Source organism: Eleutherodactylus coqui, chromosome 6 (genome assembly GCF_035609145.1).
Source record: "Eleutherodactylus coqui strain aEleCoq1 chromosome 6, aEleCoq1.hap1, whole genome shotgun sequence".
Taxonomy (NCBI): domain Eukaryota; kingdom Metazoa; phylum Chordata; class Amphibia; order Anura; family Eleutherodactylidae; genus Eleutherodactylus; species Eleutherodactylus coqui.
This window is the reverse complement of record NC_089842.1, coordinates 221253652-221397830: the sequence shown is the minus strand read 5'-3', so window position 1 is coordinate 221397830 and position 144179 is coordinate 221253652. Positions and strand designations below refer to the sequence as shown.

Sequence of the window (144179 nt, the reverse complement as noted above, 5' to 3'; positions counted from 1 at the left end):
TTGGAAGAGCCGGGAGCAGTGCACTGAGCTCCCACCCCCTCTCCACCTCCTCTCCACCCCTCGGCACTATTTGCAATGGGAGGGGGCGGGGCTAAATCTCACCATTTAGCCCCACCTCCGCCTGCCTCCTCTCATTGCAAATAGTGCCGAGGAGCGGAGACAAAAAAAAGTTATAAACGTTTAAATCACCCTCCTTTTGCCATATCTATAATAAAAAAAATCTAAATCATAAAGGATAAATACATATTCGGTATCACCGCGTCCATAAAAGTGCGATCTATCAAAGTAGTGCATTATTTACCCCATACGGTGAACGTAGTCCGAAAAAAAAATAAAGAGCGCCAGAAATGCACTTTTTCAGTCACCCTGTCTCCTAGAAAAAATGCAATAAAAAGCGATCAAGAAATCCTATGTATTCTAAATTAGTACTAACGGAAACTACAGGATGTCTTGCAAAAAATGAGCCCTCGCTCAACTATGTCGACGGAAAAATAAAAAAGTTATTGCGCGCAGAAGATGCAGCAGAAAATAATTAAAAAAAATTAAATGTCTTTGAAAAATAGCACCATTGAAAACTACAACTCGTTCTGCAAAAAACAAGCCCTCATGCAGCAACATTGATGAATAAATAAAGGAGTTATGATTTTTTAAATGGGAGGAGGAAAAAAAGAAAAGGGGTGAAAAAAAGGGGGCCACGTCATTAAGGGATTAAATAATGTACCTTCTCTGGGTCATTACGACGCAGGGATACCACTTTTTTTTTTCAATTTTTTACAAAGTAAAGTGAGAAAGTGTGTTTATTTTATTTTTGTAACTTTTTTTTTTATTTTTGTCCCTTTAGGGGACTTCCAAAGAGACCCATCAGGGCCCCCTGATCACATTCCGGGGGTCTGATGGTGACAGCTCTCTACATACTGCAGTCGCATAGACCACGGCATGTAAAGGGTTAACACAGCAGAGATCTGAAGCTTTCTCCATTCTCTGCTGTGTAAGAGCTGATGCCTGGCTATCCTCTGACAGAGGGAGTCCCATCCCTCTGTCAGCCCTTTACATGCTGTGGTCGCACAGACCGTGGCATGTAAAGGGTTAACACTGCAGAGATCAGAGGTTTTCTCCATTCTATGCTGTGTAAGAGCTGGTGCCTGGCTATCCTCTGGATCTTCCTGCCATAGAGACTATTGGCTCGTTTCTGACAAGCTGATGGTCTTCGTGGCAACCTGTAAACAAAGCAGTGCAGGAGTTTGAAAATAGAAGCGGAAAGTTTCCGGCAGATCAGTAATATATTCCTGCTTCTTTTTTCAAAGTCCTGCACTGCTCTGTTTGGGACTGTGCAGGCAGAGCACAATGCCACAGCTTATGGCATTGTGCTCTGCAGGTCCCATAGTGAAGTATAACCCGGAAATCTTCCGGGCTATATCACTATGGGCAGTGAAGATCGTCCCGGAAAATTTCCGGGCGTGCCACTCAATGTACAGAGACAATTGCTAGGTTACTCTTAGGCCTTAACGTACCATATAATATACTTAGGCCTAATTCGCACAAGTATTTTTGCACGGCTAATTTAGCCACGTTCTAAAAATCGTGACCATCTGAAGCGTTGGTTTCATTCAGATGAACGATTTTTAGCCACGTAAAAATCTTGCGGCCGTAATAATAGGACATCGGCGACAGAAAACGGCGACCGATTTTATACACAGTTGGAAAAGATAGTTCTTGCGCTATCCTTGCGCTATCCTAAAAAAGGGAGGGGGGTTAGCTGCGTCCAATGTTGGGAAAAGATTACAGTTGACTCTATTTAACTATTAGAAGTCATTCAGAGGATTTATGTTGACCGGGGGATTTCTGCGCTGCAGCGTATATTTTCGCTTATACGCTGCAGCCGCCCGTGTGAATAGACGAGAAAACATGTCTGAAGCTGGGGATTTGATTGAGGCTATTCTTCATTCATGCAATTTTCGGTGGCGATGCAGCTAGCGTGAAAAAAAACACATTGCCTGTGTAAATCAAGAGTGAAAAACATTTTATTTATCTAATGCTGGGGGCAACTGGAAAGCCGACAACCAATCACAGGCTGCAGACTCTCCATGTGTGCGCTCCTCCCACTGAGAGACTGAAGTTGTATTTGGTCACAACTGCAGTCTATCGGTGTACTGCCATCCGCGTGATTGGTCCAGCTGAAAAAAGGCAAACACAATTCTGGGATGCATTAACCCTTTCCAATCCATTTATTTTTTCTCACCCATTCTCCCCAGCTGAGTTCAGGAGGGTGCAGGGGGGGACCTGCTTACCTGCCCGGCGTCTTCTGCATTCTCCTTCTCCCTCGCGGCTCGGCGAACATGTGACCGCTGGGGTCAGGTGTCACCTGGTGGTCACATGATCACCGGGCCGGGAGACAGAAGGAGAATGCAGAAGACGCCGGTCAGGTAAGCAGGTCCTCCCACAGTGCAGGCTCCCGGCTCGGCGTTCATGTGACCGCCGGGGGTCACATGATCGCCGGCCGGCCGGAATCTCTATGCATTACATGGCGCTAATTGAGCGCTATATAATGTGTAAAGCAGAAGGCAGAAAGGGTTAAAAAGCCTTTCTGCCTTCTCCTCGGGGGTCCTCGATGAGGATCGGTACAGGAGTACATCTGCTCCCGATGTGTCTGACGATCGGGTGCAGATGCACTCCTGCACTGCAGTGTCGGGCCTGCCCCGACATCGGAGCTGTGGAGGGAAATTATGATGTCGGGGCAGGCCCGACATTGGATTGGAAAGGGTTAAGAGACGCATAGAGTCTAGACACATGAGGTCATTATCCCCCTCTACTCTTCCTTAGTCAGACCTCATCTGGAATACCGTGTCCAGTTCTGGGCACCCCACTTTAAAAAAGACATAGAAAACTGGAGCAAGTTCAGAGAAGAGTTACCAAGATGGTGAGCGGTCTACAAATCATGTCCTATGAGGAACGGTTAAAGGATCTGGGAATGTTTAGATTGCAAAAAAGAAGGCTGAGAGGAGACTTAATAGCTGTCTACAAATATCTGAAGGTCTGTCACAGTGCAGAGGGATCAGCCCTATTATCATTTGCACAAGAAAAGACTAGAAGCAATGGGATAAAACTGAAAGGGAGGAGACACAAATTAGATATTAGACAGTGAGGGTGATCAATGAGTGGAACAGGTTACCACAGGAGGTGGTGAGTTCTCCTTCATTGGAAGTGTTCAAACAAAGGCTGGACAAACATCTGTCTGGGATAATTTTGTGAATCCTACACTGAGCAGGGGGTTGGACCAGATGACCCTGGAGCACGGGCATAATTATAGGGGGTGCAAACCAATACTATCAATGAAGCTTTATAGTTGGGGGCCCAGTTCCAGATTTGCACTGGGGCCCAGTAGCCTCAAGTTACATCTCTGCCCTGGAAGTCCCTTCCAACTCCTTCCAGTGTCAGGGAGCGGGGTAGTACATACGGTGGTAAGTACTGTATGTACTCACATATGTATAGCGGGTATAAATTATAACAGCTGTACATATATAATTATATACAGGAGATACCCAGGTTATACCAGCATGCTCCATATCACTATATACAGGGAGATGTATAATGTGTACCAGCTGTACATACTGTATAGTGATATAGACCATGCTGGTATAACCTGGGTATTTCCTGTATTTGATTGCACACTTTACACACAATTAAAAATCGCATTAAAAACCTGTGTGTGGTTTAAAAAAAAACAAGAAAACATGCGTTTTGGTTTTTTTTTTAAATAGTGTAATGCAGTTTTTTTATGTGATTTTAATTTTGGTTCAAAAATGCAACAAAAAACATAAACACAGCCTAAGACTAACGGGTGAGTGTGATATTGGGCCGATGTCCCCACGGATGTGAGGCGTCTTTGTGTTAAAACCAGCTTGTATCACATCGGGGAAGCAGTGATGCTTTTAGCTGCGGCGGAGGACCACAGGATGCTTCCCTTTGTTTTCAATGGGTAAACCTTGCATCGCATTGCACTTGTGTGCACCTTGTTCACCGTGCGACGCTATGTTGGTCCCATTGAAAACAATGGGTGATGCAAGACATTCCAAGGAAACAATCAAAGGTAGGACATGCCACTATATTTTCCCACAATGCGAAAAAAAAAACACTCATGTGTATTACCCCATTTAAAAGAATTGGGTTCTTATTCGTGCGAGATCTGTGTGTCTCGCAATGCCCAAATCTCGTGCGATCTTTTTTAGCCATCTGAAAGCGGCCTAAGGGGCTACCAACAGATTTTCATGTCCAGGAAATTATTCATGTTTCAAAGCCAAGAGTCTAGATCATGTATATAAATGTGTTTTGCAGCTGTATGCAGCACGGCTTGAGTATAGGTATGGGTACAGGTACAGATAGAGGGGGGCCCAGCTAAACTTTTGCACCTGGGCCCCTGAGCCTTTAGTTACGCCAATCTGTCCACTGCCTGTTGTCATGTGTTGACATCCTCTAGTACCGGATATCCCAGGATGGATTAGAGGAAATAGGGTGTGGAGTATAATTCACGTTGCCATTAAACGTCTATGGAGCAGAGAGGGGGAGGAGGAAGCTGTTGTAGGAGAGAGAGACTCACAAAGACATGGCTGCTAAAGCTAATTGTAAGTGATTTTTATATAGTTTAGCTACATTAATCACTTCTACACTGCTCAGCACTGCTGTATAATATCCTCCAAGCTGTTGCTACTTATTAGTTTGTGTTACACAGAAAGATAGAAAAGATTAGATCCTGTTATCCTGGAAGTGGCTAGTACTGTCCTGCTCCCCCATACTAGCGATTCTGGTGGCCGCTCCAAACCAGCGGTAGATGGCCGTGAATTCCAGCCCTGCCTCCTCCGGTCTGGGACCTGGTCAGGATAGGTATGGAAAGTAGACAGCATTTGTCAGTGCCGTTCTACCAAGTGTAGTAGAGCTGTGTCACCAGCTCCCCTCCAGAGCCACAACCACGGAGATTAAGCAGAAGAGGTGTATTTCGCCATGTGTACAGTATATGGAGACAGCATAGCAGCAGTCTATACCGACCAACTCAGAGATAAAGAAGAGATCTTGCTCTCCTATGTGTGCAGTGTATGGAGACATCATAGCAGCAGTCTATACCCACCAGCTCAGAGATAGAGAACAGATCCTGCTCTCCTATGTGTACAGTGTATGGAGACATCATAGCAGCAGTCTACACCCACCAGCTCAGAGATAGAGAACAGATCCTGCTCTCCTATGTGTACAGTGTATGGAGACATCATAGCAGCAGTCTACACCCACCAGCTCAGAGATGGAGAAGAGATCCTGCTCTCATATGTGTGCAGTGTATGTAGATATCATAGCAGCAGTCTACACCCACCAGCTAATAGATAGAAAAGAGATCTTGCTCTCCTATGTGCACAGTGTATGGAGACATCATAGCAGCAGTCTACACCCACCAGCTCAGAGATAAAGAAGAGATCCTACTCTCATATGTGTGCAGTGTATGTAGATATCATAGCAGCAGTCTACACCCACCAGCTAATAGATAGAAAAGAGATCTTGCTCTCCTATGTGTGCAGTGTATGTAGATATCATAGCAGCAGTCTACACCCACCAGCTCAGAGATAGAAAAGAGATCTTGCTCTCCTATGTGTGCAGTGTATGGAGACATCATAGCAGCAGTCTACACCCACCAGCTCAGATATAGAGACGAGATCCTTTTCTCCTATGTGTACAGTATATGGAGACATCATAGCAGCAGTCTACACCCACCAGCTCAGAGATAGAGAAGAGATCCTGCTCTGATATGTGTACAGTTTATGTGGACATCATAGCAGTAATCTGCATCCACCAGCTCAGAGATAAAGAAGAGATCCTACTCTCATATGTGTGCAGTGTATGGAGACATCATAGCAGCAGTCTACACCCAGCAGCATAGGGCAGACTGAGAATTAAAGTGAGCATGCGTTTATTAAATTTGAGCTAAGGTAAAGGGCAGACCTATACATGTATCTTATACCGTATATACATCATATACATTATATATAGATATATTACAGATCACATGGTGTATATTATATACATAATACATTGATCACGTGGTATATATTATATATGTGACTGATTCTATGTTATATATGTGACTGATTACCTAGTGTAGCTAATACTGATGATGTAGCGTATTATATATATTACAGATCACATAATATGTGTACAGTATTACTGATGACATAGAATATATTATGTAGTATATATTATATATCTGTTCCCATATTGTATATAGGACTGATGACATGGTGTATTATATACACTGACCGGGGTAATCGTCGTGAACTCGCCTCACTGTCCGGCATCCATGGCTATGCCCGCTCTGGAGTAGAAGAACACTGCTGTTTATTACTAGGGTATCTGGAGGGATCCGTCTTTTATAGACTTTTTGTAATGACACTGCTGACTATGGGTAGAAGGCTCTGGACGGTCCTGGTTTCTGCTGATCTCACTGCTGGAGGGATCAGTATTTGGATTCAGCATTGTTCTACGAGATGCTGAGTCCAAATGTATGCAGCAGCATCTGCTACATAGAAGAGGACCTCATCAGCTGAGAATAGTCAAACCATGGGGTAAAGAATAGCACCAGGCGCAGGCAGAGATCCAGTGCTGGATCGTTACGAGGGCCCCTGATCTACAGTGTCTACTTATGTTGTGTGTGTAAAAGAAGGTTGTCAGTCTACAGGGATGATGTACTGTATGAATCGTCTGTAATTGCACACATAGGAGGTCACATCTCTAACTCCGCCCAGCTATGCCCCCAATAATAGTGCTCCTCTGTGGCCCCAGTTAATAGTTTCCCCTCTCCCCAACTCCTCCATCGCAGTCAGTTAGAAGTCTCCAGCTCAGAGCACAGTGATTTTTATAAAACTGTTTATTATAAAAACTGCCTTTGTTGCCCGTAGCAACCAATCACAAAGCAGTTAGCATTTTTCAAAAGCAGAATATGAAATGAAAGCTGCGCTGTGATTGGTTGCTATTGACACCAAATGTTTTCATTTTAGACCTTTTTATAAATCTTCCCCAGTGTGTCTGGAGCTAGGGGAAGGAGTCTGTGTACAGAAAGGGGAGACTAAAATGTCTCCTGGGATGGCGGGACAGCCCCCAAATGTAGGACTGTTCCACTGAAACAGGGAAGGTTGGGAGACAGACACTATTACTTTGTAGGGGTGGAGAGAGGGGACTATTACTGTGAGGGGGGTTACTGATGGGCACTTACTTTGTAGGGTTTGCGAACGGGTACTATTACTGTGAGGGAGGTTACTGAGGGCACTATTACTTTGTAGGGGTGGAGAGAGGGCACTATTACTGTGAGAGGGTTACAGAGGGGCACGGTTACTGTGAGGGGGTTACTGAGGGGCAATATTACTTTGTAGGGGTGGAGAGAGGGTACTATTACTGTAAAGGGGTTACTGAGGGGCACTATTACTGTGAGGGTGTTATGAGGGGCACTGTTACTGTGAAGGGGTTACTGAGGGCACTATTGCTTTGTAGGGGTGGAGAGAGGGCACTATTACTGTGAGAGTGTTACAGAGGGGCAGCACTGTTACTGTGAGGGGGTTACTGAGGGGCACTATTACTTTGTAGGGGTGGAGAGAGGGCACTATTACTGTGAGGGGGTTACAGAGGGGCACTGTTACTGCGAGGGGGTTACTGAGGGGTACTATTACTGTAAGGGTGTTATGAGTGGCACTGTTACTGTGAAGGGGTTACTGAGGGCACTATTACTTTGTAGGGGTGGAGAGAGGGCACTATTACTGTGAGAGGGGTACAGAGGGGCACTGTTACTGTGAGGGGGTTACTGAGGGGCACTATTACTTTGTAGGGGTGAAGAGAGGGTACTATTACTGTAAAGGGGTTACTGAGGGGCACTATTACTTTGCAGGGGTGGAGAGAGGGCACTATTACTGTGAGGGGGTTACAGAGGGGCACTGTTACTGTGGGGGGTTACTGAGGGGTACTATTACTTTGTAGGGGTGGAGAGAGGGCACTGTTACTGTGAGGGGGTTACTGAGGGGCACTGTTACTGTGAGGGGGTTTACTGAGGAGCACTGTTACTGTGAGGGGCATTATTACTTTCTAGGGGTGGAGAGAGGACACTATTACTGTGAGTGGGTTACTGAGTTTCACTGTTACTGTGAGGGGTTTAGTAAGGGGCACTGTTACTGTAGCGGGGGGGGGGGGGTACTGAGGGGCACTATTACTTTGTAGGGGTGGAGAGAGGGTACTTCCACTGTGAGGGGGTTACTGGTGGGCACTGTTACTGTGAGGGGGGTTTACTGAGGAGCACTGTTACTGTGAGGAGGTTTACTGAGGGGCACTTACTTTGTAGGGGTTGCGAGAGGATACTATTACTTTGAGGGGGTTATTAAGGGGCACTGTTACTGTGAGGGGGTTACTGAGGGGCACTGTTACTGTGAATGGGGTTACTGGGGGGCACTATTACTTTGTAGGGGTGGAGAGAGGGTACTTCCTCTGTGAGGGGGTTACTGGGGGGCACTGTTACTGTGAGGGGGGTTAGGGGGGGTCACTGTTACTGTGAGGGGGGTTTACAGTGAGGGATTTACTGAGGAGCACTGTTACTGTGAGGAGGTTTACTGAGGGGCACTTACTTTGTAGGGGTTGCGAGAGGATACTATTACTGTGAGGGGGTTATTAAGGGGCACTTTTACTGTGAGGGGGTTACTGAGTTTCACTGTTACTGTGAGGGGTTTAGTAAGGGGCACTGTTACTGTAGCGGGGGGGGGGTACTGAGGGGGCACTATTACTTTGTAGGGGTGGAGAGAGGGTACTTCCACTGTGAGGGGGTTACTGGTGGGCACTGTTACTGTGAGGGGGGTTTACTGAGGAGCACTGTTACTGTGAGGAGGTTTACTGAGGGGCACTTACTTTGTAGGGGTTGCGAGAGGATACTATTACTGTGAGGGGGTTATTAAGGGGCACTGTTACTGTGAGGGGGTTACTGAGGGGCACTGTTACTGTGAATGGGGTTACTGGGGGGCACTATTACTTTGTAGGGGTGGAGAGAGGGTACTTCCTCTGTGAGGGGGTTACTGGGGGGTACTGTTACTGTGAGGGGGGTTAGGGAGGGTCACTGTTACTGTGAGGGGGGTTTACAGTGAGGGATTTACTGAGGAGCACTGTTACTGTGAGGAGGTTTACTGAGGGGCACTTACTTTGTAGGGGTTGCGAGAGGATACTATTACTGTGAGGGGGTTATTAAGGGGCACTTTTACTGTGAGGGGGTTACTGAGGGGCACTGTTACTGTGAATGGGGTTACTGAGGGGCACTATTACTTTGTAGGGGTGGAGAGAGGGCACTATTACTGTGAGGGGGTTACAGAGGGGCACTGTTACTGTGAGGGGGTTACTGAGGGGTACTATTACTGTAAGGGTGTTATGAGTGGCACTGTTACTGTGAAGGGGTTACTGAGGGCACTATTACTTTGTAGGGGCAGAGAGAGGGCACTATTACTGTGAGAGGGGTACAGAGGGGCACTGCTACTGTGAGGGGGTTACTGAGGGGCACTATTACTTTGTAGGGGTGAAGAGAGGGTACTATTACTGTAAAGGGGTTACTGAGGGGCACTATTACTTTGTAGGGGTGGAGAGAGGGCACTATTACTGTGAGGGGGTTACAGAGGGGCACTGTTACTGTGGGGGGGTTACTGAGGGGTACTATTACTTTGTAGGGGTGGAGAGAGGGCACTGTTACTGTGAGGGGGTTACTGAGGGGCACTGTTACTGTGAGGGGGTTTACTGAGGAGCACTGTTACTGTGAGGGGCATTATTACTTTGTAGGGGTAGAGAGAGGACACTATTACTGTGAGGGGGTTACTGAGTTTCCCTATTACTGTGAGGGGGTTTAATGAGGAGCACAGTTACCATGAGGGGGGTTACTGAGGGGCACTATTTCTTTGTAGGGGTGGGGAGAGGGTACTATTACTGTGAGGGGGGTTACTGAGGGGCACAGTTACTGGGAGCAGAATAATGAGGGGGACACTGTTACTGTGAGGGAGTCACTGAGTGTAAAGTTGGGAAAAAAAACACTGTGGCTTATAAAAGTTTGTACTGTGGCTCTAACATGCCTCTAACTAATGCAGACATCATATAACATTCGGATATCAGCTCTACACAGTGTTAGTGATCACAGCGCTGTTACCTCCAGTGATCACAGGTGACATCTCTGATTGATGATGTCCATTTTTGCTTTTCTTAATTCAGGCCAAGACAGCCAATTAAGACTCGGGTTCTAGGTTCAGGTCTGATTGTGAACAACTTCTGTGTGGAGGCTGTACTTTCTCATTGTATTTATTTTTCTCTTTCTTCTCCTACTCTGGAGAAAATAAAAGCAAGCTTGGTGGCCCAGTTATTAGCACTGCTGCCTTGCAGTGCTGGAGTTGTAGGTTCAAATCTGTTAAGATTTGAACTTAGGACCCCAGCACTGCAAGGCAAGAGTGCCAACCACTGAGCCACATTCATTGGAGAGCTGCCATCATCAAGTTTAAATGCTGGAAATAGGATGCAAGCAGAAAGTTTACAGATGCTTTCTGTTTAATTTTCAATACAATTGGATCTCTTATAAATACTGCTTTCTTGTGCTTGTAGTAGAACAATCTCTTTATGACTCACTTCCAGGATCTTGTCTGTACACTGACAGTGTGCTCCCTTCAAAGCATAAGCTGACTCCACTCCATGGTCCCGACCCACTGTACTATAAGGGCGAGCACCCACTGGCGTTTTTTTACCTGCGTTTTGCGTTTTGCGTTTTGCGTTTTTCCTGCACAGGCATAGAGATAACATGTGTTCCTGTCCACTGGCGTTTTTTTTGCATTGCGTTTGCGTTTTTAACATAGGAACTGTCAGTTGCATATGTGTCCTTATTTTTCTCCATGGAAATTAATGGAAAAGCCGCGGAAAACGCCGCGAAAAACGCCGCGAAAACGCGGCGTTTTTTCCCGCGGAAAACGCAAACGCCAGTGGGTGCTCGCCCTAAGGTAGTAAATACAAAAAATGTCTCTGCGCTCAAAGGAAATGTATGCAGTAAGAAAATAGTACTTGCTGGAAAAGGAGGAGTATCTATGTCTAGAAACCCCCACTTGGACGTGCAACCAGCGGCTTGACCAAGAAGTATTATTGTTCAAAAATGTAAGGGTACAACAATGCAACACGTTTTGGCGACGGCATAAGTAAAGGGTTAATTCCCCTGGTGCAAGCACTGACTCACTCCTAGGATGATGTTGCATTGTGACAGTTTTTGGCATTGGCTTCCCCAGTCATCTTCACCCCCCCCACCCAAGCAAGCTGGTACTCATTTACTGACCTTGGAAGAGGGGTCAACCTTGAGCCAGCTATCTGACCTAAGTGGGGATTGAACCCACAACCTTTAGGTTGTGAGTGAGAGCTTAGGACAGCATTTCTGCTGCTTCAACACTCTGCACCACACAGGGTTCCTTGAGGACATAGATTGGTATATAAGTAGGCACATCAGATACAGTGCATAGATAGACGAGAAGTTTAAAGGAGGAGGGGGAAAAACTAAATCCAATCACTACCAATAAGGGCTCCCACCCACTGGCGATATTTTCTTTCTTGCCCTGCGAGAGCACGCGAAAAATCTCGCATCGCAGCGCAAGAAAGAGGCCGGTATAGAACCGGCATATTGCAAATGGTTTCAATGGGGCTAGCGACAGCAGCGCTAGCCCCATTGAAAGCATAGGGAGAATGCCGCGGACTTCTGCCACAGCTGTGGCAGGAGTTTCCTTCATCCCTGTGGGGACCGCGGGGATGAAGGAATCCTCTGCCACAGCTGTCACAGCTGTCACAGCTGTGGCAGAAGTCCGCGGCATTCTATTCTATTGCTTTCAATGGGATCAGCACTGCTGCCAATCCCATTGAAATCAATGGTTTCAGCAAGCCCCGCGGAATGATTATCGGGGAAGGGCTTGAAATATAAGCCCTTCCCCGATAAGCATCATGAATGAATAGCTAAGAGCTATGTGTGATTGGCTGAGCGCTCAGCCAATAGCTAAGCAGTAGCTGCTATTGGCTGAGCCCTCAGCCAATCTGCACAGCCCTTTCAGGAGGCGGGGATTTTTAAATCCCCAACTGCTGAAAGAGCTCAGTAGCAGTGCCGGGGAGCCAGCAGGACGACGCGGCTGAGAGCAGGAGAGGTGAGTATAATTTTTTAAAATTATTGATGATTATCAGGGATGGGCTTATATTTTAAGCCCTTCCCCGATAATCATTCCACGGGGCTTGCCAAAGCAGTGCTTTCAATGGGATCAACAGCTGTGCTGATCCCGTTGAAAGCAATGTAATAGAATGCCGGGAAATTCTGCCACAGCTGTGACAGCTGTGACAGCTGTGGCAGAGGATTCCTTCATCCCCGCGGGAAACTCCTGCCACAGCTGTCACAGCTGTTACAGCTGTAGCAGAAGTCCGCGGCATTCTCCATGTCTTTTCAATGGGGCTAGCGCTGCTGCCGCTGGCCCCATTGAAAAGACTGGCGATATGTCGGCGTGATGCCGATATCCCCGGCGTCATGCTGATTTTTTTCTCGCACCGCGATGCGAGACTTTAACTTTAGAATCGCATCGCAGTGGAGAAAATATTGCCAGTGGGTGGGAGCCCTAAGGAGGGGGGAAAAAACGCACATGTACTACATTAATACATCGTACATCCAGCATGATAGGTTTTTTAGCATAATATATATATTTTTGGTACCCAGATCATTTTTACTCATTTTTATCTATAAATTCTTTTTATATATTCGGATACTTTTTTTTTACACATTCTGACATTTGAGAAAAAAATTCTATATACAAGCTTTTGATCTATTTCTCATTCCCATATTTTATATTTTTCATTTTTTATTCCTATTATATATCCTTTCTACTACACAATATTGTTTATTTTTGTTTCAGTCAATTACATTTTCTTCACCGTTATCATTATTAACTATTATTCATATACATTTCTTTTCTCATTGTTGCATTTTCATTTTATACTATTTTTGGTATATGTTTTCTTTGGAATGCATTTGTGAAGCCCAACATTACGGTCTTTGACGTTACCACACTGTCAAATTTGTGACATTCTCCTTTCTTGCTATTCATTCTGTCTTTGGAACCCACCGTGGAATGCTGTGACATGTTCTCCACGTTAGGGTGCATTCACACGAACGTATATCGGCTCGGTTTTCACGCCGAGCCGATATACGTTGTCCTCATGTGCAGGGGGGGAGGCTGGAAGAGCCCAGGGGCAGGAACTGAGCTCCCGCCCCCTCTCTGCCTTCTCTCCGCCCCTCTACACTATTTGCAATGAAAGGAGGCGGAACGGGGGCAGGGCTAAGTTGCGGTAATTAGCTCCGCCCCGTTCCGCCTCTCCCCATTGCAAATAGTGCAGAGGGGTGGAGAGGAGGCAGAGAGGGGGCGGGAGCTCAGTTCCTGCTCCTGGGCTCTTCCAGCCTCCCCCCCCCTGCACATGAGGACCACGTATATCGGCCCGGCGTGAAAACCGAGCCGATATACGTTCGTGTGAATGCACCCTCACTTGCATCATCATGCCTCCACCACCAGGGGGCCTCAAGGAGACTCCCCCCACAATAGTAAGTTAGCCGCCTTTACTTTGTAATTTCACTTAAAGGGGTTGTCCCGCGAAAGCAAGTGGGTCTATACACTTCTGTATGGCCATATTAATGCACTTTGTAATGTACATTGTGCATTAATTATGAGCCATACAGAAGTTATAAAAACTTTTTCACTTACCTGCTCCGTTGCTGGCGTCCTCGTTTCCATGGAGCCCGTCTAATTTTCGGCGTCTAATGGCCAAATTAGACGCGCTTGCGCAGTCTGGGTCTTCTTCTTTTCTCAATGGGGCTCCGTGTAGCTCCGTGTAGCTCTGCCCCGTCACGTGCCGATTCCAGCCAATCAGGAGGCTGGAATCGGCAATGGACCGCACAGAAGCCCTGTGGTCCACCGAGGGAGAAGATCCCGGTGGCCATCTTCAGCAGGTAAGTAAGAAGTCACCGGAGCGCGGGGATTCAGGTAAGCGCTGTGCAGTGTTCTTTTTTAACCCCTGCATCGGGGTTGTCTCGTGCCGAACAGGGGGGGGGGGGTTGAAAAAAAAAAAACCCCGTTTCGGCGCGGGACAACTCCTTTAACTATATTCCTGTGAGCATAAGCCCTTTCTTTCTGCTTTTTGTGCATAACTGCTGTGAGGTGATGGATGAAGTCTTCAGCAGCTACCCTGATCTATGGGACACACCTCTTGACTCCTGATGTCGAATATTACACAGATGGTAGCAGCTTCATGGATGCGCTATGCTGGATATATAGTGGTTACCCTATAGACTACTATAGAACCGCTGCCCAAAGAAGCTTCAGCTCAAATGGTGGAACTTATTGCACTCATCAGGGCCCTACAGCTGGCAGCTGGGGTGAAAGTCAATATCTTCACTGATGTTCATGGAGCCCTGTACAAAGAAAAGGGTCTGATCACTTCAACGGGTTAAGATGTGAAGCATGCTCCTCTCATTCTGGAGCCATTAGAAGCTGTGTGCGCCTCTACCCCAGTGGCAGTTATTAATTGTAAAGGATATCAGAAAGGAGACTCACTCATTGCACAGGGAAACAGAAATGCAGATACTGCTGCCAAGCGAGCTGCCACTCTCCCAAATGCCAAAAGTCCTGTCAAGCTACAAGCCTTTTCCCCCGTTCACCTCAGCAACTGGAACCCCTGCTAAAATCGATATGAACAGGAATGGCTAAAGACGGAAGCTGAAAAATACACACCTGAGGACTGGTTCATCTTTCCAGATCGTAAGAGTCGTGGTGCAGACAGCACTAGGAATGAAGATCGTTGAGAAAGTGTATGAGGACTAGAGATGAGCGAGCACCAAAATGCTCGGGTGCTCGTTACTCGGGACGAAATTATCGCGATGCTCGAGGGTTCGTTTCGAGTAACGAACCCCATTGAAGTCAATGGGCGACCCGAGTATTTTTGTATTTCGCCGATGCTCGCTAAGGTTTTCATGTGTGAAAATCTGGGCAATTCAAGAAAGTGATGGGAACGACACAGCAACGGATAGGGCAGGCGAGGGGCTACATGTTGGGCTGCATCTCAAGTTCACAGGTCCCACTATTAAGCCACAATACCGTCAAGAGTGGGCCCCTCCCAACAACTTTTACTTCTGAAAAGCCCTCATTAGCATGGCATACCTTAGCTAAGCACCACACTACCTCCAACAAAGCACAATCACTGTCTGCATGACACTCCGCTGCCACTTCTCCTGGGTTACATGCTGCCCAACCCCCCCGCACGACCCAGTGTCCACAGCGCACACCAAAGTGTCCCTGCGCAGCCTTCAGCTGCCCTCATGCCACACCACCCTCATGTCTATTTATAAGTGCGTCTGCCATGAGGAGGAACCGCAGGCATACACTGCAGAGGGTTGGCACGGCTAGGCAGCGACCCTCTTTAAAAGGGGCGGGGCGATAGCCCACAATGCTGTACAGAAGCAATGAGAAATATAATCCTGTGCCACCGCCATCAGGAGCTGCACACGTGGGCATAGCAATGGGCATAGCATGCAGACACTATTCATTCTGTCAAGGTGTCTGCATGCCCCAGTCAGACCGCGGTTTTTAATTCATAGACACAGGCAGGTACAACTCCCTATTGTGAAGTCCCTGTGGACCGACAGCATGGGTGGCTCCCTGGAACCCACCGGCGGTACATAAAAATATCCCATTGCATTGCCCAACACAGCTGAGGTAGTAATGTCGTGCTTAATACAGGTGGGCTTCGGCCCACACTGCATGCCCCAGTCAGACTGGGGTTCTTTACAAGTGGAAACAGATGCATTTATAATTCCCTGTGGACCCACAGCATGGGTGGGTGCCAGGAAGCCACCGGCGGTACATAAAAATATCCCATTGCATTGCCCAACACAGCGGATGTAACGTCAGCTGTAATGCAGGTGGGCTAAAAATTCATTTGATTACACTGTAGGCGAGGGCCCCCAAAAATTGCTGTATCAACAGTACTAATGTACATCAGAAAAATTGGCCATGGCCAACCAAGAGGGCAGGTGAAACCCATTAATCGCTTTGGTTAATGTGGCTTAAGTGGTAACTAGGCCTGGAGGCAGCCCAGTGTAACGAAAAATTGGTTCAAGTTAAAGTTTCAACGCTTTTAAGAGCATTGAAACGTATAAAAAATTTTAAGAAAAATTATATGAGTGAGCCTTGTGGCCCTAAGAAAAATTGCCCGTTCGGCGTGATTACGTGAGGTTTCAGGAGGAGGAGGAGGAGGAGGAGGAGGAGGAATATTATACACAGATTGATGAAGCAGAAATGTCCCCATTTTGGATGGTGAGAGAGAACGATGCTTCCATCCGCGGGTGCAGCCTACGTATTGCTTAGGTATCGCTGCTGTCCGCTGGTGGAGAAGAGAAGTCTGGGGAAATCCAGGCTTTGTTCACCTTGATCAGTGTTAGCCTGTCGGCACTGTCGGTTGACAGGCGGGTACGCTTATCTGTGATGATTCCCCCAGCCGCACTAAACACCCTCTCTGACAGGACGCTAGCCGCAGGACAAGCAAGCACCTCCAGGGCATACAGCGCGAGTTTAGGCCACGTGTCCAGCTTCGACACCCAGTAGTTGTAGGTGGCAGAGGCGTCAGGGAGGACGGTCGTGCGATCGGCTACGTACTCCCTCACCATCCTTTTACAGTGCTCCCGCCGACTCAGCCTTGACTGGGGAGCGGTGACACAGTCTTGCTGGGGAGCCATAAAGCTGTCCAGGGCCTTAAAGACTGTTGTATTGCCTGTGCTGTACATGCTGCTCGATCTCCGCGCCTCCCCTGCTACCTGGCCCTCGGAAGTGCGCCTTCTGCCACTAGCGCTGTCGGATGGGAATTTTACCATCAGCTTGTCCGCCAGGGTCCTGTGGTATAGCAACACTCTCGAACCCCTTTCCTCTTCGGGAATGAGAGTGGAAAGGTTCTCCTTATACCGTGGGTCGAGCAGTGTGTACACCCAGTAATCCGTAGTGGCCAGAATGCGTGCAACGCGAGGGTCACGAGAAGGGCATCCTAACATGAAGTCAGCCATGTGTGCCAGGGTACCTGTACGCAACACATGGCTGTCTTCACTAGGAAGATCACTTTGAGGATCCTCCTCCTCCTCCTCCTCCTCCTCCTCCTCCTCAGGCCATACACGCTGAAAGGATGACAGGCAAGCAGCATGGGTACCGTCAGCAGTGGGCCAAGCTGTCTCTTCCCCCTCCTCCTCATCCTCCTCATGCTCCTCCTCCTCCTCCTGAACGCGCTGAGATATAGACAGGAGGGTGCTCTGACTATCCAGCGACATACTGTCTTCCCCCGCCTCTGTTTCCGAGCGCAAAGCGTCTGCCTTTATGCTTTGCAGGGAACTTCTCAAGATGCATAGCAGAGGAATGGTGACGCTAATGATTGCAGCATCGCCGCTCACCACCTGGGTAGACTGCTCAAAGTTTCGAAGGACCTGGCAGATGTCTGCCAACCAGGCCCACTCTTCTGAAAATAATTGAGGAGGCTGACTCCCACTGCGCCGCCCATGTTGGAGTTGGTATTCCACTATAGCTCTACGCTGCTCATAGAGCCTGGCCAACATGTGGAGCGTAGAGTTCCACCGTGTGGGCACGTCGCACAGCAGTCGGTGCACTGGCAGATTAAACCGATGTTGCAGGGTCCGCAGGGTGGCAGCGTCCGTGTGGGACTTGCGGAAATGTGCGCAGAGCCGGCGCACCTTTCCGAGCAGGTCTGACAAGCGTGGGTAGCTTTTCAGAAAGCGCTGAACCACCAAATTAAAGACGTGGGCCAGGCATGGCATGTGCGTGAGGCTGCCGAGCTGAAGAGCCGCCACCAGGTTACGGCCGTTGTCACACACGACCATGCCCAGTTGGAGGCTCAGCGGCGCAAGCCAGCGGTCGGTCTGCTCTGTCAGACCCTGCAGCAGTTCGTGGGCCGTGTGCCTCCTATCTCCTAAGCTGAGTAGTTTCAGCACGGCCTGCTGACGCTTGCCCACCGCTGTGCTGCCACGACGCGCGACATCGACTGCTGGCGACGCGCTGCTGCTGACACATCTTGATTGCGAGACAGAGGTTGCGTTGGAGGAGGAGGAGGAGGAGGGTGCTTTAGTGGAGGAAGCATATACCGCCGCAGATACCACCACCGAGCTGTGGCCCGCAATTCTGGGGGTGGGTAGGACGTGAGCGGTCCCAGGCTCTGACTCTGTCCCAGCCTCCACTAAATTCACCCAATGTGCCGTCAGGGAGATATAGTGGCCCTGCCCGCCTGTGCTTGTCCACGTGTCCGTTGTTAAGTGGACCTTGGCAGTAACCGCGTTGGTGAGGGCGCGTACAATGTTGCGGGAGACGTGGTCGTGCAGGGCTGGGACGGCACATCGGGAAAAGTAGTGGCGACTGGGAACTGAGTAGCGCGGGGCCGCCGCCGCCATCACACTTTTGAAGGACTCCGTTTCCACAACCCTATACGGCAGCATCTCAAGGCTGATAAATTTGGCTATGTGGACGGTTAACGCTTGAGTGTGCGGGTGCGTGGCGGCGTACTTGCGCTTGCGCTCAAACACTTGTGCTAGCGACGGCTGGACGGTGCGGTGCGAGACATTGCTGGATTGGGCCAAGGACAGCGGAGGTGAGGGTGTGGGTGCAGGCCAGGAGACGGTAGTGCCTGTGTCCTCAGAGCGGGGTTGGATCTCAGTGGCAGGTTGGGGCACAGGGGGAGAGGCAGCGGTGCAAACCGGAGGCGGTGAACGGCCTTCGTCCCACCTTGTGGGGTGCTTGGCCATCATATGTCTGCGCATGCTGGTGGTGGTGAGGCTGTTGGTGGTGGCTCCCCGGCTGATCTTGGTGCGACAAAGGTTGCACACCACTGTTCGTCGGTCGTCAGGCGTCTCTGTGAAAAACTGCCAGACCTTAGAGCACCTTGGCCTCTGCAGGATGGCATGGCGCGAGGGGGCGCTTTGGGAAACAGTTGGTGGATTATTCGGTCTGGCCCTGCCTCTACCCCTGGCCACCGCACTGCCTCTTGCAACCTGCCCTGCTGCTGCCCTTGCCTCCCCCTCTGAAGACCTGTCCTGAGTAGGCGTTGCAAACCAGGTGGGGTCAGTCACCTCATCGTCCTGCTGCTCTTCCTCAGAATCCTCTGTGCGCTCCTCTCTCGGACTTACTGCCCTTACTACTACCTCACCGATAGACAACTGTGTCTCATCGTCATCGTCCTCCTCACCCACTGAAAGGTCTTGAGACAGTTGCCGGAAGTCCCCAGCCTCATCCCCCGGACCCCGGGAACTTTCCAATGGTTGGGCATCAGTGACGATAAACTCCTCTGGTGGGAGAGGAACCACTGCTGCCCAATCTGAGCAGGGGCCCGAGAACAGTTCCTGGGAGTGTTCCCGCTCCTGAGCATGTGTCATTGTAGTGGAGTGAGGAGGCTGGGAGGAAGGAGGAGCAGCAGACAAAGGATTCGGATTTGCAGCAGTGGACGGCGCAGAACTGTGGGTGGACGATAGGTTGCTCGAAGCACTTTCTGCCATCCACGACAGGACCTGCTCACACTGCTCATTTTCTAATAAAGGTCTCCCGCGTGGACCCATTAATTGTGCGATGAATGTGGGGACGCCAGAAACGTGCCTCTCTCGTAATCGCACAGCAGTCGGCTGCGATACACCTGGATCAGGAGTTCGGCCTGTGCCCACACCCTCACTTGGCCCTCCGCGTCCTCGGCCGCGTCCACGTCCTCTAGGCCTACCCCTACCCCTCAGCATGCTGTATTACCAGTGATTTGATTTCCCAGGCAGGAAATAAATTGGCGCAAGCCTGCTGTTAAACGTAGCTGGCTGCGTATGATTTCTTTACGTTCTCCACCCACCACACACGTACCCAGAACGCTGAGGACTGTCAGAGGCAGGCCAAATAGAATGTTTCCCTTTTTTTAAAAAGAAAAGGCCCACTGCGTATATTCAATCAATAATAAATATGTCTTCTGGCCCTGCAAATGTGTCACAGAACTGCAGGGTTGCAGAGTTATTAACTACAGCAGAGCGGTGATTTTTCCCAGGCAGGAAAGAAATTGGCGCAAGCCTGCTGTTAAACGTAGCTGGCTGCGTATGATTTCTTTACGTTCCGCACCCACCACACACGTACCCAGAACGCTGAGGACTGTCAGAGGCAGGCCAAATAGAATGTTTCCCTTTTTTTTTAAAGAAAAGGCCCACTGACTATATTCAATCAATAATAAATGTCTTCCGGGCCCTGCAAATGTGTCACAGAACTGCAGGGTTGCAGAGTTATTAACTACAGCAGAGCGGTGATTTTTCCCAGGCAGGAAAGAAATTGGCGCAAGCCTGCTGTTAAACGTAGCTGGCTGCGTATGATTTCTTTACGTTCTGCACCCACCACACACGTACCCAGAACGCTGAGGACTGTCAGAGGCAGGCCAAATAGAATGTTTCCCTTTTTTTTAAAAGAAAAGGCCCACTGCGTATATTCAATCAATAATAAATATGTCTTCTGGCCCTGCAAATGTGTCACAGAACTGCAGGGTTGCAGAGTTATTAACTACAGCAGAGCGGTGATTTTTCCCAGGCAGGAAACAAATTGGCGCAAGCCTGCTGTTAAATGTAGCTGGCTGCGTATGATTTCTTTACGTTCCGCACCCACCACACACGTACCCAGAACGCTGAGGACTGTCAGAGGCAGGCCAAATAGAACGTTTCCCTTTTTTTTTAAAGAAAAGGCCCACTGACTATATTCAATCAATAATAAATGTCTTCTGGCCCTGCAAATGTGTCACAGAACTGCAGGGTTGCAGAGTTATTAACTACAGCAGAGCGGTGATTTTTCCCAGGCAGGAAAGAAATTGGCGCAAGCCTGCTGTTAAACGTAGCTGGCTGCGTATGATTTCTTTACGTTCTCCACCCACCACACACGTACCCAGAACGCTGAGGACTGTCAGAGGCAGGCCAAATAGAATGTTTCCCTTTTTTTTTAAAAGAAAAGGCCCACTGACTATATTCAATCAATAATAAATATGTCTTCTGGCCCTGCAAATGTGTCACAGAACTGCAGGGTTGCAGAGTTATTAACTACAGCAGAGCGGTGATTTCTCCCAGGCAGGAAAGAAATTGGCGCAAGCCTGCTGTTAAACGTAGCTGGCTGCATATGATTTCTTTACGTTCTGCACCCACCACACACGTACCCAGAACGCTGAGGACTGTCAGAGGCAGGCCAAATAGAATGTTTCCCTTTTTTTTGTAAAGAAAAGGCCCACTGACTATATTCAATCAATAATATATGTCTTCTGGCCCTGCCTACACAATTCTGTCCCTGTAGTATTACTGCAGGGCGCAATGCTCTGCACAGCCGATTTAAAAAAAAAAAAAAAAAAATGCAACACTGCTAACAGCAGCCTCCACAGTTCTGCACACGGTTAAATGTGGCCCTAAGAAGGACCGTTGGGGTTCTTGAAGCCTACACTCACTCCTAACACTCTCCCTGCCTAACCACCACTTCTGTCCCTGTAGTATTACTGCAGGGCGCAATGCTCTGCACAGCCGATTTTGAAAAAAAAAAAATGGGCAACACTGCTAACAGCAGCCTCCACACGGATAGATGTGGCCCTAAGAAGGACCGTTGGGGTTCTTGAAGCCTACACTAACTCCTAACGCTCTCCCTACAGCAGCTCCGGCACCAGCAGCACTGTCCCTCAGCTAACTCACAAGGCATCTGAGGCGAGCCGCGGGAGGGGCCGACTTTTATACTCGGGTGACACCTGATCTCGCCAGCCACTCACTGCAGGGGGGTGGTATAGGGCTTGAACGTCACAGGGGGAAGTTGTAATGCCTTCCCTGTCTTTCAATTGGCCAGAAAAGCGCGCTAACGTCTCAGAGAGGAAACTGAAAGTAACCCGAACATCGCGTGGTACTCGTTAAGAGTAACGAGCATCTAGAACACGCTAATATTCGCCCGAGCATCAAGCTCGGACGAGTACGTTCGCTCATCTCTAATGAGGACACAAACTATAGGTGCACCGCTATGCAAAATCTTATCCAAGATATGCTGTACATCCCAAGACTTACCAGTATTACTAAGGCGATTGCTAGTAAATGTGTCATTTGTGCTAATCCCAGACAAGGTCCTCTGAAGACTCTAGGGACACAATCTTATGGAGCAGCTCCCTTCCAAGATGTACTAGTGGACTTTACCTTAATGCCTGCAGCTAATGTATGGAAGTATCTCCTGATCTGTGTTTGCTTGTACACGAGGTGGGTGGAAGCCTACCACACTAGGACTGAGAAATCAACCGAAGTGGCCAGAACACTACTGAGAGACATAATTCCAAGACACAGCCTACCGATGCGGATTGGGTCAGACAACAGACCAGCTGCAGAAATTATACAAGAGCTAGCCAGCTGCCTCAAGATCAGATGGAAGATGCATACTGCCTACAGACCTAAGAGCTCAGGAAAGTTTGACCACATGAACCGGACCTTAGGGTGCGTTCACACGAACGTATATCGGCTTGGTTTTCACACTGAGCCAATATACGTCCTCCTCGTGTGCAGGGGGGGGAGGCTGGAAGAGCCCAGGAGCAGGAACTGAGCTCCCGCCCCCTCTCTGCCTCCTCTCCGCCCCTTTGCACTATTTGCAATGAGAGGAGGCGGGACGGGGCGGGGCTAAGTTCCACGAATTAGCCCCACCCCCGTTCCGCCTCTCCCCATTGCAAATAGTGCAGAGGGGCGGAGAGGAGGCAGAGAGGGGGCGGAAGCTGAGTTGCTGCTCCTGGGCTCTTCCAGCCTCCCCCCCTGCACACGAGGACAACGTATATCGGCTCGGCGTGAAAACCGAGCCGATATACGTTCGTGTGAACGCACCCTTAAATCTAGCCTTAGGGAAGCTCTGTCAGAAGATTCACCTAAAATACCCACAAGTCCTATTCACTGCTCAGAATCAGATCTTCCCCCACCAAAAGAACTGGTTATTCCCCTCTTAAGATGATGTAGGGCAGTGGTCCCCAACCTTTTTGGCACCAGGGACCGGCTTCAAGCAAGAACATTTTTACAAGGCCCGGCAGGGTTGGGCGGGACATGGGCGGGGCTTTGGTTATATGGGGCGGGGTTATGAAGGAGGTTGAAGTTTAGTGCATACTTATTTAATTATGACATTTAGAATGTCCTGGCAGTACACACATAGGGCAGTATAATATATCCCCCCCCTTCCGCCTGGCAGCACACACATAGGGCAGTATATAATCTATCCCCCCCCAGCACACACATAGGGCAGCATATAATTTATCTCCCCCTCCAGCACACACATAGGGCAGCATATGATTTATCTCCCCCCCAGCACACACATAGGGCAGCATATAATTTATCTCCCCCCCAGTAATAGACAGCCCTCCCCAGTAATAAGCAGCCCCCCCCGAAATAAGCAGCCTCCCTCCCAGTAATAACCAGCCTGCCACAGTGATTAGCAGCCCCTCCCCCTGTAATAAGTAGCCCCCCCCCCAGTAATGAGCAGCTCCCCCAGTAGCAAACAGCCCCCCCCAGTAATAAGCAGCCCCCCCAGTAATAGGCTGCCCCCCCAGCAATAGGTAGCCCCACCCTCAGTAATAGGCAGCCCCCCCCCCGTAGTAAGCAGCCCCCCCTAGTAATAAGCGGCCCCCCCCTGGTAATAAGCAGCCCCCCTAGCAATAAGCAGCCCCCCCAGTAGTAAGCAGCCCCCCTCAGTAGTAAGCAGCCCCCTCAGTAGTAAGCAGCCCCCCCAGTTGTAAGCAACCCCACCCAGTTGTAAGCAGCCCAACCCCCAAAAATAAGCACCCCCCCCCCAACCCAAATATTTACCTCCTCCCTGCTGTCAGCGTCGCTCTCTCTCTGCTTGCCCTGACGTCAGTGTGCAGCCTGGCACGCTTCCTCCCCGAGTCCTCTCCTGCGGAACTAATGAGCAGGGGACTCGGGGAGGAGGATCCTGGCTGCACACTGACGTCAGTGTGCGCCGGGATCAGCGCGATTACCAGCGGGGAGCTGCGGCGCCCCTGCTGGTAATTGCTTCAGTGGTGAGTGGCGTCGGCACGCCGCAGGCCACATAACACAAGGCAGCGGGCGGGATTCGGCCCGCGGGCCTTGTGTTTAAAACTAAAGTTCCCGGCGGTGCCGCGGACTGGCGCTAGACATCTAACGGCCCGGCCCCGGTCCGCGGACCGGTGGTTGGGGACCCCTGATGTAGGGTAAGCCTAGCCAAGTAGTGTTGGGGATTAGAGCAGACAACAAAATAGTGGGAGAGATGATAAATCCACAGCAGATGCTTGCCCTGGGTAAAACCATGGCAACCATTGCCAAAAGAGTAGGAGAAAGGTTACCTATTTGAATACTCCTGTGCAAAAGTTACCTATATGTCTGGATACTGCTGTGTACTTCTTTTTCTTCTAGGGAAAAAGTCTGAGTGAAAGATCATCACCAGAGGCCTTTCAAACCTAGGTGGAAGGGTCCATTCACTGTTATTCTATCTACCCCGACTGTTGTTGAAGTTGCTGACCTAGGATCTTGAATCCACCAGACCAGAGTCGAATTGGCCTACACTGGCCGTGCCTGCTTACCACACCCAACAGATTCCCTGAAGCTCACCATAAAAACCTCCAGAAGTATTCTGGACCAGACTGAGACCTTGTTCCCTACTGGAAGCCCGGAAACTGGGGACGAACCTGCTGACAGTATTTACTCCACAGAGACAGTGGTTTTCCCATGGATACATTGCTTTCCCCTCAAATACCTAGGAGAGGGGAGAGCTAGAGCTGCAGGACAACAAGAATGAAGAACGTACTAAGGACTGTGTTGGGGGTGATGGGATTACTCTCCATACAGGAGATTTGGATTTATGCCAATAATTGTGATGCCTTTATACAAAAAGCTAGAATGGGTACACCCATCACAAGAACATTAGTGTACCATACTTACTCCACACGTAAGGGGAGACAAGTAGGGGTCTGCACATACAATAATGCCACTTATTACATGTGTGAACAAGCTTCACACATCATATGCCATAATCCAGTATATCCTCCTTGTTAAATATGGATAGAGGCTCAACTCAAAAGCAGAAAGATTGCTTGCACGAGTACGAGCGGACCCATCTGACAGGCCAGCCTCTCTATTGTTCCATGCATGTCAGGCAATGGAAGAGTGTGGTGGTATAAAATAGGAAAGGACATACATACACACTAAGAAATATATGTGTTATGCTACATCATCCCCGGGATACATAGGTCTATTTGGCACAACCTGTCTGAGATGGGGTTGTGTCTCATTTGACACTAATGGAGCATGGGATTATATTCAGGTCTATGGAGGTATAAACGCCTGAATTAGGATGATAGGCTATAAGCAAGTGATAGCTATCCAAGGGAGGAAAATGTGGTACGAGGACTTACAAGCTATTGTTTCTCTGTTATCAGCACGAAAGCTGAAGCATATTTTATATTGTTCTGTTTATTACATATGTATCTGACTAAAAAATGTTTCTCTCTAACAAAAGTACATAGAGTCTGCTAAACTATGTATCTGATTCTCTCCTGTGTGATACTGGCTGCCGAGCAATAGCTGATTTAGGGTGAAGTCACACGAACGTATATCGGCTCGGTTTTCACGCCGAGCCGATATACGTTGTCCTCGTGTGCAGAGGGGGGAGGATGGAAGAGCCAGGGCCAGGAACTGAGGCTCCCGCCCCCTCTCTGCCTCCTCTCCGCCCCTCTGCACTATTTGCAATGGGGAGAGGCGGGACGGGGCGGGGCTAATTCCCGGACCTTAGCCCCGCCCCCGTCCTGCCTCCTCTCATTGCAAATAGTGCAGAGGGGCGGAGAGGAGGCAGAGAGGGGGCGTGAGCCTCAGTTCCTGCTTCTGGCTCTTCCATCCTCCCCCCCTATGCACACGAGGACAACGTATGTCGGCTCGGTGTGAAAACCGAGCCGATATACGTTCGTGTGAATGCACCCTTACACTGTGTAATTGGATACCAAGAAGATTGCAGCTGTGATCCCCCACTAACCTCCCCCCCCTCCCCCTCCCCCTCTCTCCCTTCCTTTTATCTTCATAACTAAAAGTAAAAACATACTTCCTGGTCTTTGTTTAATGAATAGATAACAGTCAACCAATAGTTTTAACATCTAGTGAGCCTGCCTGCTTCATATATAATTCTGTGTAACCCTTCCGTATGGGGTACAGAGACTTGGACGTCGTATGTTCCTCTGTACCATGTCGACACAATAATAAAGATTCATTTCCTACATACCCTGGATGTCGCATCAGATATCAGATCGTACATCCCTGTACTGTGACATCACTGCGTGCACCCTTGTGCCATAAGGACACTATAATATTTATAAAAATTAATATCCAGGTTTGACTTCCTGCGATTGAGCAGACTTATTGGCCCCCATGGTCTCCTCTGAAGTAAGTTTGATATGTTTTATCTCCTACTGAGGATCTAATTGGCTACTTGTACCCCTTGTAGTGCGGGAAATTGTTTTTCATTTTACTTCATCTTATAATAATAATGTCTTTTATATTTTTAATTTGCTGGTCATAGTGTCCCTGAAGGAGGGGCCCACAGTTACTTCTCACACCCCTGTATATATTATATTTATATGGCGTACTGTGAGGGGTCGCAGGGGTCACAATACATGTTTCTGTATATAGTGATATGGAGCATGCTGGTATAACCTGGGTATCTCCTGTATATAATTATGTATGTACAGCTGGTATAAGTTATACATCTCCCTGTATATAGTGATATGGAGCATGCTGGTATAACCTGGGGATCTCCAGTATATAATTATATACATACAGCTGGTATAAATTATACATCTCTTTGTATATAGTGATATGGAGCATGCTGGTATAATCTGGGGATCTCCTGTATCTATATATATAAAGCTGAAAGCCCTCACTGACTGACTGACGACTGACTGACTGACTGACTGACTGACTGACTGACTGACTGACTGACTGACTGACTCGCCAAAAGTTCTCCAACTTCCCGATGTCGTAGAAACATGAAATTTGGCGCAAGCATAGATTATCTCCAAAATAGGAAAAGAAATTGGGTCCCAACTCGATTATTCAATTCTAGCGCAAAAGAATTGGCGTCAAAATTTAACGTACATAATCTAAATCACTCACTTCCCAATGTCGTAGAAATGGGAAATTTGGCAGGAACATTGATTATGTCATAAATAGGAAAAGCTAATGGGTCCCAACTCGATTATTCAATTCTATGCGCAAAAGAATTAGCGTCCAAATTTTACGTGCGGAATGTAATTTTCTCACTTTCCGGTGTCATAGAAACATGAAATTTGGCACGAGCATTGATTATGTCATAAATAGGAAAAGCAAATGGGTCCCAACTCGATTATTCAATTCTAGCGCAAAAGAATTGGCGTCGAAATTTTACGTGCGGAATGTAATTTTCTCACTTTCCGGTGTAATAGAAACGGGAAATTTGGCACGAGCATTGATTATGTTATAAGTAGGAAAAGCTAATGGGTCCCAACTGTATTATTCAATTCTATGCGCAAAAGAATTAGCGTCCAAATTTTACGTGCGGAATGTGATTTCTTCACTTTCCGGTGTCATAGAAACATGAAATTTGGCACGAGCATTGATTATGTCATAAGTAGGAAAAGCTAATGGGTCCCAACTCCATTATTCAATTCTAGCGCAAAAGAATTGGCGTCGAAATTTTACGTACGGAATCTAATTTTCTCACTTTCTGGTGTCATAGAAACATGAAATTTGGCACATGCATTGATTATGTCATAAATAGGAAAAGTTAATGGGTCCCAACTGCATTATTGAATTCTAGCGCAAAAGAATTGGTGTCGAAATTTTACGTGCGGAATGTAATTTCTTCACTTTCCAGTGTCATAGAAACAGGAAATTTGGCACAAGCATTGATTATGTCATAAATAGTAAAAGCTAATGGGTCCCAACTCCATTATTCAATTCTATGCGCAAAAGAATTAGCGTCCAAATTTTACGTGCGGAATGTAATTTTCTCACTTTCCGGTGTCATAGAAACATGAAATTTGGCACGAGCATTAATTATGTCATATGTAGGAAAAGCTAATGGGTCCCAACTCGATTATTCAATTCTATGCGCAAAAGAATTAGCGTCCAAATTTTACGTGCGGAATGTAATTTTCTCACTTTCCGGTGTCATAGCAACGGGAAATTTGGCACGAGCATTGATTATGTCATAAATAGTAAAAGTTAATAGGTCCCAACTCCATTATTCAATTCTATGCGCAAAAGAATTAGCGTCCAAATTTTACGTACGGAATCTAATTTTCTCACTTTCCAGTGTCAAAGAAACGTGAAATTTGGCACGAGCATTGATTATGTCATAAATAGGAAAAGCTAATGGGTCCCAACTCCATTATTCAATTCTAGCGCAAAAGAATTGGTGAAGAAATTTTACGTGCGGAATGTAATTTTCTCACTTTCCGGTGTCATAGAAACGGGAAATTTGGCACGAGCATTGATTATGTCATAAATAGGGAAAGCTAATGGGTCCCAACTCCATTATTCAATTCTATGCGCAAAAGAATTAGCGTCCAAATTTTATGTACATAATCTAAATCTCTCACATTCCGGTGTCATAAAAACGGGAAATTTGGCACGAGCATTAATTGTGTCATAAATATGAAAAGTTAATAGGTCCCAACTCGATTATTCAATTCTAAGCGCAAAAGAATTAGTGTCCAAATTTTACGTATGTAATCTAATTCTCTCACTTCCTGATGTCATTTTATATAAAGGAAACGTCGCATGGTTACCTCCACATGGTGTTTCCTGGGTAACGCAGAGAACTATGCAAAATGGTGAACATATGTTTTTCCTCAGTATCTCTAAAGAAACCACGACTTCATAAGATTTTCTGGTGAACACCAGATAAACACCAGTACCTCGGGCGAAGCCGGGTATATCAGCTAGTATAATTATATATGTACAGCTGGTATAAGTTATAAATCTCCTGTATATAGTGATATGGAGCATGCTGGTATAACCTGGGGATCTCCTGTATATAATTATGTATGTACAGCTGGTATAAGTTATAAATCTCCTGTATATAGTGATATGGAGCATGCTGGTATAACCTGGGGATCTCCTGTATTTAATTATATATGCGCAGCTGGTACCACTAATACATCCTGTATACAGTGATATGTACCATGCTGGTGTAACCTTGGTATCTCCTGTATATAATTATATATGTACAGCTGGTATAAGTTATACATCTCTTTGTATATAGTGATATAGAGCATGTTGGCATAACCTGGGGATCTCCTGTATATAATTATATATGTACAGCTGGTATGTTATACATTTCCCTGTATATAGTGATATGGAGCATGCTGGTATAACCTGGGGATCTCCTGTATATAATCATATATGTACAGCTGGTATGTTATACATTTCCCTGTATATAGTGATATGGAGCATGCTGGTATAACCTGGGAATCTCCTGTATATAATTATATATGCGCAGCCGGTATAACTTATACATCCTGTATACAGTGATATGTACCATGCTGGTCTAACTTGGGTATCTCCTGTATATAATTATATATGTACAGCTGGTATAAGTTATACATCTCCTGTATTTACACTATTAAAAAAACGCATGTTTTCTTGTTTGTTTTTTTTAAACCACTCACAGGTTTTTAATGCGATTTTTAATTGTGTGTAAAGTGTGCAATCAAATACAGGAAATACCCAGGTTATACCAGCATGGTCTATATCACTATACAGTATGTACAGCTGGTATATGTTATACATCTCCCTGTATATAGTGATATGGACCAAGCTGGCATAACCTGGGTATATATAGTATATGATTATATGTGTACAGCTGGTATAACCTGGGTATATACTGTATTTAATTATATATGTACAGCTGGTATAACCTGGGTATATACTGTGCATGGTTATATATGTACAGCAGTTATAACATGGGTATATAATTATATATGTACAGCTGGTATAACCTGGGTATATACTGTGTATGGTTATATATGTACAGCTGGTATAACATGGGTATATAATTATATATGTACAGCTGGTATAACCTGGGTATATACTGTGCATGATTATATATGTACAGCAGTTATAACATGGGTATATAATTATATATGTACAGCTGCAATAACCTGGGTATATACTGTGTATGATTGACCACTTTACACACAACCAAAAAACGCATCAGGAACCTGCATGTGGTTTAAAAAACCCCCCACAAAACGGCATGTACTGGTTGAATCCACGTGCGGTTTTTAATAGTGTTTGCAGTTTTTTGATGTGATTTTAATTGTGGTTCAAAAATGCAACAAAAAACTTGAACACAGTCTTAGGCCGGCTGCACACAACCAGGTCGGACTCCGCATGCGGGAGCCGGCAGCGCAATCTGACCCTGTGCCCGGCTGGCATCCGCACGTACCTGTGATTTCTTTCTTCTTATTGTAGTACGGATGGTCTACATGGTGAGCTGTCGTTTTTTTTAAAATCCTTTTCCCGCGCCGTTGCTAAGTGATCACTCGGGTGCCTGCGACCTTTCTGCAATGTCGTTGCGGTAGGGCCACAGGTTGGGCAGCTTGCACTGAGTTCAATGGAGGCCATCCATGCGGAATCCGCACTAAAATAGAGTATGCAGGGAGTTTTCCTCTGCGATCAGAAAATCGCAATTGATTTCCGCTCGTATACAGGAAAAAACGCTTTTCTCTTGCATGTTATGGAAGGTATTTGCTGCGGAACCCAGAGGCGGATGCCCGCTCCCGATTCTGCAATGCAAATCCTTCTGTGCGCAGCCGGCCTTAGGCTAATTACACACTGGTGAGTCTGATATTGGGCCATCAAACTGCCCAATATTACGCTTGCCAACGTGCGATGTTCCCACAGATGGGAGGGGTTTTTGTGTTAAAAGCAACTCGCATCATATTGGGGAAGTAGCGCTGCTTTTAGCCGCGGCAGAGGATCGCAGAGTGTTTCCCATTGTTTTCAATGGGTACACCTTGCATTGCATCACACTTACATGCACCGCGTATGCCGTGCGATGCTGTGCCGGCCCCATTGAAAACAATGAGCAATGAGAGGTGTTTCAATGGAACACCCAAAGATAAGATATACAATGATATTTTAGTGCGATGTGTATGACCCCATTCAAAAGGATGGGGTTCATATTTGTGCGCCTCACGATGCACGAATTTTCGCGGCTATGTGAAAGCAGCCTAAGGCAGCTACCAGCAGATTTTCATATAGTGAGAGAAATGAGTCATGTATAGCAAGCTTACGCCAAGGGGCTAGATCATGTATGTAAATTAGCACGGTTTAGGTATGGGTACGGGTACAGATGAAGGGGAGGGCCCAGCAGGGCCCCTGAGCCTTTAGGTACGCCCCTGGCCCTGGAGGAGGGGCCTGCAGTTACTTCCTACACCCCTGCATATATAATATGTGTATATCCGGTAATGTGGTAGAGTCACACACGAAAAACTCGGAGTCGGTAAAGAGATTTTTATTCTGCGGTTTGATAATCGCCATCATTATCTGGAAGGAGTTGCAGTTGTTTTTCCTGCTGTAGTAGGAAATAGCTGGGACCTCGCCGCCTGTATCATACACATGGATATTGCATACGGAGGTCTCCTAGAGAGGAACCACATGAATGTGAGGTTGGGGGTCCGTCTGATCTTCGGGGGAAGAGATGAGGCTGGGTATTGTCCCCTCACCCCCTTTATTTCAGCCAAGTGTTACTTTAAATAATATGTACATTATGTGTTTAGGGCTGCACTAGTTCCAGGTCAGTCCTCCAGACTGCGGAATGCCGTCTGCATCTCTTCATACAGCTGGGCGTAGTCGGCTTTGATTTTGGCTTCTCCATCTTTAACAGGATCCTAAGGAATTAAAGGTCAGTGCACTTGACCATAATGATACCACACACTGCAGTGCCCTCATATAGTACCACCACATGGCTACCACAGTGACATCCTGCACTACTAGCTGGAACTTGATCATAATGATGCCACACACTGCAGCACTCCCCCCCATATAGTACCACCACATAGCTACCACAGTGATCTCCCACACTACCAGCTGGGATAAGTAGAGTCTTTGTCGAGAAGCCTGACTATTTTAAGCCATAACAATGATTGTATTAGTCAGCGACTAGTGGAATGTGAACCCTGTACAGACACCATCTTCTGCCCTCCATGGAGTATTTTGCAAGTTTTGCCACACTTACCTTGAACTTCATAGAGGTGAGTTTGTAGAGAAGATCCCCAAGGTTCTCTCGGATGATGGCCCATGTGATCTTGTTCTCGGCCTGGGCTGTGGCCTCAACCGCATGTCGGGCCATGTCATAGAAGGCGATCATATTCTGTAGCATCCCCACCGTCTTGTAGAAGGGACAATACCTGTGCAGAAGGGAGATCCATCATCATGATGGAGGAGTACTCAGAGACGTCTCCTCCACCTCTGACCTGCTGCACGTCCCTCACCTTGCTGCACAGTCTCCTTATCACAGCTACTCAACCAATTTTCATGTACCAGGACTTGCTTGTCTTTTATCTCTGCTCTTCTGGTTCGCCGGCCTGTAATTTGCAGTCCCCCCTTACCCCACACCCTGACTCCTGGCTACACTTGTGAGCATGCAGCCACTTTATCCTTAGTATATCACGGCTGGTACTTGTAGTATCAAGCCTGATTCTGTTCCCTAGACCCTTAGTTACCTTGCTGAAACTTGTAGTTTTTCTGCAAGTAACTATACTGCCCAAGAAAGGAAAACAGCTACAGTTATGGAAACAATCTGCGCTGTACAGACTGTGGCGCAGATTTCCATCCCAATGAACGGTACACTTTTGGGTGCATTTTGTGGCAAATTTAATTTGGAATTTGTCCCATTTTTGGTGAAATGCAATAAGAGTGAGAACAAAGGGTCGGCTCTTCTTTCCCTAGAATCTGTTAATAATCGTTTGTCCACATCCAAAGAGAAGTGCAGTGCAGCCTGAACCAGATATACCATTATCTCCGACGCCATGAGCATGTTACCTGTCATAGGAAGAGTATCCATTCTGCTGGAGAAAGTCGTCCTTTATCAGTTTGGCAACTTCCAATGTGATTTTATCGGCTTCTGCCAGGGAGCCCTGAGAGGGAGAGAAGAGGACAGTGGACATCAGTGACTGTTCTCCTGCCTTCCCTGACTCACTCCTAGAGAAACGTTTTTATGGTGGGACTATGGAGAAGGGGAGGAGGAGTCGCTTATTATGTTGATGTCCTCTCCGTCCTTAGCCATGTGTCATCCCTTAAAGGGGTTTTCTGCCCTATTTTCAACTGATGATTGCTTGCTAGACTTTAGTAGTTGATGGGCAAGGGACTACCTCACAGCTATCCAGTGCAGCCGGCTGGCCATTGTCATCAGCGGTCAAAAGAGGAAGTCAGAGTGCCAGTTTCACCTCCATTGAAATCAATGGTAGCGCTGCACTGCTACACCAGTTTCCCAGAGGAGCATGCATGTCGGTCCCTCCCAACCTTTATACCTTCTTCCGTGAACCCTGGGAACAGACATAAAAATACAAGGAAGCGGCAGTGGTGACCAGCACTGTCCGTACCATTTATGTCAGCACATTTTCACTAATTTAGGAAAATTAACCCCTTAACGACGGCCCCATCGGGATTCTACGTCCTCAGAAAGTAGGCTTTAATCTTAGAGGACGTAGTTTTATGCGTCCTCTTTGGATTAATGCCCACTTGCCTGAGGACGTGACAGCTCCATGCTGTCGGTGCCCGCAGGTAGCCGACAGCATGGAGCTGTCATCCCAGGATGCGGGCAGTCCCCCCGGCATTGCGATCGGCGCTATCCAATGGATAGCGCCGATCACAATAAAGTAAATAAAACTGTCAAAAGAGTTAGTTATTCAGCTGCCCTGATGGATTGGATCCATCAGGGCAGCTGAAAATACTCACCCGGCTTGTCTGCGGTGTTCCCCGAGGATCGGGTCCTCCCGGACCCGCCGCCGGCCTTCTGCGCATGCGCGCCAGATGATGACGTCACGCGTATGCGCAGAAGCCCGGAAGCCCCCGGCAAATTTGAAATCTCCTGGCTCCCAGCTCCTGAAGGTAGCCGGGAACCAGGCGGTGTTACCAGGGACCGCTGTGAGCGGTCCCCGGGCACGCAATCGCCGCTATCCATTGGACGTCGCTAAGCGACGGTGAGGGAAATACAAACAAAAAAAAAATTTGTACTGCGAATGACCGCTTGTGTGAGTAGGCAGTTATGCGCAGTACATTACGCGGCTGTACGCAGGGTCACAGCTGGGCTCACAGCTGGAATCCGCTGTGGGCCTCCGCAAACGGATTCCACCTACGGCTGCGTGAGCCTGGCGTTATTCAGACCACTACCTGTAATACGCAATTTACAAGAAGCCCTGGGAACGTTCGCCTTCCTGCAGTTCCAGGAGCAGCTTGTTAAGCGTCTTCTGTGTGAGACCGCCGCACATCATCAAGCTTACGGAGGCTCACAGTGCGACACGTTTTACACCCCATCCCTGCCGCTGAGGTCAAGAAATACCCCCAAAAAAGCATGAGAGGAGGGGGGATACCTGGTTTTATTGCCCCATGGGCCCATTCCAACCAGACTCCGTAATTACCCCTGTCTTTGGAAATACCACACAGTTCACATTATTACTTTTATCTAAGATTTGGGGAACGCCGAAAAGGGTGCAGAGTGTGTGTGGGGGGGGGGGATATTTTTAGGGAGTCAATTTTTATTCCGTACAAATGAACAATGGGGCCTGGGATTTATTCAGTTGTGTCCTGCAATCCAACGGGTGTTCCCTGCATTACAGGCCTTGCCATGGGTCCTTTAAGTAGATTAGGGCCACAAGGGGTATGTTTTTGAACACAGAACAGATGGGGGTATCCATTTTGGGGTGAACGTCTTCATTCCTGTGTACACTGTACAAAAAAAACAGTTTTTAAATTGACAAAATTGCCAAAAAAATGAAAATCGTAATTTTTTCCTTCTGCATTGCTTAGATTTATTCAAATACTGTGGGGTCAAAATACGCAGTACACCACTAGATGAATTCATTAAGGGGTCTAGTTTTTAAAATGGGGTCCTTTGTGGGGGTTCTTTATCGTTTTGGATGCTCAATGGCTCTACAAGTGGGCAATGGGGCCTGGAATTTATTCAGTTGTACCCTGAAATCCAACGGGTGCTCCTTCCATTATAGGCCTAGCCATGTGTCCTTTAAGTAGATTAGGGCCACAAGGGGTATGGTTCTGAACACGGGACAAACAGGGGTATCCATTTTGGGGTGAAAGTCTTCATTCCTATGTGTGCTTTACAAAAAAAACAGTTTTTAAATTGATACAACTGCCAAAAAAATGAAAATTGTAATTTTTTTCCTACTGCTTTGCTTAGATTTATTCAAAAATTGTAGGGTAAAAATACACAGTACACCCCTAGATGAATTTGTTAAGGGGTCTAGTTTTCAAAATCGGGTCATTTGTGGGGGTTCTCTGTCGTTTTGACCGCTCAAGGGCTCTACAAGTGGGCAATGGGGCCTAAATCACCTTCATGCTAAATTTCTGTTCTGAAAGCCACCGACTACTCCTTTCATTTTGGGCCCCGTTGTGCATCCACACATAAGATTAGGGCCACAATGGGTATGTCTCTGAACACGGGACAAACAGGGGGATCCATTTTGGGGTGCAAGTCTTCATTCATGTGTGTGCTGTACAAAAAAAGCAGTTTTTAAAACGACAGAATTGCCAAAAAAACGAAAATCACATTTTTTTCCTTTTGCTTTGCTTGAATTCATTCAAAAACTGGGGGGTCAAAATGTTTAGTACACCCCTAGATAAATTCGTTAAGGGATCTAGTTTTCAAAATGGTGTCACTTGTGGGAGTTCTCTTTGGTTTTGGCCGCTCAAGAGCTCTACAAACGTGCTATGGGGCCTAAAACGCCTTCAAGCAAAATTTATGTTCTGAAAGACACCGACTACTCCTTTCATTTTGAGTCTCGTTGTGCATCCAGACATAAGAATAGGGTCACAATGGGTATGTTTCTGAACACAGGAGAAACGGGGGTATCCATTTTGGGGTGTAAATCCTCATTTCATGGGCACTTTGGGAAAAAAATATGTCTTTAAAATTACATATTTGCAAAACTATGAAATTTAATTTTTTTCTCCTCTAAATTGAATTAATTCCTGAAAAAAACTGGTGGGGTCAAAATACTCATGACACCCCTCAGTGAATATATTAAGGGGTGTAGTTTTTAAAATGGAGTCATTTGGGGGGGGGTATCTATTATTCTGACACTCATGAGCCTTTGCAAACTTGGCTTGGTGCAGGAAAACAAAGTGTTCCTCAAAATGCTGAAAAGTAATGCTAAATTTGTACATCCTATAAATGGTTAAAAAAAAAACACAAAAGTTTTTCAAGTGTGCATCCAGAATAAAGTAAACAGATGGAAATATATGTATTATCAAAAATTTGTACAGTATGTTTGGACATATTTGAGATATTACAGTTGAAAATGTGAAAAAATGACAATTTTTTCAAAATTTTTCCAATATTGGTACTTTTAATAAATATACACAAATTATATCGTTCTCTTTTTACAACCAAAATGAAGTACAAAATGTGGCGAAAAAACAGTGTCAGAATCACTTGGATATGTAAAGCCTTTACGGAGTTATGCTACGTTGAACGACGCATGTCAGATTTCCAAAATTTGCCTCCGTCACTAAGGCGCAAACAGGCTTCGTCACTAAGGGGTTAATTTCTATGAGTAGTTGGAGCCTGACAAGGTGGACCTAAGAATGGCTGACAATATGGGACACTGCAAGAAAACCTTGTTTTTGTAGATAGCAGTTGAGCTCTAGTCCCATGTCTAGTTGAGTACTTATGTGTCCTTGTGGACTGAGGCCCAAAAAATGCTTTGTGTGCACTACTGGCCTCATCCAGCCATGACTAACCCAGCACAAGCCAGAGGTCTACTTACCTTCCCCACCAGCTGGACGATCTCCGCCAGGTCCTCCTCTTCTTGCAGAATTTCCTTGGCCTTTGTCCTAAGAGGTATGAGCTCTGAGAAGTTCCTCTCGTAGTATTCCTCCAACGCCCTCATATATTTGCTGTAGCTGATAAGCCAGTTCACAGATGGGAAATGTTTTCTTTGTGCCAACTTCTTGTCCAAACCCCAAAAAACCTGCGAGAAGACATGAAATCGGATGAGGGCTGTGCACATGTATTCTCCGTGTTACAGAGGAGTGGCAGGAGCAGGGACAGGTAAATACTAATGGTCTCTGGGATAGAATGGGGGTCTCCTGCCCTTGTGTGGCACCCCAGAGAAGATAAATGAGATGGAGTGGCGGCCATGCGTGGTGTGGTTAACCTCAATGTAGTTTATATCAAAGATTGGCGACAGCAGTATTGGTGCAAAAAGTTCCATCAAAGCTGCAATGTTTCCACTCAAGTGTTCTTTGTTAAGCATACAGAATACATCCCTCCCAACCCATCAGAGAGTGCGCTCCTCCCCATGTCCACAAACAGGGACAACTAACCAGTCATGAGTGCACTCTATCCCCCGGGACTTTTAGGAATGAAAACCCTGGCCAAGGTGGGGGTCTTTGACCTTATGGGATTACTTGAAAGGCCTAATGCTAGCGAGTGGAGTTAAACATGGTGCCACGATTGTGATGGCGCAGCAAAGCACTGGATGTATCAAAGTGCTAATGACGACTTGTCTGTCAAACCGCGCGTGTGTGTGATGTGTCATCACAGGTCCTTTATCCTTCTTCTGCGCTGAATGAGGAATTATGGGCAAACTACATCCCCCGCAAACCCCTGCGACCTCAGTTGCTATGGGTACAGCAGTACTCAGTCTGGCAGTTAGTACCTGGTTGTGAGACTGCTGCACACCTGTGTGAAGACTCGAATAAATGACACTTCACAAATTTACACATATGTAGCTTGTGTGCTGACAGGACTTGTGATGATGTCACCATCATGTGATCAATCACATGGTCGCTGAGCTGAATGAGGTATTATGGGTGAACTACATCCCCCACAAACCCACATGGCCTCAGTTGCTATGGATACAGCAGTAGTCAGTCTGTCAGTTTGTAGCTGGTTGTGATACAGCTGCACACCTGTGTGAGAGCTTTAATAAATGACACCTCACAAATGTCCACATACATAGCTGGCAGTGCATATTGACCAACAACAGTGAAGCATAGACCTTCACCACTATCCTCACATCTCCTGAACATGATATCATGTCATCTCAAGTGCTAATGCCGCCAACACCAGTCCAGCCTTCATCTTATTGTCAACCGTTGTCCAGTGTTGGAACAAACAGTCGCTGTCGTGCAAATATGTCACCACAGAGGGTTTAACGCCACCGTGAAGCTAATGCAGTTTACATGACACAGTGAAAAGCCATGATGTCACCTCAGCTAGCAGCTGAAGTTTGTACATCTTGCGGACCTCATATGCTAAAGCTATGAGCGAACATGTCTCCTCGTAAATCACGTGCAGCTCATATGCGAAAGCAACGTAGCAGAGCTCTTTGTGTATGTGTGTGTGATGTGCATGTAGCAGAGCTTGTGTGTGAGGTGCATGTAGCAGAGCTGTGTGTGTGTGGCGTGCATGTAGCAGAGCTGTGTGGCGCATTGCGCCACCAGAAGCACTGGTACTATAATTTCCTAATAATTACTAGTGTATATTAACCAGAACCACTTACGAAAGAGCTGACAAGATTTTGTATAGATTGGGCATATGTTGGAAAGGCTCAAGTTGACACACGCCTTGCTGCTACTTCGGAAAACCTAGGAGACTATGTATACCCCAATGTGTTGTGCCGAATATTAGAAAGGACATTTTAGATTGTAGTGAATAGCTGGTTACTGTTGCTTTAAGAAATTGATACCAAAACCGTAGTTCTGTGATGTAACATTATAGTACACCAAGCCCTCCATAGCATGACAGATTGATGCTATGCATTAGTTCCCCGCGTGGAGTCTGCCTGGCATTGTATCATATAGCAGTCTAGATGCTCGTTCGTTTATGCAGTGGTGTCCATGTGTGATCACTGCACGCAGTGCACAATGCTGCTCCAATTCTGGTGATACGGACCAGTGTAGGACCACCAGATCTTAAATAAACCAGCTTCCTAGAGGATGTCTATGGCTACTGTCAGACATTTGTTGGCCTGTCACCTTGGCTTTTGCCATAACGGTGATCCTTGACAGCACCAGCGCCCATACACATCTTACACTCACTTAATCAACATCAATGTCACCTGCACAACACAGCGCCATAGACGGGCACAGCAACACTGCAAACCTCACCTGCACTATGCCCAATGTGGCCGATGTGACCGGATCCGAGAAGTCACCTCCTGGAGGGGACACCCTGTAAGTGCAGAAAATAGCAAAACATTATAAAGAAACCTCTGGTAGTGGGCAGCAGTGAGGTGAGTGCTGGTCCATCTGTATGAGTGTTGGGAACGTCTGCTAGGAGGCGTCAGTGAGTTGTGTGCTGGTCCATCTGTATGAGTGTCTGGCACATCTGGTAGGGGACGGCAGTGAGGTATGTGGTGGTCTATCAGTATAAGTGTTGGGCACCTCTGGTAGAAGGCGGCAGTGAGGTGTGCGCTGGGTCATCTGTATGAGTGTCTGACACATCTGGTTGGGGACGTTAATGAGGAGGGTGCTGGTCTATCTGTATAAGTGTGTGACACATCTGGTGGGGGTGGCAGAGGTGTGTGTGCGGGTCCATCTGTATGACTGTTGGGCACATCTGGTAGGTTTGGTAGTGAGGTGCGTCCTGGTCCATCTGTATGTGTGTTGGGCACATCTAGTAGAGGGTGGCAGTGAGGTGTGTGCTGGGCACATTTGGTAGAGGGAGGCAGTGAGGTATGTGCTGGGTCATCTGTATGAGTGTCTGGCACATCTGGTAGGGGGCGTTAGTGAGGTGGGTGCTGGTCTATCTGTATAGGTGTGTGACACATCTGGTGGGGGTGGCAGAGGTTTGTGTGTGTGTCCATCTGTATGACTGTTGGGCACATCTGGTAGGTTTGGTAGTGAGGTGCGTCCTGGTCCATCTGTATGTGTGTTGGGCACATCTAGTAGAGGGTGGCAGTGAGGTGTGTGCTGGTCCATCTGTATGAGTGTGTGGCTCATCTAGGAGGGCGCGGTAGTGAGGTGCTTCTTGGTCCATCTGTATGATTGTTGGGCACCTCTGGCAGTGGGCAGTAGTGAGGTGTGTCCTGCTCCATCTGTATGTGTGTTGGGCACATCTAGTAGAGGGTGGCAGTGAGGTGTGTGCTGGGCTATCTGTATGAGTGTGTGGCACCTCTGGTAGGGGCGTTGATGAGGTGTGTGCTGGTCCATCTTTATGAGTGTTGGGCATCTCTCGTAGAGAGCGGCAGTGAGGTGTGTGTGGGTCCATCTGTATGAGTGTTGGGCACATCTGGTAGGTTTGGTAGTGAGGTGCGTCCTGGTCCATCTGTATGTGTGTTGGGCACATCTAGTAGAGGGTGGCAGTGAGGTGTGTGCTGGTCCATCTGTATGAGTGTGTGGCTCATCTAGGAGGGCGCGGTAGTGAGGTGCTTCTTGGTCCATCTGTATGATTGTTGGGCACCTCTGGCAGTGGGCAGTAGTGAGGTGTGTCCTGGTCCATCTGTATGTGTGTTGGGCACATCTAGTAGAGGGTGGCAGTGAGGTGTGTGCTGGGCTATCTGTATGAGTGTGTGGCACCTCTGGTAGGGGCGTTGATGAGGTGTGTGCTGGTCCATCTTTATGAGTGTTGGGCACCTCTCGTAGAGAGCGGCAGTGAGGTGTGTGTGGGTCCATCTGTATGAGTGTTGGGCACCTCTGGCAGTGGGCAGTAGTGAGGTGTGTCCTGGTCCATCTGTATGTGTGTTGGGCACATCTAGTAGAGGGTGGCAGTGAGGTGTGTGCTGGTCCATCTGTATAAGTGTTGGGCGCAACTGATAGGGGGCGGTAGTGAGGTGCGTCCTTGTCTATCTGTATGAGTGTTGGGCAACAACTGGTAGGGGGCGGTAGTGAGGTGTGTCCTGGTCTATCTGTATGAGTGTTGGGCACAACTGGTAGGGGGTAGCAGTGAACTGTATGTTGGTCAATCTGTATGAGTGTTGGGTACCTCTGGTAGTGGGCAGTAGTAAGGTGTGTGTTGGTCCATCTGTATTAGTGTTGGGCACATCTGGTAGAGGGCGGCAGTGGATTGTGTGCTGGTCCATCTGTAGGAGTGTGTGACACTTTTGGTAGGTTGCGGTAGTGAGGTGCGTCCTGGCCCATTTGTATGAGTGTTGGCCACAACTGGTAAGGAGCAGCAGTGAAGTGTATGCTGGTCCATCTGTATGAGTGTTGGGTACCTCCTGTAGTGGGCAGTAGTGAGGTGTGTCCTGGTCCATCTGTATGAGTGCTGGACACATCTGGTTGGGGGCGATAGTGAGGTGTGTCCTGGTCCATCTGTATGAGGGTTGGACAAATCTGGTAGGGGACGGCAGTGAAGTGTGTCCTGGTCCATCTGTATGAGTGTGTGACACATCAGGTAGGGGGTGGCATTGGGGTATGTGCTGGTCCATCTGTATGAGTGTGTGGCACATCTGGTAGAGGGCTGCAGTGAGGTATGTGCTGGTCCATCTGTATGAATGTTGGGTACATCTGGTAGGGGGCGGCAATGAAGTGTATGCTGGTCCATCTGTATGAGTGTTGGGCACCTCTGGTAGGGTTCGGTAGTGAGTTGCGTCCTGGTCCATCTGTATGAGTGTTGGGCAAAACTAGAAGGGGGCGTCAGTAAACTGTGTGCTGGCCCATCTGTATGAGTGTTCGGCATAACTGGTTGAGGGCAGTAGTGAGCTGTGTGCTGGTCCATCTGTATGACTGTGTGGCACATTTGTTAGGGGGCAGTAGTGAGGTGCTTCTTGGTCCATCTGTATGAGTGTTGGGTACCTCTGGTAGTGGGCAATAGTGAGGTGTGTGTTGGTCCATCTGTATTAGTGTTGGGCATATCTGGTAGAGGGCGTCAGTGGGTTGTGTGCTGGTCCATCTGTATGAGTGTTGGGTACCTCTGGTAGTGGGCAGTAGTGAGGTGTGTCCTGGTCCATTTGTATGAGTGTTGGACACATCTGGTAGGGGGTGGCATTGGGGTATGTGCTGGTCTATCTGTATGAGTGTGTGGCACATCTGGTAGGGGGCTGCAGTGAGGTATGTGCTGGTCCATCTGTATGAATGTTGGGTACATCTGGTAGGGGGCGGCAGTGAAATGTGTGCTGGTCCATCTGTATGAGTGTTGGGCAACTCTGGTAGAGGGTGGCAGTGAGGTGTGTGCTGGGCACATTTGGTAGAGGGAGGCAGTGAGGTATGTGCTGGGTCATCTGTATGAGTGTCTGGCACATCTGGTAGGGGGCGTTAGTGAGGTGGGTGCTGGTCCATCTGTATAAGTGTGTGACACATCTGGTGGGGGTGGCAGGGGGTGTGTGCGGGTCCATCTGTATGATTGTTTGGCACATCTGGTAGGGTTCGGTAGTGAGTTGCGTCCTGGTCCATCTGTATGAGTGTTGGGCAAAACTAGAAGGGGGCATCAGTAAACTGTGTGCTGGTCCATCTATATGAGTGTTTGGCATAACTGGTTGGGGGCGCCAGTGAGCTGTGTGCTGGTCCATCTGTATGACTGTGTGGCACATCTGTTAGGGGGCGGTAGTGAGGTGCTTCTTGGTCCATCTGTATGATTGTTGGGTACCTCTGGTAGTGGGCAGTAGTGAGGTGTGTGTTTGTTCATCTGTATTAGTGTTGGGCACATCTGGTAGAGGGCGTCAATAGGTTGTGTGCTGGTCCATCAGTATGAGTGTTGGACACAACTAGTAGGGGGCAGAGGGAACTGTATGCTGGTCCATCTGTATGAGTGTTGGGTACCTCTGGTAGTGGGCAGTAGTGAGGTGTGTGTTGCTCCATCTGTATGAGTGTGTAGCACCTCTGGTAGGGGGTGGCAGTGAGGTGTATCCTGGTCCATTTGTTTGAGTGTTGGACACATCTGCTAGGGGATAGCAGTGAAGTGTGACCTGGTACATTTGTATGAGGGTTGGACACATCTGGTAGGGGGCGGCAGTGAGGTGTGTCCTGGTCCATCTGTATGAGTGTGTGACACATCAGGTAGTGGGTGGCAGTGAGGTGTGTCCTGGTCCATTTGTATGAGTGTTGGACACATCTGGTACGGGGTGGCAGTGAGGTATGTGCTGGTCCATCTGTATGAGTGTGTGACACATCAGGTACGGGGTGGCAGTGAGGTATGTGCTGGTCCATTTGTATGAGTATGTGGCACATCTGGTAGGGGGCGAGAGTGAGGTATGTGCTGGTCCATCTGTATGAATGTTGGGTACATCTGGTAGGGGGTGGCAGTGAAGTGTGTGCTAGTCCATCTGTATAAGTGTTGGGCACATCTAGTAAGGGGCTGCAGTCAAGTGTGTGCTGGTCCATCAGTATGAGTGTTGGGCACATCTGGTAGGGGGCGGTAGAGAAGTGTGTGTTGGTCTATCTGTATGAGTATTGGGCACAACTGGTAGAGGGCGGCAGTGAGTTGTGTCCTGGTCCATCTGTATGAGTGTTGGACACATCTGGTAGGGGGCGGCAGTTAAGTGTGTCTTGGTCCATCTGTATGAATGTTGAGCACATCTGGTAGAGGGCGGCAGTGAGGCATGTGTTGGTCCATCTGTATGAGTGTCTGGCACCTCCGATACGGGGTGGTAGAGAGCTTTGAGCAAGAGTTGTGGGGTGATTTCTTCTCATTTTTAAGCCTGACTAAAAGATGTTTGCAAGATGCAATGATGTCCAAGATATTAAGCCCTTAGAGTCGCCCCATCATGTGCTTTGGTCTATTTAGTCTGATGGTTTCTAGAGAAGCCCTGTAATGTCCGCCCACTCTCTATATCCAGTGGGACTCACGCTCCAACAATGCTGACGCTTCCTTCTCTGTCTGGGCTCCCAAGACATCGGACTCTCCCTGCGCGCTCATAGAAAGAAGCCAAACGGGCGCCAAGGTAGGCGGGATAGCCACTGTCTGTGAAGAGAAGATGTGGTAGCTTGGTTTTCTGGGCAGATCACATCTGGGCTGCTCACATTAGCAGGACTCCAGTGGATCTCAGCTACTATGAAAGCTACTACTGTCCCCTTCCATGTATTTGTAACGTACTGCTGTTCTGGTCTGATCGCAGGGCTTTGTCTGCAGAAAACGCCATCATAAATGGTAATTTGGTAGATAACCTAGCAACTATCTGGTTAAACTCTTGGCCCTCCCGGAAGGTGGATGTGGTATTGGCACTGAGATCACGTAGGCCTACTTGGACACCTCTGTTGGTCATGTTGCTTGCTTCTACTTGTCTCCAGTTGCACCCACTAGCCAACTACAGAGACTCTTCAGATGCCTCCACCTCCAGCCACTCATCTTGTCACTCCTTGCCTCCCGGACCCTATACAAGAACAGGACCACTCTATATGGTGGCTATTGTGAGCTGGCCTCACCTATACCCCACCTTACAATGCCTTAACCATTATACGTGTGCAGAAGTAGAGCCAACCATGGTGGCCATCTTTATAACACATGGGGTCCTCAGATCATTAATCTTCACCATGGTGTAGGGCTGACAGGGATTCCCTCACACAAATGGCATCATTGCGGATCTTACCAGCTGGCATTTCTGCCAGACGACCAGAGATTTCTCTCAGGGCTTCAGCCCACCGCGATGTGGAGTCGGCCATCATACTGACGTTGTACCCCATGTCCCGGAAGTACTCCGAAAGGGTTATCCCTAAGGACAAAAAGAGATCTGAAGCAACCCAGGCAGACGGTCATCAGCAGGTTAACAGAGGTCACCATGGCACCGATACGGTTAGATATATTATACTTGCTGAAGGGTCTCAAAGCCCATCTTCCCAGCTGGAACACAAACAGTGGGTGGACATGACTATACGCTGACCCACAGCCGGCACATGAACTCACCTGTATAGATTGACGCTTCACGGGCGGCCACCGGCATGTTTGACGTGTTGGCTACCAGGGTTGTCCGTTTCATAATTGACTCTGTTTTCCCATCTACTTCCATTGTAAGCTGGAAGAAATCACACACAATAATGGTGTCATCAACAGACTTCAGTACCTCCAACGCACAGCGTTAGCGACCTTGCGAGTTGTATGAATGTGAGCCCCATTCAACATGCAATATACAAGTATGACATAGAGAGTGGTAGAACAAGAGGCACTGGTGTCACGTGTCATCCAAATATAACATAGAAGAATGCAGGAGGAACCTACACAGCTGTGCAGTCAGACATTACTGATATATATGCTGTATACAGCTGTGCGGTCAGACATTACTGATAGATACGCTGTATACAGCTGTGCAGTCGGACATTACTGATATATATGCTGTATACAGCTGTGCGGTCAGTCATTACTGATATATATGCTGCATACAGCTGTGCAGTCAGACATTACTGATATATATGCTGTATACAGCTGTGCAGTCAGACATTACTGATATATACGCTGTATACAGCTGTGCGGTCAGACATTACTGATAGATACGCTGTATACAGCCATCCGGTCAGACATTACTGATATATACACTGTATACAGCTGTGCGGTCAGACATTACTGATATATACACTGTATACAGCTGTGCGGTCAGACATTACTGATATATACGCTGTATACAGCTGTGCGGTCAGACATTACTGATATATATGCTGTATACAGCTGTGCGGTCAGACATTACTGATAGATACGCTGTATACAGCTGTGCGATCAGACATTACTGATATATACGCTGTATACAGCCGTCCGGTCAGACATTACTGATAGATACGCTGTATACAGCTGTGCCATCAGACTCCATCACTCAGGTATATAGGCAGACTACACGGTTCCTTGTCCTGTAGTAACCTCTCATGAGACATCCTCACCTCCGGGAAGTCTCGCAGGACCTCAGACATTTCGTTGCCTCGCTCTCCGCAGCCGACATAGACAATCACATCACTGTTAGAGAATTTGGAGAGAGCCTGGGAAATAACCGTCTTTCCACAACCAAAGGCTCCTGGGATGGCGGTGGTTCCACCTTGAACGCACCTGTAAGACACAAGCAGTAATACAATAATCCGCAGTAGACATAGAACGGTGCAGGCAGGACGAGCGACGCAGAAGCCTAGAAGAACGGAGTGTTCAGTCTTTTTGCTCCTGGACTAAAAGAATAGATCCGATTATTCTATGTTACATGCAAATATTATATATCGTGCACTGAAGACTAAACATATCATCAACCTGTGCAATATCTGGATTCTGAGGAAGATGCAGCAGCCACTTGATTGTGCCGTTATATAGAACTGGACTGACCCGATGTTCGCTACATGAACATAAATTAGGTAAAAACATCTAGAAAGATGAAAGTGCAGCATCCCATAGGGTGACCCTAGACAGAGGGCGTACGTTGAGGAGCGGGGAGGGTAAGATGCTGGCTTGTCACGGCAGCAGTCCCCACGCTCCCTCCCGGAGGGACACACATAGTCTCGGCTAGGGCAGCGCTGGGCCTCTTCTGGACACCCCTAGGATAGAGATGCCCAATAAACTAGAGAACAGGGATAGGGGTTATCACGAGTGACGCCACCGTTCTTTTACCCACAAGAACAACCCTCAGCGGTAAATAAATGAGCCGCAGACAAAATTGGTGTACCTCGGGTCCCTGGGAACAGTAAGGGCCTGATAGAACCTTACTTTAATAACTTTAGAATAACACAAGGCACAATTGACAGTTCTTGAAGTGCAGGTATTAAACAGACCTTCACACCTCAGTAATACCTCCACACGGTGATCGCAAACTTCAGGATGGCCATGTGTGAATAACAGACTTAGGAGTACCTCCACCCAGAGGTAGAGAAAGTACCTCTGCACTAGGGCTTGGAAATTGCACTTACTTCTGGCTCATGCTCTCTCTCTCTCGGCTCACTCTTTTCTCATCACAGATACACGCACACTAGGGAACCTCTCTTCCTCTTCCATTCTTCACCACATGGGAGTTGAAGGTACCCCCATGTGGCTGGCACTTTCAGGAACCCAGAAGAATCTCTAGACTCTCTTCCCGCTGTCATACACTTACATTTATAGCCTCATTCATACCACATGACAGGACATAAATTGATACATTTTCAGACAATCTCCAGGCTTTTACAAACACTTAGGCCTCATGTCCACAGGAAAATTTTTATTTTAAATCCGCAGCGTTTTTCTGCACCCCATAGGGATGCATTGGACACCCGCAGGTAGTTAAATACCTGCGGATGTCATTTTTCCCGTCAGGCGCGGATCAGCGTGCGGGAAAAAAATGGACATGCTCCATTTTTGCGGGGGGCTCCCGCGGGGATGGCTCTCGCAGGCTTCTATTGAAGCTTATGGAAGCCGTCCGGATCCACAGAAGACCCGTACCAGAATTAAACTCACCTGCTCCGGACGATGCAGATCTTCCTTCCTTTGCGGCTGGATCTTCTTTCTTCGGCCCGGTGGATGTGCCCGGCGCATGCGCGCGGCACGCTGCCGGCGTGCCGAGCACATCCGCTGGGCTGAAGAGAGAAGATCCGGCCGCGAAGGAAGGAAGATCCGCATCGTCTGGAGCAGGTGAGTTTATTCTGATTTTTAGGCCTCATGTCCGCGGGGCAGGAGGGACCCGCTACGGATTCTACATGAAGAATCCGCGGCGGGCCTGATTTTCCCTGTGGACAAGAGGCCTTAACCCATCACATGCTGCACCTGTGCAATACATATAACAGAGACTAGACAGATTTTCACAGCGCACCAACATAAGACATGACATGTATAACATTATGGAGGGGGCCGGGAAAGTATGTACTGGGCCACTACAAAGGTGTTGGTCATACACCTCTCAATATATACAGGTAATTACAACCTAAGCAGCCAGAGATCCCATGGATACGATCCTGGTTGCCCACTTTTTACTCCCACACCTTAATCCAACCTCTAATGTGGAGCAGAGCTGTATCAGATTATACTGCCAAAGCCCAGAAAGCACCTAAAACTATGACTAACCCTGCTGGAGTGGCTGAATATCAAATTTCTCCAGTCATAGCAGGAGATAACGGATTTTGAGGAACTCTGAAAGAGTGCGCCAGAGTTCAAAGCATGGTTACCAGATTCTCAAAAGGGGATCCAATCATGCAGACTAAATGAAGAGGTACAAGGTGGTTCGGCACATTTCAGTTGGACCTACAACTCATCATGAATAGAGATGAGCGAGCATGCTCAGATAAAGCAGTTACTCGAGCGAGCATCGCTCTTCTCTGGTTCGAACAGGCATGGGGGGGCGGTGGCGGTAAGCGAAGGGGAGCGGGAGGGAGAGAGAGAGCAAGAGAGATCTCTCTCACTCTTCTCTCTCCCCCCCCCCCCCCCCCCCCCCGCCCCGCAACTCCCCACCTCACCCCCGAGCCTGCTCGGACCAGTAAGGAGTTACTCGTAAAGAGCGATGCTCGCTCGAGTAACTGCTTTATCCGAGCGTGCTCGCTCATCTCTAATCATGAACCAAGAGGTCTAATGTGATAAGAGGGGGATGCCTGGTGTAAATGGCACCCCTACCAATCAATGTCCTTAGACCCACAATACTGTTAAAGGAACCATGCCAGGATTTGCTATACTGACAAGCGGTATAGTGACCCTATATCAAGATATATAGCTACATCTAGGCTGAAGAAGAAGAACAAATGCTCCAATATTGAGAAGTAAATACTCTAATATATTTATTCCCTAATAGACTATAATGATGCTGCCACTGCTACTGGATCCCTGCAATACAATACCCTCTGGCTGCAATAGTCCCAGATATCTAGTCTAAACTCCTAAAAACAAGCGTACAATTCCTTACTAGGATAAACAATAGAGGAGATAGAAAAAGTAAGTAGCATGGCCACCAGCCCTCATGGTGGAGTGGCAGCTGTATGATTGAGTTCTCTCTGCCCCAGTGAATTCTTCACTTTGTATTTGGAGCAGATATCTCTCTCTCACCGCTTCTCTCTCTCTCTGGACGTTTGTCTTTCTTTTGCAACTTCCCTCTCTCTCTCACACTGCTTCCCCCTCTCGCGCGCCACTTCTCTCTTAATGCTTCTCTTTCTCGAAACTTCTCTCTCTCTTGCCGCTTCTCTCATTCTGAACGTTTCTCTCTCTTTCGCTGCTTCCCTCTCTCTCTCTTGCTGCTTCTCCCTCAACGCTTCTCTCTCTCTCGATATTTCTCTCTTGCCGCTTCTCTCTCTTTTGCCGCTTTCCTCTCTCTCTCTCTCTCTCTCTCTCTCGCCGCTTCCCTCTCAGTCTTTTGACACTACTCTCTCTACGCTTCTCTCTCTTTCCTTACCTCCCTCTCTGTCGCCACTTCTCTCTCTCTCACTGCTTTTCTCTCTTTGTCACTGCTTCTCTATTTCTCTGTTGCCATCTCTCTTACTGTCACCACTTCTCTCTCTCGCTGTTTCTTTCTCTCTCTCTCTCTCTCTCTCTCTCTCAATGGTTCTCTCTTTCTCTGTCCCGTCCTTTCTCTCTCTCGACGGTTCTGTCTCAACGCTTCTCTCTTTCTCTCTCAACGCTTCTCTCTTTCTCACCTCTTCTCTCTCTGTCACAGTTTCTTTCTCAATGGTTCTCTCTCTCTCTCTGTCTTGCCCCTTCTCTCTCTCGACGGTTCTGTCTTGACGCTTCTTTCTTTGTCTTTCAACACTTCTCTCTGTCACCGCTACTCTCTTTCACTCACTGCTTCTTCCTCGCCACTTTTCTCTTTCTTTCGATGCTTCTTTCTCTCTCATTGCTTCTTTCTCTCACTCTTGCCACTTCTCTCTCTCTGGACGTTTCTCTCTCTTTCACCACTTCCCTCGCTCAACACTTCTCTCTCCCTCCCTCTCGCGGCTTTCCTCCCTGTCTCTTGACACATGTCTCTCAATGCTTTTCTCTCTCTCTTTCTGTGCTTCTCTCTCTCCCTTCCTCTCTCTCTCGCTGCTTCTCTCTCTCTCGCCACTTCTTTCTCTCTCTCGACGCTTTTCTCTGTCACCACTTCTCGCTCTCTGTTACAACTTCTCTCTCAATGGTTCTCTCTCTGTCTCGCTGCTTCTCTTTCTTACGACAGTTCTGTTTCAACGCTTCTCTCTTTCTCCCTCAACACTTCTCTCTCTTTCTGTGACCTCTTCTCTCTCTAGATGTTTCCTTCTCATTGCTACTCTCTCTCTCGCTGCTTCTTTCTCAAAGCATTCCTCTCTCTTTTGAAGCTTCTCCCTCTGTCTTTCTCTCGCCGCTTATCTCTCTTTCGATGCTTCTCTTTTTCTCATTGCTTCTTTCTCTCACTCTCACTGCTTCTCTCTCTCTGGACGATTTTCTCTTTTGCTGCTTCCCTTTCTCTCTTTCGCCGCTTCCCTCTCTCTCTCTACGCTTCTCTCCCAATGCTTCTCTTTTTCTTGCCGCTTTCCTATCTCTCTCGCCGCTTCCCTCTCTGTCTCTCGACACTTCTCTCTCAACACTTCTCTCTCTCTTGCCACTTCTCTCTCTGTCGCTGTCTCTCTCTCTCTCTCTCAGTTGCCGCTTCTCTCTCTCTCAATGGATCTCTGTCACGCTGCCTCTGTTTCTTATGATGGTTCTGTCTCAATGCTTCTCTCTTTCTCCCTCAATGCTTCTCTCTTAGAGATGAGCGAGCACGCTCGGATATAGCAGTTACTCGAGCGAGCATCGCTCTTCTCGAGCAACCGCTTACTGGTCCGAGCGTGCTCAGGGTGGGGGGGGAGTGAGACGGAGATCTCTCTGTCAATGGTTCTCTCTCTCTCTGCCTCGCTGCTTCTCTTGCTTATGACGGTTCTGTCTCAACGCTTCTCTCTTTCTCCCTCAACGCTTCTTTCTCTCTTGCTTCTTCTTTCTCTGACTTTCTCTTGACGCTTTTCCCTCTTTCGATTCTCTCTCTCTTTTTCTGCTTCTCTCTGTCTTGCCACGTCTCTCTCTCTCTCTGTCTCATCGCTTCTCTCTCTGTCTCTCGACGACTCTCTCTCTGTCTCTTGATGCTTCTCTCTCCCCTCCCATTGAAAGCAATTGGAGAGCTCAACAATTCTCTATCGGGGAATCCCTTCAGCCGCGGCTGGGGAATCCCTCATCCCTGGTGGGGTAATCCCTTCAGCTGTGGCTGGGGAAATCTTTCATCCCCGTGGGGATGAAAAAAATTCCCAGCAGGAATGTGAGGCTGGTTTCACATGAAAGCTCCTTGCATCCACGGATCTTGCACATGGTGGAAAGTTTGTGAATCACGGCCCGATACCACCCTCATCCGTGTGAAACCAGCCTCACTCCTCCTCGCTGCTCACGTCTCATGCTGCTTAGCAATGCTTCACACTGTCTAGCGGTGCATGCTCAGATTTTAAGATTTTACGGCGGTGGTGAGGATGTCACTAATCTAATGACGCCAAAATCATCCACCAAAGGTCATGAAAAGGGGTCAAAGTATGGTGCAAGAAAAAGCCTGAAAGCTGTTTTATATTAGATGTAGAGAGGGACATAGTGCAGTTATATAGCAACATTAATTGGAACAGCATCCTCAAAAATAATAGTACAGGTGGCAAACAGTTCATACCCTTCAATAATTAAAGAACTACAAGTAGAAGGAAACCAATGTGGGTCAAACAAGACAGTAAGGGAGGGGCTAAAAACATGCAGGCAAAAGAAAAATTCTGTGAGGAAAAGATCAAAACTACAAAGGAGGAGGCAGAAAGACTGATCGCCAAAGAGAGCAAAAATAACTTAACTATTTCTCAATTATATAAACGGTAAGAGGCTTTGCACTGAGAGCACTGGCCATTTAACAAACAATGCAGGAGAAATCATAGAAGATGATGTGGGGGAAGGCAAATCTATTAATTAGTTTTTTTTCAAGTCTATTCACTAAGGAAAAGGAAATGTCTCACAAAATGCAGGAGGATAAAATGAACCCCTGACTAAATATCACCTGCCTAACACAGTAGGAAGTACAGAGCCGGATAAAAAAAAATTCAAAATTGACAAATTGCTGGGCCCAGATGAAATACACCTAAGGGTTCTAAAGGAACTAAATGATGTGATCAACAGACTGCTCTTTCTTATATTTAGGGATACTATTGTACCACTTAATTGGCATATTGCCAATGTGGTTCAATATACAAAAAGTGGTCTAAAAGGGAGCCTGGTAACTACAGGCCAGTAAGTCTCACTTCAATAATTAGAAACATATTTGAGGGGTTCCTTAGAGATGCCATCCTGGAATACCTCAAGGTATAAATCCTCATCAGCATGGGTTCATGAAGGGTCGATCATGTCAGACCAATTTAATCAGCTTCTACAATAAAGTAAGTTTTAGGCTGGACCTGGGAGAGTCTATTGATCTTGTATATCTTTTTCTAAAACATTCGACACTGTGCCACATAATAGGCTGATATATAAAATGAGACAACTTGGACTGGGCAAAAACGTGTGTATCTGGGTAAAGAACTGGCTCGGTGATAGAAATCAGAGGATGGTAATAAATGGTTCATACTCTGATTGGGCCACCGTCACTAGTAGGGTGCCATAGGATTCAGTACTAGACCGCATTGTGTTCAATATATTCATCAATGACCTGATAGAGGGGCTGCACAGTAAAATATCAATATTTGCAGATGATACAAAATTATACAAGATAATTAATACAACAGAGGACAATGTGCGGTTACAAACGGACCGAGATAAGCTGGGGGCTTGGGCAGAAAAATGGCAAATGAAGTTCAATGTGGATAAATGTAAGGGAGGGTCGTAAACATGCTGTAATAGACGGACACTTGTCTTTTTTCAGCCTAACATGCTATGCTCTCTCTCTCTGTCCCTCACAGCTTTTCTCTCTCTCTCTTGCTGCTTCTTTCTTGTTGCTTTTCTCTCTCTTTCAACGCTTCTCTCTCTCGACACTTCGCTCTCACTACTTCTTTCTCTCTTGACGTTTCTCTCTCTCTCTCACTCCATCTCTCTTGCCGCTTCCCCCTCTCTCTCATGACACGTCTCTCTCAATGCTTCGCCCTCTCTTTCTGTGCTTCTCTCTCTCTCTCTTGTCGCTCCATTCTCTCTCGCCGCTTCGCTCTCTCTCTGTCGCCATCTCTCTCTCCATATAAAATGGAGGGGTATAGTGCTGTTATGTAGAATGTTGGGGACATAGTGCTGTTATATAGAATGTGCAGGGGGTACATAGTGCTGTTATATAGAATGTGCAGTGGGGACATAGTGCTGTTATATAGAATATGGAGGGGGTACATAGTGCTGTTATATAGAATGTGGAGGGGACAAGGTGCTGTTATATAGAATGTGCAGTGGGGACATAGTGCTGTTATATAGAATGTGGAGGGGACAAGGTGCTGTTATATAGAATGTGCAGGGGGTACATAGTGCTGTTATATAGAATGTGCAGGGGGTACATAGTGCTGTTATATAGAATGTGGAGGGGACAAGGTGCTGTTATATAGAATGTGCAGTGGGGACATAGTGCTGTTATATAGAATGTGGAGGGGACATAGTAGTATTATACAGAATGTAGGGGGTTGTATAATGCTGTTATATAGAGTGTGGGGCACATAGTGCTGTTATACAGAATGTGGGGGGACCTAGTGCTATTATACAGAATGTGTGTGTGTGGGGGGCATAGTGCCGTTATACAGCATGGGGAGGGGCGGGGCTAGTGCTCTTATATAGAATGTGGAGGGGACATAGTAGTGTTATACAGAATGTGTGGGGGGTATAGTGCTGTTATATAGAATGTGGGGGGGGTATAGTGCTGTTATATAGAATGTGGGGGGGTATAGTGCTGTTATATAGAATGTGGGGGGATGTGGGACATGCTGCTGTTATATAGAATGTGGGCGAATATAGTGCTGTTATATAGAATGTGGGCGGACATGGTGTTGTTGTATAGAATGTGGGATGACATAGTACTGGTATATAGAATGCGGGGAGGGGCATAGGGCTGTTATATAGAATGTGTGGCGGGAGGGGTATATGCTGTTCCATAGAATGTGGGGGGACATATGCTGTTCCAAAGGATATGGGGAGGACATATTCCGTTATATAGAATGTGGGAGAACTAAGTGCGGTTATATAGAATGTGGCGGGATATATGCTGTTCCATAGAATGAGTGGGGGCATATGCTGTTAAGTAGAACGTGGGGGATATAGTAGAATGTGGGGTTATACAGAATGTGTGTGGGGGGCATAGTGCTATTATATAGAATGTGGGGACACAAAGTACTAGTATATAGAATGTGGGGGGCATAGTACTGGTATATAGAATGTTGGGGGGGCATAGTGCTGTTATACAGAATGTGGGGGGGGGGCATAATGTTGTTTTATAGAATGTGGGCAGTGGACATAGTGCTGCTGTATAGAATGTTGGCCAAATAGTGCTGTTATATAAAATGTTGGGGGGCATAGTGCTGTTATACAGAATGCGGAGGGGGGGGCATAGTACTGGTTTATAGAATGTGGTGGGACATAGTGCTGTTATACAGAATGTGGAGGGTTCATAGTGCTGTTATACAGGATGTGGGGGATATATGTTGTTACAAAGAATGTATGGGGGACATGGTGCTGTTATGTAGAATATGGGGGGGGGGGACATATGCTCTTACATAAAATGTGGGGGACATATGTTGTTATACAAAATGTGGGGGGGGGGCATGGTGCTGTTATATAGAATGCGGGGGCACAAAGTACTGTTATATACAATGTGGAGGGGCATAGTACTCGTTTATAGAATGTGAGGGGGGGGGCATAGTGCTGTTATACAAAATGTGGAGGGGGCATAATGTTGGTATATGGAATGTGGGGGGAGACATAGTCCTGCTATATAGAATGTGGGGTACATATTGCTGTTCTGTAGAATGTGAGAGAAGATAGTGCTGTTATACAGAATGTGGGGCGGCATAGTGCTGGCATATAAAATGTGGGGGCATATAGTGCTGTTATACACAATGAGGAGGGTTCATTGTGCTGTTATACAGAATGCGGGGAGGGCATATGCTGTTATATACAATGCGGGAAGGACATATGCTGTTATATAGAATGTGGGGGGACACAGTACTGGTATATAGAATGTGGGGGGGAAATAGTGCTGTTATATATAATATGGGGAGACATAGTGCTGTTATATAGAATGTGGGGGGACATAGTACTGGTGTATAGAATGTGGAGGGGACAAACTACTGGTATATAGAATGTTGGGGGCCATATACTGTAATATAAAATGGGGGGGCAGAGTGCTGTTATATACAATGTGAGGGGGGCATAGTGCCATTATATAGATTGTGGAGGAACATAGTACTGTTATGTAGAATGTGGGGGGATATAGTACTGGTATATAGAATGTGTGTGGGGGGGCATAGTGCTGTTATATAGAATGTGAGGGGCCATATGTTGTTATATAGATTGGGGTAGCAGAGTGCTGTTATATAGAATGTGGGTGGGGCATAGTGCTGTTATATAGAATGTGGGTGGGGCATAGTGCTGTTATATAGAATGTGGGTGGGGCATAGTGCTGTTATATAGAATGTGGATGGGGCACAGTGCTGTTAAACCCGTCTTCCGGTTTCCAGAGTTCTATATTGGCCTCACCTGACAGCAGGAAGGAGGAGGTGATGGGAAGCACCACATAGTATGAAATCAGCTGCCGATATGTAGCTGATTTCCAGTCAAAATCTGCACCAATTGTATAGATTTTGACAGGTTTTTTAGAGGCAGAATTTGCGGTGGAAATTTCCGCTGTGGACATTCCGCAGCATTTTTGACATTTCCGTTTGTGTACTCTGGCCCGGGCCGCTGCAGAGTGATTACCGGCAGTGGCACCCTGGCCGGTGATCACTATAATGGTGACCTGACCTCCCGAAAGCGGGACTAAAGCGGGACAAATGGCTGTCCCGCTGGGGTCCTGGTGGAAAGCGGGACACAAGGTCCCAAAGCAGGACTGTCCTGCCTAAATCGGGATGTCTGGTCACCTTAAGTACGGACAACTGAATAAAACCTACACTCTGAAAATAGGAACCGATTAGAAAAATCTTTCACTTGCTAGTTTTAATACCATAAAACTTTGGTGATCTGGTTCCTGTAAGACTCCCTCCACCGTTTCTGCGGCATCTCACCTGAGAATGCTGTGGGCAGGTGGACACCTCTGCTGTAGAGCCAGACAGACTTACAGGGTAGCTGCCAATAGCGGCACTGGAGAGACAGTTTGCTTTGATTTGTATGAGAGCTAGTAAGCATTAAAACGGCATGAAAACATACGGAAAAAGTGCGTCCAGGACTCTCTGACCAGTCAGCAGCGGGTTGTTGGCTGGGAGCTTCTCTGTGGTTGGGCGGATCTGACGGACCGGCCACACTTGGACCATGGTCAACTTCTCCTTGATGCCTTCAAAGTCTAGTTCCATGACCACGTCCTGACAAGAGAGTGACACTGAGGGATGGTTGGACGTTGTACGTCTGTTTGTTACCGTTCTCAGTGCTGCTGCCACTTACCGAAACGTCATAGTTCCCAGGTGGTGCGATATATGTGACTGTGCCGCAGCTGCGGGGAGGAACCATCAGCTTGTGTCTGATGAGGGAGTTCTCAGGGACAGTTCCATAAATGTCTCCTCCAGTAACGTGACTGCCAGCCTGGAAGAGAAGAAGACCAGCTGCACTTACGGTTTTTACCCACTGTGGACAAAGGGGCAGTAATGCGACATTCCCTTTATGGGTGGTGGGGCGTTAACAGAGACAACTACAAGAATTGGTTAGCTGTGTCCTCATGACTAGTAAACACAAGCTTCGCCGGCGGGTACTCACCCTGATGTTCTTGTCGGGGATAAACTCCCATTTTAAGTCACGTGATAGCGCGTTGACATTAACTCCACGAGGGATGTAGATACTTTTTGTGAGATCAGCAATATCTTTCAGTGGACGTTGGATCCCGTCAAAGATGTTTCCCATAATTCCAGGGCCGAGCTCTACTGACAGAGGTTTTCCAGTTCTCAGGACCGGGTCACCCACAGACACCCCAGCTGAAGGGCTCAGGTTAAGGAAAGTCTGGCGACACATGTGGAAAGTTATATAAAAGCTCATTATGACCCCAGGAAACTAAAACATCCCGGATACACACACTGCCAGCGCTGCAGAGTGATTACCAATCACCCGATGTCCCGAAAGTAGGACAAAAGCAGGACAAATGGCTTTCCCGCTGGGTCCCAGCAGAAAGCGGTACACAGAGTCCCAAAGCGGGACTGTCCTGCCTAAATCAGGACGTCTGGTCACCTTCAGTTGAATAGTGGTGTGTGTGGGCACTAAGGGGTTAAGCAGTGGTGTGGGGGGGGGGGGCACTAAGGGGTTAAGCAGTGGTGTGTGGGGGGGCACTAAGGGGTTAAGTAGTGGTGGGGGGCATTAAGGGGTTAAATAGTGGTGTGTGTGTGTGTGGTACTAACGGGTTAAGTAGTAGTGTCTGTGGCCACTAAGGGGTTAAGTCATGGTGTGTGGGTGGACACTAAGGGGTTAGGTAGTGGTGTGTGTGGTCATTAAAGGGATTGAATAGTGTTGTGTGTGGGCACTAAGGGGTTAAGTAGTGGTGTGTGCAGACACTAAGGAGTTGAGTAGTGCTGCGTGTGTGGGGTACTAATGGTTAAGTAGTTGGGGTTGTGTGTGGCCACTAAGGGGTTAAGTCGTGGTATGTGGGTAGACACTAAGGGGTTAAGTAGGGTGAAGTAGTGGTATGTGTGGTCACTAAGGTGTTGAATACTGTGTGTGGTTACTAAGGGGTTAAGTAGTGGTGTGTGTGTGGTCACTAATGGGTTGAATAGTGGTGTGTGTGGTCACAAAGGGGTTAAGTAGTGGTGTGGGGGGGCATTAAGGGGTTAAGTGCTGGTACGTGTGTGGGTACTAAGGGGTAAGTAGTGAGGGTTGTGCGTGGTCACTAAGGGGTTAAGTTGTGGTGTGTGGGTAGACACTAAGGGGGTTAAGTAGGGGTTAAGTAGTGGCGTGCGGGTAGACACTAAGGAGTTAACTAGTGGTGTGAGTGGTCACTAAGGGGTTGAATAGTGGCGTGTGTGGTTACTAAGGGGTTAAGTAGTGGCGTGTGGTTACTAAGGGGTTAAGTAGTGGTGTGTGGTCACTAAGGGGTTGAATAGTGTGTGGGGTTACTAACGAGTTAAGTTGTGGTGTGTGTCGTCAATAAGGGGTTGAATAGTGTTGTGTGTGGTCACAAAGGGGTTAAGTAGTGGTGTGGGTGGGCACTGAGGGGTTAAGTAGTGGTACGTGTGTGGGTACTAAGGGGTTAAGTAGTGGTGTGTGTGGTCACTAAGGGGTTAGGTCATGGTGTGTAGGTGGACACTAAGGGGTTAAGTAGTGGAATGTGTGGTCACTAAGGGGTTACATAGTGGTTTGAGTGGGCGGGCACTAAGGGATTAAGTACCATAGGTGTGTTTGGTCCCTAAGGGGTAAAGTAGTGGTGAGTGGGTGGGCACTAAGGGGTTAAGTAGTGGAATTGTGGGCACTAAGGGGTTTAGTAGTGGTGTGTGGGCATTAAGGAGTTAAGTAGTGGTGAGGAGTGTGGGCACTAAGGGGTTAAGTAGCGGTATGTGGGTGGGCACTAAGGGGTTAAATAGGTATGTGTGGGCCCTTAGGGGTTAGGTAGTGGTGTGTGTGTGGTCACTAAGAGGTAAATTAGTCGTGTGTGGACACTAAGGCTTAAGTAGTGGTGAGTGGGTGGGCACTAAGGGTTTGGGTAGCGGTGTGTGGGTACTAAGGGGTTAAGTAGTGGAATGTGTGGCCACTAAGGGGTTAAGTAGTGGTGTGTTGGCACTAAGTGGTTAAGAAGCAATGTGTGGAGGTTAAATAGTGGAATATGTGCCCACTAAGGGGTTAAGTAGTGGAATGTGTGGGCACTAAGAGGTTAAGTAGAGGTGTGTGGGTGGGCACTAAGGGGTTAAATCGTTGTATGTGTGGTCACTAAGGGGTTAAGTAGTGGTGTATGTGGTCATTAAGGGGGTTAAGAAGTGTAATGTGTGGACACTGTGAGGTTAAGTACTGGTATGTGTGGTCACAAAGGGGTTAAGTAGTGGTGCGTGGGAGGGTACTAAGGGGTTAAGTAGTGGTGTGTGGGGGGTACTAAGGGGTTAAGTAGTGGTGTGTGTGTGGTCACTAAGGGGTTAAGTCATGGTGTGTGGGTGGACACTAAGGGTTAAGTAGTGGTGTGTGTGTGTGGTCACTAAGGGGTTAAGTCATGGTGTGTGGGTGGACACTAAGGGGTTAAGTAGTGGTGTGAGTGGTCACTAAGGGGTTAAGTAGTGGTGTGAGTGGTCACTAAGGGGTTAAGTAGTGGTGTGTGTGGGCACTGAGGGGTTAAGTAGTGGTGTGTGTGGTCACTAATGGGTTGAATAGTGGTGTGGGGGGGGCACTAAGGGGTTAGGTAGTGGTGTGCGTGTGTGGGGGAAGCATTAAGGGGTTAAGTAGTGGTGTGTGGTCACTAAGGGGATAAGTCATGGTGTGTGTGGGCATTGAGGGGTTATGTAGTGGTGTAGGTGGGCACTAAGGGCTTAAGTAGCGGTTCGAGGTGGGCACTAAGGGGTTAAGTAGCGGTGTGTGGGTGGGCATTAAGGGGTTAAATAGTGGTATGTGTCGGCACTAAGGGGTTAAGTTGTGGTGTGCGTGTGGGCACTGAGGGGTTAAGTAGTGGTGTGCGTGTGGGCACTGAGGGGTTAAGTAGTGGTGTGTGTGTGGGCACTGAGGGGTTAAGTAGTGGTGTGTGTGTGGTCACTAAGGGGTTAAGTAGAGGTGTGTGGGTGGGCACTAAGGGGTTAAATCGTGGTATGTGTGGTCACTAAGGGGTTATGAGTGTTGTGTGTGGTCATAAGGGGGTTAAGAAGTGTAATGTGTAGACACTATGAGGTTAAGTACTGGTATGTGTGGTCACAAAGGGGTTAAGTAGTGGTGTGGGGGAAGCATTAAGGGGTTAAGTAGTGGTGTGTGGTCACTAAGGGGATAAGTCATGGTGTGTGTGGGCATTGAGGGGTTAAATAGTGGTATGTGTCGGCACTAAGGGGTTAAGTTGTGGTGTGCGTGTGGGCACTGAGGGGTTAAGTAGTGGTGTGCGTGTGGGCACTGAGGGGTTAAGTAGTGGTGTGTGTGTGGGCACTGAGGGGTTAAGTAGTGGTGTGTGTGGGCACTGAGGGGTTAAGTAGTGGTGTGTGTGTGGGCACTGAGGGGTTAAGTAGTGGTGTGTGTGTGGGCACTGAGGGGTTAAGTAGTGGTGTGTGTGGGCACTGAGGGGTTAAGCAGTGGTGTGTGTGGGCACTGAGGGGTTAAGCAGTGGTGTGTGGGGACTGAGGGGTTAAGCAGTGGTGTGTGTGGTCACTGAGGGGTTAAGTAGTTGTGTGTGTGGGCACTGAGGGGTTAAGTAGTGGTGTGTGTGGGCACTGAGGGGTTAAGTAGTGGTGTGTGTGGGCACTGAGGGGTTAAGTAGCGGTGGTGTGTGGGCACTGAGGGGTTAAGTAGCGGTGTGTGTGGGCACTGAGGGGTTAAGTAGCGGTGTGTGTGGACACTGAGGGGTTAAGTAGCGGTGTGTGTGGGCACTGAGGGGTTAAGTAGTGGTGTGTGTGTGGGCACTGAGGGGTTAAGTAGTGGTGTGTGTGTGGGCACTGAGGGGTTAAGTCGCGGTGTGTGTGGGCACTGAGGGGTTAAGTAGCGGTGTGTGTGGGCACTGAGGGGTTAAGTAGTGGTGCGTGTGTGGGCACTGAGGGGTTAAGTAGTGGTGCGTGTGTGGGCACTGAAGGGTTAAGTAGTGGTGTGTGTGGGCACTGAGGGGTTAAGTAGTGGTGTGTGTGTGGGCACTGAGGGGTTAAGTAGTGGTGTGTGTGTGGGCACTGAGGGGTTAAGTAGCGGTGTGTGTGGGCACTGAGGGATTAAGTAGCGGTGTGTGTGGACACTGAGGGGTTAAGTAGCGGTGTGTGTGGGCACTGAGGGGTTAAGTAGTGGTGGGTGTGGGCACTGAGGGGTTAAGTAGCGGTGTGTGTGGGCACTGAGGGGTTAAGTAGCGGTGTGTGTGGGCACTGAGGGGTTAAGTAGTGGTGTGGGTGGGCACTGAGGGGTTAAGTAGTGGTGTGGGTGGGCACTGAGGGGTTAAGTAGTGGTGTGGGTGGGCACTGAGGGGTTAAGTAGTGGTGTGTGTGGGGGCACTGAGGGGTTAAGTAGTGGTGTGTGTGTGTGTGGGGGCACTGAGGGGTTAAGTAGCGGTGTGTGTGTGGGCACTGAGGGGTTAAGTAGCGGTGTGTGTGTGGGCACTGAGGGGTTAAGTAGCGGTGTGTGTGTGGGCACTGAGGGGTTAAGTAGTGGTGTGTGTGTGTGGGCACTGAGGGGTTAAGTAGTGGTGTGTGTTGGCACTAAGGGGTTAAGTAGCGGTGTGTGGGTGGGCACTGAGGGGTTAAGTAGCGGTGTGTGGGTGGACACTAAGGGGTTAAGTAGTGGTGTGGGGGGGGGGCACTAAAGGGTTATAGTGGTGTTTGTGTGTGTGTGTGGGGGGGGGGGGCATTAAGGGGTTAAGTAGTAGTGTGTGGTCACTGAGGGGTTAAGTAGTAGTGTGTGTGGGCACTGAGGGGTTAAGTAGTGGTGTGTGGGGGGGGGCATTAAGGGGTTAAGTAGTAGTGTGTGGTCACTGAGGGGTAAAGTAGTGGTGTGTGTGGGCACTGAGGGGTTAAGTAGCGGTGTGTGGGGGCACTGAGGGGTTAAGTAGTGGTGTGTGTGGGCACTGAGGGGTTAATTAGTGGTGTGTGTGGGCACTGACGGGTAGTGGTGTGTGTGGTCACTGAGGGTTTAAGTAGCGGTGTGTGGGGGCACTGAGGGGTTAAGTAGTGGTGTGTGTTGGCACTAAGGGGTTAAGTAGCGGTGTGTGGGTGGGCACTGAGGGGTTAAGTAGTGGTGTGTGTTGGCACTAAGGGGTTAAGTAGCGGTGTGTGGGTGGGCACTGAGGGGTTAAGTAGCGGTATGTGTGGCACTGAGGGGTAGCTGTGTGTGTGGGCACTGAGGGGTAGTGGTGTGTGTGGGCACTGAGGGGTAATGGTATGTGTGGGCACTGAGGGGTAGTGGTGTGTGTGGGCACTGAGGGGTAGCGGTGTGTGTGGGCACTGAGGGGTAGCGGTGTGTGTTGGCACTGAGGGGTAGTGGTGTGTGTGGGCACTGAGGGGTAGCGGTGTGTGTGGGCACTGAGGGGTAATGGTGTGTGTGGGCACTGAGGGGTAGCGGTGTGTGTTGGCACTGAGGGGTAGTGGTGTGTGTGGGCACTGAGGGGTAATGGTGTGTGTGGGCACTGAGGGGTAGCGGTGTGTGTTGGCACTGAGGGGTAGTGGTGTGTGTGGGCACTGAGGGGTAATGGTGTGTGTGGGCACTGAGGGGTAGCGGTGTGTGTTGGCACTGAGGGGTAATGGTGTGTGTGGGCACTGAGGGGTAGCGGTGTGTGTGGGCACTGAGGGGTAGCGGTGTGTGTTGGCACTGAGGGGTAGTGGTGTGTGTGGGCACTGAGGGGTAGCGGTGTGTGTGGGCACTGAGGGGTAATGGTGTGTGTGGGCACTGAGGGGTAGCGGTGTGTGTGGGCACTGAGGGGTAGTGGTGTGTGTGGGCACTGAGGGGTAGCGGTGTGTGTGGGCACTGAGGGGTAGCGGTGTGTGTGGGCACTGAGGGGTAGTGGTGTGTTTGGGCACTGAGGGGTAGTGGGGTGTGTGTGGGCACTGAGGGGTAGTGGGGTGTGTGTGGGCACTGAGGGGTAGCGGTGTGTGTGGGCACTGAGGGGTAGCGGTGTGTGTGGGCACTGAGGGGTAGCGGTGTGTGTGGGCACTGAGGGGTAGTGGTGTGTGTGGGCACTGAGGGGTAGCGGTGTGTGTGGGCACTGAGGGGTAGCGGTGTGTGTGGGCACTGAGGGGTAATGGTGTGTGTGGGCACTGAGGGGTAGCGGTGTGTGTGGGCACTGAGGGGTAGTGGTGTGTGTGGGCACTGAGGGGTAGCGGTGTGTGTGGGCACTGAGGGGTAGCGGTGTGTGTGGGCACTGAGGGGTAGTGGTGTGTTTGGGCACTGAGGGGTAGTGGGGTGTGTGTGGGCACTGAGGGGTAGTGGGGTGTGTGTGGGCACTGAGGGGTAGCGGTGTGTGTGGGCACTGAGGGGTAGCGGTGTGTGTGGGCACTGAGGGGTAGCGGTGTGTGTGGGCACTGAGGGGTAGCGGTGTGTGTGGGCACTGAGGGGTAGTGGTGTGTGTGGGCACTGAGGGGTAGCGGTGTGTGTGGGCACTGAGGGGTAGCGGTGTGTGTGGGCACTGAGGGGTAATGGTGTGTGTGGGCACTGAGGGGTAGCGGTGTGTGTGGGCACTGAGGGGTAGTGGTGTGTGTGGGCACTGAGGGGTAGCGGTGTGTGTGGGCACTGAGGGGTAGCGGTGTGTGTGGGCACTGAGGGGTAGTGGTGTGTTTGGGCACTGAGGGGTAGTGGGGTGTGTGTGGGCACTGAGGGGTAGTGGGGTGTGTGTGGGCACTGAGGGGTAGCGGTGTGTGTGGGCACTGAGGGGTAGCGGTGTGTGTGGGCACTGAGGGGTAGCGGTGTGTGTGGGCACTGAGGGGTAGCGGTGTGTGTGGGCACTGAGGGGTAGCGGTGTGTGTGGGCACTGAGGGGTAGCGGTGTGTGTGGGCACTGAGGGGTAGCGGTGTGTGTGGTACGGATTTTGACTCTTTTAGATGCATGAATGCTGCTAAATTTGCTCCCTGTCTTTTTCGAACTGTTGCTGCACTTTTTATGATAACAGAGGTAAAATCATAGGTGGTGATAAGCCCCGCCCCTGACCACGCCCCTACTCCCCACTTAGATCCAGGGATCCAGGCACCTTAGTCTCATATCTACAAGATTACTTGGTTTCTCACAGTTTGCTCTACTGGTGAACCCCGCCCCCAAGCCTTTACCCATAAACCCCTAATCACTGCTTGTGGTGTAATGAGCTCTGTTATGCTTCCTATACTTATGTAATCTGGATGGTATAAGGGCGGCCTCTACTGGCCATCATACATTACTGCAGTTTGAGTATTTCTCTTTAGAATGTCATATGTGACTTTCCATTGGCTGCAGAGGTCAGAGGGCAGATCTGCAGGTCTTCAGATCACAGAGAGCTACAAGCACAAACTTACGATTTCTTTGCAATGTCCCATTGACATCTGCATTTAAAAAACGCTGAGAGAACAAAGCTACAAGGACTATAGCTAGAGAGACTTCTACAAAAGATACGCTTGTCCTACAGCTCTGAGAATTGGGGTACCCCAACAGATGTCCAAAGACCCGTCACCCGGTGCCGGACACGCTGGAATTGTGTAAGTGAGGTGGGCCCTCAGGAAAAGGCTGACGTGTGCACACGGGTAGTGACTTAAACACAGATCGGCTCAGTGCTGCTCTTCTCTGTTAACAGGGCACATGCCCAAGCACTGCCCATACCTCTGGATGTGTGTCCCCAGCAAATACTGAGGAAGGGGCACCACAGCCTCGAAGCACGTTCATTCATGATGGTTCAGTAAAACAGAGGAGTTGGACTAATCCCCTGAGGTCTTGTGCTTCTCTAAGAAAGTCGTGCCTTTACCAACATTTTTACTATTGACCGACAGAATCACATATATGTTCTCCTTGAGACGTGATTTAGATTGGCTGCACCTGTTTGAAAGAAATGTAACCCCATCAGGGAAACCAAAAGTAGTTCCTTCTACAGTGGCAGCCCAGTCTGTTCGACCACCAATGGCAGTATTAGGAAAAATGAATGCTGAATGGGGTGAGGTCCAGCATGTGAACCTGGGTCCGTCTCAGAGCATGAATTGGGTTGGCCAACAAGAAAAACCCGGAAAGGAAGAAACGTCCCATGTTAGTCAAGAGATCCTCTCCGTACTACAGCAGTGGGATGTCCTATGTTGGAGAGTTCAAGCCTGCCATGCACCTTGAGGCACTGCGGCAGGTGGTGATCCCTGGACAAGTAGTGAAGGATGCCGCCTGAGGTACTCGCTTAAAAGCAGGCCTGTCAATGAAAATACGCGAGGAACATGCATTCATCTGCTAGTTGCCAACAAGTTATTGGACAAAACTTATGTTACTCTCAGACTGCGTGCGACCACCGTTGCTGGAGTGAAACGTTCGGTGGTCCTACCATGTGTTCTACAGGTGGTCAAGTGTCTGGCTGATCCACACAGAGACATCTGTGTGGTGGCAATGCCCAAAATACATATAACCACTCTGGAAAGGATACAGGTCTCCTCATACACCTGAATTGTGGCCAAGTCCCCCTCCAGGCGGATAATCTCACCCACGAGCTCAGAGTGACCCACACGCACCAACTCGTACATGGCCGCCCCTGCCATCTGCGCTGCAGTAACCACTGTTGGAGACAGAATAGAAGAGATAAGGTTAGTATAGGACTAGTATATGAAATGGGAATGCTCCCCTCTGTGGTAGATATACCTGTCATTTCTTGTACGGCGGATGGTCCGGACAGAGAGCCATCGGACATGCACTGAACATATATTTTTTTTAATGTTTATCTATTCCGTGCCAGCGCTAGGCGATGACAAGGGTCCCGCGGCCTTTCTGCAATGTTAATTACGGAAGGGCCGCTGATCGGACGTTTTCCATTGATTTCTATGAAAGCGGTCCATGCGAAGCCCATGTGAAAATGGAGCATGCTGCGATTTTTTCCTCTGCGAGTGGAAAATCGCAGTCGCTGTCCGATGGTGTGAGTGGACATGCAGATGCTCAATTGGTTTGACTTGGTGAGTAATACTGCGGGTTGTCCACACGGGAGAGGATCGCGGGTTCCGCAATTCAAACCCGGTCGCGTGCAGCCGTCCTTAAGCTCTGACTTCCCTCGTCTGAGATGTGTCTGTGAGGGGAACGAGGAGCAGCCAAATGCCATGGATGTGGTGGGAAGAGGGGGTAGTGCTCAAAAGTGCTGGAGAAGTGGTGTAGGAAGTGTGCCCCCCCCCCCCCCCCCCCCAGGTCCTCTAACCTTCCAAGCATTATAGAAGATGTTAAAGCTGCGTCACAGCTCAGTGTGAAACAGACTCAGGAGGAGGGAGTCAGGAGATTCAAAGTGGAGGCGGCCGTTGTCTGTTGGTACCACACTGTCCCCTCCTGGGGAACAGCCTGGAGGACTAAAATGGCCTTGATGAGAAGGGGCTGAAACAGGACAGCATGGGGCCAGATGAAATGACATGTGGTCGAGGTTATACCTCCCACCAACAGTACGTAAGTGCGGCCCCCAACATTAGGGGTACACACCATTTGGGACTGTATTTAGTTTCTTCAAGGCCTATGGTAGGTTCTATCGTAGGACGCATGGAACTGTGACAATTAAAGAGCTGACCTGTTGTGTGGGACTGAGTTATGGTTCGAGACGGGGAGGGATTAACGATTCCTTGGGGTTATGGGTTCAGTGTTATTTTCAAATATTGATGTTTAACCCTTTGTAGACAGTAATGTAGTATAATTGTTGATTAATGATGTATGTGTAAGCAACACCAATGGATATAGAGAAAGTATTGTGGTATGTGACGACCTCTAGAGTAGTGACTTTTATGAGATTGTGAGTCCTGGAGTAAGAACGTTTGGCCTGTGGAGTAGAAGAGATGGAGTTACTGGACATGATGCAGATTTGAGAAACCTAGGTTTCTACGGTTGTCTTGGTGTTGCTGGATGAGAGGGGCCTGGCGAGGAGCAGAGGAGTCTGGAGGTGTCAGAGGGGAGCAGAGATGTTTAGGGGGCTTAGAGGGGAGCAGAGGACTCTGGAAGGGTCAGAGGGGCCTGAAGGGGAGCAAAGGAGAGGGTTAAGAAGGGAGCAGAGGACTCTGGAAGAGTCAGAAAGGAGCAGAGGGGCCTAGAGGGCATCAAAGGAGTCCGAAGGGATCAATAAGGCCTGGAGGAGAGAAGAAGAGTCTGAAAGGGTCAGTGGGATCTGGCGAGGAGCAGAGGAGTTTGGAGGGGTCAGAGAGCAGCAAAGGAGTCTGAAGGGATTAAAGGGGCCTGTAAAAGAGCAGAGGAGTCTGAAGGGTTCAAAGGGGCCTGGAGGGAAGAAGAGGAGTCTGATGGGGTCAGAGAGGCCTGGCGAGTGCAGAAAAGTCTGGAGGGGTCAGAGAGAAGCAGAGAAGTCTAAAGGGGTAAGAGGGGAGCAGAGGACTCTGGAAGGTCCAGAGAGCCCTGAAGGGGAGTAGCAGGAGTCTGGAAGGGTCGAAGGGGTCTGAATAGAGCAGATCTTTCTGGAAGGGAACATATGAGTCTGAAGGGGAGCAGAACAGCCTGGAGGGGTCAGAGGGACCTGTAGTGGTCAGAGGGGTGTGAAAGGGTAAGAGGAGTCTGTAGCGGTCAGAGTGGAGTAGAGGAGTGTGGAGGGGTCAGAGGAGCTTGGATAGGAGAAGAGCAGCCTGCAGGGATCAGAAAGGCCTGGATGGGGGCATAGGAGTCTGGAGGGGTCAGAAAGGCCTGGATGGGGTAGAGGGGTCAGAGGGTAGCAGAAGAGTCTGGAGGGGTCAGAGGGTAGCAGAAGAGTCTGGAGGGGTTCGAGGGGAGCTGTAGACTCTGGAGGACAGCAAAGAGGCCTGGAAGGCAGCAGTAGAGTCTGGACTGGCCAGATGGGATCAGGAGTCTGGAATAAAGCAGAGGAGTCTCGAGGGTCCATGGGGAGCATAGGAGTCAGTAGTGCAGCAAAGGAATCTGGAGGGGTCAGATGGAAGCAGAAGAGTCTGGTCGGAACAGAGGAGTCTGGAAGGATCTGGAGGGGAGCAGGGAGGTTTTGAGGGATCAAAGGAAAGCAGAGGAGTCTGGAGGGGTCAGAGGGAAGCAGAGGAGTTTGGACGAGTCTGGAGGGGTCAGTGGGGAGCTGGAGGGGTCTGGAAAGGAGCAGAGGATTCTGGAGGTGAGCAGAGGAGTGGGGAGAGGTCAGAAATGCCTGGGGAGTGCAGAGGAGTGTGGATGGGTCAGACGATAGCAGAGGAGTCTGGAAGGCTCAGAGGAGAGTAGAGAGGTCTGGAAGGGTCAGAGTGGAGCAGAGGGGTCTGGAAGGGTCAGAGTGGAGCAGAGGGGTCTGGAAGGGTCAGAGTGGAGCAGAGGGGTCTGGAAGGGTCAGAGTGGAGCAGAGGGGTCTGGAAGGGTCAGAGTGGAGCAGAGGGGTCTGGAAGGGTCAGAGTGGAGCAGAGGGGTCTGGAAGGGTCAGAGTGGAACAGAGGGGTCTGGAAGGGTCAGAGTGGAACAGAGGGGTCTGGAAGGGTCAGAGTGGCGCAGAGGGGTCTGGAAGGGTCAGAGTGGCGCAGAGGGGTCTGGAAGGGTCAGAGTGGCGCAGAGGGGTCTGGAAGGGTCAGAGTGGCGCAGAGGGGTCTGGAAGGGTCAGAGTGGCGCAGAGGGGTCTGGAAGGGTCAGAGTGGCGCAGAGGGGTCTCGGAGGCATCAGAGGGAACAGAGGGGTCTTAGAGGCATGAGAGGGGAGTAGAGAGGCCTGGAGGGGAGCAGATGAATTTCACGGGGAGCAGAGGAGTCTAGAGGGGAGCAGAGGCGTGTCAGAGGGGCCCGGGGTACAGAGGAGTCTGGGTGGGGCAGAAGGATGCAGAGGAGTTTGGAGGGGAGTGGAGGAGTCTGAAGGAGTCAGATGGACCTGGAAGGGAGCAGAGGAGTCTGTAGGCATCAGGGAGCAGCAGAAAAGTCTGGAGGGGAGCAGAGGCAAGCAGAAGAGTTTGGAGGGATCAGAGAAGAGCAATGAAGTCTGGAGGGGAGCAGAGGAGTGTGGAGGGGTCAGAGGGGCCTGAAGCAGTTAGAGGAGTCTGGAGGGCTCAGACGGGAGCAGAAGACAATAGAGGAGTCTGGAGGGGGGCAGAGGGGAACAAAGGAGTCTGGTGGGAGCAGATGGGGTTTGGAGGGGAGCAGAGGAACCTAGAGGAAAGCAGAGGAGTTTGGAGGGATCAGAGGATTGCAGGAAAGTGAGCAGAGGAGTTTGTAGGTGGTTAGAAAGGTCTGGGGGGAGCAGAGAAGTCTGGAGGGGTCAGAGGAGCCTGGAGGTGAGGAGAGGAGTCTAGAGAGGTAAGGAGGAGTCTGGAGGGGAGTGGAGGAGTCTGGAAGGGCCTGGAGGGGAGCAGAGGGGCCTAGAGGGAAGTAGATGAGTTTGGAGGGCTCAGAGGGGAGCAGAGTAGTCTGGAGGGCAGCAGAGGGGTTCGGAAGGGAGCAGAGGAGTCTGGTGGGGGCAGAAAGCCTTGAGGTTAGAGAGGTGACTGAAAAGGATCGAAAGTCAACAGACAGCAGGTTTTTTAGGAAATGGCCTCAGCTTAGATGTGATTTCGAGAAGGACAATTAAAAGTCAGATTCTTCCCAAGGGAACGATTTGTAGAGTCTCTCTCTGATACTCATTACAAGTAGTGGGTAGTTACCTGGCCCAGAGACGCCATGAACAAAGCCCAGCATGCTCTCCTGCTCCATGTCACTGAGCCTCAGCAGCTTGGAAAAGTCCATCCTTGTTGAGCTGTAAAAGAGAATTATCAGGAAACTGCACTTCAGAGGTGACAATAGTCCCCACCCAATGCTCTAATACTTCAGGGCACAGCAAAGTACTCAATTCTTCTTTAATTTACCTAGTGTTTATACAGCACATACATATAGGGCCCCATGGGAGCTCACAGTCTCCATTCACCTAATAGAATGATTCTGGGGAGAGGAAACCAAACTCTATGCAGATATTGTTCTTTGTTGGAACTCTGGACCTCAGCACTGCAAAACAACAGCGTCGACCACCGTTCCATCGTGTTACCCCTTACCAGTATGTACTAGTACCGTATCGCACAGTAAAGTGCCCCTATTCCACTACAACTCAGCTGACTAATATAAGTCTACAGATTCCATATGTATACTGATATCCATATATGTGTTCAAATCAGATGTTGTTATGTGTCATATACAGATGTAGCAAATTTTAATTAACACTTAAAGGGAACTTCTTGTTAACTAAGTTCTGGTGCTGTTAGGGGATGTGACAGGGAGTCAGTATTTTTTTATGCAGTACCGTCACCCAGTGAAGTTTCTTTTAAGAGTCCTGAGCGTGCTCTCCTATACAAGCCTATGGGAGATTGTGCACACGACACTAATAAAAAAAAGAGTCGAATTTACAGTACCTGTGCGATCTTTAGAGGAGGACACCATTGGATCGCGGAATCTGGCGAGTATAAAAAATACCTCACCTGGCTCACTGTAACTTAAGGCGCATTTACATGCAAAGACAATCTTTCAAATGATTGAAAGATTGACAGTTTCAGCGATCATTTTGCATAAAGTACTAATGGGCACTAATAACTATAAGCACTTTATCAGCTTCATTTGCATGTAAAAGAGCCTCCATAAGCTGCTTGCATGCGGCTGTCAGCTGAATACAATGTATTATCTACACTCTGTGTTATCTACTCTCTGGCTGAACAATGGATTTCCAGCTCATCTTAAATACATCGTTTAGCCTAAGAGTAAACGATGGTAGCATTTACACACAATGATTATCGCTCATATGCCATCGTATGAACGAATTTTGAGCGCTAATCATTGCGTGTAAATGGGTCCTAATTGACGGCTTCAGAAAATTTTAATCTTACTCTTAATACTACAAAAACTATTTAAAGAGTCCACTTACACTTTATTGTGTTTAACACGTTGAGGCCACTCTCACACATGCGTTCAGTTAAACGCCGCTCGGACCCGTAGCATTTTAGCGTGCTTTCGAGCTGCGTTTTTGAACGCACGTCACAGCGTTTGACAGCGCTTTTTAACGCACACCTTTTTAACGCATATTATGATGTGTGATGGTGTGTGTTAAAAAACTCAAAAACGCTGGAAAATAGGGCAGTGCTCGAAAATAGCAGCGTTACAAGCGTCACGTTTGCGCACAGGTCTTAGAATCCCTATTGAAATCAATGTTGTACCGCAGTTAGCGGGGCGGTCAGAACACTGTGCTAATCGCGGTACAAAGCGGTGTGTGTGAGAGTGGCCTGAGGGGGAGTTGTATCAAGTCAAAACAGGCACAAAAGTCAGATTTTTGCACAAGACTAGGTTGTGAAAACATTTTGTGACTTTTTGTCATGTATACCTGCCCACAGCACTTCCCCTAAAAGGCATGGCTTGTTGACAGAGGTGTGGTTTGGATGGTGTGTGGTCTCCCTTTACTCAAACATTAGTGTGAATTCTACCAGAAATCTACTCTAGCGCTCAGCTGGTGGACATTTCTATGTAGGCGCAGGGAGCAGACCTGTATTAGCCACTAAGTTCTTGAGGTGCAGTGCCTAGGGTGGCTACTTCCAGGGGCATCATCAGAAGAAGGGGCAAAAGAAAAAGTTTCCAGACTTTATAGCAAAACTGCTATATTTCTGGGAGGGGAGCATCAAGCAGAACTACAAGCATCGGAGGGAAGGAGGGGAGTGATGCTCCTTCCTCTTCTCTGCGGTGCCCGCGCTGATTGGTGGAGCAGCAGCCTTCACTCTGTCAACCTGCAAACTGAACACAGAGATGAGGGGACGCCAGCAGCCACTGATCACAGTGTGGTCACAGTGTTGTCTTCATGGGGAGGGCAGAGAGGGGTTATGCTGGACACCATCTGAACACTCCTGGGGGACAGGCATTCACTATGTAACAGATTAGATGGACCATATAGGAGCTTGACGCGGGTATAACGAAGTCGTTTCCGCTGCAGCCACCTCTTCAAACCCCAACTTACCTAATTAACCACAGACACCTTTTTCTTTGGATTAAATACAGATAACCTATCCTCAGGAGAGGATATCAATAGCAGATCAGTGGTGTCTGTTGTCCTGGTCACTGTTGTACTATACAGAACGGTCTTGGTGGCAGAACAGCTCCAATACGTTTCAGTGGGGAGCTCTGCACTTTCGGGAGCATGAAAGCTCTCCATACATTAGGTTGTTGGCCATGGGAACAGGTCTTGAGCAGCAGATCTCGTAATCTATATGACCTGGTTATGTGGTGTCACGTTCAATGGGGTGCGTGGGGACAGCACTGCTGGATGTCACCTGGTTATGTGGTGCCACGTTAAGAGGGGTGCGTGGGGACAGCGCTGCTGGATGTCACCTGGTTATGTGGTGCCACGTTAAGAGGGGTCCGTGGGGACAGCGCTGCTGGATGTCACCTGGTTATGTGGTGCCACGTTAAGAGGGGTCCGTGGGGACAGCGCAGCTGGATGTCACCAGGTTATGTGGTGTCAGGTGACATTGTGCATGGGATCATGGGGACAGTGCTGCTGACTGTAAATATGGAGCTGGCTCAGCAGGATGTTTGTTTTGGGTGTGGACAGATGAGACTTGTTCCAGCTGCCTGTGACACCCCCACCAGCTGAACAGACCCCCAGGGGCCCTCCACAACAGGTCACAAGGGACAAGCACAAGGGACCTTGCTGTGGGGTCTAATACACATGTAACACACTTAACCACAACCCAGCCTGTCTGTGACACATCCGCATTAGAAGTGTCACTCTGCAGTGTGCATATATAAAATATACCCTCATTGTCAAAAACAACCCCGCCCCAGAAGAAGGTGTCACTCTGCTGTAAAACCCGTTCTGCAGTTTCATCTCAGACAGATCTCTAATGATAAGAGTTGTGGTGGGATTATATGAATGGTCTTGTCTCCGGAGGCCCTAAAAGTGGTTTCCACCTTGGCCTACAAAAGGCTTTCGGAGGCTCCTTGTGTGTAGTGACCTCTTCTTCCACTTGTGTAGAGCTTGTTGACCACTAGACGACTCTACGACGCAGAGAAGAGATTTCACCCAGTTACCAGAGTCTGAGAGGGGCGTATTATTGGGATGTGAGAAGCTGGATGGATCAGAAGAGGTGGAAAGCAGCACAGCCTTTTAGTGAATGAAAGTGGATAAACTCTTGGTGCACGTTCCTCACCAATGGATCCGGACTTGTAGATCCTCACACCAGGCAGGAAAATTTCAGAAGGAGGACCAGCACACTGGATAACTTTACTTGAAAAAATCTTCTTTTATTCCCCAGTATATAAGCATAAAAAGACTGTGACGTTTCGACCTCACATACTAGGTCTTTATCAAGCATGCAGTACTAGGGCAATAAGCCCCTGTTAAATAGACAACTAAAAACAACACCCATAATTACAGCATTGTACACAGCCACAAACATACAACATATGATTGGTCCAGGCTTAAATGTTAGCAGCTGTAATGAATACACAATGATGACTTACAAGTTCGAGAAAGGACTTACACATGTCTCCACGGCATATTGCAATGGGTATGGCATCCATCATGTCAAACCACGCCCCTATTCCTGCAGCCCCCAATTAGGGACCTGCCAGGAAGCTGAGAAGCTGAATGGTCATATCGTTGAATTGTCCCCCACTGGGCTGTTTTGTCCAGACTGTTAGGAGGTGTTGGGACCAATGGATGGGGGCACACAAGGTGACCGGGCTCAGGATGCCCCCTACAGACCACCAGTAGAGAGGAGCGTCTGATCGTCCGACAAGAACCAGCAACTCCAACTGTTTCATTGTCCGCCATCCAGAGATAGGGGGCGCCATCGTTACACCCCTGTGTCTGTTGGAGCCATTGCCTGGCTGAAGGACATTTGGTCTCACTGCCACCCATTACATGTACAGTCTCTGACACCCGACGTGTCCTCCATCTGCAGTGATGTTGGGAATGATGAAACTGGACGCTACAGAGTGGAACCAGGTTGTCTTCAGAAATGAATCCAGGTTTAGTTTGGGTGCTGATGATCACAGTGTTCGCATCTGGAAACCTCGGGGTGAGGACCTCAATCCTGCCCCATGCTGGTGTGATGGTCTGAGGGGTCATCGCACACGACAGTCGGTTACCCCTTGTAGCGGTAGGAAGGATAATGACAGCTCAATATATTCAGGACATCCTGCAGCCACATGTGTTCCTCTCATGACGGCTTCCAAGAGGCAGCAGGATAATGCTCGGCCGCACACACAAGGGGTTCACAGGAGCCCCCACAACATTGTCACACTTCCGTGCCAAGTCATCAGATTTATCGCCAATAGAACATGTATGAGACTATCAGGAACGCCAACTTCCACAGCCTATGAGTTTACACGATCTAGAGGCTCAGTTAGAGCAAATATGGAGCAATATGCTGCAGGATACCATATGGAACCTGTATGTCTCCATGCCCATCCATATCATATCTTGTATCTAAGCTAGAGATTGTATAACAGGGTATAACTAGAGCCTCCATGGCCGCCCATATCAAATCTGGTGTTCAAGCTAAAGGTGGCCGAACCGGATACTAGAACCTCCATACCCGCCTGTATCACATTTTGTCTACCAGCTAGAGGCAGTACAACAGGGTACTAGAGCCTCCATGCCCGCCCGTATCACATCTTGTATACAAGCTAGAGGCAGTACAACAGGGAACCAGACCCGTAATGCCAGTCCATATCGCATCTTGTATCCAAGCTAGAGGCGGTACAACAGGGTACTAGAGCCTCCATGCCCATCCATATCACATCTTGTATCCAAGCTAGAGGTGATACAACAGGGTACTAGAGCCTCCATGTCTGCATGTATCACATTGTGTATCCAAGTTAGAGGTGGTACAACAGGGTGCAAGAGCCTCCATGTCCACCCGTATCACATCTTGTATCCAAGCTAGAGACGGTGTAGTGTCCCACGGTCACCAGGACATGAGGCCCATGCTGAGGAGCTGGCGGGGTAGAGTTGGCACTTGTCACGGTGGCTCTACCAGACTCCTCCCTGGAGCGACACACGGAACCTCAGTCAAGGCACCGCTAGGCCTCTTCCAGGTAACACTGGGCACTTCGGTTACCTGTATAAGTGTTGTGGACGTGAAGTTGTCACACGTGCCACCACCGTTCCTTTCTCACTGTAGATTATCCGTCAGGTAAATAAAGAAAGTCCTCAAACACTGGTATGGGCAGTGACTGGAAACTTTACTGTAGAATATTCAGTAGAATACAGCTTACTCGCACATGCAGGGAAGACAAGTTGCTAGTATTAGGTCAGGGAGGATAACACAGTATGATATTGGGCCTGCAGTCTCAGTTATCTGTAGTGCTCCGCTTCTGGACAGGGAACACTCTGGAGGAGGACGGGGGAAGGAAACACTCACTCTGAATTCATGTAGACAGCCCTGCATGGCGGACTTCTCACTTCTCTCTCTCATCAGAGGTGACTCCTGGCATGGAAGACGTCAGGATACCTTTCCTCCTCTTCCATCACTTCACCACATGAGGGTGAAGGTACCCCCATGTGGCTGGCATTCTCACTCCTGTCTCAACCATTGAAGATCAGGAACCCCTGAACCACACCCCAATCACTCATATTTATAGAGTACAGACAACACATGACTAGACAGATATTTCCAGACATATCCCAGCCACTTTCAGACATTAACCTCTCACATGCTGCAGCTGTACAAGACACACAACAGCAAACAAGACACCCTGTAAAGCGCATCCACATAAAAGACATGACACGTATGATAATTTTGGAGGAGCCAGAAATAGGTGTTTCGATCCACTAAAATTCCCACCTACTTAAAATAAGCTGACCCTGGCACCTCTAAAGCAGAGTGTAATATCCAGAGAAGAAATATCTCAGTGTACTACTCCAGTTCACCTTTAGGAACTCTACACAGTCACAGAGTGTGCAAGGCGAAACTTGTAAACACAGCTCCTACCCTCCAGTTACTTATATAAAAGATTAACCCATTCTAGTGTTCTGAGACCACCCTATGAATGTCACTTTCTGGGTAAAGCATTGTTATAACAGTGTTTATGAAAATGGTTTGGCCTTACCATGAGAAGATTCTACTAGGCTGAACTGAATTCAGGATACACTAGTATAACTATGGGGCACATACATTATTCGTCTCCCCAAAGAGAAACTATATAAGGCAAGTGGAATGAACACCACTTCCTCTGACAAAAGAGAATACAACACTTCAAAATAAAGAAGGACAACTTGTTGGAAAGATGAGAGACAAGTGGAATGACCTTAACTTTCTCTGAAAAAAGGACAAGACTCCATGAAGGGTGGTAGCTTAAGTCAATACCCCCCTGTCTGGGACTAAAGGGATAAGGTGAAAAGGATGCCCCGCCTACTGAGACAGACTAGGACCGTGGACAGACACTGGCACTAAAGACGTAACGTGGGGAACAAAGAACCTCTAGTCAAACACATATATCATGACTGCCATTCACACGCTTTCATTCAAACAGGAGCTTTTTACCTTTTTAAGCTAAACAATTTTACTTTGCCAATAAGATTACTTTAAAGGCCCATTTACACGAGCAGATAATCGCTCAAAGATCGCTCAATTGACAGTTTGAGCAACAGCTTTGAGTGATTATTTTGCATAAAAAATAATTGGTATTCAAGTAGCTTCTAAGTTACTTAAATACCAATTATGTATGTAAATGAAGCCTTCACTATCAGCACTTCCCCTGTGGAGAACGACTGATAAAAGTGATCCTTAAAATCAAGTGAGCTTGATTTTAATGCTCAGCAAAAAGTGCCCGAAATGTGGGTGCCCCGCGCCCATTTACACGCACCGATTATCACTAAAACGATCGCCGATTAGCGAATTTCTAGCGATAATCGTTCAGTGTAAATGGGCCTTAAAGAGGTTGTCCCGCGCCGAAACGGGTTTTTGTTTTTTTTTAAACCCCCCCCCCGTTCGGCGCGAGACAACCCCGATGCAGGGGTTAAAAAAACAAACCGGGTAGTACTTACCCGAATCCCGGCGGTCCGGCGTCTTCATACTCACCTGCTGAAGATGGCCGCCGGGATCCTCTCTCTCTGTGGACCGCAGGGCTTCTGTGCGGTCCATTGCCGATTCCAGCCTCCTGATTGGCTGGAATCGGCACGTGACGGGGCGGAGCTACACGGAGCCGGCATTCTGCACAAGCGGCCCCATTGAAGACAGCAGAAGACCCGGACTGCGCAAGCGCGGCTAATTTGGCCATTAGAGGCCGAAAATTAGTCGGCTCCATGGGAACGAGGACGCCAGCAACGGAGCAGGTAAGTAAAAAACTTTTGATAACTTCTGTATGGCTCATAATTAATGCACAATGTACATTACAAAGTGCATTAATATGGCCATACAGAAGTGTATAGACCCACTTGCTGCAGCGGGACAACCCCTTTAAAGGGATTTAACTGGGGACAACAAACGTCTCTTATGTAAAGCGTCCTTTTCTTTTAAAACATGAAATGGTTACATGGCTGGATCAGGCTAAGCTGAGAATCCTCACTCTCAGAATCCATGATAGTGATCGGCGTTGGCACGTTCTCTCTGGTGGAGACTTCAATCATGGAACTTCCCGATGAGTTGGCCTGAGAGCTGCTGCGTACTTTCCCATCACATTCATTGAGGGAGTCAGACACTGTGTAGCTGACAGTGGAAAGTGATGTCAGCATTGAGTCCTCCTCCGAGGAAGACGTTTCCTTGATGGAGATGGGTGACGTAGCAGGTCCACGAAGTGGCTATCACAGAGGAATGTTTGGCAGGACAGGACATACTCCCATAAAGAAGAAGAAAAAGTTTTGATCCTCAAACTCGAGAACAAACAGTTTTAGGAGCTCCGGCAGACAGTCCTTTACAGTGGTTGTTGCAGTGGATGAGGATCCACGGTGGATAGTCCGCCTGGACGATGGCCTCTGGAACCTGGAAAGTACACATGGGGCGGGCAGGCCTTACAGCTGTGCCGGCTTTTGCTTCTCCTGCGGGTCTCTCTGGTGGAGGAGATGTAGGGGAGTCCCAGTTGCAGCAGAGGTAGAAGCTGTGGATTCTCCCCCCAGTAATATTGGGGATGCCTTGAGGGAGCTGCAGTCGGTGCATCTTGAACTGGGCGTAGTCTCAGCTCTCTGCATAGGGATGCATCCTGGCAGCTGGCTGGTTGAAGGCATTCTGAGTGTAGAGGTCTAGAGGCTCCTTTCTTTTTGTAGTCTCCGCCTCCTGGGGTCAGTCTTGGGTAACGCACCAAACGTCTTGTCTGGGGGTAGTCCTCCCCTTTGCTTTGCGCTCAGCCAAGGCGGGAACTTCTTGGGGGGAAGAAGGAAGAAGACAGGGTGACTAGGCGCCATTTTGAGTAGCCATGTTGAGACTCATGTGGGGCTCTGCAGCAAAGTCCAGTAATTGCACATGGTTCAACAAGATCAGCACATTCTCTCTCTCAACGTACTACTTTCTTGCAATTGCCATGTGAGAAGAAACTTCCTGTAAAACTGTAAACACAGCGGGAAAACTTGACACAGAGATTTTGCTTACTTTCTGCTCCGGACTCGCCAGAAGAATTTTCTTTAGTACCTCTACAGTAATGCAGGTAGACAGATGCGGCACCGAGGAGTTGATCCTGTTCGTGATGCCAAAAGAAGAGCTTGCAACACCCCACGGCGACCAAGGGACGATTGAAGATCAGGAACCCCTGAGCCTCACCCTAATCACTCACTTATAGGGTACAGACATCACATGACTAGACAGATATTGATACATTTCCAGACATATCCCAGCCACTTTCAGACATTAACCTCTCACATGCTGCAAATGTGCAATACACACAACAGCAGACAAGACACCCTGCACAGCGCATCCATATAAAAGACACAACACGTATGACAATTATGGAGGGGGCACTACAGAGGTACAACAGGGTACTAGAGCCTCACTAGAAGGGGTCAGTTCTCCACAATAAATTCTCCTTTTGCTCTGATATTGTAGTCACATATATAAGAGTAACAATCACACAGAGAAAGTGTTATTTGACTCTAATAACCCCTAGGTGCTAGAGTATTTTGGCAATGAGTGTATGTGTCTATGCGTATATATATATATATATATACATACACATATATATATATATATATATATATATATATATATATATATATATACATGCACATACAGGACGGGAGACATTGTCTTGTGCTTTTATATATGTATGTATATAGTATGCAGTGGATATAAAAAGTTTACACCTTCAATGTGATCCATTATTTGTACAATTCAATTGAAAGACAAAACTAAAATCTGCTGCTGGAACTGGGGCTTTAGTTAAGGTGGAGGGAATTGTGAACAGTTCCAAATATCAGTCCGTTCTGGCCCAAAATCTTCAGACCTCGGCTAAACAGCTGAAGATGAAGAAGAATTTCACCTTTCAGCAGACAACAATCTAAAGCAGACCTCCAAATCACCAAGATTTACCAGAAGAAGATCACAGTTTTGGAATGGCCCAGCCACCTCAAACCTGAATCCCATTGCAGACCTGAGGGTGACCAGAAGAGGGCGCTACACATGAGATGCCCCCACAATCTGATAGATTTGGAGCTTCTGGAAGGAAAAGTGTACAAAGATTGCTGAGTAAGATGTGCCATGCTGATAGACACCGACCCAAAAAGACTGAATGCGGTCATAGTGTCAAAGGTACATCAACAAGAATTAGTTTTAGTGTGCGTATGTTTATGCAACCACATTATCTTAGTTTGTTGTATTTTTTTCAAATCTCTTCACCCCAAGATTTTTTAAACTTTACAAAAACATGACATTTTAACGGGTGTGTAGAATTTCTATATCTACTGTATATACAGAACAGGAGAAGTAGAGGTAGTACCGTGCAGCGTGTATGTCTGTGTGAATATACATATATACTATACATACATAAAGGACAGAAGAAGTGTTACCGTGCTTTATATTTATATACATATACACATATACACTGCACTGTAACACTTCTCATATATATATACACACACACACATATATATATATATATATATAATACTCACATACATAAAGGATAGAAGAAGTGTTACTGTGCAGTGTATATATATAATTTACACACATATATAAAGGACGAAAGTAGTGGTACCATGTGTGTGTATATATATATATATATATATATATATATATATATATATATATATATATATACACACACACACACTGCACAGTTAACACTTCTTATATATATACCGCATACATGTGGGATATATATATATATATATATATATATATACACACACACTGCACAGTAACACTTCTTATATATATACCGCATACATGTGGGATATATATATATATATATATATATATATATATATACACACACACATACTGCACGGTAACATGCAGTGTCCACATCTACAGAATGGTGGGCAGTGTAACATCTCACCTTAGTCTTCCTCGTGTGACCCTGTGAGTTAGTCTCTTGTCTGCCCTTCTTATGTGTTGCGTGGAGATGGAGTGAGTGATGGTGCAGACCGGTGCTATCTGGCCTGTCCTGTGCCATGCTGATGGTGATCACAACTGTTGGAGTTGACTGTAAACAACTTTGTTTGTGTTCATAAACTGGTGCCACCTGAGCCTCTTTTTTATTTGTGCAGTGAGTACAAAAAGTAAGTGCCCCCGTCAGCTCTCTGGTTATTTCTCCCAAGACACAGGTCACAAGCAGTAGATACTTGTTGGTGGATCCTCAAGTTTTCCTCGGGTCTGTCGATAATCTCTTGACCTGGGTATTGCAGAGTCATGCTCTGGTGATAACCTTTCATCTCCTAGCCCTTGTAACTCCTTTTCCCAACCCCTGTGGCAGGGTTCACAAAGGACTGAAATCTCGTAGAGATCTCACGGAATGACCGTACGGAAATACGTAAGATTTCCGCAGGAGAAATGCAGCTTCAAAACCCACGGCCTTACACCGTGGGTTTTTGAGCGGCTTCGCCACCTGTGTCGTGTCATGCAGCAACCAAGGCACGAGGCACGACACTGAGGAGATGGCAGGGGAAGAGATGGCACGTGTCACAGTGACTCTACCAAAATCTTCTCCACAGAGACATGTACAGTCTGAGCCAAGGCAAAAAAAAAGTTTGAAAAAAGTTTGAAAAGCTTACGTTTTATCTCCCCTCACGGATCATATCCGTGAGGGAGGATGAAAGTACAAACATAAGGCCCCCGGATTTATCCGCGGACCTTACCCCAGCTTCTACGCACACGCCCGTCGCCAAAATGGTGGACGAATGCGCAAAAGCTGTAGATTGCCAGGATAATTTAAATTCTCCCTGCTCCTTGCTACAAAACTGAGCCAAGAGCCCGGAGATTTCACGGGGGGACGCGGTGAGCGGTTCCTGGTCATGTGTTCGCCGTTATCCAATGGATAATGGCGGTCACGTAAAAGTAAAAAAAAAAATTTGAAGTTTCATCTCCCCTCACCGATGCGATCGGTGAGAGGAGATGAAACTTTTTACCGGAGGCCTCCGTATTTGAACCCCGACCCAGTCCTCCTTCGTGAACCTTCCCGAATTCTGCACATGCGATTGCCGGCAAAATGCCGGACACATGTGCAAGAGTCGGGGAGCCCAGGAAATGTAAAATCTCCTTGGTCTTAGCGACCAACGGTCGCCGAGAGCCTGGAGCAGTGACGGGTGGCCTCGTTGAGCGGTCCCCGGTCACGAAAAAAAAAGTAGCGATCTAACATAGGTCAGTCTCACATGACCGGATAGGAATTACGGATTCCGCATGCGTCTCATCCGCGGTAATACACAGATCAATCGTATTGGATTACACAATTCCGCTCAAATTAGTGGGTTGGAATTGCGTAATTCACTCGCAGAAAAGAGAACGCAGCAGGTTTATTTTACTGCGGATATCCGTGATATAGAGCCCATTGTGCTCCATGGTCGTGGAAATACCCGACGCCCATACGCAACTACGTTGTGTACGGGCTGCGGGTACCCGTGTCATCGCTAAGTGACGGTGCGGGAAATACAAACAAAAAAAAGGTGTACTGTGCATGAACGCCTGTGTGAGTACGCAGTTATGCGCAGTACATTACGCGCCTTCTGTGTGAGACCGCTGAACCTCCGCAAGCTTACGAAGACTCACGGAGCGCCACTTTTTACACCCCATACCCTCCACTGAGGTCAAGAAATGACCCCCAAAAAGCATGAGAGGAGGGGGGATACCCGGTTTTATGGCCCCATGGGCCCATTCCAACCGGCCTCCATAATTACCCCTGTCTTTGGAAATACCACACATTATTACTTTTATCTAAGATTTGGTGAACGCCGAAAAGGGCGCGGAGGGGGGGGGGGGGATATTTTTAGGGAGTCAATTTTTATTCCGTACAAGTGAGCAATGAGGCCTGGAATTTATTCAGTTGTGCCCTGCAATCCAGCTGGCATTCCCTCCTTTATAGGCCTTGCCATGGGTCCTGTAAGTAAATTAGGGCCACAATGGGTATGTTTCTGAACACGGGACAAACGGGGGTATCCATTTTGGGGTGAAGGTCTTCATTAAATTTAAAAAATTGCCAAAAAAAATGAAAATCGTAATTTTTTTCTGCTTTGCTTAGATTCATTCAAATACTGTGGGGTCAAAATACGCAGTACACCCCTAGATGAATTTGTTAAGGGGTCTAGTTTTCAAAATGGAGTCATTTGGGGGGTTTCTTATCGTTTTGCCCGCTCAATGGCTCTATAAGTGGGCGATGGGGCCTGTAATTTATTTAGTTGTACCCTGAAATCCAACAGGTGCTCCTTCCATTATAGGCCTAGCCATGTGTCCTGTAAGCAGATTAGGGCCACAATGGGTATGTTTCTGAATACGGGACAAACAGGGGTATCCATTTTGGGGTGAAAGTCTTTATTTATATGTGTGCTGTACAAAAAAAACTGTTTTTAAATTGACGCAATTGCCCAAAAAATGAAAATCGTAATTTTTTCCTACTGCTTTGCTTAGATCTATTCAAAAATTGTAGGGTTAAAATACACAGTACACCCCTAGATGAACGCATTAAGGGGTCTAGTTTTCAAAATGGGATAATCTGTGGGGGTTTTCTATAGTTTTGGACGCTCAAGAGCTCTACAAGTGGGCTATGGGGCATAAAAGGCCTTCAAGCAAACTTTATGTTCTAAAAGCCACCGACTATTCCTTTCATTTTGGGCCCCGTTGTGCATGCGGACATAATATTAGGGCCACAATAGGTATGTTTCTGAAAACAGCACAAACAGGGGTATCCATTTTGGGGTGCAAGTCTTCCTTCATATGTGTGCTGTACAAAAAAGCAGTTTTTAAAATGACAGAATTGCCAAAAAAACGAAAATCCCAATTTTTTTCTTTTGCTTTGCTTGAATTCATTCAAAAACTGTGGGATCAAAATACGCTGTACACTCCTAAATAAAATCGTTAAGGAGTCTAGTTTTCAAAATGGGGTCATTTGTGGGGGTTCTCTATGGTTTTGGCCGCTCAAGAACTCTACAAGTGGGCAATGGGGCCTAAAAGGACTTCAAGCTAAATTTCTGTTCTGAAAGACACTGACTACTCCTTTCATTTTGGGCCCCCGTTGTGCACTCAGATATAAGATTAGGGCCACAATGGGTATATTTCTGAACACAGGACAAACAGGGGGATCCATTTTGGGGTGTAAATCCTCATTTTCATGTAAACTATAGGAAAAAAATATGTCTTTAAAATGACCTATTTGCAAAAATATGAAATTTTACTTTTTCTCCTCTAAATTGAATTAGTTCCTGAAAAAAAACTATGGAGTCAAAATACTCATGACACCCCTCAGTGAATACATTAAGGGGTGTAGTTTTTAATATAGGGTCATTTGTGGGGGTATCTATTATTCTGACACTCATGGGCCTTTCCAATCTTGGCTTGGTGTAGGAAAACAAAGTGTTCCTCAAAATGCTGAAAAGTAATGTTAAAGCGGTTGTCTCGTGGCAGCAAGTGGGGGTATACACTTCTGTATGGCCATATTAATGCACTTTGTAATATACATCATGCATTAAATATGAGCCATACAGAAGTTATTCACTTACCTGCTCCGTTGCTGGCGTCCTCGTCTCCATGGCGCCGACTAACGCTGTCTTCTTCCATTTAGACGCGCTTGCGCTGTGCGGTCTTCTGCTGTGTTCAATGGAGCCGCTGCAGCGTGCTCGCGCCGGAGAGCTGGTCTGCGCATGCGCAGAAGACCTCAACGGCGCAAGGACGCCGGAGCGGCTCCATTGAACACAGCAGAAAACCGCACAGCGCAAGCGCGTCTAAATGGAAGGAGAAGACAGCGTTAGTCGGCGCCATGGAGACGAGGACGCCAGCAACGGAGCAGGTAAGTGAATAACTTCTGTATGGCTCATAATTAATGCACGATGTATATTACAAAGTGCATTAATATGGCCATACAGAAGTGTATACCCCCACTTGCTGCCACGAGACAACCCCTTTAATTTGTATGTCTCCTAAATGGTTAAAAAAATACAAAAGTTTTTCAAATGTGCATCCATAATAAAGTAAACTGATGGAAATATATACCTTAGCAAAAATTTGTACAGTATGTTTGCACATATTTGCGTATTTACAGTTGAAAATGTGAAAAAATGACAATTTTTTTCAACATTTTCCCAATATTGGCACTTTTAATAAATATTCATAAATACTATCAGTCTATTTTTCCACCTATATGAAGTACAACATGTGGCGAAAAAACAATGTCAGAATCACTTGGATATGTAAAGCCTTTACGGAGTTATGCTATGTTAAGTGACACATGTCAGATTTTCAAAATTTGGCTCCTTCACTAAGGCGCAAACAGGCTTCGTCACTAAGGGGTTAATTTGTGAATACACTTGAAAAGAAACTGGTTAATAGATTTGCCTTCCCCCCCCCATCGTCTTCTATGGTTTCTCCTGCATTATCTGTTAGCAGGCCAGTGCTCTCAGTGCAATCCTTTTGCTGTTAATATAATTGAAGAATAGTTTAAGGTTGTTTTTGTTCACTTTGGCGATCAGTCTTTCTGCATCCTCCTTGGCAGTTTTGATCTTTTCTTTACATATTTTGTTTTTTCCCTGTATGATTTTAGTGCTTCTTCGCTGCCTTCTTGTTTTAGTAGTTTAAACCCTTTCTTTTTCTTCTTTATTGCCCCCCTTACCGTCTTGTCGAGCCACATTGGTTATTTTATTTTTTAAGTGGTATGAACTGCTCACATGAGGTCATTAGGATGTTTTTAAACTTCTCCTAGTTGTCATCTGTACTGTTATTTTTGAGGATGATGTCCCAATTAATGTTACCGATAGTAGTTCTGAGCTGATCAAATTCTACTTTACTGAAGTTTAGTTTCTTTGTCTCTCCCTGATAAGGCTTCTTATTGAATGACAGCTGGAAATTAATTATATTCTGATCACTATTTTCCTTGACCTGCACCCCCATGATTCTGTCCGGTTTGTTATTTAATACTAAGTCCAAAGTGGCTCTTTCTCTAGTTGGCTTCTGCACAAGTTGGGAAAGGTAGTTATCGTTAATTGTTCTCAAGAACTCACCCTTGTGAGATTTGCAGGTTTTGTCTTCCCATATTATATCCAGATAATTAAAGTCCCTCAAAATAATTACTTCATTGCGGTTTGACACCTCTTCTATTTGCTTAATATTATGATTTCAGTTTCTTCAGTTGCTTTTGGTGGCCTATAGAAAATTCCTATCAATATTTTGTTATTTTTTTTCTCTCCCTGTATTTCTACCCATAGAGATTCCACTTGTTTATCTCTTGCACCTATATCTTCCCGTAGCCTCAGCATTAAGTCCCGTTACTGTGGGACCAGATATGCTCTAATCTACAGCTCCCGACAAACTTGCATTAAACTGCCAATACAGGCCTGTCTTTTGCCCTGCTGACTGACCATACTGCCTGGAAGCATGGGAACTACTGACCAAGCCAGATGACCCAGCTCCCCTTCAAAGGACTGCCCATATCATACCTGGGCCATCACCCTCAACTGCAGGCCAATGTCCCTGTGATCCCATCTAATATTTGTGCAAACCACGTTCCTTTGCCTGAACTGTTCATCGTATTGCAGCCAAGTCTGGCCACCGTATACTCGGTACACTTCCCCTGTAGCATCCTTATAACAAATATGAGTGGAACAATTTTCAGGTGCCTTTTCCCCAATGATGCTGGCTAAAATTGTGAATGCTTGTAAGCAGTTTGTGAACATCACCGGGATGAAATGCCATTTTCTTTTTTTTTCATTTCCATCCTCTTCCTATTATCCAAATTTAATTTTTCCAAATGGAGGAGAGAGAATATCTCTACATATTCATCCTGCTTTTTCTCTGACCATTTTTGAGTGCAAACCCAGCGGGGCCTCAAAACATACGACACCTCCCCTTTTGCTATATTGTGTAACTATATTCTGTCTCTGTCCTTCTCCATCTGTACTGCAATCGTGCCACACCCCTCCCTTTTGTAGCGGTTTCGAGCACAAGGCTCAAGCCTCAGGTGTAATGGCCGTAGGTGCGGAGAGTAGTCAAGGATGAGCCAGAGATCAGCAATGGGAGGTCTCAGATTGCAGTAGAAATGGATGAATCAGGTAGCATAGTCAGAGAGGAAAACAGAAGTCAGCAACGGGAAGTTTCGGTTTGCAGCACAAATGGATGAGGCTTGTAGCATTAGTCAGAGAGGAAGCCAGAAGTCAGTATCAGGAGGTCTTGCAGAAATAGCGGAGGAGCAGGCAACAGTGCTGTGAAGCAGATTAATCCTGCACTGTTGCAGTGGCAGGGTCAGGCTTTTATAATAAGCCTAATCAGGGACAGAGGCGAGGTCAGGACCAGGAGACAGGAACTAAATAACCGGGATTATGGAACAAGGCTGATAGTATCCTGTTAGTCCTGTTAAGAAGTCACCACTGTTTCAATTTCCATAACTGGTGAACCTTCCGAAATTCAGACTGTCTGCGAAGACGAATCTGCTGCCTCGAGGGTCCCCGGTGGGCCTGCTCAGATACTGCCAGGTCTGAAGTGCCACTGTAAGGCTGAGGTATGTTGGCGGCCTCGCTCTCTGCAGCCGCTGCTCCCGACTGACAGGAGGAACGATCGCCATATAGGACTCCCTCCACCTGTTGCCCCAGCCACTCCAGTCCATGGATGCTGGCAGCAACGCTGAGTTGCTCCAGGACCGCTTCGCTCTCCATCAGGTAGGTTCTTCATTTTTCAGGTTTTTCTTACAACTGCGTCTTTATCTTCCTTTTATCAATTCCTATACTGGCTTTCCCCTCACCCCTCATCCTACCTCCGTTAACCCTTCGGCTCACGATCCCTACAAACATTGTCATGTGGGCCTTCAACCACGGCCCTTGGCCTCTGTTATGTCCCCTACTTATCTGTAGTCCCAACTGTCTACCAACTTCATCATCCACAAGAGTTCTTACTTTTCCTGCATTTCTCTCCCTCTTTTACCCTTGGAATTGGCCAGGAGGCACATGTTGATAGGGGGGTCTTATTTGGACACCATTAAACCTTGAAGCCAGAGACATTTTACAGAAGGGACTGATGGAGCTTTTTTTCACGTGGTATATTGTAGTTGCTCCATCTTGGTGGAGGACTCGCTTATAGAAGGGTCAGTTGGAGCTGCTCACATAGTGGGGTCTCTTTAATAACCTCCTGCAACAGAGGACAATTTTCCTATAACTCAACCAGAAGCTTCAACTACATGGCATAACACCAAGACCCAATGATCATGGCAAGGATTCGACAAGTCCACCAGAAGTCTGGCATGATTACTCCGAGTCATCATCATCGCCACGATCTTCACAATCTGCAGTAGCCAAAACTGATAATTGTGTCTTCGGACTGTGAGGACTAGGTGGACATGTGGGGCAATGTGGGACATTTATTAATTTATGATGACATAATTGGCCTTTACAGAGGGTCAAAATGAGGAAGGGTCCCTCCAATACAGTTACAAGTGGCAGTATGGACATGTGCTGATTCTGATGCCGGCTCACTTCCTATGTACTGCGCAAGCTTCCAGTCTGAGTATTACACTTCTAGAAAAGCCTAAAATTAGCCTTGACCTATCGAGCTGATTAAAGAAACCTGTCAATCCGAGGTAACCAAGGAATAAAACACAATTAATATAATGTGAAATCAGAATTATATATATATATAATATATATATATATTATATTATATATATATATATATCATCTGAAGAACTGAAAAACTTGGTTCAGTCGATGGGAAGACATTGTAAGGCCACAATTAAGGCTAGATATTTCCCAATTAAGTACTAACTGATGTGCTACCTGGGAAGTTTTTAATGTTTGTTTTTTTCATTGTGTCTCACTTTTCTTGTTTATTACAACTCTTCTACTACGATTTTTTTTCATAAATTTTGTTGCATTGCATTTTACATTAAATTATCTTTCAATAATATGTAATTTCATGCTATTATAAAAAAAACAAGCTATGAGCCATCAAATATCAAAAATGCAGTCTACAGTGTTGACAACTCATGTATTGATTCTCTCTAGAAGTTTTCCGCAGGGACTTTACAGTGTAAACGCTATGCACAATGGTGGAAATCACAGCAGCACAGGGACCCCACATCTGTCCAATTGCGTCCAAGTACCATAAACTCTCAAATGACATGAAGACAGTAATGGGAGAATCTTCAATACTGAACTGGAAAGTCGCCGATGAGAAGTGAAGAAGATGCCAATGCTCTTCAGGATGTGAAGGTGGCAAACCATGTGAATTACTTCACTAGCAGAAAAACATTCGTCCTCCGTGACCTTTACAAGCTGCAAGATGAATTAGAGAAAGTGACTAGAACATGAAAATACCTCCTAAAGTGTAAGATGTGGTCCCATCAGCCGTCACCCCGCATTCTATGCTGTGCTGTTCCTGGGTGCATACACCATTCAACCATATATCTATACTATACACCCATACATCATGCATATATCCTTTATACATAAATCATACATACATGAATACATATATCATGCATACATACATCCCTCCATACATGTGGTAGAAGTGGCCCTGCTCTACAACTACTGCGCACCGTCCACACATAACTATCGTTATTCCAGCCGGCTAGTTATAATCATTGATAAGGATAAAAAATTGTGTGCCAGTCAGGTCTCTGCTCCTGGCAGACTTCACTAGAGTCCCAACTGTCATCAGTCTAGGGAGCTCTACTTCCAGCTTTGGGCCTCTAACTTTTAGGCTTGACTCAGACACTGTGCTAACTGAATATGTTCACAACCCCACCTATGGCAACCAATGACCCCGTGATAAGATTGTGCAGCCATTAGCGCCATGGGTGGGCAGGGTTTTGAAAGCATCTGGTTAATGCAGAATCAGAACCCAACGTTAGGGTAAGTTCTCAGTTTGGAAGGAATGAGTTAACTCTGTTTTACTGTACCCTAAATGATCTCTCATCATCTTTTTCTGCTCGGGTCCTAACCCCAACTCCTTGTTTTATCCCCGGCCACTCTAGACCCTACATATATTCACCCCATCAACTCCAAAAACTCAAAACTGGCTTCGATACAAGTAAGCCAGAGACTTTACAAGAAGCCCCCCCAGGAAGCCTCCCACCACTATTACTAGTATTCACACGTGCAGAGGGGCAGATTTACTGAAGTCTTTATGCCAGTTTTCTAGAAGTCGCACAGCATCTTTTGCACCTAAATGTGTGATCTTTTGGTATTTTAGGTTGGCTCTACCACTTTTTAAACAAGGGCTCAGCATTAAGGATCGGGGCTTCTTGCGTCCATCACATTTACTATAGTTCATCACCCAGAAACTGCAGTAGATTACATCTGAAACAGATGCCAGCTTTTAGCTGGTATATATTTTATATTTGGCACACAGATTGTCCAAAGATGTGCACATCACCCCAGCACAATGTTGACTTACACCAGTATATTAAACATGGGTCTATGTTAGTCTGCTCCATAGTGCTTTCATGCACATGGCACTGCTTGAATAACAGATTTATATACTAACTAGCTGATATACTTGGTTTCACCTGAGTTAATTTGGTACAGGTGTTTACGTGTTGTTCACACAGAAAAGTTTCCGAAGTCATGGTTACTTCGAAGGAACCAAGGAATGAAATATGCATACACATAGAGAAGCTTTAGATTCTCCTCAGACTGCATGTACCCATGTCCCTCTGCGGAATGTGCCACCCCTCCCACTCATCTCACTTTATATCTTTAAAGGTACTGCCCCTTTTCTATTCACATTTACCACTGAGTGGAGGTTGCAGGCCTTTCTTTGCCTTAAAGACCGCTTCCTTACGTACTTTACAGCCTTTCAGTATATACACACAGAGGTCAGTTGGATTCTCCTCAGTATATACACATAAAGGTGAGGTAGATTGTCCTCAGTATATACACAGTGATGTGAGGTAGATTCTCCCCAGTATATACACATACAGGTGAGGTAAATTCTCCTCGGTATATACACATAGAGGTGAGGTAGACTCTCCTCAGTATATACACATAGAGGTGAGGTAGATTCTCTTCAGTATATACACATAGAGGGGAGGTAGATTCTCTTCAGTATATATACACACAGAGGTCAGTTTTATTTTCCTCAGTAAATACGCATAGCTGTAAGCTAGATTCCCCTCAGTATACAAATAATTTCCCTAGGTTTTATGGTTTCTGAGAAAAGAACTATGACATGTATCGCAAATTTTCACAGTTTTTCATGCTTAGAATTCAATATTGAAGTTGCAACTCCTTTACTTTTCTTATTACCGTGTTTCCCTAATAATAAGCCCTACCTCGATAATAAGTCCTACCCTGATTTTCAGCCAGTGTTTGGGTCCCTTGCGCTGGGCTGCTTGTACGACACCAGAAAGTAAAAGAATTAGATTAGGTACATTAGATAGGGGTGCACTTACTTTTGCAGTTAGCATTGAATAATCAAGTTGCGACCCCTTTACATTTCCTATGTAAAGTAGGACCTAAAGAATGGTGGTACCAAATTTCAAGTGTGTACGACATTGGGAAGTTTGAGAATTAGATTAGGTACATTGCATAGGTGTGCATTTACTTTTGCACTTAGCATTGAATAATCAAGTTGTGACCCCTTTACTTTTCCTATTTAGGACCTAAAGAATGGTTGTGCCAAATTTCATGTGTGTACGGCATCAGGAAGTTAGAGAATTAGTAGCGAGTCAGTCAGTGAGGGCTTTCGTCTTTATATATGTAGATACAGCATTGCCTTCCCACTGTGCTTCCAAAACTGGGGTGACCACCATTGCAGCATGAGCAGGTACAGCGATTTAGTTAAAGTTTTTTGTACGGATGGGAGGGATCAACTGACGTGCTGCCATGTTGTGCACTGAGCACACGTGGAAAAACCCTGCTGTGATCCCAAATCTCTTTCTTGAATGAAAGTTCCTTGCTCTGGGAAGTGTCCCTAAGAAGTCAATGCAGGCTACTATGACTGCCCCAACATGTTGATTCAGAAGTCAGTGGGTCTAGAAGAACATCTTACCCAGGACGCTGCTCCAGAATGACCCAAAGGTGGCAGCTCCAGTCACTGCTCCAGGTGCTGCGGGGTTACTGCGCCTTGTTGTCACACTGAACACTAGACCAGTTGTCTCATTTGTTGGTCCAGTTACCTCAATGTCCACCAGATGCCGGTCTGGGACACTGTGGAGAAGAAAAATATGCTGCACAAATGCTGGACTCCCAACATCAATCATGATTACCACACGGTTTCTGCATCCTTTGTTTGCATACAGCATTCCAGGTGAGTTACCTGGATCGGTCGTCACATGTACTCATGAGTGAGATGAATAATTCAGACTATAATGTCACCCCCTACAGGCTACATCTATAACACTGTGCAACACAACTTTTGTAACAGATAAGTAGATAGGTGGCTTATGGTAATGTTAGTGCGCTGAATTCAAATATGATATCCGTAAGGTTTTCCAATTATGGGGAATAATGTAATCCAATTACCGTTGTATTGTATTTTTTTCTTAAATAAGTCTATACAATTAATCCAGTCGGCTCACTATTAACCTTGCTTAATAAAAAGAATAACAGAAGTGATTGCGCAACTATTTTGCAATCACTGTTACACGCTGCGCACTGACTGAACATTATAAGGGTAGGTTTATGTAACATATAGGGTATGTTTCCACGTGGCGTAAACACTGCGGATCATCCACCAGTAAGCTGTAATTAATGAACTGTGTTTTTGAATTTTGAATTTCAGTAAAATAGCATTTGCACCAGCGCTACGTGAGCAAGGTTATTTGTATATACGCCCACGTAAACAAGGAGCGATTTATACGCAACCCCAAATCGGGACGAATATGGTGTTTTCCATTTTTTCTACACTCTAAGAATATTTGTGTATGAAATTCGGACATACATATACCTACTCAAATGGGCAGATGTAGGATACAGTCCTTGAATTTTGTGTTTGCATCTATACAACTATCTGTTGATACTGGAACGATATCCACCTGGTTGTGGTGCAAAGTATCCTAGGTGCCTTTATGCGTCTTCTATGTGTGTCTGTTCTTGTATGTTTGTCATTTCCCCTGGGACCTAATTTGTTTTGTCCCTTGGAGGAACCTGTGGTGTGCCCTGTACTTGGATTTTTAGGTATTATACAAATAAAATTATGTTATTTTAAATTTTATCTAAACTGTGAAGGGCATTTAACTGATTCCTAGACTTCTTGCCTCTGTGAAGAGTAATTATAACATACAGATGCAGAGGGGAGGGGGACACCCCTCCTGATCTAAATAAATGTTCACACACAGAAATTTGAGACAGTCTGAGCAGAGAAAGAAGTACTAAATCAGTCAACTGAGCCGAGGAAAGTGAGAGTTTTATGATGTCTCTTATCTCTGATGCATATAGAAAGCTTGCTGCAACATCATGTATTTTTGTTAGACATTAGAAGGTATCATATCTACAAGATTACTTGGTTTCTCTTGATGAGAACAATCACAGTTTACTCTACTGGCTAACACGGTACCAAATCTTTTTTTCATATTGTCAATTGAGTTCCAGAAGAGACTACCATGTTCTCAAAAGCACTGCACCCTCAGCCTACAAGACTGTGCCCACTTCTAATTGGTATCCTGGGCACCCTCCTATGATAGGGCAGCACTACTCTCACCGACAGCAAGTCTGTACTAGTACTTCTAGTGAGATGGTTGTCACTTAGGGGGCTGAGTAGGGGTCGGGCAGTACTCTCCTTACGCCTGAGTGACTGCTGAGTCTGTACTAGTACTTCCAGCAAGCCGGCAGTCACTCAGGTGTAAGGAGAGTGAGCAGAAGTTAGAAAGCACTTTTTTTTACTCCTGAGGTGTAGTTGAGTACTAGTACTGACAGTCACTCAGGAGTGCAGGTAGATACCAGTCAGCACTCTCCCCCTGAGCATAGCACTCCATGTCAATGCCCCTGTTCTGGTACCTTGGCCAGAATATCATGTGGGACTGATGCACTTTAAGGTGTATTTTTTGTGTTTTCATGCTAACACATTGTGACTTATGAAGTAAATCTAGTGCAGGTAATGCCGGGAAGGTCATCCTTGCAAGCACTTGGATTATTGCCATCATGTACTGCAGTGGTATCTTCACTGGTATCTTCACCCGCTCCAGTAATGACTGCAAACATGAAACCAATAATTGAGTCCAGGAGGCCTCTGTATCAGAATGCATATGTTAAAATGATCACCCTCCTCCAAACTTACTGGCTGTCCCTAGCCATCTACTCACCATATTTATCTGTAAGTCTTGGGCACCAATAAATATCTGAACATAGACCAAGTAATACAAGCAGAGTCTGGGAGAGTGTGCGATCTTACCTGGGATCAGCTACCAATACACCAATTACTTTGTCAAATCCTAGGGTGTGGGCAGCCAAAGAGGCAGCTGCCATAGTGTTGACATTATTAGGAGCCATGGGGCACAGTTGCCGTGTTGGGCCTTCATACAAGACTGTGCGTTCTTGTATGGTTGAGAGATCTTTTTCTGCTAACTTGCCTTCCAGTTTGAAGCTGCTTGGGTGTTTGGTCATTGTGATCTTCAGGCTCTGGAGAAGAGAATGAAGTATAAACAGTTGTCATACATGAGAATACCCCTGCAGTTGGCAGTGATGTCCCGGCTAGTATAGCACCGATGACCGGGCCTTGTTGGAAGTCACTCCGATCACTGGATTTTCCCATCTAATATAGATTCACACTGAAACTGATCCGTGGAAAACTTGTAATGTGATTTTATGCCGCACGCCGGGGTCATGGGGAGAATTACCATACAGGAAAATACCAATGGGCCGGTGGCTCTAATAAAGGGGCCATTTAGTGTATGTATGGTTTTTACCTCCTGACATAACGCAGGACAAGTTGTAGATCTTTTTGCTCCCTTGTGGATTTGCATAAATTTCAATGATTTTTTATAATGGCGGAATACACAAAAGGTCACCATTCTTTTTAGCCCATTTGTTGTTATCACCCCCGACCATGGAGCAAAGTTTGTCTATAAAGAACTTACACGGAGCGTTCCTCTATCTGCCATTTTCATGATGTCTTCTCCTCCCCACAAGGCCCCACTAGGAATATACAGTGTGTAACCAGACAGCTTGGCTCTTCCTCTAAGTCTTCTCTCAGTGTCTTCATCAGCTAATGCTGTGGGAGATCCAACCTAGCAAAATGAGGAGCAACAATTTATCTGTGGCCTCCAGGTAAAAACCAAAGATGAAAATCTTTTTGTTCTCCTCTCAGTAGTCACACGTGTCCACAATGAAACCTGTCATATTTATATCTAAGGGCCGATCCAGACCAGCGTGGTTCTGTCCCCTTATACCGCCGGGAGCCATAAAACGGGACAAAACTAAACCACTGATCTCTATGGGATTTCAGTAGTTTCGTTTTCACTACCTCTTTTCCCAGCCATGATTTGCACAGCTGGGAAAAGGACTTGCTCTGTAGTTAAACCACGTCTGGGACAAAATCAGTCACCATCCATCTTCCCACTGTAATTTTTAAACTCCTGTGCTCTGGCGAAGAGTTTGAACTGCCAGCAAAGGGGAAGGGATTCTTCTCATTCAGGTTAGATATAAGCCCTAAATCACAATGGAAATGTTGTGTCTGCCGAGCTGGCAGGGGACTACTCTATTCTCCATAGGAAGATGCAGACCGAGTATAGTCACCCGCTGACTCCACCCAACCTAGACATGGGAAGAGGAATACTCAGGGATCAGAGAAATGCTCCCAAAATGGGAAACGTGTGACTCAGTAAATGTCTCTGCTGCCCTAAAGCAGCCGGGAAGCTTCTTACCAGTAAGTTTGCTGCCGACAAGAAGTGTTCACCATATGTTCTGGTTACAGAGGGATGTGCTACCTCGATGATGAGATCTGCTTCTCTGCAAAGACATATGTTCTCTATCAAGGCACCGTACAGTATCGAAGACACTTCAGAGAGCCTATCGCTGGTACAACCCGTTGAGCATCTGCGCCTTGCGGTGTTCGATTATTACTAATGTGTATATATCTGTATATATACACAGCATATTTTTTATATTAATATATATCTATAAAGGCGAAAGCCCTCATTGACTGACTGACTGGCTCACCACTAATTCTCCAACTTCCCGGTGTCAAACTTGAAATTTGACACAACCATTCTTTAGGTCCTAAATAGGAAAAGTAAAGGGGTCACAACTAGAGATGAGCGAACGTGTTCGTCCGAGCTTGATATTCGTGCGAATATTAGGGTGTTCGGGATGTTCGTTATTCGTAACGAACACCATGCGGTGTTCTGGTTACTTTCACTTCCTTCCCTGAGACGTTTGCGCGCTTTTCTGGCCAATTGAAAGACAGGGAAGGCATTACAACTTCCCCCTGCAACGTTTAAGCCCTATACCACCCCCCTGCTGTGAGTGGCTGGGGAGATCAGGTGTCCGCCTAATATAAAAGTCGGCCCCTCCCGCGGCTCGCCTCAGATGCCTGGTGAGTTAGATGAGGGACAGTGCTGTTTGTACCGGAGCTGCTGTAGGGAAAGAATTGGTAGTTAGTGTAGGCTTCAAGACCCCCAAAGGTCCTTATTAGGGCCACTGATAGCTGTGTGTTGGCTGCTGTTAGCAGTGGCAATTATTTTTTTTTCTCAAAATCGCCTCTGCAGAGCGTTGCACCCGGCATTAGGGACAGAAGTGTTGGATAGGCAGGGAGAGTGTTAGGAGTGAGTGTAGCCTTCAAGAACCTCAACGGTCCTTTCTAGGGCCATATTTAACCGTGTGCAGTACTGTGCTGGCTGCTGTTAGCTGTGCTGCATATTTTTTTTCTTCTCAAAATCGCCTCTGCAGAGCATTGCACCCTCCATTGATACTACAGGCACAGAATTGTATAGGCAGGGCCACAACACAGTTATTATTCATTGAATATACGCAGTGCGGCCTTTTGCTTGTAAAACAACTGAAAACAAATCTATTTGTCCAGCCTCTGTCCGTCCTAAGGGCTGTGGACACGTGTGAGCTGCGTGAACAACGTTGAAAAATCAGACGCACCCAGCTACGCTTTACTGCTGGCTTCGCCATTTGCTTTCCTTAATTGGGAAAAAAATACCTGCTCTGCCAGAGTTATAATAACTCTGCTACCCTCACGTTCTGTGACACATTAGCAGGGACACAGCACAGTTATTAAACTTCTCATGTTCATTGAATATACGCAGTGCTGCCTTTTGGTTGAAAAAAACTGAAAACAAATCGATTTGTCCAGCCTCTGTCCGTCCTAAGGGCTGTGGACACGTGTGAGCTGCGTGAACAACGTTGAAAAATCAGACGCACCCAGCTACGCTTTACTGCTGGCTTCGCCATTTGCTTTCCTTAATTGGGAAAAAAATACCTGCTCTGCCAGAGTTATAATAACTCTGCTACCCTCACGTTCTGTGACACATTAGCAGGGACACAGCACAGTTATTAAACTTAGATTATTCATTCACTAGAGGCAGTGGGGCCTTTCGTTTTCCAAAAAGGGAAAAAATTATATTTGGCCTGCAGTCTTGCGCCAATTTATTTCCTGCCTGTGAAATCAAATCACTGGTAATACAGCATGCTGAGGGGTAGGGGTAGGCCTAGAGGACGTGGACGCGGCCGAGGACGCGGAGGGCCAAGTCAGGGTGTGGGCACAGGCCGAGCTCCTGATCCCGGTGTGTCGCAGCCGACTGCTGCGCGATTAGGAGAGAGGCACGTTTCTGGCGTCCCCACATTCATCGCCCAATTAATGGGTCCACGCGGGAGACGGTTATTAGAAAATGAGCAGTGTGAGCAGGTCCTGTCCTGGATGGCAGAAAGTGCTTCGAGCAACCTATCGTCAACACGCAGTTCTGCGCCATCCACTGCTGCAAATCCGAATCCTCTGTCTGCTGCTCCTCCTTCCTCCCAGCCTCCTCACTCCACTACAATGACACCTGCTCAGGAGCGGGAAGACTCCCAGGAACTGTTCTCGGGCCCCTGCTCAGATTGGGCAGCAGCGGTTCCTCTCCCACCAGAGGAGTTTATCGTCACTGATGCCCAACCATTCGAAAGTTCCCGGGGTCCGGGGGAAGAGGCTGGGGACTTCCGCCAACTGTCTCAACAACTTTCTGTGGGTGAGGAGGACGATGACGATCAGACATAGTTGTCTTGCAGTGAGGTAGTAGTAAGGGCAGTAAGTCCGAGGGAGCAGCGCACAGAGGATTCGGAGGAAGAGCAGCAGGACGATGAGGTGACTGACCCCACCTGGTGTGCAACGCTTACTCAGGAGGACAGGTCTTCAGAGGGGGAGTCAAGGGCATCAGCAGGGCAGGTTGCAAGAGGCAGTGCGGTGGCCAGGGGTAGAGGCAGGGCCAGACCGAATAATCCACCAAGTGTTTCCCAAAGCGCCCCCTTGCGCCATGCCACCCTGCAGAGGCCGAGGTGCTCTAAGGTCTGGCAGTTTTTCACAGAGACGCCTGATGACCGACGAACAGTGGTGTGCAACCTTTGTTGCGCAAAGCTCAGCCGGGTAGCCAACACCAACAGCCTCACCACCACCACCATGCGCAGACATATGATGGCCAAGCACCCCACAAGGTGGGACGAAGGCCGTTCAGCGCCTCCGGTTTGCACCCCTGCCTCTCCCCCTGTGCCCCAACCTGCCACTGAGATGCAACCCCCCTCTCAGGACACAGGCACTACCGCCTCATGGCCTGCACCCACACCCTCATCTCCGCTGTCCTCGGCCCCATCCAGCAGTGTAGTTCAGCGCACCGTCCAGCCGTCGCTTGCGCAAGTGTTCGAGCGCAAGCGCAAGTACGCCGCCACGCACCCGCACGCTCAAACGTTAACCGTCCGCATAGCAAAATTCATCAGCCTTGAGATGCTGCCGTATAGGGTTGTGGAAACTGAGTCCTTCAAAAGTATCATGGAGGCGGTGGCCCCGCGCTACTCAGTTCCCAGTCGCCACTACTTTTCCCGATGTGCCGTCCCAGCCCTGCACGACCACGTCTCCCGCAACATTGTACGCGCCCTCACCAACGCGGTTACTGCCACGGTCCACTTAACTACGGACACGTGGACAAGCACAGGCGGGCAGGGCCACTACATCTCCCTGACGGCACATTGGGTGAATTTAGTGGAGGCTGGGACAGAGTCAGAGCCTGGGACCGCTCACGTCCTACCCACCCCCAGAATTGCGGGCCCCAGCTCGGTGCTGGTATCTGCGGAGGTGTATGCTTCCTCCACTAAAGCACCCTCCTCCTCCTCCTCCTCCTCTGTCTCGCAATCAAGATGTGTTAGCAGCAGCATGTCGCCAGCAGTCGGTGTCGCGCGGTGTGGCAGCACAGCGGTGGGCAAGCGTCAGCAGGCCGTGCTGAAACTACTCAGCTTAGGCGATAAGAGGCACACGGCCCACGAACTGCTGCAGGGTCTGACACAGCAGACCGACCGCTGGCTTGCGCCGCTGAGCCTCCAACCGGGCATGGTCGTGTGTGACAACGGCCGTAACCTGGTGGCGGCTCTGCAGCTCGGCAGCCTCACGCACGTGCCATGCCTGGCCCACGTCTTTAATTTGGTGGTTCAGCGCTTTCTGAAAAGCTACCCACGCTTGTCAGACCTGCTCGTAAAGGCGCGCCGGCTCTGCGCACATTTCCGCAAGTCCCACACGGACGCTGCCACCCTGCGCACCCTGCAACATCACTTTAAGCTGCCAGTGCACCGACTGCTGTGCGACGTGCCCACACGGTGGAACTCTACGCTCCACATGTTGGCCAGGCTCTATGAACAACGTAGAGCTATAGTCGAATACCAACTCCAACATGGGCGGCGCAGTGGGAGTCAGCCTCCTCAATTCCTTTCAGAAGAGTGGGCCTGGTTGGCAGACATCTGCCATGTCCTTGGTAATTTTGAGGAGTCTACCCAGGTGGTGAGCGGCGATGCTACAATCATTAGCGTCACCATTCCTCTGCTATGCATCTTGAGAAATTCCCTGCAAACCATAAAGGCAGCTGCTTTGCGCTCGGAAACGGGGGCGGGGGAAGACAGTATGCCGCTGGATAGTCAGGGCACCCCCCTGTCTATTTCTCAGCGCGTACAGGAGGAGGAGAAGGAGCATGAGGAGGATGAGGAGGAGGGGGAAGAGACAGCTTGGCCCGCTGCTGACGGTACACCGGCTGATTGCCTGTCATCCTTTCAGCGTGTATGGCCTGAGGAGGAGGAGGAGGATCCTGAAAGTGATCTTCCTAGTGAAGACAGCCATGTGTTGCGTACTGGTACCCTGGCACACATGGCTGACTTCATGTTAGGATGCCTTTCTCGTGACCCTCGCGTTGCACGCATTCTGGCCACAACGGATTACTGGGTGTACACACTGCTCGACCCACGCTATAAGGAGAACCTGCCCACTCTCATTCCCGAAGAGGAAAGGGGTTCGAGAGTGTTGCTATACCACAGGACCCTTGCGGACAAGCTGATGGTAAAATTCCCATCTGACAGCGCTAGTGGCAGAAGGCGCAGTACCGAGGGCAAGGTAGCAGGGGAGGTGCGGAGATCGAGCAGCATGTACATCCCAGGCAGTGCAACAGTCTTTAAGGGCCTGGCCAGCTTTATGGCTCCCCACCAAGACTGTGTCACCGCTCCCCAGTCAAGGCTGAGTCGGTGGGAGCACTGTAAAAGGATGGTGAGGGAGTACGTAGCCGATCGCACGACCATCCTTGGTGACGCCTCTGCCCCCTACAACTACTGGGTGTCGAAGCTGGACACGTGGCCTGAACTAGCCCTGTATGCCCTGGAGGTGCTTGCTTGTCCTGCGGCTAGCGTCTTGTCGGAGAGGGTGTTTAGTGCGGCTGGGGGAATCATCACAGATAAGCGTAGCCGCTTGTCAACCGACAGTGCCGACAGGCTAACACTCATCAAGATGAACAAAGGCTGGATTTCCCCAGACTTCTGTTCTCCACCAGCGGACAGCAGCGATACGTAAGCAATACGTAGGCTGCACCCGCGGATGGAAGCTACGTTCTCTCTCACCATCCAAAACGGGGACATTTCTGCTTCATCAATCTGTGTCTAATATTCCTCCTCCTCCTCCTGCTCCTCCTCCTGAAACCTCACGTAATCACGCTGAACGGGCAATTTTTCTTAGGGCCACAAGGCTCACTCAAATAATTTTTCTGAACAATTTTTATAAGTTTCAATGCGCTTAAAAGCGTTGGAACTTAAACTTGAACCAATTTTTCGTTACACTGGGCTGCCTCCAGGCCTAGTTACCACTTAAGCCACATTAACCAAAGCGATTCACCTGCCATCTTGGTTGGGCATGGCCAATTTTTACTGAGGTACATTAGTACTGTTGGTACACCAATTTTTTGGGGCCCTCACCTACAGTGTAATCATAGTAATTTCTATGTTCTTCGCCTGCACTCATGGTACAGAAAGGTGTGTGGGGTTGGCCTACACTTTAGCTACATAAATGTAACTTGTGCCTTGGCTATACTAAGGCTACTGAAATGGAACTAAGACTGCGCTCCCACTATACTGCTGCTTCAGAATTGTTACTGGGGCCTGTCTTGAGTGCTACTATTGCTGACATGGAACGAAGACTGCGCTCCCGCTATACTGCTGCTTCGGAATTGTTACTGGGGCCTGTCTTGAGTGCTACTATTGCTGACATGGAACGAAGACTGCGCTCCCGCTATACTGCTGCTTCGGAATTGTTACTGGGGCCTGTCTTGAGTGCTACTATTGCTGACATGGAACGAAGACTGCGCTCCCGCTATACTGCTGCTTCGGAATTGTTACTGGGGCCTGTCTTGAGTGCTACTATTGCTGACATGGAACGAAGACTGCGCTCCCGCTATACTGCTGCTTCGGAATTGTTACTGGGGCCTGTCTTGAGTGCTACTATTGCTGACATGGAACGAAGACTGCGCTCCTCCTATAATGCTGCTACTGATATGTTAGTGGGGCCTGTCCTAATGCTACAGCTGAAATGTTACGAATTCTGGGCTCTGCCTATACCGCTGCTAATGGTATGTCTCTGGGGTGTGGAAACAGAGGCTTCCCAAAGACATGATGGCGGCGAGGCCATTTCCCACCAACGCGGTTACTGTTAAGGTGCATATAACCACGGACACGTGGAGAGGACACGTAGTGCCTCAAAAACATCCCCCTCCTCCTCCAACAATGAAAACATTCTTGGCAAATGCCTTTGCATTGGTTCGTCTGGTGGCAGTCCAAGAATTTCACCTTTACCGACACAACAAGAGAGCCCCCCCACCATCCCCCCGCCACGGCCCACTTAATCCTGGCCACATTCCGAAAACCAACAAAATACAACCGTGCTACTAGGTCCGCAGTCACCACCACATTACCACCAACGCGGTTACTGTTAAGGTGCATATAACCACGGACACGTGGAGAGGACACGTAGTGCCTCAAAAACATCCCCCTCCTCCTCCAACAGGGAAAACATTCTTGGCAAATGCCTTTGCATTGGTTCGTCTGGTGGCAGTCCAAGAATTTCACCTTTACCGACACAACAAGAGAGCCCCCCCACCATCCCCCCGCCACGGCCCACTTAATCCTGGCCACATTCCGAAAACCAACAAAATACAACCGTGCTACTAGGTCCGCAGTCACCACCACATTACCACCAACGCGGTTACTGTTAAGGTGCATATAACCACGGACACGTGGAGAGGACACGTAGTGCCTCAAAAACATCCCCCTCCTCCTCCAACAGGGAAAACATTCTTGGCAAATGCCTTTGCATTGGTTCGTCTGGTGGTAGTCCAAGAATTTCACCTTTACCGACACAACAAGAGAGCCCCCCCACCATCCCCCCGCCACGGCCCACTTAATCCTGGCCGCATTCCGAAAACCAACAAAATACAACCGTGCTACTAGGTCCGCAGTCACCACCACATTACCACCAACGCGGTTACTGTTAAGGTGCATATTACCAGTCTGACTGGGGCATGCAGACACCTTGACAGAATGAATAGTGTGTGGCACATAGGTTCCCCATTGCTATGCCCACGTGTGCAGCTCCTGATGGCGGTGGCACAGGATTATATTTCTCATTGCTTCTGTACAGCATTGTGGGCTATCGCCCCGCCCCTTTTAAAGAGGGTCGCTGCCTAGCCGTGCCAACCCTCTGCAGTGTGTGCCTGCGGTTCCTCATCATGGCAGACGCACTTCTAAATAGACATGAGTGTGGCGTGGCATGAGGGCAGCTGAAGGCTGCGCAGGGACACTTTGGTGTGCGCTGTGGGGGGGAGGGGGGGCGGTTGGGCAGCATTTAACCCAGGAGAAGTGGCAGCGGAGTGTCATCCAGGCAGTGATTGTGCTTTGTTGTAGCTAGTGTGGTGCTTAGCAAAGGTATGCCATGCTAATGAGGGCTTTTCAGAAGTAAAAGTTGTTGGGAGGGGGGGGGGCCCACTCTTGCCGCTATTGTGGCTTAATAGTGGGACCTGACAAAGACATAACGGACCCAAGGTCTTATAGACCAATAGCGCTGTTGAACTGCGATTACAGATTTCTGTCCAAGATCCTAGCAGACAGGCTTCAGCGGATTCTTCCGTCCATACTAGATCCAGCACAGAAAGGCTTCACACAAGGGCGAGGTGCTCTAAAAAACATCAGAGCCGCCATAGCGGCAACGGTCATAGCACAGAACCCCGAAAGCCAGACGATGATGCTGCTGAGCTTAGACGCGGAGAAAGCTTTTGATAAGATGGCCTGGCCATTCTTGAATATGCTACTAGAAAGAAGAAGCTTTGGACAGACCTTTGTAAATTACATAGATACAACGCACACAAATGCCACCACGACCCTTACAGTTAATGGACTTAACACCCCCAAAATAGACCTATTCAGAGGGGCCAGACAGGGATGCCCACTTTCACCGTTACTGTTTAATCTATCTATAGACCCGTTACTTAGACATCTAACACACACAACATTATACGCAGGGGCAATTTGCGGAAGCACAAAGATAAAGACAGAGGCATTTGCGGACGACATCCTTTTGGTGGTAAATAACCCCAGGGAGACACTAACACCTTTAATACGGAATATTGAGAGAATTGGTAAATTATCAGGCTACACCATAAACCTGGACAAAACAGAAGCTTTACTTCTTAGAGGCCCGGCCAAACCTACGTGGGCAGCACAATATCCATTTCGATGGGAAAAAAAAGCTATACAATACCTGGGAATACAAACCCTTCCAAACTATACGACGCGAATATAGAACCCCATATCAAAAAATTAGAAATAACTTTGAACACATGGAAAAATTTTACAATCTCCTTCCTGGGGAGGATTAGCCTAATAAAAATGATAGAATTCCCACGCTTACTATATATATTACACACGTTGCCCATACTCTTAAGACTAAAAGATATAAAGAAAATTAACTATCTATACAGGAAATTTATATGGGGGGGGAAAAGACCCCGTATTGCGCTTAAAACACTGCACAAACACAGAGAGAACGGAGGAGCCAACCTACCTAACGTTCGAGATTACAACTTAGCAGCACAGGCACGAATCATCCATGACTGGATCCACTCCAGGACATACTTTACAAACAAACCCCTTGAACAGGAAATGGCCGGCCCAGTTAAACTCCAGAACATTCTACACCGCCCATATGCGGAACTCCCAGAAAAGATCAAAAGGAATCCCCTGATACTAACAGCTTGGAAGACGTGGAACAAATTGCGTAAAGACAGCCAAACTTCACCACTAATATCACCACACATATCATTAATAGACAACCCCGACTTCCAAAACGGTAAACCCCATAACACTTTCACGGAATGGGAGACCCAGGGAATACACTCAATAGACAAACTACTACACACAAGAGAAAGACGGATCTTAACATATGACGAAATGAAACAAAAATACCCGGAACTTAGAGTCCCACTATTCTCATACCTACAAGCTAGGCACTACATTACAGAACTTATACCAAAATTCCGAGAAAATGACTGGAAACAGACAGGGGACACATGGACCACTAGGAGAACAGGGCCAAGGGGCATGATCTCCAAGCTGTATAGAACAATACGAAACATGAGAGAGGAAGACGATATTGATCCGGGGGTGGGCAAATGGGCTGTGGACAACCCGGAATTCACACCCTCACTGATAATGAAATCCCTGACCGCAGCACACAGATTCCTGCCATCGGCAAGGTTTCTGGAAATGAGACTGCAGATTGTCCACAGATCATACTTAACCCCAAGTAGAGGATTCCACATGGGAATCTACGCCACCTCAAAATGCTTTAAATGCCAGAGACCTCATGCAAATCTATATCACAGCTTGTGGACATGCCCCATAATACAAGCCTTCTGGGCACGTATAGGAGAATATACAAAAGCACACCTAACGAATTTCTGCCCACAAGAGCCGATATGGGCAATATTTGGATATCTAGACCCAGAAACATACCACTGCACAAGAGGCGTAAGAAAACTACTACACTTCATAGTAGCAGCAGGACAGAAAGCCATATTGCAAACATGGATTCAGCCAACAGGGCCCCCATTCAGATTGTTCCTGGACAAACTAGCATTCCTGTTCCAAATGGACTGGGCAGAAACATCACTATTCAAGGAAAAAAAGGTACAAGCCTTCTTTGAAACTTGGGAGAGCTTTATCCAACAACTACCACAAAGGGTAAAAGATAAACTGAGGGACTGCTTTAGCTATACCTGCTGGTTCCAGGAACAGATGGCAGCTGGGGAGATACCTGTTTAGGGTGACACATGAGTTGTGCCGTGGACGCGGGAGGCCTCCATAAACTTGAAGATCCTCAACACACAGGTCAGTAGACCAAAAATATAGGTGGTCGTAGTAGATCGAGAGTCTGAGTTAATGTATGTCAATTATGTGTTTTAAAGTTTAGTTTGTTATGTTTTTTAGTAATTGAAAGAAAAAGAAAAAAAAGCAGGTTAGGACTAACACACACATACAAAGGAAGAAGAATTCTAACCAATTCATGACATTACTATTTGTGTAACCTGATCTGTGCAATAAAGACATTTATAAAAAAAAAAAAATAGTGGGATCTGTGAACTTGAGATGCAGCCCAACATGTAGCCCCTCGCCTGCCCTATCCGTTGCTGTGTTGTTCCCATCACTTTCTTGAATTGCCCAGATTTTCACACATGAAAACCTTAGCGAGCATCGGCGAAATACAAAAATGTTCTGGTCGCCCATTGACTTCAATGGGGTTCGTTGTTCGAAACGAACCCTCGAACATCGCGGGAAGTTCGTTCCGAATAACGAACACCCGAACATTTTGGTGTTCGCTCATCTCTAGTCACAACTTGATTATTCAATTCTAAGTGCAAAAGTAACTGACCTCCTATGTCATGTACCTAATCTAATTCTCCAACTTTCCAGTGTTGTACAAACATGAAATTTGGCACGACTTTTCTATAGGTCCAAAACTAGTAATTATTAGGAAATTATAGTACCAGTGTTTTTGGTTGCACAATGCACCACACAGCTCTGCTACATGCATGTCACATGCACAAAGCTCTGCTACGTTGCTTTCATATACAAGCTGCACATAATTTACGAACTTCAGCAGCTCTCTGAGGAGACATGTTCGCTTGTGCATATTTTCTGCATGAGATTTACAAACTTCAGCTGGTGGCTGAGGTGAAATCATGGCTTGTCGCTGTATCATGTTAGCTGCATTAGCTTCATGGCAGCGTTGAAACCTCTGGGGTGACATGTTTACACAACAGCGATGGTTTGTTTCAACACTGGAGAACAGTTAACGATTAGATGAACTGGACTGGTGTTGGCAGCATTAGCACTTGGGATGACATGATATCACGTTCAGGAGATGTGAAGATTCTGAAACATTCTTTAGGTCGTAAATAGGAAAAGAACAGAGGTCCCAACGTGATTATTCACTGCTAAGTGCAAAAGTAAGTGACCCCCTGTGTAATGTACCTAATCAAATTCTCTAACTTCCTGGTGTCTTAAAAAAGGTGAAATATGGCACAACCATTCTTTAGGTTGTAAATAGGAAAAGTACAGGGGTTGCAACGTGATTACTTAATTCTAAGTACAAAAGTAAGTGACCCTCTATGTAATGTAACTAATAACATACATCTGTACCACACAGATGTATGATATATATACTGGGGAGAATCTGCCTCACCTCTCTGTGTAAATACTGAGGAGAATCTGCCTCACCTCTCTGTGTATATACTGAGGAGAATCTACCTCACCTCTATGTGTATATACTGAAGAGAATCTACCTCACCTCTCTGTGTATATACTGAAGAGAATCTACCTCACCTCTATGTGTATATACTGAGGAGAGTCTACCTCACCTCTATGTGTATATACTAAGGAGAATCTACCTCACCTCTATGTGTATATACTGAAGAGAATCTACCTCACCTCTATGTGTATATACTGAGGAGAGTCTACCTCACCTCTATGTGTATATACTAAGGAGAATCTACCTCACCTCTATGTGTATATACTGAGGAGAATCTGCCTTACCTCTATGTGTATATACTGAGGAGAATCTGCCTTACCTCTATGTGTATATACTAAGGAGAATCTACCTCACCTCTATGTGTATATACTGAGGAGAATCTGCCTTACCTCTATGTGTATATACTGAGAAGAATCTACCTCACCTCTATGTGTATATACTGAGGAGAATCTGCCTTACCTCTATGTGTATATACTAAGGAGAATCTACCTCACCTCTATGTGTATATACTGAGGGGAATCTACCTCCCCTCTATGTGTTTATACTGAGGAGAATCTACCTCACCTCTATGTGTATATACTGAGGAGAATCTACCTCACCTCTATGTGTATATACTAAGGAGAATCTACCTCACCTCTATGTGTATATACTGAGGAGAATCTACCTCACCTCTATGTGTATATACTGAGAAGAATCTACCTCACCTCTGTGTGTATATACTGAGGAGAATCTACCTCACCTCTGTGTGTGTATATACTGAGGAGAATCTACCTCACCTCTGTGTGTATATACTGAAGAGAATCTACCTCACCTCTGTGTGTATATACTGAGGAGAATCTACCTCACCTCTGTGTGTATATACTGAAGAGAATCTACCTCACCTCTGTGTGTATATACTGAGGAGAATCCACCTCACCTCTATGTGTATATACTGAGGAGAATCTACCTCACCGCTATGTGTATATACTGAGGAGAATCTAGAATCATAGAATGGTAGAGTTGGGAGGGACCCCCAGGGTCATCTAGTTCATCCCCCTGCTCAGTGTAGGATTCACTAAATCACCCCAGCCTTAGTTTGAACACTTCTATTGAAGGAGAACTCAGCACCTCCCGTGGTAATCTGTTCCATTTATTGATCACCCTCACTGTCAGAAAGTGTTTTCTAATATCCAATCTGTGTCTCCTTCCTCTCTTCAGGTCTGCCAGCCTTGTATCTTTCAGTTGCATCACTGCGTCTTAAATAGCCCTTCCACGCAGCGCAGACAGCCAGGGGCATTCTTGGGCAGAAGCAATCTTGCTGCACTTAAAAAGAATTTACCCATGAACAGTAAATCCAGACTTTTGACACATATGACAAGGAACCTGGATGTGCTGGATGGTACCAACAGTCAGTAAACTTAATGGGGGTTCACAAAATAGCTAATAACTGAAGTACCCCACTACTAGCACTTTTAGGCCAGCTTCCAGGGAGAGGAAGATGGTGACCGCTGTCCACTTCCTTCCCTCCTCATTATGTTTGAGATATGGGAGAAGTGGTGGTACAGGTAGATTAAGTCTACCTTGGCTGAATGAAGCGTATGCGTCTCCCATCAGTCTGAAGATTAAAAATTATGTGATGCTTAATATATAGATACTGTACCAGACCAAGCTTGCTACATAGATACGGTACCAGAACCAAATACATACAGTACCAGAACCAAGCTAACTGCATTGATATGGTAACAGAATTGAGAGCAAAACCAAACTTGGTTTACACAGTAAAAGAACACAGCTTACTGCATAGATACTGTACCAGAGCAAAGCTTGCTATATAGACATAGGGCCAGAGCCAAGCTACCACATAGATACTGTACAAAAATCAAACTTAATTCATAGGTTTCTTGGAAATTGCATGCATATTTGTGCTATATTCATCAAAAAGCATGTATTGTGTTGCTGAAGCTTGTGACGCTTCCAGGACTCAGAAGGCCAAACATGACCGGAGCCATGACAGGAGACCGGAGGACCACAGGACAAGGGAGAGCAGTGGCGGGGTGACTGACAGGAGCCAGAAGGGCCAGGAGTCCGAACATGAATGGAGGCTGAGGGGAGAGGGGAGGACCTGAGGACAAGCAAGAGCGGTGGGCTCACTGAGCGCAGCTGGCAGGGACAAGTGACAGCAGGCAAGCACAAGCCACAGCAACAGAGGGGTGAGTGAGGAGTAGGCAGTGCAGCTTGCAGCCAATCAGGAACTGGGGCGTCACCTGGCTGTCAAGCAGCCTAACCCTTGTCTACACTCATCACTTCCAGTGTAGACAAGATACAACAGTACCCTTCTTCTCTCGCACCTCCTGGCAACTTCCTGACATTTCACTTAGCAATGGAGCACTGCTCCCTACAACCGTGTTTCCCCGAAAATAAGGCACCCCCTAAAATTTGCAGAAGTCCCAAATATAAGGCACCCCCCGATAGTAAGGCATAGTAAAGTGTGCAGGCAAGTCAAGAGGCCTGTCCCCTGCTGCCATCCCCGTTGTCTCCTACCTCCAGATGTATAGGTAGATCTGCAGACAGTCTGCTGTTATCCTGTCCCTGCTGTGCTGTACGAGTGTGCTGTTGTGAGCTCCCCTTGCTGGCTGGAAAAGTCCATACTGTACGTTCTGTTCCTGCTGTACATGTCTGCTGTGATGAGCTCCCCCTGGTGGCCGTAAGCTGCAATACCATCCCTGCTTACAGGTGGTACAGAAACTTCTGTCTGCAGACAGGTACGTTACTTTACAGCCCTTATTTTTTAATGGCTCTGTGTGTGAGTCAGGCAACCTGTGTGTGATTCTTAAGGCTGGGTTCTCACAGAGCGTATTTCCAGCGGAAATCTCGTAGTTCGGCCACAGCAATAAAAAGCGAGATTCCTGCCGGGAAAGCGCTGCTTCAAAACCCACGGCACTCAGCCGCTTGTTTTGAAGCGACCTGGCTGCACGCTCTTCCATTTCTGTGGCCGGTGAATCCGCACCACAACACCGGCTTCTCCCAGCTTTGCCGTGACAGATTTGCTGTCCCATGTGGACGAGATTTCTGAGAAATTTCGTCCACAAAGCTGGCCAATTGAGGGATTAGCGGCCACAGACGGATTTGCCGCGGCGAAATAAGACACCCCCTGAAAATAAGACGTAGCGCATATTTGGGAGCAAAAATTAATATAAGACGCGTCTTATTTTCGGGGAAACAGGGTAAGCGGCACAGGTTTCTCCTTGCTGCCACCACAATGGACCCGCTCCCATGAGCCACCAATGCGCATGACACTTTGGTGTTCGCTCATCTCTAGTCACAACTTGATTATTCAATTCTAAGTGCAAAAGTAACTGACCTCCTATGTCATGTACCTAATCTAATTCTCCAACTTTCCAGTGTTGTACAAACATGAAATTTGGCACGACTTTTCTATAGGTCCAAAACTAGTAATTATTAGGAAATTATAGTACCAGTGTTTTTGGTTGCACAATGCACCACACAGCTCTGCTACATGCATGTCACATGCACAAAGCTCTGCTACGTTGCTTTCATATACAAGCTGCACATAATTTACGAACTTCAGCAGCTCTCTGAGGAGACATGTTCGCTTGTGCATATTTTCTGCATGAGATTTACAAACTTCAGCTGGTGGCTGAGGTGAAATCATGGCTTGTCGCTGTATCATGTTAGCTGCATTAGCTTCATGGCAGCGTTGAAACCTCTGGGGTGACCTGTTTACACAACAGCGATGGTTTGTTTCAACACTGGAGAACAGTTAACGATTAGATGAACTGGACTGGTGTTGGCAGCATTAGCACTTGGGATGACATGATATCACGTTCAGGAGATGTGAAGATTCTGAAACATTCTTTAGGTCGTAAATAGGAAAAGAACAGAGGTCCCAACGTGATTATTCACTGCTAAGTGCAAAAGTAAGTGACCCCCTGTGTAATGTACCTAATCAAATTCTCTAACTTCCTGGTGTCTTAAAAAAGGTGAAATATGGCACAACCATTCTTTAGGTTGTAAATAGGAAAAGTACAGGGGTTGCAACGTGATTACTTAATTCTAAGTACAAAAGTAAGTGACCCTCTATGTAATGTAACTAATAACATACATCTGTACCACACAGATGTATGATATATATACTGGGGAGAATCTGCCTCACCTCTCTGTGTAAATACTGAGGAGAATCTGCCTCACCTCTCTGTGTATATACTGAGGAGAATCTACCTCACCTCTATGTGTATATACTGAAGAGAATCTACCTCACCTCTCTGTGTATATACTGAAGAGAATCTACCTCACCTCTATGTGTATATACTGAGGAGAGTCTACCTCACCTCTATGTGTATATACTAAGGAGAATCTACCTCACCTCTATGTGTATATACTGAAGAGAATCTACCTCACCTCTATGTGTATATACTGAGGAGAGTCTACCTCACCTCTATGTGTATATACTAAGGAGAATCTACCTCACCTCTATGTGTATATACTGAGGAGAATCTGCCTTACCTCTATGTGTATATACTGAGGAGAATCTGCCTTACCTCTATGTGTATATACTAAGGAGAATCTACCTCACCTCTATGTGTATATACTGAGGAGAATCTGCCTTACCTCTATGTGTATATACTGAGAAGAATCTACCTCACCTCTATGTGTATATACTGAGGAGAATCTGCCTTACCTCTATGTGTATATACTAAGGAGAATCTACCTCACCTCTATGTGTATATACTGAGGGGAATCTACCTCCCCTCTATGTGTTTATACTGAGGAGAATCTACCTCACCTCTATGTGTATATACTGAGGAGAATCTACCTCACCTCTATGTGTATATACTAAGGAGAATCTACCTCACCTCTATGTGTATATACTGAGGAGAATCTACCTCACCTCTATGTGTATATACTGAGAAGAATCTACCTCACCTCTGTGTGTATATACTGAGGAGAATCTACCTCACCTCTGTGTGTGTATATACTGAGGAGAATCTACCTCACCTCTGTGTGTATATACTGAAGAGAATCTACCTCACCTCTGTGTGTATATACTGAGGAGAATCTACCTCACCTCTGTGTGTATATACTGAAGAGAATCTACCTCACCTCTGTGTGTATATACTGAGGAGAATCCACCTCACCTCTATGTGTATATACTGAGGAGAATCTACCTCACCGCTATGTGTATATACTGAGGAGAATCTAGAATCATAGAATGGTAGAGTTGGGAGGGACTCCCAGGGTCATCTAGTTCATCCCCCTGCTCAGTGTAGGATTCACTAAATCACCCCAGCCTTAGTTTGAACACTTCTATTGAAGGAGAACTCAGCACCTCCCGTGGTAATCTGTTCCATTTATTGATCACCCTCACTGTCAGAAAGTGTTTTCTAATATCCAATCTGTGTCTCCTTCCTCTCTTCAGGTCTGCCAGCCTTGTATCTTTCAGTTGCATCACTGCGTCTTAAATAGCCCTTCCACGCAGCGCAGACAGCCAGGGGCATTCTTGGGCAGAAGCAATCTTGCTGCACTTAAAAAGAATTTACCCATGAACAGTAAATCCAGACTTTTGACACATATGACAAAGAACCTGGATGTGCTGGATGGTACCAACAGTCAGTAAACTTAATGGGGGTTCACAAAATAGCTAATAACTGAAGTACCCCACTACTAGCACTTTTAGGCCAGCTTCCAGGGAGAGGAAGATGGTGACCGCTGTCCACTTCCTTCCCTCCTCATTATGTTTGAGATATGGGAGAAGTGGTGGTACAGGTAGATTAAGTCTACCTTGGCTGAATGAAGCGTATGCGTCTCCCATCAGTCTGAAGATTAAAAATTATGTGATGCTTAATATATAGATACTGTACCAGACCAAGCTTGCTACATAGATACGGTACCAGAACCAAATACATACAGTACCAGAACCAAGCTAACTGCATTGATATGGTAACAGAATTGAGAGCAAAACCAAACTTGGTTTACACAGTAAAAGAACACAGCTTACTGCATAGATACTGTACCAGAGCAAAGCTTGCTATATAGACATAGGGCCAGAGCCAAGCTACCACATAGATACTGTACAAAAATCAAACTTAATTCATAGGTTTCTTGGAAATTGCATGCATATTTGTGCTATATTCATCAAAAAGCATGTATTGTGTTGCTGAAGCTTGTGACGCTTCCAGGACTCAGAAGGCCAAACATGACCGGAGCCATGACAGGAGACCGGAGGACCACAGGACAAGGGAGAGCAGTGGCGGGGTGACTGACAGGAGCCAGAAGGGCCAGGAGTCCGAACATGAATGGAGGCTGAGGGGAGAGGGGAGGACCTGAGGACAAGCAAGAGCGGTGGGCTCACTGAGCGCAGCTGGCAGGGACAAGTGACAGCAGGCAAGCACAAGCCACAGCAACAGAGGGGTGAGTGAGGAGTAGGCAGTGCAGCTTGCAGCCAATCAGGAACTGGGGCGTCACCTGGCTGTCAAGCAGCCTAACCCTTGTCTACACTCATCACTTCCAGTGTAGACAAGATACAACAGTACCCTTCTTCTCTCGCACCTCCTGGCAACTTCCTGACATTTCACTTAGCAATGGAGCACTGCTCCCTACAACCGTGTTTCCCCGAAAATAAGGCACCCCCTAAAATTTGCAGAAGTCCCAAATATAAGGCACCCCCCGATAGTAAGGCATAGTAAAGTGTGCAGGCAAGTCAAGAGGCCTGTCCCCTGCTGCCATCCCCGTTGTCTCCTACCTCCAGATGTATAGGTAGATCTGCAGACAGTCTGCTGTTATCCTGTCCCTGCTGTGCTGTACGAGTGTGCTGTTGTGAGCTCCCCTTGCTGGCTGGAAAAGTCCATACTGTACGTTCTGTTCCTGCTGTACATGTCTGCTGTGATGAGCTCCCCCTGGTGGCCGTAAGCTGCAATACCATCCCTGCTTACAGGTGGTACAGAAACTTCTGTCTGCAGACAGGTACGTTACTTTACAGCCCTTATTTTTTAATGGCTCTGTGTGTGAGTCAGGCAACCTGTGTGTGATTCTTAAGGCTGGGTTCTCACAGAGCGTATTTCCAGCGGAAATCTCGTAGTTCGGCCACAGCAATAAAAAGCGAGATTCCTGCCGGGAAAGCGCTGCTTCAAAACCCACGGCACTCAGCCGCTTGTTTTGAAGCGACCTGGCTGCACGCTCTTCCATTTCTGTGGCCGGTGAATCCGCACCACAACACCGGCTTCTCCCAGCTTTGCCGTGACAGATTTGCTGTCCCATGTGGACGAGATTTCTGAGAAATTTCGTCCACAAAGCTGGCCAATTGAGGGATTAGCGGCCACAGACGGATTTGCCGCGGCGAAATAAGACACCCCCTGAAAATAAGACGTAGCGCATATTTGGGAGCAAAAATTAATATAAGACGCGTCTTATTTTCGGGGAAACAGGGTAAGCGGCACAGGTTTCTCCTTGCTGCCACCACAATGGACCCGCTCCCATGAGCCACCAATGCGCATGACACTTTGCAGACACAGGAAAATGGCACTGGCTCCCATATTAAAGTGCAGCACAGCCTATTCAGTGTGACATGGGGCCCCCCTAGCTTAGGGGCCAGGTCACAACTGCGACCGCTATAGATACGCAACTGGGTTGGTGCTGTATTCATGTACTGAGGTTGGTTTTGGTGCTTTATTTCCATTGCTGGCATCTCGCATGCATATTTTAGTCAGTCACATAGCGAATGTTAAAAAACTGAGTCCTACTCCTGGGTGCATACATGCTGGTCATGTAGAGTACAGCACATGGATATAGTAGTCATGCTGCATGTTATATGCGGGTGAAAGATAGCAAAATGGCTCATACTGCAGAACTCATCTCCTGCATCTCTGATGGTATTGGGTGGCATTAGTGCCTATAGCATGGGCAGCTTACATTACCAATGCTGACAGTATATAGAGGTTGTAGAACAACATAAGCTCCATCCAGACAACATCTCTTTCAGGGAAGACTTTGTATCTTCCAGCAGGACAATGCTAAACCACATACTGCATCTACCCCAACAGCATGGCTTCCAGAAGAAGAGTCTGGGGGTGAACCAGCCGCCTGCAGTCCGCACCTTCTACCAACAGGAAACAGTTGGTGCATTATGGAACAAAAGAGACGCAAAAGAAGACAGAGGACTGTGGCGCAGCTAGAATCCTACATCAGTCAAGAACATTCCTCTCCCAAAACTGCAGCAATTAGTTTTCTTACTCCCCAAAAGAGGGGATGCAACACAATAGTAGATATGGCCACGGCACAACTGTTGTGAGATGTGTTGCTGCCATCAGTTTTTTTTTTGTTATTAAATGGAAAAATGTCTCCCTTCCCCTCTGATATGTTCCATGTTCCATTGTGAATAAAGTATGGTTAGATGAGATTTCCAAATCTTTGCATTTTTTTCTTTATATTTACATTTTACACAGTGGCCCAACTTTTTTGGAATTGGGGTTGTATAAGATGATAGCGATTAGTGTTAGGTATATATAATGGCATGTATAGAATTGATGAGGCCCCATAGCAAAAAATTGGATGGGCCCTCACCCCCGCTATGGCGTCCCACTTTGTCACCCAAGACCTGGAGGGCCTGGTGTTTGTTTGTCATTCCATGCTCTTTAAAATAACCTTTGGACCAATTCTCCGCCTCCTTGGAGAAAGTTCCTCTTTGGAGAAAGGTTCTGCATATGTTCTCACAACCAGTATAAAAATGCAATCAGAACTGGCGCCCCCTCTCTCCAAGGGCCCAATTGCAGTCAAATGGTCTGGCTCTATGGTACGTACACCCCTGGATATATAAGAGATGATATATACAGGGTTATAGCTAGATATAAGGTTGGTGTTAGGTCTAGCTTAGGTCATATATAGGGTTAGCTTTAGGGTTTAGGGACATATTTCTTACAGTGCTGTATCATATACTGGTTTAAGTAAACTGTGCAGCGGGCTAAAAGCGACAAATGTATTAAGCTTCTTAATGCATCTGACTCCTCTAATCTGGCAACACCTCGAGCTGGTGTAGATTTCTGTTATAGTGTATGCCAGTTTCTGCCATACATTATAGTAAATGGGACATATCATGCAGCCACATTGCCTAAAGCTAGGCTCCACCCACTTTTTTTGAAAATGTTACCTTTTCTCAAATTCCGCCAGGTTTTGGAGTTGTAGATGTGGCGCTAAGGTTGCTTCCATTTTTTTCATAGTCCTGTTCCAGACAAATGCCAGCTCCACATTGTACTTGTCGCCTTCTCTTTGTATTTGATTTACCAAATAGATACCTGTAAGTAGAAAATATGCACACAAGGCAGATGACAGGGATGGCAAGGTGTAGCATTACGGCCCTTGACCTCAGGGGCCGTTGTTTGATGTGTGATTGAGTAAACATGAAGATGCTGCTTGGTTTCTGGTTGAGCGGAAATATCGCAACAGTCTAAAGGAATTAGCATTTCTGTGACCACATTGGTGAGAATCCAGCCTACTGTGGATCATCACAAATGTTTTAGATCATGGTAGTCCAATGGGAGATGCCTAAAGACTTGGTGGTCCCCTTTCTTGCGATTGCACAGTCAGTCTGACCAGGAAGGACTGTAATCCTAATTAAGCCACCAGAGTGGTCAGCAAGGTGGGACAGCAGCCGTGTTTCATGGTAAATGGAGCTGGCAGGGATGTCTTGGAATTATTCCATAGATGGCAATGTCCATGCAATAATCAAATCTCCTAACATTCTAGATGTTCAAAAAGGCCCACTTATGGCTCATTGTGTGAAAGATCTATTTTTCATACATATCTATACTTTAAATATTGGCACAAAAATTAGCAGAATATAGAAATATGTAAGATCCAATCGGCACCATATAATGGAATCGTAAGGGGCTCCCCAGGTTGTCATGGCATTAGACCAGAATTGAGGTGAACTGAGCATGGCCAGAAGGACTGGGTGTGATGGGCTACTCTGCAGACTGAGAGAATTATTGCTGCATCACAGTGGGGCGCAGGAGCCTTGGACAGTGAAGATGCGGGACCTGCGCACTGAGAAAGCGACTCCAGAGGCCTGCAGGAAACACAGACTGCAGGGCAGAGTGTGGGAATTGTGTTTACACCACTGAAGATGGCCGAGAGAGCCAGCGGGGTGCACAGAGAAAGTTTGTGTGTCAACTGAAGTAGCGCTGCTTCCTGAGAGGGAGAAAGATTTAGGAGACAGTTGCAGAAGTGCAGCAACATGAGACTAGTGTAGAGGACTTTGTAGGCTGTGCAGAGAGGCAGCAAAAAGACAGGATGTGCTAAAGGCTGTTTCCTGAGCTGTTGGTGCATATGAGGAGCAACCTTGAGGGTGATAAGTAACAGGCCACCATGCTACAGGTTCAGAGGGCTACTGTCTGCAAGGAATGATGGGGAGAATTTAGAAGAAGATGAAGCGTCTGGATGTTTGTCAGCCCAGGATTTGCCGGAGTACAGTGGGAGTCTCGTAAGTGAGGTCAGGCCACAGTAAAAATCACACATGTGTACCTAAAAACAAAGGGACTGATAGGGACTATGCACGACACGTCATTTAGTCGGGCTTAAGCCAACTTGTTGGCTTACACATATAATGAAAGTAAAAGGAAGTTTCCGGGGCCGAGACAGTTCTTCAGAGGATCTTTACGTAAACTATACACTTCCGCCCGATGCAGATAAGCTTTCAGATATTTATTATTTTAAAAATAAGTTTTATTTTAAATTTCAATTATTGTAAGTCTGGTGTCCGCTTAGTATACTGGTACTTGTGTCACCTAGCGAGGAGCAAGAGACACCGAGCACAAACTAAAATGTTTCTACACAAATGCACAGAGGATGAGAAACAAACAAGGAGAATTGGAGCTCCTGACACAAAAAGACAAATATGATGTTATAGGCATCACAGAAACTTGGTGGAATGATACACATGATTGGAATACAAGGCTTGAAGGACACAATGTATTTAAAAGAAACAGACCTAAAAAAAGGGGAGGATGTGTTGTGTTGTATGTTAGGAAAACATTCATCTCCACTGAGATTCAAGCTTCAGAGCATGGGAGTTCTGTAGAAACTGGGTAAGAATACAAGGAGAGAACAACAGAAAGGACACCATTGTAGGCATTTACTATAGGCCATCTGGACAAGCAGAAGATATTGATGAACTCATTTTGCATCAGATGGCCAAGCTCTCAAAAAAGCATAAATTAGTGATTATGGGAGATTTTAACTATCCAGACATTTGTTGGGAATCAGGTAAAAGTAATGGATCCAACAAATTCTTATCCGCTCTTGCTGACAACTTTATCTTCCAAAAGGTAGAAGAGAAAACAAGGGGATCTGTTATCTTGGACCTAATTCTTACCAACAGGGAGGGAATGGTTGAGGAAGTAAGGGTGGCTGGGACCTTAGGAGGCAGTGATCATGCTATCCTTGGTTTTGGATAAAAAGGAGAGGAAGAGCTGAGAAGACTCAGACCTCAAGGTTTGATTTCAGAAAGGCAGATTTTAATGAACCCAGAAAGAGGGGAGGAAGAATCCAACGGCTGGATGTTCTTAAGGACAGAAATGTCCAAGAAGGTTGGGAAATATTGCGAAATGAGATTCTCAAAGCACAATCATTAACAATCCCTAAAAGAAGGAAGAACTGGAAGCATTGAAAGAGACCAGGATGGATGAACACAGAACTTGCACACATGTTAAAAAGGAAGAAAAATATGTTTATCAAAGGGAAAGAGGGGGAAATATCTAAAGAAGAACATAATGCGGTCTGCAGAAACTGTAGGGCAAGTGTCAGAAAAGCTAATAATGAATTGAGGCTTGCAACAGAGGCCAAAAGCAATAAAAAAGGATTTGGGGGTATGTCAAAAGCAAAAGAAAAGTCAAAGATGCTATTGGATGCTTACCGGATGAAAATGGTGAATTGGTTAAGAATGATGTTAAAAGGGCCAAACATTTAAATTCCTATTTTGTATCTGTTTTCTCTCAAAAAGTAGATGGAACATCAACTGATCTTCCCTGTGCTATTGTGGGAATTAAAGAATGCAGGGAATTGATGGGAAACTGATCAAATTTGACACAAAGCTAGGAGGGATAGCTAACACTAGGGAATAGAGATTCTTCAAAAAGATGTAGAACAGCTTGAATACTGGGCGGCGAACCATGTATTACCACCCTCTGTTTTCTATCTATCTTCAAAAAAGGGAAGAAGGTGGATCCAGGAAACTACAAGCCTGTGAGCCTGACTGAAAATCTTTCAACAGCATGTATTCAAGTACTTGGATAAGAATGGAGTATTTAACCAGAACCAGCATGGGTTTGTAACAAACAAGTCATGCCAGACAAATCTAATTTCTTTCTACGACAGAATCACCAACTTGATTAGGGAAATGCGGTAGATATAGTATATCTTGACTTTAGTAAAGCATTTGCAAAGTATCTCATACCATACTTATTGAAAAAATGACCAAATATGGGATTAACAAAGCAACTGTTAGGTGGATTCACAACTGGCTGAGTGTTTGTACTCAAAGAGTGGGCATAAATTGCTGCACATCCAAGTGGAGGAATGTACCAAGTGGGGTACCATGAGGCTCTGTCCTAGACCCAATGTTGTTCAACATTTTTATAAATCATCTGGGGGAGGGAATTGATGGGAAACTGATCAAATTTGCCAATGATACAAAGCTAGGAGGGATAGCTAACAGTAGAGAAGAGAGAGAGAGTATTCAAAAAGCTCTAGAAAAGCTTGAACAGTGGGCGGCGACTAACAGAATGGTACTTAACAAGGAGAAATGCAAAGTCCTACATCTTGGCAAGAAAAATGAAAAAAACACACACATGAAAAAGACTTGGGTATACTAATAGATCATAGACTGAACATGAGTCAACAATGTGATGCAGCAGCCAAAAAGGAAAACACAATTCTGGGATGTCTTAAGAAAAGCATAGAGTCTAGATCACATGATGTAATTATCTCCCTCAACTCTTCATTAGTCAGACCTCATCTGGATATGTTATGTAAGTAGGGTCTGGTCATGTGCGTCAAGCGTCCTTATCTGGGCTCTTCCAGATGCATCTTTATATCAGCACTTTCCTCCTTCTGCTTCCTCCATCTCAACATGGAAAAAACAGGATCCATCATAGTCCCATCACCCACCAGAAGTAATGACGTCACACGCTCTGCAGACCGGCTGCTTGGGATGACATTGGACTTTGGGGTTAATAAAAACAACTAGCGCAGCTTGCTGCACTATTTGTTCCACATGAAAAAAAGAAATCTAACGGAACAGAAGCAAACAGAAAGCTTTCCATTTCATTTTTGTTTTTTTTTAAAAACCCATTGAAATCAGTGGGGGGAAATTAGATCAGTTAATTTCCATTTTAACTCTGTTTCTCTTCTCCAAAACCCAGAGCAGAGAACCAGAGTTACGACTGAAGCCGCGACACAGATCTGAATTGAGCCTATAATGCAATGGTTATGTCTGTGCAACTTCTGCCCGACCCCCTTTAATCTCCACGCAGTGGCTGCAGATTACAATTCTCACAATGATGTGGAAAGTGCCTGATGACCTGCTTGTCCGTGCATCACCGCCCCATCTCCGCTACGCCTCTCACCCTCCAGCACTTCTCCCTTAACATCATCCCTTCTCTTCCATTTATAATCTCAGTATTTAAGACTCCATCTTAATACCAGACAAAAAGTCCTAACAACTCATCTCATCAGACTGCTCTCCAACATGTCCATCACTGCCGATCACTTCCCGTGTCTTGTAGATTGCAAGCTCTTCTGGGCAGGGTCTCCTTCTGGTCATCTGTAGACAGTTCTTCACCATATACTATCCCCTCTACTTCTCGGGCACAGCTATCTGGAACTTAATGGCGCTGTAGAAGTACATGATGAGTAATAATCTTGTCCTAGTACATACCAACATGGCCGTAGCCTACGATGCCAATCCGCCACTTCCTCTCTTCAGACATTCTGTGACAGCTAAAAAGAAGAAACATAGTGAAATGTTATGCTGGACGGACATCTGCCACAGTAGACTCCTCGCACTCCAGGTTACCGTGTGCAATAGGCTCCGAACACAGGCACAAAAGCCGCGGATTGCTAGGGTAATTTAAAATATCCCCATTCCTGGCTATCAAACATAGCCGAGAGCCTGGGGATTTCATAGGGGGCCCTGCTACACAATCCTTGGTCACGTGATCACCGCTATCCAATGGATAAAAGCAATCATGTAAAAGTTTTCAAAAGTGAAAAAAAAAAGTTTGTTTCATCTCCCCTCATGGATCATTGAGGGTAGATAAAATTATGTACCATAGGCCCCCAGTTTTATCCACGGACCTTACCCTGGCTTCTTGTTCACGTGATCGCCACTATCCAATGGATAACGGCGATCACGTAAAAGTAAAATTGGTTAAAGTTTCACCTCCCATCATGGATCCGATTCGTGAGGGGAGATGAAATTACTTACCTAAGGCCTCCAGCAATGTCCCCTGATGGCATCTTTATTCGCGGACCTTTCTCCAGCTTCGGCGCATGCGCCCGTCGCCAAAATGGGAGACGCAAGCACACAAGTCGGGGAGGGCCCAGGAAATTTAAAATCTACTTGCTCCTAGCTACTAAAGACAGCCGAGAGCCTGAAGCAGTGACCGAGTCTGTGTGGCCCAGAATAGAGGAGGCTGAGAGACATCCACAGCCATCCCTGGGCCTGGTACACCCTGGAGAGGCCAGTGGTGCTAACCCACTGAGGAACTGAGAGAGAGAGAGCGAACCGCCATCGCGGGGTGGAGTGTATGCCAGACGTGAGTGCAGACGGGTAGAGAGCTGGAGAGTAGAAGAGGTGCTTGTGCCGGGCATGGAGCCCTACAGACAACTGGGACTGTAGATTCCTCGGTGAACCCGTGTTTTCCTCCCTGTTGCACCATTGTGTGATTTCTACACCAATTGTCCTGCTGGCGTGAATTGTGTTGAACTGTAAATTAATTTCTAAAAGTAAAGTAGCACTGCCAACCATTCCCGGCTTTGCTATTTAAACCTACTCTGTGAGTGTGGACCAGTTATTTCATTATTGGGATTCACTGCAGAGAAACGGTGGCGTCACCCGTGACAACAGTTCGCCAAGGTAAACCGCATTGTGGGTTACCCTTTTGACATCTGCCCTCAGTTACTTGGATGGGTCCCATGCTACCCTCAGGGTGGGAAATGGTAGAGCCCCGTGACAAGGCCCAAACTCTACCCCGCTGTCTTCTAGGCTGAGGCCCGCTCCCCAGAAGCTGCATATACAGTTAATGTGTCGGCACATATGTGTACAGTATATCTATGTCTATACAGTACATGTGTCGGCACATGAGTATACAGTATATCTATGTCTATACAGTACATGTGTATACAGTAAATGTGTTCGCACATGTGTGTACAGTAGCAGTGTGTGTATATAGTACATGTATGTACAGTATATCTGTGTATACAGTAAATGTGTTCACACATGTGTATATAGTACATGTGTTGGCACATGTGTGTACAGTATATCTGTATGTATACGGTACATGTGTTGGGTAATGTGTGCTACCAGCGAGCCCCACTCTTACCTCCCCGGCTACACACAGCTCAGCAGTGGCAGCAGCAGACCTTTGATCTCGCATTGGACTATGGGAAGGTTTTGCTTTGAGCAACCAGTTAATGATTGTGTGCTTGACCTGGAGCTTCTGCAATCTGTATGGAGTCACCACCACTAATACCAGCCCTGTGAGCTGCATGACATAATAAAAGTGAAATTAAGAACAAGGGCCCCAGGAAGATTCCATGGGCCACCAGCTGCCATATTGTATAGTGTAATAGGGGTGAGCAACGCCCTGTTACACCTATTACTGGAGCAGCTCTGTCATCTGCCTTACCTTTGACTCTTGTCAGGGATGTGGCCGGAGAATATGGGGCTCTGCTGTATCATAGCTGAGAAGATTGCACTCTGCATTAGGACATAGTGTGGGACTAAGCACCGCCCCTTTCCGAGTCACCGGGAACACTCTCGGTGTCCTATAGGTGCCCTATATAAAGAAAAGAGCTGCAACACGTTATGTGTGATGCAGTGAGAGAAGAGCCTCTAGTAGGTGATAGTGGTGAGCGTGGCAGTTTTTCCTGCTGAGGAGTTTCTAGGAGAGAGAACACCTGGGGCCAACCAATCGGAAGCCCAGAGAAAACTAGAGGGCCCAGACTACTCAGGGGCCACAGATAATGACAACCCCAAGTGGAAGGAGAGGAAGGCTCACTTATTGCATGGGATTTGGTCCTAGAGACAGATGCCACGCACCAGGAAATGGACAATGCTGTCAGACATGTGAGACCAATCTCGGACAATGTAGTGGGCACACTATACAAACAATGATAAATAAATGTGCACTGGGGGAGTATCTCCCCAGAGGGACTGGACTACCATGGGAATTGTGATGGAACGTTTAGAGTTAAATGAGTTAGTGACGCCATGTGTAGCAGAGGTAGTAAGCAGTGCTGTCTAGGTACTGTTGTATCTTGTCTCCACCAGAACAGTGGGTGGAGACAAGGGGTTGAGCTGCTGAAGAGACATGGAACGCCCACAGATAGCTATTGGTCCCTGACTCCCAGGTAATTTCTCCTACCCTCCCCACTGTTGTCACTGTCCCTGCCACTTGGATGTACAAGCTACCCGCTCTGGGAAACCACTTTCACCTGGTAATCTCACCTACCCGCTGCTATCACTGTCCCTGCCACTTGGAGCTATTGGCTCCCCGCTCTTGTGCTGTCACGTTGTGAGTGTCCTCGGTGACCTGCGAAATCTGGCAGCGCTGATGTGAGTTCGGCCTGGAGAATGACAGCCGGGACCAGACAGCGGCAGAGCAGAGAGGGGAGAAGGCACAGCGCCAGGCACAGTGACAGGTGACGTGAGGGGGGCCTGAACGCGACACACATATTGCAGCGCTGATGGCAGGCCGGGGAGGAGAGTCACTAGGTACAGCGCCAGAGCAGGGAGCCAATAACTCCAAGTGACAGTGATAGTGACTGCAGCAGCGAGGTGAGATTACTGGGGGACAGTGGTTGTCCTGAGCGGGGAGCAGATAAATCCAAGCAGCAAAGAAAGTGACAGCAGTGGGGAGGTGAGATGAGGGGGTGGAAATTACCTGGGATTTGGGGAGCAATAGCCAGCTGTGGGCGTCCCATTTTACTCCAGCAGCACCACCCCTTGTCTCTACCCACAGTTCCCGTGGAGACAAAATACAACAGTACCTGCTATCTATAGATACGGTGTATAGGGTGTCAAGGCCCTATGAATTGGTATTATGCGACAATGAGAAAGTGTATCAGACAAGTGTGACAATCTGCACACCGTGCAGACGTTTGCACGCTAGGCTACCATGTCTGTATTATGCCGCGGACCTTCGAGAGTATAGTATAGAGGATGGTGAAGTGTTGGAATAGTGAGTGACAGAGCAGTCAGTGGTGGAAAAATAAGTTGGTGCCATGAGTGGTGGGTTAGTGAGTGGGTGGGTTATATATCAGAATGGTCTGGCACCCTGTATCCACTATGTGTGGGAGTGTACGCCAAGCAGCCACCCCCCTCATTATCAAGAGGCAGTGTAAGTGGTTTTTTTATCGGTGTCCTGCACAGGTGTTATTTGCTCCTCCATTTGGTAGTCAGCTACCTGCATGGTGAGAGGAGGATGCATCTATATGCACTCCTCAGTCAGTAAGTAACGGCCATTTTCTGTGATTGGTTTTAATTTTTTATTTCCCCTTCTGTGATGCATTTATATTAGTGTAGGGACCCACTACAACCCAAGGAACCATGACGTGGTTAGTGGGCTCATGTATCTTGGCCAACATCCAACCAATGCCTTGCATTTATTATCTATCATTCACATGCAGTGTGGCATTAAGACTCCAGGGGGAGCCCAGGGTGGCAGTACCAATGTGGTTCACTGATGGAAATGCAGGGCAACCCGCCGAATTATCATGGCGTCATTAAAGGGGTTGTCTCGCTGCAAACATCAAAATTTTACCTTACCCCATTCCCCTTGTCACCCCCCTGGCATAAAATAGCAATTTAAAGCATTTTTTAAACAGCTTGCTACTCACCGATCCGACGAAATATGAAGTTATAAAAATCTTCTCCCTAAGATGGCCGCCTGTCCTTTCCCAGGGATGCACTGGGGTTTTCTCCCATGGTGCACCGCAGGTCTTCTCCCATGGTGCACCATAGGCTCTGTGCGGTCCATTGCCGATTCCAGCCAATCAGGAGGCTGGAATCGGCACACGTGACGGGGCGGAGCTTCGATGACGACGCACAGACCAGCTCTCCGGCACGAGCGGCCCCATTCACCAGCCAGAAGCACGGACTGCGCAAGCGCGTCTAAAAACGCCAGAAGACATCAGAATTAGACGGCACCATGGAGACGAGGACGCCAGCAACGGAGCAGGTAAGTGAATAACTTCTGTTTGGCTCATAATTAATGCACGATGTACATTACAAAGTGCATTAATATGGCCATACAGAAGTGTATACCCCCACTTGCTGCCGCGAGACAACCCCTTTAATAGGCTGCTGGTCTGCATGGTGAACTACATATATCAGAATGGTCTGGCACCCTGTATCCACTATGTGTGGGAGTGTACGCCAAGCATCCACCCCCCTCTACATCAAGAGGCAGTGTGAGTGGCTGTCTTATCGGTGTCCTGCACAGGTGTTATTAGCTCCTCCATTTGGTAGTCAGCTACCTGCATGGTGAGAGGAGGATGCATCTATATGCACTCCTCAGTCAGTAAGTAACGGCCATTTTCTGTGATTGGTTTTAATTTTTTATTTCCCCTTCTGTGATGCATTAGATTAGTGAGCAGAGGAGTAGTGAACAGAAAATGAGTGGTGGACTAGTGAATAGCGAGCAGCAGACTAGTTAGGGGAGGATAAGTGAGCAGAAGAGTAGTGGAATAGAGAGTGGTGGAGTAGTGAGAAGAAGAGTAAAGAGTAGTGGAATAGTGAGCCCCAGACTACTGATCAGCAGACTAACTAGCTATGGAGTAGCGAGCAGCAGATTGGAGAGTAGTGGAATGGAGAGTGGCAGAGTAGTGAGCGGAAGAGTAATCAAATAGAGTGGCAGAGTAGTGAGCAGTGATTGTAAAGGAAGATTACATAGTGGCATGCATTCACGAATGTAACGCCTCCAGTCTTAGAAAAAAAGATGGAGATCCTGATGTCACTAATTCCCCAGTTGGTTACACTATGTATATAGAAACTTCCTAACATCTTGTAATTTTCACTCTGGCTACTAAGGCTAATAGTCTGACACTTCCTATTTTGTAGAGAAAAATTTTCAACCATTATTGCACTATCATCAGAGACAGGATTATAATAAAAGGAAAAACCTACGTTGTATGTAGATAACATAGGATCCACCATTCAAAATATCAGATGTCACAGCTCCCCTCCCTGCACGGGCCACAGAGCATACCCACAACACTTCCCCATAGAAGTCAATAGGTCTCTTACTGTCCACTGGCCTATGAGACTGTTGTACAAAATAGGGACTGCCAAACTATTAGCCTTAGTAGGCAGAGTGAAAATTTTAAGAAAATGGCATTTTGTTAATATACACAGTGACATAGAAAATTAAAAAAATAATCAAACACATAATTAATATGTTTAACATAAAAACTTGATTGAAACAATAGATGCTTTTCTGATACAAATTCCCTTTCAGGTCATATAGTTCTTGTTACATTCTGTTTAGCTGTTGTGTTCAAACTTTAGAGCCGCCTTGTGTCGCCCCAATAGTAACCATTATAATGTGGTGTGTGTTGGTGTGAACAGGGACGTGTTCCGCAAGTCTGTGCGGGTGGCCAGGCATGTGGTGTATGTGCAGTCCCGTTCTATGTGGTATGAATAACCCTGCATAACTTCAATTTATCAAGGGAGCCAGCTCAACCAGATTAAGAAATCTCCTGATAGTCTGTCTACCTTTAACCCTTTCCAATCCACTGTCTGACGTCTGAAGACATTATGATTTAAGGCTGTACAGCTCTGATGTTGGAAGACATCCGTCGGGGTTCTCTTACTGTATATTGCCAGCCTCTCTGCTGTCAGAGCCTATCCAACGTGTCACCTCATGCAGTACTGGCTTTAGCCAGCATATAGCGCCATTGTATAATGGCAGAAAAAGAGTAAGCCCCCTAGGAAAACCAGTATACAAATTGGATTGGAAAGGGTTAATGGGGTTAATCTGGTCATTTTGGATTAGGCTTGGTAAAATATTGTTTAGCCTTGAAGCCAGAATCTTTGCAAAGATTTTCACATTGGAATCAAGAAGTGAGATAGGCCTGAAATTTGCAGGGGTAGTGTGTTTGCCTGCTTTGGGGAGTGTGACGATCAGGGTGCTCAAACATCTCTAGAGGGAAAGATCACGTATAGATAGCATAGTTAACATTTTTTAGGAGGTATGCGGCTAGATTGTTTGCTAACTTTTTGTAATAATTGTTAGATAAGCCATCAAGTCCAAGGGATTTATTTAGTTTTAAGGAAGCAATGGTGTCTTTGTTAAGGAATTTGGATTGCGATTCTGAGAGAAGAGGGCGAGAGATACTATTTAAGAAGTCGGGATGTGTAATGTTCTTATTGTGAGTGAGAGTAGAGTGAGCTATAGAAGTGTGCAAATTTTCTTGCAATTTCATGATGGTTGATGATTTTGTTGTTACAGAAGTCAAAAAGGAATGGGATTCTAGTTTTTGTTTCATTGGCTTTAACCCTTTTAGCTAGGAGTTTGGAGGCCCTATTCCCTTGGCTATAGTTTATGAACTTAGATCTGTGAAGATGAAATACGTATTTATTTTGCATGAGGTTATATAAACAAAAGCGTGAGTCTTTCAAATCAGATAAGGTTTTGTCCAAGAAATAGTTTTTGTGTACCACCTCTATTTGTTTAATATGTAGCAAGAGAAAATCTATTTCTTTCAGTCATTCTTTTTGTACGCTGATCTTATTAAGTAGCTTCTTATCACCGCTTTATGGGCACACCAGATAGATGAGACTCAAATGCTTTTGAGTTTGAAACAAAAATTCCAAGTCTTTGAGAAGAGAGTTCTTAAGCCTGCAAGGCAACGGTGAGGCTAGCTTAAACACCTTGCTGATAGACAAGGAAACAGGGGCACGGTCAGACCAGGTTATAAGACCTACAGCAGATGAGTGGAACCTATGCAGTACCCATTTGTCTACAAGGAAGTAATTAATTTGAGAGCACACCTTATGTGGTTGAGGGAAAAAGGTATAGTTCCTCTTGTTGGCATGTTGTATTCTCCAAGCCTCATATAAATCCATTTTGAAAGATGAGCTCTTGCAGTTCCTGTGCATTACCAGCAGGTATGAGCCGTGTTTGTCAAGAGAGTTGTTTGGAACAATATTAAAGTCTCTGAAAACTATCAATGCCTCTTGCGTAAAGGCCCATTTACACGGAGCGATAAACGCAAAAAAACGCTAAAAGGCGGTTGTTTTAACGATAATTGCTGCGTCCAAATGTGCGCCCATCGTGCACTGCTAGCTGATCATTCAATTCAGTCCAACCTAAAAATCGGTGTTCAGCCTTATCAGCAGTTCTCCACGGAGAGTGCTGATAACATTGTTTCCTGCTGGAGAACACAGGATCTGAGCGCAGATAATAGCCCTCGGGCTATTAACTGCATTCAGCTAAGGTTTCATTTGCACACTTAATTGCTCTTGAATAGCTGAGTAGCTACTTAATAGTTTATACAAAATGATCGCTCAAAGCTGTCACTCGGACTATCGTTTAAGTGATCGTTGAGCGATCATCGGACCGTGTAAATGGGCCTTAACACTTGGGAGACAATCTAGAACTCCCTGGACAAAAGTGGATTGTTTGGTATTTCATAAGTAAATCATGAGAATAGTGTATGGAGTGTTGTTGATCAAGCATGATAGTCAAATCTCCCCTCATCATCAGCAACCATATTTAGACATTGGAATGCTATTTTATGGCTTTTAGAACACCCCTCTTATTAATAGCATGGGAATAAAAGATATGTGTGAAATTTTGGTTTTAGAGTCTAATAGTATCTTTTTCGTTTCGATGTGTTTCTTCAGTGCAGAGAATATCACATTTCAATTTTTTAGTTTCTTTGCAAAAAAGGGATTCTTTTAAGGGACTATTAAGGCTTTTTACATTTAGTGATGTCATTTTTATAACCATAGGTTAGGGTGAGGCAATTTGTGCTGCATCTGTTGCCTGTGGTAATCACTGGCACAGAGAAGAGCAATGACATGGGAGATATCAGTTTAGGTAATGACCTAATAGTATCAATTATCTGAAGATTAACCAGATGTTCACTAATGAGCCAAGTATCTTGACCATGAGAAAAAAAACAACATACCCTGTTTCCCCGATAAAAAGCTCTACCCTGGGGCTGTCTGTAAATATAAGCCCTCCCTGGAAAATAAGCCCTAGCTAGGCTACATGGAGAAAAAAAAAACAATACTCACCTGGACCAGCGCTGCTGCAGGCTGCATTGTTCTCCTAAACGCTGACAGGGCATTACTCCCTGGTAGCTGGGCTTGAATACCCCGCCTCCAGCAAGCCAATGCTCTGATTAGTTAATCGAGTGCCCGCTCAGATTGGCTGATGCGGCGCTGGATTAACCAATCACAGCCATTCAATGATGTCATTCAATGAATGGCTGTGATTGGTTAATCGAGCTCTGGCTCTGAGTGGCTGACACGGCACTTAAATAACCAATCAGAGGGATGGATCAGATAGGCCAAGGCGCAGGATATATTTCTATATCTTTTCGGGGTAGTCAAGGATCCTGAGTAATCGCCTCTTAGAACTGGAACGAGTGTCAGGCATCGTTTGCCCGACACTTTTCTCGTCTAAATCGGTCTTTAGAACTCTTGTGAATCTCACAAATTCTCTTCTCATGGCAAGTGTAGGAGGAGAGAGATCTGCAAACAATAAGGTTTGCTGGAAGCAGTCTGGAAGGTCTTTAATTTGCAATGAAGCTTTAAAGATAGCATCTTTGAAATAAAAGAAGTGCAGTTTGGCAAGAACATCTCTGGGTACAGCTGCTGAAAGATTTTTAGGTTTAGCTACCTTGTGAGTCCTGTCAATCAGCTCTGATTGAGGTCCATCAGGAATTATCGCGACAAACAGGTCGGTAAGAAATTCTACTAGTTGTGAATTTTTTGGTTTTTGGGATGTTTCTTAACCTGGATGTTGTTCCGCCTTGATCCGTTCTCCAGATCCTCCAGCTTGAATTTACTTGCAGTGATGTCATCTTCTGCTTCACTGTGAGCATCCACCAGAGTGTTTCATTTTTTTCTTCAAGGTGAAAGGTGCCTTTACCTATGGCTATGGATGAGGAAACAGCTTCTTTAACCCCTTCCTGCTCCAAGGCGTAAACTTACGTCCTGGGGATAGCGCGAGATCACATATGATCCCACGCTATCCCGCAGCAGGAGCCGGCTGTCAGTCACAGCATCGGAGATGCGTCCCCCGCTGTTAACCCCTCCCCTGCCGCGATCTAAGTAGATCGTGGCAGGGAAAGAGTTCACAGAGGGAGCGTGCTCCCTCTGTGCCTTCAGCTGGCTTTAGCGATGTTATCGTGACAGCCGGCCTGTCGCCATGGCAACAGGACGCTGCATAAGCGGCTACTGCCCTGCCATGCCTTATCACAGCGATCAGCAGTATTGTGGTCAAAGTCCCCCAGGGGGGACAAAAGTTGTGTGGAAAAAAAGATTAAAAAATGAATTTAAAAAAAATGTAAAAAAAGAAAGTTAAAAAAACCCTTTTTTATGCTTTTTCTCATAATAGCATAAAAAAAGGTTAAAAAAAATTAAAACCCCACATATTTGGTATTGTCACGTCCGTAACGACACGTACAATAAGCTGCACATGCTTTTGAGTGTGCACGGAAAAAAGCGTAAAAAAACTATTAAAAAATGAGGCAAAATGCTAATTTTTAGCATTTTACCTGCCTAAAAACGCAATAAAAAAAGCCGTATGTACCCCAAAATGGTACCAATAAAAACTACAGCTCGTCTTGCAAATAATAAGCCCTCACAGAGCTCTGTATATAAAAAAATTAAAAAAGTTACAGAACTGTAAATGCAGCGATTTAGAAAAAAAAAAAAAGATTTCCAAAAAAAGGATTTTTATTGCAGAAAAGTGGAAAAACCTAAAAAAATGTAAGAATTTTGGTATCGTTGTAACCGTACCGGGCCGCAAAAAAAAAAGGATTGTGTAATTTATGCTGCATGATTAACGCTGTAAAAAAAAAATAATAATCTATGGCAGAATTGATGCTATCATAAAAAAAATTTAAGCTTTACAATATAGTCAATGTACCCAAAGTGGCACCGATAAAAACTACAGTTCGCCACGCAAAAAACAAGCCCTTATACGGCCGCGTCGACGGAAAAATAAAAAGTTATGACTTTTGATAAATAGAGAAGAAAATCCGCCAAAAATCATTGCGTCCTTAAGCCCAAAATAGGCCATGTCATTAAGGGGTTAATATCTATCTGCATTGATTCTTTGAGATCCTTGGCTTTTAGGATCTCTGGTGAGATATGCTCTGGATTTGTATTGGTTTGTTGAGGCGGTGTATCAATTGGTGAACAGATTGCTTGTTTCTGTGTTTTTCATTAGGAGAGTTCGGAGACTGAGGTGCATGACTCGGAGTATTTAGCTCAGTAAGAGCTCATCTTCTCTTGATGAGATGAAGCTGAAGATGAGAGAACAAAGAAGTGAGTTTAGGGGGACTAGCATCCCTGTTTTGTCTCGCCATATTAATGAAGGCTGGAATGAATAGAATAAATTAAGTATTGGCATGGGCTAAAGCTGACGAATATGGAGAAAGCAGAACTTACATTTAGGGCTCATGCCCACGGCTGTGACGGACTCCACCAGTGGAATATTGCAGCGGAGTCCGCCACCGCGCCCACCCAAAACCCCCATACTTACCACTCTGGCGGATCCTCCGTATGCATCCTGCAGCCTTTATAAAGGCTACTATAGCCGAAACCCGTTCAGCGCGAACCTGTGAGCTGTATGCTTTTTAACTTAACAAAGAATGACATTTTTTTAACGGTAGCAGCTCCTCGCCACTTCTATTTTTATTTATATGACATAATCAGCATAGGCCACCACCTTCAAAGCAGACTCTGACCCCTCCAGACCTGCCCCGACCCCCACTAATGGTCCACAATCTACCCTCCTAATGAAGGGGTGGATCATGAACACATACAGCAGAGGGCTCAGAGGACAGCCCTGATGGACACCAGACCCCATCACAAAGGGGTGCCCAGCCCAACTGTTCACCAGCCGGAAACTCTCCACCGCTTTGCACAAAATCTTCAGTCAATCCACAAACGATTCGGCAAACTGTACCTTGGAAGGACTGACCGGACGTACTCGTGGCTAACCTTGTCAAAGATCTTTCTCTGGTCCAAGGACAGAAGGAACCCTTTCCAATCTTCAGCCTTGCCCTGCTCCACTGCCTCCCAGACGCTTAGCACAGCACTTAAGGTGCTGCAGCCGGGAACAGAACAATCATAGAATGGTAGAGTTGGAAGGGACCTCCAGTGTCATCGGGTCCAACTCCCTGCTCAGTGCAGGATTTACTAAATCATCCCAGACAGATCTTTGTCCAGCCTTTGTTTGAACACTTCCATTGAAGGAGAACTCACCACCTCCCGTGATAACCTGTTCCACTCATCGATCACCCTCACTGTTAGAAAGTTTTTTCTAATATCTAAATTGTGTCTCCTCCCTCTCAGTTTCATCCCATTGCTTCTAGTCTTTCCTTGTGCAAATGAGAATACAGCTGATCCCTCTGCACTGTGACAGCCCTTCAGATACAGTATTTGTAGACCACTATTAAGTCTCCTCTCAGCCTTCTTTTTTGCAAGCTAAACATTCCAAGCTCTTTTAACTATTCCTTATAAGACATGATTTGCAGACCGCTCACCATCTTGGTTACTCTTCTCTGAACTTGATCCAGTTTGTCTATGTCTTTTTTAAAGTAGGGTGCCCAGAATTGGACAAAGTATTCCAGATGAGGTCTGAGTAAGGAAGAGTAGAGGGGAATAATTATGTCACGTGATCTAAAACTCTCTATGCTTCTCTTAATGCATCCCAGAATTGTGTTTTCCTTTTTTGCTGCTGCATCACATTGTTGACTCATGTTCAGTCTATGATCTATTAGTATACCCAAGTCTTTTTCATATGTGCTGCTGCTTAGCCTAATTCCTCCCATTCTGTATGTGCTTTTTTTTATTTTTCTTGCCCAGATGTAGGACTTTGCATTTCTCCTTGTTAAATACCATTCTGTTAGTCGCCACCCACTGTTCAAGCTTTTCTAGACCTTTTTGAATATTATCTCTCTTCTCTACTGTTAGTTATCCCTCCTAGCTTTGTATCGTTGGCAAATTTGCTCAGTTTCTCATCAATTCCCTCATCTAGATCATTTATAAAAATGTTGAACAACACTGGGCCTCGGACAGAGCCTTGTGGTACCCCACTTGATACATTCTTCCACTTGGATGTGCAGCCATTTATGACCACTCTTCGAGTACGATCACTCAGCCAGTTGTAAATCCACCTAACAGTTGCCTTGTCAATCCCATATTTGGTCATTTTTTCAATAAGTATGGTATGAGATACTTTGTCAAATGCTTTACTAAAGTTAAGATATACTATATCCACCGCATTTACCTAATCAACCAAGTCGATGATTCTGTCATAGAAAGAAATTAGATTTGTCTGGCATGACTTGGTTGTTACAAATCCATGCTGGCTCTGGTTAATTACTTCATTCTTATCGAAGTACTTGAATACATGCTGTTTAATAATTTGTTCAAAGATTTTCCCAGTATAGAAGTCAGGCTCACAGGCCTGTTTCCTGGATCCACCTTCTTTCCTTTCTTGAAGATATCTAGAAAACAGAGGGTGGTAATAAATGGTTCATACTCCGATTGGGCCACCGTCGCTAGCGGGGTGCCACAGGGTTCAGTACTAGACCCCATTCTGTTCAATATATTTATCAATGACCCGATAGAGGGGCTGCACAGTAACATATCAATATTTGCAGATGATACAAAATTATACAGGATATTAAATACAACGGAGGACAATGTACAGCTGCAAACGGACCTGAATAAGCTGGGGGCTTGGGTAGAAAGATGGCAAATGAAGTTCAGTATTGATAAATGTAAGGTTATGCACATGGGCAGGAAAAACAGATGTCACCAATATACACTAAATGGGGTACTGCTAGGGAAAAGTGATATGGAGAAAGACCTGGGGGTACTAGTGGACTGTAGACTTAACTGGAGCAATCAAGGCCAGTCAGCTGCTGCAAAAGCAAATAAAGTCTTGGGGTGCATTAAAAGAGGTATATGGGCGAGGGACGAGAACATTATTCTTCCACCATAAGAGGCACTTGTCAGGCCTCACATGGAATTCTGTGTACAGTTCTGGACACCAGTGCTCAGGAAAGATATTGCAGTGCTTGAGGGGGTACAAAGGGCAACTAAATTAATAAACGGAATGAGAGGACTGGAATACCCAGAGAGGCTATCAAAACTGGGATTATTCATCTTGGAAAAAAGATGGCTAAGGGGCGATCAAATAACTATGTATAAATACATTAAGGACAATACAAGAATCTCTCCCATGATCTGTTTATACCCAGGACTACGGTGGTAACGAGAGGGCATCCTCTACGTTTAGAGGAATGAAGGTTTCATCACCAACACAGAAGGGGGTTCTTTACTTTAAGAGCAGTGAGACTGTGGAACTCTCTGCCTGAGGACGTGGTGATGGCAAAATTCATAGAGTAGTTTAAGAGGGGACTAGATGTCTTTCTAGAACGCTATGATATTACAGGATATAGACATTAGGTGACCAGCAGGGTTGTTGATCTGCAATGCTGATCTAGGAATTACTCTGGCTGCCATTATGGAGTCAGGAAGGAATTTATTTTCCTCCAAATGAGCAAAATTGGCTCTTTGGGTGTACTATGTTACTGCTCTTTCCATAAGCCCTCTACACTGCCCTCTCCCTTTCTAACGAGGTCAGCAAGATGGCGGCCGCTTTGTTTGCGAAACCCAACGGTGTCAATATGGCTACTCCCAGGGCTGTAGGGCTTGTCAATGAACTCCCAGGATGCAGGGAAGGCTGCTACTCACCCGCCATGGCCTCCACTCCGAGCAGGAGCACAGTCGGCAGAGTGCTGTGCCATTCTGCGGCGATAGGGTGAGCTGATAAAGCAGCTTCCTCTTCAGCGCTGCGACCAGTAGCGCCGCAGACAGCAACAGCTGCTGGGCCGCAGATGTGGAGAGGGCTCTGCAGGCAGCTGGTCCGGTTCTCATTCAGGATGGATTGAGCAGGAGCAGTCTAGCCAATGTCTAACAATGACCTTCTAAGCAAACCTTGGGGCAAAGTGGAGCCAGAGTTCCCATTTTGTTTTTCAGAAAACATATTTCCTGCTTCCAAAAATTGTTTATTTTGGAACAATACTACATAGGGTGAAAGAATGTGCCCAGAGACAAGTGGCATTCAGGGCACCTATCCAGGTAGCCTGGGTGAAACCTGCTAAGTCCAGTTTTAGAATCATATTTTGTATAAGCCTCTCACTATGATTAGAAGATACCGCTTTGGGAAAAGTAAGTGCTCTCTCCCAATCCTCATAGAAACCTGACCAATATTTTCCTTCCATAGTTGCTTAAGCGATGTGAGGGCACATTCTCTCATTTTCTGTAAAATAAGTGCATAAAAGCTATGGGGAGGGGGGAGGTAATAAATTATGGAATGGGGAAGTTATCAGATAGAATACCCAGTCTTAGCTGGGGCTCTAGGGCATATTTGACTCTCAAACAGGGTAATAGCTACGAACATTGGTGATCAAAGTCAGCTTGCAAGTCTGAGAACCTTAATGTAAGAGAGAAGCCATATACTCTTGTCCCTCCAGGCCATCTCCTATGAGATCTCTACAGTACCACAAGAGAGTATTAGCACTACCACCTGTGATGTGCAATATCTGCATGACCATATTCCATACCAGTAATGTCTGCCACAGCATAGGATGCTTTAACAAAAGTATATGCCCATGCCTGAGGAAAAAAACTCAAGTCAAAATATCTCCCGTACCAAGCTCTCTGAGCTCTCCAATAAGTCCAAGACATGATTCCACCAACCTTCTGAGTACTCTAAAAAGTCTAGGACAAGATCCCCCCAACCCTCTGAGCCTAAAGAAAATAAAAGGAGAAGGTTGCGGGTCCTCTGAGCCTACAGGCATTAGAAGAAAAAGGTTGCAGATCCTCCGAGCCTGAAGAAAATTTGGAAGACAAGGCCGTGTCACCTGCAAAGATGCAGAAAAAATATAAGGACTCTTTGTCAGAACCTCATTTGTATGTACCCCAGATGCATTACCGCCTGGAGAGAAATTGCGTTATGTTATTTGACAAGGTGGAGCTGCTCCGTTTGCATTTTGTGGCAGAAGACACAGAACCCCCTATGTACTACCAAAGCTTTCTTCCTCTAAAAAGACAGAAAAGCCTGCAAAGTTTTCCCGCCACTGAGTTTCCGCCGTGGCTGTGGGAAAAGTAAAGGAACAGCAGCAGAGTGCTGAAGACCGCCCAGGAGAGAAGCTACTTGGACTGGTGAGTGAGTCACCAAAAGCCACGGAGAGACCAGTAAGAGCACCCCTGCAGGCGAGATGGCGACCAGAGTGCTTGTTAAGAAAATTGTAGATCAATGTATCAGTTAATTATTCTATATTGCATTGTAGAGCATGATACTGGTATGAGTAGTGAAGGAGTTAAACGAAACCCTTCTATAGGCCTGCATGTCTTCTGAGGAAGAAAGATTAGAAGATAAGACAGTCTACTAAATCACTCATGTATGTTTATAGAATAACATATACAGGGAGAAGCAGAATAGACTGTATGGCGCCTTCCCAGGCCTTCCTTTCTCCTGAATTTATGACGGTCTTATTGTATGTAATAGATACACTTAAGGAGGTGTAACTTATGTTAATCACTTTTATTTTAGCCTATTATGTATCCTTATTCACCTTGGAGGTATATACTTTTGCTGTGATGTCATTTATGGTATATAATCTTTGACCACCTTAGAATAAATTAGAAATCATCTGATACCGCACAGGCTGGTAATTTGTATTTCTCCTGGGTCCAGACTTCTGCACGGGATCTGGGATCATCTTCTCTTTGATAAACACATAAATTCTCCTTACATTTTTTGGTCCTTCGAGCCGGAATCACTCACTGCAGAGGGAGAGGACAGCCTGGCTGTGAAAAGGTGGGTCTGAAGTACTCTCCGATCATTAAAAGACCTCCGTCTTGCTTAGACGTCATTAGAGGCCAGTCGGGCATCCTGTCTGAAACAGTGACGTTTTTCCGAACTAGCCGGAGAATTTAGAAGCCTCCCAGATAACGTGTAGTAAGTATAACAATGGTTAAACTTTTCTTCTCTCTTCTTCTTCTTCTGTATACTTTAGTGTTAGTAGAATTTACAATGTGTATTGTAAATGAGAGGCAATCATAGACGAAGGGACAATAGCAGTAGTCTATGTGAGACCATAGCCATTGTGAGAAGGCTACAGGAAAGAATTAACTCCGTGCGACACGTAAAAAGTGGTTAGATGACGTCATGGGACACAGGGGTGTCCAGGAACTTTACTTCTTATCTTTCTATTACTTTCTCTTTGATATTGTGTTATAGAGTAACTAAGAATATGAAGAGGGCGGCCGCCTACTAACATAATGTACTATTTGTATTGCTGTCTTATATTGCATGAAGCGAATGTGTGAGTGATTGAGATGAGTGGAATAAATAAATAAATTAAAAGTCCTAGTTGTAAAGAATTATGTGATAAAATACGGACAAAATCAGCTAAAAGATCAGCAGAAATACGGATTATCCGCTGCTGAAGTCTGGTTAAAAGAAGCCCCAAACTGTCACGCCCATATAAAAATAGACCCCCGACAGTTTGATGAACAATTCAAAGGGTTAATGAGGAGTTCCAATTGAATGAAAAATAGAGAGAGCAGATAGAATAATTCTATGGCCAGATTGGAGTTCTGTAGAAGGAAATTAGAATGGGAGGGGAGGAGATGGTGGACCCCTTCCATAGTATAATCAGGAGGCATGAGAGATGATCCTAATGCTGCATATAATCAGCCATTAAGGAACACGTTAGTAAATGCAGTAAAGAAGGAAATAGGAGGTTATATAATGAGATACATGGTTACCCTGAGGATGGGATCCTTGCAGGATGTTTTGCAATATGCAAAACATGCAGAAAAGTGTTACAAAGAAAAGGGTGAGAAAGTGAGGTTTTTTATATGGGGAGAAGAATGTGATATGATGGTTCAAGAAAGTCAGAGAGGTCATTGGACAGCGAGAGGATGTGAAAGTAGAGACAGAGGAAGAAGCAGAGGTGAGATGCAGCTCGGGGATTTAAATGTGTGTTTGAATAATGGAAGTCTAGTGATTTTGCCCGAGAGTGCCCTGAGAAACAATGTTCTCAGCCACCTTGGGGAAAAATGACTAGGAGGGGTCGATGTACAACACTTGGAGGATCTCATGGCAATTTCCACTGCCTGAGATAGATCTCCAGGTGAATGAGCGGATGCTTATTTTCCTGGTGGGCTCAGGAGCCACCAGGATATTAATACATCCCAATATGTAGCCAATGTTAAATGTAGTAATAGTCATATCCTGGTAAAAGGGGTTAATGGCCGGACCCACAGGGAATCCCTCTCTGAACCAGTTATAACAGACCTAGAGACAAATAAGCCTGTGAAATGTCAAATTATGTAGTCTTGAATATGTCCAGTAAATGTGTTGTGATGAGATATTATGATAGAATTAGGTATACCTTCACCAGAGTACCTCAGGGCTGCTGTGAACCTCCAACAATTGTCTCCCAGGCTATGTCAGTACACTTAGCCCAGTTCCAGCCTCTTAGAGGTAGTCAGCGACTACTGCATGTTGGTAGCCAGCAGCAGACAGTGGAGAGAATTGTGGGGGGGGACACAGTCGTACTCTTGAGGTTTCTTTATGAGCAAGGCCATAAAGTAAACATGTAGAAACTCCAATACGGTCAGCAAACGGTTAAATATTTGGGGTATAACCTGTCAGATGAAGGTAGGCAAGCAATTCTGGAGGTCCCAAAACTATGAGCAAATGATGTCCTCTTTGGGAATGACAATGTTACGTGTGCTGCTGGGATTTGTTGTTCTATTGTGTTTCCAGCAGCACAGCACTCACAGGGTTAATGATTGAGCTGGCTGGGTGTGGTGCTGTCTGCTAGCCAATCCCCTGGTCAGTCTATATGGCCCCTCAGGTGAGCAGTCATGAATGCTTGTCTGGTGAGGGTTGCAGTGTGATCAGGTTCATGTCCATTTGTAAGTCTAAATTCTGTCAGTTTTGTGTTAGTTTGCTGTGTGACCTGCTATCTGTGTCCTGTTGCAGCGTGAGGTGTGAACGGTGTCCGGTTCTGCTGGACTCCTGGTTAGTGTAGGGACTAGCAGTATAACCAGGAGCCGTGAAGTGGCCTACTAGCTTTCAACATATTGTACAACATGTCAACTAATACCTGGTATTTATATTCAGCTTCCAATCTGGTACTAGTGGTTGCATTTTGTGTGCGGTGTATTCTGGGTCTGTCATGTGGCATGTGAATGCATCCTGTTCTGGTGTGTGGCTCCTAGGATCAGCTAGGGCCCAGATCCGAAGACCGCTGGGCTGCCCTTATTAGGGCAATGTCCCCGCTTAGGTAGGGCCACTGTCATCCTCCCTTGTAGCACAGGGTCAGTTGCCTGAAACCGGTGTGAGTCCCGTGTGACCCTGATAGTACCAGTATGTGTCCCCTTTGGTCATGATCATGTGGGTTCCGTGCTTTGCCTGCCCACACGATCGTAACAGACAAACTTCTGCAGCTCCTGGATCCCAAATTCTGCATCTCTGACAGGGCTTCTTACCAGACTCTGGTGGGCACATCAGTCTGGGGGGCTGCTGAACTACAGCAAGCCCTTTATGCTAACTGTTGACTCAGGGGAAGGATATATGACCTCTGTGTTAACTCAGGAACACGGTGGGAAGCAGACCGCTGGCATACTACTCTTGCAGACTAGATCCAGTGGCCGAGCGCTCCTACCCTGTGTACAAGTGGTAGTCAGACCTTCTGCCACTATAGTGCTGTCCCCCCACACACTGAGTACGGCACGCAGTTAGTTATACTCATATCTTAGTCCTTCTAGACATCCCCCTGCAGGACACTACTGCTCACACAGCCACACCTGACAACCTAGGGATGTACTACACTCCATCCATCTACCTTACTGCCTATTTCTTCAGACGTTCCTCCACACAACTGTCTAGGAGAGATGGCACATAAGGTGTTATCCAGACCAGATCTGCAGGATGTATATCTTGTGGATGCTGAATACACTCTTTGTAGATGGACTGTACATCTCCGTTAAAAAAAAAAAGCTATCTTACCTAAATTGTTCTTCAGATGTGCAGCAGTTTTGAGCCATGGCCTGTGTCATGTCTCAACAGGGGGGATGGTAGCACTCATATGGACAGTGTTCACAGCCTAGGGGTTTACAAACTACTCTAAAAAAAATTTTTTGTCTTGTATTATTTGTGCTAAACAATGCAGAAGGGAGTATAAGACCAGGAGGGGGCGCCGTCCTACACATGGGGGATGCTGGGAGAGCTCTGAGTGTAACTTCTATAGAAGGAGTGACGAGCGCCATACTGGTAGATCTGCTCCCTGACCTACTGACTGCAATCCCTGCTAGCCATCATAAACCGCTCCTGCAATCACACAGTTTCTGCCGTCACACGGCTAAATGTCTGACCATTGTCTATGTGTATAGAATCTCTCACTCTCTACTTCCCCATACCGTGCACATCTCCACCCCCCCATACTGTGCACATCTCCACCCCGCCATACTGTGCACATCTCCACCCCGCCATACTGTGCACATCTCCACCCCGCCATACTGTGCACATCTCCAGCCCCTTTACCTCCTGTACCCCCCATTACCTGTAGTATGTAAGCTCGTTGGAGCAGGACCCGCACCCCTATTGTTCGCATCGCCTGATTACTATGTAACCGCGGTTCTGTAATGTTTGTCCTTCTGTCTTTCTGTATCCCCCCTGTCTATGTAAGCGCTGCGGGATATGTTGGCGCTATACACAAAGATTATTATAGATGTGTGTCAGATGAGGGACTTGTTGGCATTGCACACAAAGGGGTAAGGCGTGGCTAGATGCTTGCCTGGCTTGATCGTACTCCTAGTCAGGCCACGTCCCTGGCGGCCATCTTAGTGCCAGTCATGGCCTGCGGCCATTTTAGTACCTGCTGTAAGACCTTCAGCCGCCGCCCAGGCGCCATCTTGGCTCCTTACATCCCATAGCTGTACCTTCTACCTGGCATCCCAATGCTTGCACTTGTAGTACACAACACCAGTGATTAGTGCCTTCTCTGAACTGCATAGGAATAGTCAGCAGCCTCCATCACTGTCCTCTGTGTGTTGATGATATGTTGTCTACCTGAGGTGTGTGCTATAAGATGGGGTCAGTATGATACTGCGGGATATTTAGTCGTAGCAGAGGAATATGTAAGGTCTCCTTCAGATAAGTGTCAGGTGGTGAGGGGACAGGTTGCTATGGGTGATGGTAGGGAGGTGACAGGTTGCTATGGGTGACGGTGTTGCTGACAAGGACCAGGGATAGTAGGCAGCAGGACAGAAGGGATGATTACATGATGCAGACAGTCCTGGGATCAGACAGTGAAGGAATGAAGGTTTACAGTAGTATTAGATGAAGATGACAACGGCCTGAGTGCTGCTCTGTGCGGTGAGGTCAGCTCACAAATGGTTACATCCTCTGTTACATGGGAATGCTTGTTTCACCCCCACCTTTCAGCTTTAGAGTTCCGTGAGAAGAAGGGAGGGGGAGTGTGACTGACTAGCAATGCTCTGCTTGCTTGATATGAATAGACCTGTAATGAAGATGATCAGGAATGAAGTTTAGTATAAACTTGTGTGAATAGGGAATGTCCATTCTTGCTGTTATTTGTGTACATGTCAGTTCTGTGATTGGTTTGCAGTGAGTTTGATTGTTAAATTGTGTTTTCAATGTGATAATGTCATGTAAGATATAATAATAATGAAGTTGTTGATAATATGAGAGCTGAGTGTGCCTATTACGGGAAGGATAGCACAAGGATGCTGCAGTTATCTGTAGGAGGCAGGGGTCAGAAACGCTCTTTTCTCCTTAGGGAGAGCAACTATATACTATAAACTAAGTGAGGAGACTCAAATGGCCACGCACGCTCCTCTGGGTAATATGCAAATAAGGGAGATGGAATAAATCCTCCACAGTGCCACCTATTGAAAGGCAGCATTCCTTCGAGTCAAAGTGGGACTTTTAATACACTGATGATGGGCAATAACCCGGAAACAGCTGTATGTACATGGAGTCTGGCTTTGCTTTTGATTCCCAGTCATTGTAAGAAGACTTGTATAAAAAGTCCCACTTTGACTCGAAGGAATGCTGCCTTTCAATAGGTGGCACTGTGGAGGATTTATTCCATCTCCCTTATCTGTAGGAGGCAGACACAGCTAAAGCTCTGTTTATCTTACTCATCAGCTCTCCTTGATAAGAGAAATTCCTGAGGGGGGTTGTTAACGTTGGAGGATCAAGCGACTGCAGATGATTGGAGTAGTAGTAGTTGTGTGAATCTTAATGTTATGCAGTAAATATTGTGTATAGCGAATGTTAATAATTATATGAGATAGAAAGACTTGACCCCACGATAGATAAAAGTTAATGACAAGTCTTCAAGCTGTGATGAACGTAAAATGTGTGATTAAGCTTCTTAACTGTACCTACCCCCCACAGATAAGTGATCCATGTTATACATTGAGTTTGCTGCTTCCACCTGTGAGCTGGGACCAAATACCTGCTGTTGCCTCTGATCCTGGGGTTATACTTGCTTCGCGCTACCTGGTAATGGGACCAAGGCAGACTACGGGAGACTGCCTGAGGGATGCTGTGCGGAGAGGAGAACCGTAAGGGCACGCTGTTCCTGGGATATGGCCTGAGCTACAGAGAGCACACACAGACGTGTGATGGTTGTGTGGTGACCGGGCCTAGAACAGGTGCCAGGTACAGCCCCTAACGGGATTGTGCTTGGTACAACTGATAATGCCTATATACCTCATGACCTCCGAGGGCAACAGCAAGGGCCGTGTCTGGAGAACTAGGAACACCTCTCCCAAAGGTTCCTCTGACCCATCGGGGTCCCAAGGGGGGTACCGGACGAGTATGGGACGAGAAATCGGATGGCTGCAGGGGGGTTTGAGTCTCTTCTTGCATGGTGGGTAACAGTGAATAAAAATGTAGACTGGATTATATATATATTATAACCAACAGAGATTTGTTAATTATACAAGAGATGCAATCAGGGGCCTAGAGGAACAACTAGGACACACCTTACACTTATTGCATGGCAAAATAGAATGGCTCTTGTTATGTTACTAGCAGAGTTTGTAAAATGATTGGAGGATATTGTTGTACTTTCATTCCTAATAACACAGCACCTGATGGTAGTGTTACTCGAGCACTGGAAGGGTTAAATGCATTATCAAATGAACTAGCTGAGAACTCTGGAATAGACGATCCATTCACAGACTGGTTGGAAAACTTGTTCGGACATTGGTCACAAGTCATATACTCCACATTAGTCCCTATGTCAGTATCTGCCTCCATTCTAGTACTCTGCGGTTGCTGCTGTATCCGAGGACTGTTACAAAACCTTATTAACACTTCCATCACCAAAACTATGTTTCAAAATATACAAGATGACGAAGAACAAGATGCCTTACTGGGTCAGGTGACCACCTCTGTATGACAAGTGATGGTTAAAAGTTCTACGAAGGAAGCGCCATTTTACTTTGATGATTTTGAAGTGTGACATTTTGATTCCAGTGCGTTCTGATTGTATCGGATGATCGCTCTAAATAACTGATGGACACTTCGATAAGTAAGATTTTATATCATGATGGACAATCATTTATATATGAAGAAAGGAACATCAATCTCATAATAAATCAAGGCCAAGCTTCTCTTGGGGGGCGGGCCTAATTTTGGGTACAATTGGTGGAATGACTTTATATATATATATATATATATATATATATATATGCATCAATGTAATGCTTTTATATGAAATAATTACATACTTAGCTTTGAAGTGTGAACCCAGGCCTCCTGGTAATAAAGCTTCGGGCCTAAATTAGC

At 46.7% G+C, this 144179-nt stretch overlaps 2 protein-coding genes across 3 annotated transcripts; both read right to left on the bottom strand.

Annotated features, from left to right (window-relative positions):
* Positions 1 to 31636: 31636 nt before the first annotated feature.
* LOC136633274 (V-type proton ATPase catalytic subunit A-like) lies at positions 31637 to 80541 on the bottom strand. 2 transcript variants are annotated; one of them, XM_066608880.1, is made up of 15 exons: positions 80441 to 80541; positions 69646 to 69737; positions 65491 to 65619; positions 57039 to 57253; positions 56730 to 56867; positions 56499 to 56650; positions 46124 to 46286; positions 45162 to 45270; positions 44848 to 44970; positions 44108 to 44222; positions 39491 to 39554; positions 37144 to 37347; positions 33182 to 33276; positions 32376 to 32547; positions 31637 to 32028 (listed from the first exon to the last, which is right to left on the bottom strand). In XM_066608880.1, exons 2-15 carry the CDS (start codon positions 69725 to 69727, stop codon positions 31936 to 31938), a joined length of 1854 nt encoding a protein of 617 aa, XP_066464977.1. In that variant the 5' UTR covers positions 69728 to 69737; positions 80441 to 80541; the 3' UTR covers positions 31637 to 31935. The 2 variants fall into 2 exon arrangements, with proteins under 2 accessions (XP_066464977.1, XP_066464976.1); XM_066608879.1 differs by lacking the exon at positions 80441 to 80541 and adding an exon at positions 75379 to 75404.
* A 7947-nt stretch (positions 80542 to 88488) lies between these two features.
* On the bottom strand, positions 88489 to 120788 carry ASPDH (aspartate dehydrogenase domain containing). Its single transcript, XM_066605906.1, has 7 exons — positions 120731 to 120788; positions 115946 to 116090; positions 95375 to 95459; positions 94589 to 94738; positions 93904 to 94130; positions 91564 to 91721; positions 88489 to 88841 (listed from the first exon to the last, which is right to left on the bottom strand). Exons 1-7 carry the CDS (start codon positions 120780 to 120782, stop codon positions 88804 to 88806), a joined length of 855 nt encoding a protein of 284 aa, XP_066462003.1. The 5' UTR covers positions 120783 to 120788; the 3' UTR covers positions 88489 to 88803.
* Positions 120789 to 144179: the final 23391 nt, after the last annotated feature.

Bases quoted from the DNA above. Each gene is read 5' to 3' on its own strand.
- LOC136633274 (XM_066608879.1), bottom strand. The intron at 56,651-56,729 runs GTAAGTGGCAGC...CTCTCTTGTCAG, and splicing joins CTGGGAACTATGACGTTTCG to GACGTGGTCATGGAACTAGA. The intron at 32,548-33,181 runs GTAACATGCTCA...CCTTCTGCACAG, and splicing joins GGATACTCTTCCTATGACAG to GTATTGTCCCTTCTACAAGA.
- ASPDH (XM_066605906.1), bottom strand. From the start codon at position 120,782: ATGTCTGAAGAGAGGAAGTGGCGGATTGGCATCGTAGGCTACGGCCAT. The intron at 95,460-115,945 runs GTAACATTTTCA...ATGTCTTTGCAG, and splicing joins CTGGCGGAATTTGAGAAAAG to AGAAGCAGATCTCATCATCG. The intron at 94,131-94,588 runs GTAAGTTCTTTA...TCTCTTCTCCAG, and splicing joins CAGATAGAGGAACGCTCCGT to AGCCTGAAGATCACAATGAC.